The 144,179-nt window shown below is 40.1% G+C and overlaps 4 protein-coding genes across 6 annotated transcripts in view; 2 read left to right on the top strand and 2 right to left on the bottom strand.

Moving 5' to 3' along the window:
- The window catches only part of LOC117824520 (syntaxin-11-like), a 3,359-nt gene extending 1,227 nt beyond the window's left edge, over positions 1-2,132 (bottom strand). The window contains exons 1-2 of the mRNA XM_034700037.1: positions 1,935-2,132; positions 1-69 (exon numbers count right to left, since the gene is read on the bottom strand). The exon at positions 1-69 is cut by the window's left edge and continues 1,227 nt beyond it. Of these exons, the coding sequence (XP_034555928.1) occupies positions 1-64 (64 nt within the window). The 5' untranslated portion in view covers positions 65-69; positions 1,935-2,132. The remainder of the gene's footprint in view (positions 70-1,934) is intronic.
- Positions 2,133-3,146: 1,014 nt separating this feature from the next.
- Positions 3,147-6,707, bottom strand: LOC117823623 (syntaxin-11-like). The gene is made up of 2 exons (XM_034698857.1): positions 6,131-6,707; positions 3,147-5,136 (listed from the first exon to the last, which is right to left on the bottom strand). Exon 2 carries the CDS (start codon positions 5,018-5,020, stop codon positions 4,124-4,126), a length of 897 nt encoding a protein of 298 aa, XP_034554748.1. The 5' UTR covers positions 5,021-5,136; positions 6,131-6,707; the 3' UTR covers positions 3,147-4,123.
- A 3,138-nt stretch (positions 6,708-9,845) lies between these two features.
- On the top strand, positions 9,846-62,566 carry mthfd1l (methylenetetrahydrofolate dehydrogenase (NADP+ dependent) 1 like). 2 transcript variants are annotated; one of them, XM_034699447.1, is made up of 28 exons: positions 9,846-10,247; positions 12,057-12,141; positions 12,326-12,376; positions 12,485-12,538; positions 13,297-13,421; positions 13,920-14,020; positions 14,652-14,788; positions 15,904-16,003; positions 16,151-16,215; positions 16,316-16,413; positions 16,640-16,813; positions 17,848-17,984; positions 18,458-18,504; positions 19,092-19,199; positions 20,707-20,781; positions 21,440-21,542; positions 23,229-23,305; positions 26,729-26,869; positions 27,806-27,874; positions 32,369-32,480; positions 41,622-41,761; positions 42,402-42,443; positions 45,633-45,736; positions 45,931-46,108; positions 50,024-50,131; positions 50,233-50,385; positions 61,036-61,155; positions 61,369-62,566. In XM_034699447.1, the coding sequence occupies exons 1-27, from the start codon at positions 10,012-10,014 to the stop codon at positions 61,123-61,125; spliced, it is 2,910 nt and encodes a 969-aa protein (XP_034555338.1). In that variant the 5' UTR covers positions 9,846-10,011; the 3' UTR covers positions 61,126-61,155; positions 61,369-62,566. The 2 variants fall into 2 exon arrangements, with proteins under 2 accessions (XP_034555338.1, XP_034555337.1); XM_034699446.1 differs by having other exon boundaries at positions 9,846-10,262.
- A 10,509-nt stretch (positions 62,567-73,075) lies between these two features.
- akap12b (A kinase (PRKA) anchor protein 12b) lies at positions 73,076-143,582 on the top strand. Of its 2 annotated transcripts, XM_034699808.1 has the most exons (5): positions 73,076-73,220; positions 76,419-76,828; positions 112,267-112,342; positions 135,269-139,462; positions 141,227-143,582. In XM_034699808.1, the coding sequence occupies exons 2-4, from the start codon at positions 76,703-76,705 to the stop codon at positions 139,456-139,458; spliced, it is 4,392 nt and encodes a 1,463-aa protein (XP_034555699.1). In that variant the 5' UTR covers positions 73,076-73,220; positions 76,419-76,702; the 3' UTR covers positions 139,459-139,462; positions 141,227-143,582. The 2 variants fall into 2 exon arrangements, with proteins under 2 accessions (XP_034555699.1, XP_034555700.1); XM_034699809.1 differs by lacking the exons at positions 73,076-73,220; positions 76,419-76,828; positions 112,267-112,342 and adding an exon at positions 130,332-130,718 and having other exon boundaries at positions 141,227-143,347.
- Positions 143,583-144,179: the final 597 nt, after the last annotated feature.

Here is a 144,179-nt window from a genome sequence, read left to right as displayed (position 1 = left end):
ACTCTGGCTCAAAGTCCTCCTGCTCCTCACTGATGGTCTGCAGCCTCTCCAGCATGTCCCGCATTCTGCCTGAGGGTGAAAACAAGATGGTTACGATGATGATTACAAATTTAGTGAGGTTTCTGATGACTTCTCTGCTGACACTGTGAGCTGTACCTTGTATGGCTTTCCAAAGATGCTCGTTTGAGCTGTATTTCTTGCCATTACAGTAAATTATCTTCTTTATTACAAGTTCTCAGTCGGGTTGAGATTGGGTAAGCAGGTAGCCCAGTTCATGAGGCGTTCCTCTTTTGTATTTTCCTCCATGGAGGAAAAGACATTCAGCTAAAGTGAAAAAGATGCTAGTGTTCATGCATGAGCACAATGCACCGTCACATGCCTCACATTATTCCCAGGACAGGATGGTATCTCAAGGCTTTAAAGAGGATCGCCTGCCTGCTCACCTGATCTCAACCCAACTGAGAACTTGTGGTCAATACTGAAGAAGATAATTTACAGTAATGGCAGGAAATACAGCTCAAACGAGCATCTTTGGAAAGCCATACAAGGTACAGCTCACAGAGTCAGCAGAGAAGTCATCAGAAACTAAATCAGTTTACCAGTGACCTCTGACCCTCACTTTAAGAAAGGAGGTTAAATTGGAGATTTGAGAAACACTTTAGATTTGAAATGTTTCAAAGACATTAACAGTTTTATTTTGTATACAAATGTAAAGAAAACGGTTGTTTTTGTTGAAGTTTGAATACAGTTGTAGTAAATATAATTATTTTCAATCAATAGAACATTTAAAATGGTGCCTAGCTTTTAATTTTTACAAGTTATATGCTCTTATCACCAACTTGCATAATAATTTGGCACGGCCATTTCTGCAGATTCTGCATTTATTTAAAAATACAGCCGGAAAGCATCATTTTAACCACACAGTTGAATAAATATATTCACTATCTAACTTCTTGACAAATTTGAAAACGACTGTTGATTTAGTTTTTAAAATATTCACAAAAATGCAACTTGCATAATAATTTGGCAAGCTCTTTTCTGCAGATTCTGCATTTGTTTAAAAATATTATCTTGCAATTTGGATGTACTGTCGCATTTTGCAAACCTGTAACACAAAAGTGTGATGTCAGAGGAGACTGCTGTATTGTAAATGCAGTTATGTGTCCTCAGTCTTGAGAAAATATGCAATTAAAGCCTTCAAGAGCACCAAATATGTCTAGTTTGTATTTTAAAGTCAGTATAACGTTGAATCTAAATGTTGGATTACAGCATAGCAAGCCCCATTCATAGGGATGAAATACAATACTCCCTGTTAAAATAAAAGTGTCTATTCAACAGATGCTGCCATGATGCAGTATGTACAGGTATTTCTTTAATGTATCCAGTAAAACATACATAACCAATTCAAAAATGTTTGTTCAAAAGTCATTGTTATACAACTACAGACACACAATGACCAGTCACTTCTCTGGTTTTCACAGTCACAGCTCAAAGGCTCATAGGAATGTTTAAAACAAGGAACAAGGAAGACTTTATATTTTTTTCCAGAAACAGTCATTTCATTTCATATTTGGATTTTGGCAAAATAAGTATGTGTAGCACTATTTATTTTCCATCTTTGTACTTCTCAGGTAATTAATTTGTCAATGAAGTGTTGGTGTCTGCATAAATCTCTGCTTTTTGTTTTCTCTTTCAGAGTATTCACAAAAAACAAACAAACTTCCTCATACCATACTAATGAAATCCATAGAGAAAATATCCAATGTATGACAAAACATTTAAATGTAATATTCTTTAAGGAAATTAAATAGTTTCCATCATTCCAAGCTACTTTGGCAGAGTAGCTTTAATTGAATGTAATTAATGAACCACTTGTCTCCAGCTGCCTCTGCTACACCTGCAAAGACTAATGACAAACATTCTAAGTGTCTTACCTCTCGTGACTGATCCCCAAAGCAATGATCTGAAGGTACTTAATTCTCTTCAATTTGTCACTGCCGGATTTATGTGGTCCAAGGCAGTTTGGAAACACATCTTTTACTGTGAAGAAAGAAGTTCTATGTGCTATGTTCAGAGTGTGAGACTGCCACCCCTTCATGTGACATAATACTTCCTGGAGGGGAGGTGTTCTGTTTTTTCTTTTTGCCACTGGAAACATTAGACTGGATCAATCAAGTGAGGAAAAATTCCTGCTGAAGGATGCAAGGACATTTAAATATTTGGGAGTCAACCACTGGATTGTTGCAGCTCAAGTCATAGCTTTATGAACTTAAATTATGAATGAATTTGATAATGTTGAATGCAAAAACCTACATGTTGATAGGTCTGTATTTTCATGTGCTGATGTAAGTTCAATGAAAAAAACTCAGACTTCGCTTGATCTTGATAAACTCTTGTTTTATATATGATACCACAAACAGGGCAGACAGATCTGAAGTCATAAAACAGCAGTAAAAGTAACAGATTAGTGTACACGACAAAAATAAGCCTTTATGAAGTACAGACTGTTAATGAAAACAGGGGCGTGTTTAGAGGGTTGGCCCAGAGTGGCGCTGCCCCCCTTGAAATCTGATTGGCCACCCCCAGATGCCACTACATAAAGCCTTCACTATGAGGACTTATATTAAAGTCAACTATTCGAGATGTGTTGTAACAGGCTGGCAGAAGCTTCTCTATATCTAAAAATGCCTTTTTTATTTTCTTGGTGCATCAATTATACATTTCAACATAAATCTTATTATTCAACCCTTAAAGAATATCGCTGAGAAGATTTATGTGCTTCCACTCTGTTGTGTTTCATTTTCTTTTATGTTTCTGGGCTTTTACACCTTTTCACTACGGCTGGAATCAGTGGCGTGTCCAGAGGGGTGGCAAAGGGTGGCACTGGCACCCCTTGAAATCCAATTGGCCACCCCAGGGGCCACCCCAAAATTCTAAACTATGATTGGCTGTTTGCCTTATCAAAGGTGGGGTTTCTGTTAAACCTGTAATTTGGGATGAGTTAAAAGGCTGACAGTAGATTTCTTTATTAGTGCCCTCAAATGTGACTTTGAAAAAACATCTTTTGCAAGTCCTTAAATAATTAAGCTTAGAAGATTTATGCCACTTTTTCATGGTTTTTTTTTTGGAGTCAAAAGGAATATAACAACTGTTTAATATTTTAATGAAAGTAGGATGTGAAGACAGAAGGGGTCAATCTTATTTATGTGTAAATGCACTGGCCACTCCTGTCTATGTGAGAGCCTCAGTCGGGCCAGCCCAGTCAAAAAGTTCTGGACATGCCCCAGGTTGGAATGAAACCCTGGCTGCTGCTGTATGGGCCAGTGACTTAACCATCAGGGTAAATCTGCACCCCTTGGGTTTCTTTTTAAAGTGAAAACATCATACACAGGAATATAACAAATGTTTGATACTTGAGTCCCATACACACATAGTACAGAAAGAGAGAGTAAATACTATTGTGAGTGTGCAGATATCTAGGCCACCCCTGCCTATATCAGCACCCGATTATGGCCACCCAAGTTAAAAAAAACAACTCCAGACACTCCCCCTGAATGAAACTTTGTAAAAACTACTGTCCCTTCTGAGAAATTAGATACAGTGAGGGGTTTTAAAGTGTCCACGTCAGTCAACACAGAATGGAAGTACATTCACACAAAGATATTCTGATTTATATGCACAAAAGAGGAGAAAATATTTACACTTTACTGAAGAACAACACAATGTACCATGTCTAAAACATTGACTCTCAGCTGTACATCAAGGGCATCAGAATGTCGGTTGGGTTTTGTTTGTCACATAATTTCTTATCATTGCACGCAGAACATTTTTGAAAAACATAAACATATGTTGTTGTGTTTTATTTTCTTGTTGTATGAAAACACGTCAGACAGTCTTTGTATCGTGTTATTTTGAAAAGTGTGAGTAGTTTTTAGTTTTCTATCAAAAAGGATCCTGACTTCTTGGACCAACCTTATTAAGCAATAGTTCTACAGGAAAATGTTAATGAATATTTGAAAATAAAAAGAAGAGCGTTTTTATTTTCTTTATATTTCCCTCTTCTCTTTGTTTGGAAAACATTCCATATTTTCCCTTCCCTCTTCTCATGTGTTCTCTTTAGTGATTACTCATAGCACGGGAAGCAGCTGCAGAACATCTTCTTAAAGGGGTTGTTACTGTCATGACGTTTGGCCTTGCGGAGCTTGACGAGGGCGTCCTGTATGCCTTCATCTGTTTTCTGTACATTGGTTTGGATGGAGGTAATCATGGGGCCCTGCTCCTCCACCAGCATAGCAACGTCCAGGAAAATCTCATGAATGCCTTGGATACGGCTCTCCAGATCCAACAGCTCCTGGTGACGTTTCTCAATCTGGGACAGAGCGGACCGAGCCGTCTTCCCCTCAGACACGATGTTGTCGTTGAAGATGTTCCACTGTCCTTTTTCAATCATCTCCTCCACCTCCTCTCCCGTCACCTCCCGCCCCACTATCTCCATCTGCCTCTGGATCTGGGCTTTACAGTTGTCTCGATGGCTCATCTCAACCTCATTATAGTCAAACATAGCGTTGCGCAAACCATTGCTGAGGCCGGCGTACTGGGTTCTGGCGATTCTTGTGATGGCAGAATGTGGCCCGTGGGCTTCTTCTAATTTGTGGGCTGTGCCTTCGATTTCATGAAGACTTGTCAGCACCCCCTCCGCCCGAGATTTTATGTCAGCACCGATAGCGTTAGAGTCCCTTTTGATTGTGCTCATGGTGGTGACGCCCTGGGTCATTCGAGAGTTCTGTTCCCGAAGCTTTTTGACATCGAGGCGGATGAGTTGGATCTCTCTTTGGACCTCCTGCGACTTGGAAAAAACGTCTTCTAGCGCAGGGCTGTTGTCGAACACGACCGCCTCATGGGACAGCTCCTCCTCCAGGTCCACATTGCTGTAGGGTTCAGAGACAGTGGACTCTGCGTACTCCATCGGCTCCACGTGGCCGTTGGACATTTCCTGCAGGTGGCTCAGTCTGTCCCTCATGGTTGGGCTGGAGAACACAAAGTGTAGGCTGCGGTTGTCAAGATGATTTTCTCTCTTAGGTTATCTTCCCTCTTTGAACACACATTGGTGAAGAAGACTCTTTAAGGTGGGCTGACCTGGAAGAGACACAACAAAAACTTTAAATTCACAACAAATTTAACAAAAGAAGACCGCAAATTCAACATCCAAGTAGAAAACAACCATTTAATTTGCAAGTTTAAACACACCCGGTGTCTATTTTAAGCTGTCATGCCTGAGCAGAAGCCTTTCCTCTTTCTCCCAGTCCTCCTTACCCACCCAGCACTGGCATAACAGGTTCTCAGAAGAATAGTCAAAGGTGTTACTCCCCACCAAACTAGTTCTGTAAACTTGTGATGCATCTGATGCCTTTCTCTAGACATGTATTTTGACTTTTAATCTCACAGAAGTATCAACAGATATTGTACATCAGATACAGGAATATATTCACACTCTACCATACAACATTTTCAATATGAGGGCTGGTTACAACGCTGAAAAGCCTTTTAAAGGCCACTAGACCAAAAGTCACTCTGAAGCTTGATGCAGGTATTGTCTTTACCTATCTCTAGCAAAGAAAACTGTGTTATCAGAACGTACACAAAACAACTTGATATGAAGAAACAATATGGTGAATACACTTCCAAATCTCATATATGTATAATGACTCTTTAGTGCTTCATGGTTTGAGATATTGTCACTTTGTTAACTCAGAGCACTTCAAAAGAAGTATCTTATTGTAGACACTTTTTAAATGGCTTTCTAATATTTACATTATTTTCAAATACTTATAAAATTCAACACTTAATGTATCTATTAGTATTTAAAATAATGGTTCAGATGGTAAAATATATACATTGTAGGGGCCATGAATTATTTTGATTGTATTTTTGAGGTAATCACATGTATTTTTTTGTTTTATAATAAAGCTAATTTTTGTAGTTAAAAGACAAAAACAAAACAAATTAAGAATGACAGACCCAAACACTCACCGGGTATAGTCTATGGGTTTATCATGTCTTAGCCTTTAACATCAGCATACATATTTCTCACTTCAATGTGCGATTTAAAGACAAAGATTCAGCTCCTTACCTGTTTGACTCTGATCTTCCTCAGACGTTTTCCTGTAATGTAGGAGGGACGTGGTGCCACAGCTCCATCCTGAAGTATTCACGAAGCCAGAACTCTGCGGGCTGTGAGCAGAAATAAAGAAGGGCCCAACATGCGTAATGCAGCTATCTTTGGAGCTGGAGCTGGTATTCAGCTGTGTTTTGTGAAGGTGAACGATTGCGCCACGCCGTGAGACTGAAAAGATGTGACTTCAGGAATGAAGTCCGGTTGGTTTGGCTTCTGAGGAGCGTCAACTGAAAAGGACGAGGTGAGAGCAGATGCTGTGTATAAACCAGATGAGTGCAAGGAAAAACTTATTAGCCTCTTGTCCCGACTAAAGTAAGACAGACTTGCACTAAAATGAAAGAGACAGCACAGTACATGAGCTTTTGATACCACTGGTGATACCAGCTGATGCATCACTGTGTTTTAATCGCAGTCTTTGAAGGCTATTTAAGTTTTGATTGCACTGATACTTGGCGGCCCTGAGGTGGAGAGCAAGGCACAGGTGAAGTGACGTCATGATTCTCACGGGCACGCCCAAGTTGCTTCTCCAAGTAGCCTCATCACTGAAGTGCATTCATGTGTTAATGAGAAAGGTATGGTGGCCCTGAAGGACGCATTATTTTATTTTTGTTACAAAAAATGAAACGCTTTTACAAAGTTGGAGACAAATTTAAAATTTTGGAAAACATTTTTACATTTTATAAAACAAAATTACATCAGCAAAACACTTTTACCAAGGCCAAAACAAATTTACATTTAACTCCCCTGTTATGTTGCGGGTTAAATTGACCCTTTTTAAAGTCTATTTTAGGTAATATATGCCTTCCAAACCAGCTAAATGCAGCATAAAAATCTGGGCAGCATGTGACAGAAGAGGAGTTGTGTTCATCAACATTGCTTCATAAAAATAAAAAAATATTTTTTTTTAAAATAAAATAAACAAAAATCTTTGTCATGTTAAACTATTGTATTTATATTTAGGGCTTTCCAATGTACATTAAAAACAAGTTTTAACATGAATTTCAATGAAAAATGAGTGAGTTATCCTCATTGAACCATGATCTGTGAGAATTAAAGAACACCAATGGACTAAATCTTGATTTAAATGGTAAGTAACAGAGTTAAAAATTAAATTTAAAAAAATGTGTATTGGGATTTTTTGGGGTTCTGACACTATTGGATAGTTGAATATGTCCCAGAACATTATTATTGCTGTTCCAGAGAAAGAAACATAACAGGAGGGTTTAGGAAACAAATTTACAAAAGATGAAACACTTTCACAAAGTTGGAGACAATTTTACAAACAACGGAACATGTTTGCCTTTAAGTCTGACTCCTTTTAGCCTGACTCCGTTGAGCCTGAGTCTATGTGTTCTCAGGCCATTTCATCTGAATTCTGACACATGATGAAGGTTTTGCGTAGATATGACGGAGCTTTTCCGGAGACATGATGCTTTTTCATCTGAGGTCTGACACCGCTCTCTGAGACCCAAAGATGTCCTAATATGTAAACCATGTCCATCTCTGTTTGGTTTCTCTCCATCAAAACAAACTAATTGACCCCTCACTCCATCACTTATGGATCACTGTTGTTTGTTAAATTGTCTCCAACTTTGTAAAAGTGTTTCATCTTTTGTAAATTTGTTTTGTCCTTCAGGGCCACCGTAGAAAGGAAACAAGACAAGTTGGCAGATGCATGGGCAAAAAGGTAAAAGTTGGACTGACAACCCAGGGCCTCAGTTGAGGAAGGGGTTGATGCATCTGAAATAAGATTTTCTTTGACTTTTAATTTCTAAATAAACACTGTCAGAAGTATTGTTAGATTGCCTGAATAGATAAACATGGTTTTTAACTCATTATTTGGAGAAAAAGTGATGCGTATCTGAAGTAAGGACTACAACCTGAACAAGAAGACGCTGCAAAGTGGCATGTTATGGGATCGAATACGGCCTGTTAAAAAAGTAACTTCAACATTATTCTAATAAACTTTTCACACTCCTCCCATCTTTCTGTGTGAATATGTAGCACGTGAAGGCGCGTGCTCAAAACCGCGAGCATGTCTTTTTCCAATTGCTGCTACTTTCAAGTGCACCCCGGATTTTTTTAAACATATGAAACAAAAGTAAACATTTATTCCTGTTTAATAAGATTCGGTTCGAAAATGTTGTTCATATTGTGTTTCGTACTTTGACAATATAACCGGCTGAAAATTTGCAGTGACATTTTGACAGGTAACAGATATTTTTAACATTGGTAACACAAGGATGCTAAAATTATTACATAAAAAAATGTTTTTAAACGTGAGATTGGCGTTCTTCCCTAAAATAAATAAAAATGTTTGGTTTAATACAAACAATGTCATTTACAAACGAATTTTCTATATGTGTGTGTGTGTGTGTGTGTGTGTGTGTGTGTGTGTGCGTGTGTGCGTGTGTGGGTTTTTTTTGGTCATATTTTCTGGTTGTTCATGCAGGGGCGTCATAGTGGGGGTAAAAGTGGGACTGGCAACCTAGGGCCCTATAGGGGAGTGGGGCCCTTAATTGGTCTGAACGTTTTCTGCCATGCTTTTGTTTTGTTATAACTGCAATATGATAAATTACTAAAATTGTCTGAATAAATAAACAAACATTCAGAATTCCTTTCTGTAAAAAAGGGGAGTCTCTGTTTCTGTCAGCTGCAGGAAGCTCCTGTAGTGCTGAGTGGACAGCAGCTGCAGAACAGCTTTTTCCACCAGGCTGTCAGGATGCTGAACTCCACTCACTACCTATTTTTGCACTATTATCTATTTACATTGTCCATTTTAAACTGTCACTGCATTACCTGCACTGTGTACATTGGGTGTTTTTTATAACTGTATTTTATTATATATTATTGTATTTTACATTTTAATTTTTGATATTTAAGAGCTGGAAGAGAGAAACAGCATCTCATTTTTCCTGTATGTCTCGTATATATAGTAAAAATTGACAATAAAAACCATTGAATCTTGAAAACGCTTGTCATTGTCGTATTTTCATAGCATCAAGTGTGACTGAATCTGATTGAAAGTAAACTGTCGGTTTTTGTAGTTTTATTTTACTTCATGAGGTTAGATTATACCAAATACTGCCCCCTTGTTGTGATTCAACAAGTCACATGGTTTCAAAATAATCCTGTTTAAAGAGGTGGACAGTCTGAAGGTGAATATTGTGCAGTTACATTTGGAGAAATTGTCAAAAAATTATAATATTGATATAGATTTGAGTCAGATAACCAGGATAGTTTTTTTTTCCCATTAAGAAAGGACATAGAGGACAAAACACATCTTACATCCACACATATAAAAAAAAAAAAAAAAAAAAATTATATATATGCATCTATATACATACACACATATATATATATAGGGTTGGCTGTGGTGATGGGGCCTACTGAGATATTTTTTCAGGGGGCCCAGCAGGGGCGTCACCAGACCCCCTTTACTGGGGCACGTGCCTCAGTATAAATGAGCTGTGCCCCAGTATCAGGGGCGGACTGGCCATCGGAAGTATAGGAAAAGACTTTAGGCGCAGTTGTTAATGTGTTGCATCCACCGCAGTGTTTCCCATACATTCATTGGGGAAATAGTAGGGGGCCTGTGCCCCAGTAGAGCTTTATGCCTTGCAACGCCCCTGTGTTCGTGTGTACTGAAGCCTGAGTTCTCAAATTTCCGACTGTCCTTGAAGGCAGCGTGCTTCCATCAGGACCCTGTTTCCTCCTCCCCTGTCTTCTTCACCTTCTTCACCCTACCGCAGGCTGGAAACCAAGCTAACCCCCCTGAATAAGAGAGAAGGCTCACTTATCACCCACCGCTTCAGTACAATCAGTAAAAAACAGCTATGAAGTTATCTATAATTCGCAGTGCTTGCGGCAGCCTCCGGATACATCCAGCCCGTTCAGGAAGCAGGGTCAGCGGCTTGTCGAGAAGATGCCTCCCGGTCGGACCCTCCAACAGCCAGATGATCCTCCGGACAGCCAGCGCCACGACCAGCGGAGGCACCAACCCCAAAATAGCCCTCCGCTTCGGGGAACAATCGCAGCCGGACGATGTGTTTGAATTCGACAGTTCTTTGAGGTTAGAAAGAAATGTGTATGTTTGAGGAAATTCAGCCTCACATAACTGAAGTCATTTTGTCTTTGTATGATTTATGATTAAAATTAACCCAGAGAAAAGTTTTATTCACCGGTTAATGATTCTCAGCTACTTCCGACCCAACCGGCGTTTCTGCTGATAACCAGCAGCGCGTCCTGCACGTGCGTATTATCAGAGGGGCTTTCGCGAGCTGATGTAACTTTTCTCCGTTGTTGCCTGTTGCCAAACACACGAAGCTAACATTTCCACAGAGGGGGGCAGAGTTAAATACAATAGAAGTGAATGGGTCGTTCTGAAGGGTTTATTTCACGTTATGTGACTTGTATCATCATTAGCATCACTGTCTGCGTGTTAGCCAAAGCCTTACCTTCATAATGATAATGATAAAAGCATTGTTAGGATGTTTCATTAGTTTCTCAACAAATATAAAAGTATTTGGAAATCAAGAAGATGGAAAAATAACAATAAGGGAAGCTGTAATGGTTAATTTTTACATATTTTTCATATATAGGTCAGTGTGTTAACTCTACACAGGAACACCGAAGCTCCTCCCACTTATTGTCACATACGTAGTAAGGTGGTCGATAGGTGTAAAAAAAATCTCACATTCATGTTTTTTTATTTAATTCCGTTCTCAAATAGATATTTTGGTTGTATTTATTATTATTTGTATTATTATTATTATTCTTATTATTTGTATTATTATTATTATTATTATTGATTAGATTAGTTGTTTTTTTGTCTGCATCAACAACCAATACTTCCCTCCACAACATAGGAGCCATGTAAAAAAAATCACAAATTAAATCAAAAACAAAACAATCACTGAGGGATTCATCAACCAAGAAAATACATATAGACATATACATACACACACATATCGATATGTACATGCATACATGCACATACACATGCATACACACACAAGTACATTCATGCATACAGATAAACATGCATACACATCCACATATATTTTAGTCGATCACATTCTGACCAAAAAAAGGTGTAGGCTTAAGCCAAAGCTTATCCTGCCTACCTTTTTACATAACTTTTACCGTATAGGCAACATTATGCACGTTATTATGTTATTTTATAACAAAGCAATATTTAAACATTTCATTCAGAACCAAATTTACAAACAAAAAACAAAATCTCAAAACATTTCAATCTCAACAAGCAGCAATTCAGAAATCTTAGTGAAATCTAATTTTAGTTAACAGTTTATACTTCATTCATATATTTATTTATCTGTTCATTTTTAAGCATTTTTTTTAAATACACAAAGGGAGTTACACATTTTAAATTCCTCATCACAACTGTTCCAAACGTTAACTCCTCTAACAGATACACACCTGTTTTATATTTGTCCTTGTCTTTGTTTTAAAAAAAATACCTGTTCCTCTTAAGTCATGCCTGCTTTCTCTGATTTCAAACGACCTCTGAACACAGTAAGGAAGTAAATTATGTTTTGCTGTGTACATTACCTGTGTAGTTTTGTGTTCCACTAAATCATAAAATTTAAGGGCCTTTAAACTAATAAATAATGCGTTGTATTTTGTGACACTGTTGCGTATTGTGTTAGAACAGCAAAATACTTTTATTTTTAAAGAAAAAGTGTGGGAGTTTAAGACAAAATGTACAATTAATTATAATTTTACAAAAGCTAAGTTGGCCACAGTCACAGAAATTTATTTTTGTTATCATTTTAATATCAGTATGATTATTTTAAAGTTACAAATGTGGTCATCTTCTCTAACCCTAACCCCTGACATGATCTATTTTCTCTTACAGGATAGTGGTTCAGAGCACCAAGGAGGCAATCGGGGCTCTGCAGAGAAGAAATCCAGCCATCCATCCATTGTTAGCTATTGTACAGGTAAAGTTCAATAGTTTATGGGTCAAGGGTTTGTTGAAGGTGGCCTTGAAATATGAAGCAAAGAGACTAAAGTCTGTTTCACTTGGTTGGGCTTTGTCGTAACAACCTAAAGGTTATCTGTTGAAAGCTGACACTTTTGAAGGTTGCTCTGTTATCGAGTCTGTTTATGTTTGTGTGCTTAAAGGCAGGTGAAGATGACAGCTTGTTGGAGATCAATAAGAAAATGGCCGGCAGGGTAACTACCTCACTTCTATTTCTTCTTTCAAACCTTGTTCATTTTGTTTTTCATAAACACATTCAGCAATCCGAACCAGTCAACCATTCCTCGTCTGTTTGTCCACAGATTGGTTTAAACATCACTCAGATTTGTCTGGCGAAGGATTGCAGTGAGGATGAAGTAAGTGAAGCTGACTCACTTTATTAGTGTATTGCCTTCAGTGGTTTTAATCCAGAACAAAACCTCATCCTACTCACTGATGGTTAAACAAGTCAGTGCATGATTTACCACTCCCATGTCTTTTTTTTTTATGATGACGGTGCTTGAGGGAAGTTAGTGAAAAAGCAGTCAGTAATAAGGTAATCACTTGCCTACTTGTCACTTTTGTGCCTTTGTTACGTGACTAATCCTTCATGTCTCAATCGATTTAGCAACCGCTCCAATCTTTGTTTTGCACTTGCCTGTATTTTCAGTAATAATGGGACCAGGAAGTAACCTCACAGTTTTGGCTCTCCTTGTCCAGATGGAGTCAACTCTCCCCACATATAAAGAAGGAGCTCCTGGGAAATAGCACAGGCCTTTATAGTGACATTGGATGAGTCCTTGCTCTAAAGAACTTTCTGCTGGTCCACTTATCAACTGCTGAACTTGAACACACCTTAAGTTCCTCCCTTTCTCTAACTCTCTCTCCCAGCCTGGAAATTAGAACCATTAGTGCTTTATCAGTTTTGCTGACCTGAAAGTGATTTTATCCTGTTAACTCTTCATGTTCATATTTCATATTTTATTCCTAAGATATCTAAACATGCTTTACTAATTCGACATGAGGTTGGGGTTGATTATAACAAGACATTTGTGACATTTACTGTTTTACATATTCACAACTGTTTTCCACAAACATGTCACTTCTCTCTCTGTGTGTTTGTCTTTGTGTATAGATTATAGAGGAGGTGTTGAAGCTGAATGAAGATCCCAGGGTGCACGGGGTCTACCTCCACCTCCCCCCTGCTTCACTCACGAGTCGAGTGCTGAATACACTAAAGCCTGAGAAGGATGTAGACGGGTACAAACTAAGATCATTGTATTTCAAACTTAAACAGACAGCAATATATCATCTGTAAATCACAGGCTATTAAAAGCTCTGTAAATATTTTACTTGATGAAATGTTGCTTCTTCACATTTCTTTCTATTACCTGACATTTTTCGTATTCCTACTGTGGTATTTTAAGTAGAGGTCATCCAGGTCGTAGTTGGACGTCTTATCTTTCCCAGCAGAGATAAAAGAGTGGTCACATGGTGTGTCACATTCAGGCCTAATCACAGAGGGATGCACAGAATTAAGACTGAATCACAGTACAGTGTGTGCCTACAGTATCTAATCACTGGTAAAATTAGCGAGGCACCCTTCACAATCAATGCAAATCAGAGTCTGCAGGAAGTTACTTATGTTTATTTTTAGTATTTCATTAGAAAGGTAAAGCAAATTCTTTGTTTAGCTACCTTAACAAAATGTAAAACTTTTGATTTTATTGATAATTGTGTCATTTTGTCTTGTGTTAGGATAACAGATTTGAATATGGGCCGTCTTGTTCGAGGAGACCTGAGCAAAGGCTTTGTGCCCCCTTTGGCCAGTGCTGTGCTGGATCTGCTGGAGAAACATGGTGAGTTTTTAGAGCTAGGTCCATATAAGTAAAATGAGGCTGTACTCTAATTCATGAAAACGACTAGATATTTAAATAATTAGAAAGTTAGTAATACTATTTTTATTTTCAGGTTATTCTTTGGGGCATTTTCGCATTTATTGGATAGGATAGCTGAAGAGACACAGGAAACGTGGTGAATAGAGAGTAGGGGAAGACATGCAGCAAATGGTCGAGGCTGGGAGTTTAACCAGTGACTGCTGCAGTGAGGACCATAGCCTCTGTACATTGGGCACTTAAACCGCTAGGCAAATGGTACCTCAGGAAGCTATATTGTTACTCATGAAAACAAACTAAACTCCTCCAAGTCATCAAAATATAACAAAAAATACAATTTCATGACATCAGCGTGAACATGAAGTTGGGATATCCATTTTTCAGCATCAAGAGAAGTTCATGTGTACATCAGGTCACCGTTATTCTGAGTATCCCTGTGGCAAGTGGAGAGGGGCTGCACTAGCATGTCGTGCAGGTTTTCAACATAAATGTCAACCAGAAAGTGACAAATAGTTGTCCTGAAGTAGTTATACAGGTAGTATGGGGTGTTTAGTATTTGGTTATGTGTTAATGTTGCGTTCAAACTTTTCTCCAGATGCTTCTTTAGATGGGAAAACGGTGCTGCTGGTTGGAGAGGAAGGACCCCTTGGCGTGGCCCTGCAGTGCCTGATTGAAAGAAGTGGTATGGAAGTTATCAAGAGCCAGTGGAGCTCCAAAAGCCTGCAGAGACAGGTGGGTTATTGGGATCTACATTCTTCATCACTTATTTACCCCTAGCATGTTTTTCTGTAAATTTAAGTTTTAATCACTTCCTCTGTGTTTGTAGTCTCTTTGTTTTTCCCCTTTGTCTAATATTGTGAGTATTATTTATTTGGCAATACTCCACACTATTAAAGCCAGAACTTTGTAACGTTACAGTCTGGTGTCATCACTATTGGTTGCACTAGTTCAGGGGTAGGCAACTGTTACCACTCAAAGAGCCATTTGGACCCGGTTTCCACAAAAAAGAAAACACGGGAGCCGCAAATCCTTTTTGACATCTAAAATGAAGATAACAGTGCATATATTGTTTTTCTACCTTTATGCTATGTATAAGAAAACTAAAGTTTGTTGCTTATGAAATCAGTGAAGTGCTACAGAGAAAATAAAATTGTATTTCTGTATGCAAAGAAAACGTTTCGAACATTTTAAACTCAGGGGAAAAAACACACTGAGATTTTTTAAAGCGCACTATTTCACTGAACAATATAAAATACATATTTGCAAAATATAAGTGCAGATCTGTGAGACCCGCTGGCAGGAATTTCGAAGATTGTGATACATATTTTGAGCGACAAAAAAATTTAACAAATTATATACAATTTAAAAAAAATAACTAACAAACAAAAAGTAAAATACACTTCAATTGATTACTCATCATTTATTCTCCAAAGCCACAGGGAGCCACAGTATAAGGCTAAAAGAGCAGCATGCGGCTCACTGACCCCTGCACTAGTTATTGTACAGAACATGCAGTTGTAGTGATTGACCACTAGGGTGCAGTGTTAGCTTTTTAAAATGCAACATCAACCATAATCTTTTATACAAATATTTATTTTCATTACATTTTTTTAACAACATACTTAAGTTCATGATCCAGGCAAATAAAATAAAACACAGAGAGAGGAGAAGTTTGAACAAACATAGAATCAACATAATACAGTCAATTTTTTGGGTTAATTTGTCATGAGAGTTGCTCCTGCCAGTTATACACATTCACTTCTTCTACACTGCTTCATCACTTCATTTAAAGGTATCTCTCTTTCAAATCTCTATTGCCTAATTTCTTCTTCTTCTTTTGTTCTTAGGTAATGCAGGCTGATGCTGTGGTGCTGTTAGGGGCAGGGAATGTGGATGTCCCACCTGCTTGGGTGAGACCAGGAGCTGCTGTCATCCGCTGTGAGACAGGTATTTTTAAAGGCATCACATTCCTTGAGCTATTGCAGAGCAAGAAAGACACATCTTTGCATTGCCCCACGGTTATTTAAACTTTAACTTTCAGATCGAAGTCAATAAGTCTATAGCCAGTAATGTATCTGACTGTTTTGTTTCTAGATGATGCCATCGAGATGCTGTCAAAGTCTGAGTCAGGAAACCTAACAGCGGCTTACAGAACTCAGGTTCATCTCTTTATTTCTCTCGCCCTATTTCTTAACTAAATTCTTCCGTTATCTGTCTATGCTTACAATGTTTTCTCTATCTCTTCTTTTTGTCCACTAGAATGTGGTGCGTGGTTGTAGTCGTTGGCTTCAAGATCAGCAGTACCAAGCTTGGTGTCTGCGCAGCCTCAAACTGCAGCCCCTGACCCCTGTACCGAGGTATTTACCACCATATATGGGGAACAATAAGAACTTTATATATTTACCAGGACAAAGTATCACTTACTTTGGGGTATCCTGTCCTGTGGTTGCTCGTCTTACGTGTAACTAGAATGGTATTTAAAGGGAATGAGTCAACATTTGCCAAAGGGAAACTGTTCCTGATGTCATGCTTCATAATGAAATCTATATCAGAAGGTTTTGTCTTGTTTCTTGCATTTGTCAGCGACATAGAGATCTCCAGAGCTCAGACGCCCAAACCGGTGAACCAGCTTGCTGAGGAAATTGGATTGCTGCCTGAGGAGCTTGAAGCTTACGGCAGGAACAAAGCTAAAGTCCAACTCTCTCTGTTAGACCGCCTCCACACACAGCCGGATGGGAAATATGTACTAGTTGCTGGGTGAGTGAAACTTCCTGTCTTACTTGGGACTTCTCTTCTGTAGTATTTGAAACTGTGAAGGAAAATAAGTGATCTTTTTGTTTTATATATATATATATATTTTTTTTTTTTGATTGATATTTCAATTATATAAACACAAACATTAGAACAAAATAAAACAAAACACATAGAAAACATAAAAAGTCCCACCCAAAACTAACAGAGAGCGCTGCGCTGTACATATACACGAGACAAATAAGTAAATGAAAAGACAGTCCTCATCTTCCAGGCACAGATGATAAGTTATATCCTCAGCAAGAAGGAGTGCAGTGGTTCCCAGCTCCTCCAGAACTTGTCTGGTTTTTGATTAAGGTCATGAGTCAACTTCTCAAGAGGAGTAAGAGCAGAGGTCTGTGATATCAACATGTCAACTGTAGGGGCCTGGGGAGTAGACCACCGCAGCAAAATATTTTTTTTAGCCAGAAACAAAAGAATTGTCAACAGAGATGTAGTGTCCGAGTCCAAGAAATTGTCTGGAGCATGGTTAAGTAGACAGAAAGAGGGAGTCAGCGAAAACTGTTTACCAATCACCTTCTGGATTACCGAGTGAACCCCCTTCCAGAAAGTTAGAATGCGGTCACAAGACCAAAACAAGTGGATAAATGTACCTTTATGTATGTTACATTTAGAACAAAGATTGGAAGTGTCAGGGAACATTTTCTGGAGGCGAACAGGTGTGTAATAGGTTTGGTGAAAAAATGTAAAGTTCTGTTCATGAATAGAGATTGAGGTACATTTAGGAAAAACCCCGCTACAAATCTTGTCCCAGTCTACAGGATTAAACATCACCTCCAGATCGCGCTCCCATAGCGACTCCAGAGGGTCATAGCCTGAAGAATCAGAATAAAGTAGTGAAGTATAGATCTTGGAAATCAGTCCTTTAGGAGATTTTGCCAGAACAGAAGTGATCTTTAATCCCGTATTAATGTGATTGTGACACATAGATGCACACAGATCCACTCACACCATGCATTCTCTATAATGTCCTTGTGTAGTATAACTCCGACCCCTCTGGGTGAAGGTAAAAGCACGGTGACCATCGGCCTTGTCCAGGCTCTGTCTGCACACCTGAAGCTGAACTCATTCGCCTGCCTCCGCCAGCCCTCTCAGGGACCCACCTTTGGGGTTAAAGGTAACACTAAGGCCTTAATGGTTTTGAACATGGCTCATTATCTCGCACTTTAATCTTGTTGTGCTGTCTACTTTCCTATCAACTTCATTGTAATCAGTCAATACAGGGGTCTTTTATTTTGAAGGTTTCTCTAGAAATGAAGTTTGTAAGAATACTCTGCAGTGAACATCCGCTTCACTTGAATTCTTAAAGGAGGTTTCAGATGGTAGATGTTATTTTAGAATCCAACTTGAAATTTCCAAGGTCATGCAGAAGACTGCAGACAGGCGCCCGCAAACCAGCAGTTAGGAATGTATCGAGTAACCGTGTGATAAGCTATCTTTGTCAGCATGAGGCCAGCGTCTCATACCCTGCTACATTTCGTCCCGGGGTGGAGCAGTTCACTCAGAGTCCAGCGCCCAGCATTCCTGCTTTGTGCATCCCTGTTGTGTTTTGTCTGCCTCTGACCGCGCTCGCCTCTTCTCTGCACCTAGGGGGAGCTGCAGGAGGAGGATATGCCCAGGTCATACCGATGGAGGAGGTAAGACACACAGACACTCGCTGCACTCCCTGGCAGGACAAGCGCCAGGCTTCAAAGGCCTGAGACTTGCCGACTTACACTAGTTTGCAAGAAAACACAGAAATGCACACATACTCACAACCCCCCAGAGCTGTGGCATAACATTGCCTGTGACTAAAGGGACTGATTGTAAGACAGGGAGGGGAAAGAGAGGGAGACTGGTTTAGAAGCTCCAGGCACACAGCCTTGAAAAAGGCTGACTCCTTTTTCTTCTATCAATACACTCTTTTTTTCCCTCAACCACTCCTCCTCCTTTTTTTTGCAATAGTTAATTTCCTTTAAATTGCAGGGCTTATGTCAAACAGAGAGAATATTTGTCATAACATTTTTAAAGGCCGAGGGAATCGAGTCAAGTCTAGCAGAAGGTTTCTTTGTTTGAAGAGATTCCAAATTTTGTGATTACAGCCATTTAGCCCCCGCTGTCGGAGGGTTTGTTTTCACTGGGGCCTTATAATCCAACATCACAGTGCTTTAATATCTTGCTCCCAATCTCTGAAACTCTCCTTTTTCTCTGTTTCCTCCACTTTTTATTGGTTCTCATGCTTCAGTTCAACCTCCATCTGACTGGTGACATTCATGCCATCACAGCAGCCAATAACCTGGTGGCAGCAGCCGTGGATGCCAGGATGCTCCATGAGGCGACGCAATCAGACAAGGTGACCGTATGATGATGTCCAATTCAATCCAATCCAGCTTTATTTGTGTAGCACCTTTCATGCATATAAGCACGCAGCCCAAAGTGCTTCACATAGAACAAACAGACAGACGAGTTACAGCGATCGATAAATAGTAAAAGACAAGAAAGATGATAATAAAATGCTTTGAAAGAAGATAAATCAGGGGCACCGTTGGCCTAGCAGTTTAAGCGTGTGCGGCATATACAGAGGCTACAGTCCTTGTCGCACCAGTCGCAGGTTTGACCCCCTGCCTCTACAATTCGCTGCATGTCTTCCCCCGCTCTATGCTTCCCACATTTCCTGTCTCTCTTCTCGTCGTTTTCACGAGTCATGTAATTCTGTGGTCCTTGCTCTAAAATCTCACCATGTTTCTCCAGCAGATGCAGGACAGATGGAGAAACATTTTTTAACCTAAAAATAAAATATTATATATATATATATAATTAAAATTGGTTAAAAGTTTAAAAAATATTTAATAAATACCTACTCAAAATAAATAAACAAAAAACAGATGGATAGATAAATAAGTAACAATAAAAATATACTCATGGAGAACCTTTTCTAACTTTAAAATTTTTTTAATCTATCAATTAAAAGAAAATAACTTAAACGAATTTAAACAATAAAATAAAATTTGGTAAAAGTAAAAAAAATGATAAATACCTCCCCAAAGTAAATTAATAACAAAAAACAGGAAAAGTTTAAAATAGATAAATAAATGATTAAATAACAATAAAAATGTACTGCTGAAGAAATTTTTTTTTTAAATTTAAACATTTTTTTAATCTTATAATCTAAGAAATAACTTTAAAAATCTTAAACAATAAAAGAAAATTGGTTAAAGTTTAAAAAAGAATTGAAAAATACCTCCCTAATTAAATAGATAAAAGACAAACAGTAAAAGTTAAAAATAAATAAAAATAATAATATATAAAATAATTCAGATACAGACCAGTTGCTCCACACTTAAGGCTATATAAAAAATATAGGTCTCTATTTTAGTTTTAAAAACACACAGAGAGAGCTTGCTGTTCAGATATCAAAAGATAGTGAGTTCCAGAGTTTTTGGTCTCTCTGGCACAACATTGCATGCATTTTAGGTGTATTATCCTGAGTTATTTAAGAAAGGCACCTATTCATAATCTAATCTCTTCATCCTCTACATGCATACACTAGAGCTGCAGTGGCCAGCCGCATACTTCTAGTTTTTAGGACTGTTTCTGGTCCATGCCTAAATTTCAGACATTGAGCCTTCTTGCATACACATGCCATTCTCTCTTATTTTTCATTGTGATGTTTTTAAATAATAATCACAGAAAAGTCTAAAACACATGTAACAGGAGACATTAACCTGAACTTATCCTTGTAAATGAATGCATTTAATGTCCCAATTACAACCATCACCATCAACAAAGTGGCCCAATGTTTACTTAGGTGCACTTAAATGGACACTATATAAATCTAATGTCATTGTTTTACCTTATAGGCTCTGTTCAACAGACTGGTCCCATCAGTGAATGGAGTGAGGAGATTTTCCCCAATTCAAATCTCCAGGCTAAACGTAAGTACCCAAACCCTGCAGAGCCACAATCCTTAATGTCAACAAGCATTACCGGCTGAAAGGACTGTTATGGTTAGCACTTATAGGAATGCTGTTTGTGTCCACTAGGGGACCTCAGTGAGCCTTTCCTGAAATGTTCCTGCTTTACCTTCAGTATTTTCTCATGTTGTCTTTACATCATGATGGACATTACATATCTCCATTTAAGTAAAAGAACAACTATGGAAGAGTTTAAACAGACAGAATGCAAAGATGGCAACAGGAGGGAGAACTGTAGAACTCTTTGCTGTTGTTTATTGACATGCTGGGATGAGAGGAGAGGACAGTGACTAGGGTAGAAAATAGATAGATAGATAGATAGATAGATAGATAGATGTGTGTCCAGCATCATACAGTGTGTGCCATACATAACCAAGCACTCTCAAAGTCAGGCAGTACAGTAAAAACATCAAAAAGGTAACAAAAGTGAATAAAATAAGTTAAAAGCTACTATCAGTAGTATTAATAAAGTGCACATTAGCACTGTGTATAGTCTTATCGCAGCCGGGATAAACGACCTCCTGAACCTCTCATGCACATGTAGAATCAAAGCTAAAAACTAATCGTCACTACTTCAAACGCACTGATCCTTTCATCCTCTTCCTCCTTTCATTTCCAGCGTCTGGGGATCAATAAAACAGACCCTGCATCACTTACAACTGAAGAGGTCAGCACCTTTGTCCGTCTCGACCTGGACCCTTCCAAGATCACCTGGCAGAGAGGTATCAACAGGAACTGAAGCTGTTGTGAAATGTGTTTTAGATGCATTTGTGATTACTTTTTCACTTTGGATCATCTGCAACTTGACTTACCTTGTTTTTTTATTATACACTGACTTTATTATAAACACACCAGGCAAAGTGATCCATGATTTATAAAATTATTCAGTACAGGCACGCAGGCATGTTTTAAATGGGCCTCCCAGTAAGAGGATTTTTATTCCCAGAGATATATCCTTGATCAAAACAAATATGACGATCACACAAATCTAATTTACATGAAAGAAGAAAAATATCTCGTGGTCTTTAAACTCAGCTTCATACTGTGCCACAACTAAAAGATGTCACATGCTATCCAAAGAGACTCTTTGGGGTACAGCGAGATCTACAATTAGTATTCACTGAGTAATACGGTGTTGTTTCTCTCTTTATTTTCTCTATAACTCTACTTCAACTCATCTGTGAAGGTTCTCAGTCATCCAGGGTCATGGTAATCCAAAGCTTGATCTGTAAGGCAACTGGACTGGTATAAAGTCTTGAATATGTTTCACCTCTCCTCCGAAAGGCTTCTTCAGTTCTCACCAGACCTAGGAAGAGCTAGGAAATAAGACTCTAACAGTTGTGGGTGTGTCTAGGTAGTCACAATAGGGTCCTAGTGTAGTCTAGTTAAGTCTAGTTCCTGGCAGTTGTTCTCCTATCACCTGACAGTCATTCCCGAGACTACTAGACGAAGAACTCTTTTTAGGACCCTATTGTGACTACCTTCACACAAACATGACTGTTAGAGGCTTATATTTTCTAGCTCTTCCCCAGTCTGGTCAGAACTGAAGAAGCCTTTCGAAGGAGAGGTGAAACATCTTCAAGAATTTCTACCAGTCCAGTTGCCTTACGGATCAAGCTTTGGATCTATTTCATCTCCTTCTGGTCCTCTTGTTTAGATTGAGTTAACACCATCACAGTCAAAGCATCACAGTCATCAGTCACAGAGTAATAAATGTGGGTATGGTAGGTGTGGGAATAGTTACCTCAGTGGTAGCTCTGTTGTTTTAAAGCTGTCAGTGAGAACAACCAGCCGGGTCGGCCGCTGGTGTGACTGATGTGGTATTTACTCCAGTGGCTCCAGAGGGCATTCTTAAAAGACGATCTCTGGAGATTAAAAACAGATTTACCTCCTAATGTTTTGTGGGTGTGACTCTGAGTCTTTGAGTTCATGAAACAAACCAGGTTTTTTTTTTTCACTCATTCCCTTTCATTACATCAAGCCAACATGAGGGAATTGTTTTTCTAGTGTGGTTCCCAGGCTGATTTTTTACAAGTGTGGCCGCAGAGTAACCAATTTTTCAATTCCACTTTATCAGAGAGTAAGCGTAGTGCTGAGTGAAGTCACCTAAAGTGGCAAAGATGTCAACACCTACTTTAAATAAGAGATAGGAATCACTTCTATGCCAGATATTATTTTTTTATGTGTGCGTCTGTGGATGTGGGTACGCCTGGAAGTTGATTGACAGTCTGTCAAGTGCTGGCTGTTAAACATAAATCTTTTGTGTTATTGAAGTACCAAATCAAGTTATGTCTACAGTTTATGTGTCATCTCTGCAGTGTTTTTATCTTAAATTTCATGCTCAAGGTGGTGGATTTTATGAGAATTTAGCAGGATATGAAACTGTCTTCTTGTGTTTTGTCCTTCAGTTGTCGACACCAACGACCGTTTCTTGAGGAAGATCACGGTGGGACAGGCGAGCACTGAGAAAGGACAGATCAGAGAGGTATGCAGCACTCACAGCGTGGTTACTCTTGGCTCGTGACATTTTCACCCACCCCTTCGTTTGTTTTTTTTAAAGCAGAAGTATGAATGCGGCTGCAGCGTTGGTTTTGGAGGCATCACCAAATCCTTAAATGTCACATTCCTCTCATTGCAAACATTTTCTCAGTCACTGCAGCGGCTTTCCGTTACAGAGGCATTGAAGGGACATATCATATTAGTATTCAGGTGCTTTTAGAGGCCGGTGCTCTTAGTAAATCACACAGAAAAACTAGAAGAATTTTCTAATTAAGACCTTTATTTGACAGGGGCCATGCAAAACAAAAACTGTCAAGCCAGAGTTAGCTATATGCTAATTTTCATCTGTGGTCTCTGGGAAGGAAGATGTGAATGAATGTACAATACAAATGATAAAAAACATACTGGCATTTAAATCAATACATAGGCTACTCAACACTGTCCATCACTAATAACAAAACATTTAAAATTACATTTCATTGCCTCTAGTTTGATGCATTCAGAAGATTTACTCACGACTGTTTTTCCTTGAGCCATAATTTCAGTGTACTTTTAAAAACACAGGCTTGTACAGTCTCTAATGTGAGTCGGGATTGAGTTCCATTTTCCTGCTGCTCTGACTGAAAATGCAGACTGTCCAAATGCAGTTTTCCTAAGTTTAGCTGAACAGTCTCCTCTTGCTGATGCCCTAGTCTCCCTAAGATTGTTCCTGCAGAGTAACACACATTGTTTAAGTGGTGGTGGGGCCTGATCATGATTTAGTTTGTACATCAGACACATACTTGCATAACAAAGAATTGTTATAGAATGAAAATGTTCCCATGCACACACAGAGATGCACTCACCTCTGTCTCCATGATGAAGCCCAGATGTATCCCACACATGTCTGCAGTAACGACAGCCGAATCAAATCCTGCAAATAAACACTTCACCTCAATGGGAAGCAAGCAGGCCTAAGTGAAAGCAAATGTTTAAAGAAGGAGAAAAATGACCCACCCATCCTCTCTCTTTCACACACACACACACACATGCACACACACCTGGGACAGTCTCTGAGCAAGATCAGCATATGCTTACATTTACGGCCATCGGCTCATCCGTTCTGTTTCCCTTTCATTCCTCAGTCCTCAACCTTCCTACAGCGCTGGATACACTATAGCCCCTCCGGGTATTATCGCTTGGAGTAGGGGTAGAAATGTGGAGTTCCTTGGTGGATAGATGTGGTTCCAGTTAGGTTTCTTTTTTAGTGTGCGTGTTTCGTGGAATAGAGACTGCTTTGGTTTTCTTCTGCGTTTCCCTGTGGACAGCTCTGATTCAGTCTCTGGTTTTCCCCTGTCACTTTCTTCTTCTTCAAGTCTGATTTAAATCAGTTTAGAAAATAACATCATAAAAAAACAGTTCAATGGACCAGTGTCCCAAAGTCAATACTCTAAACTTGGCCCAATTCATGAGACTTTGATTGTTTTGTGCATGTGATACAGCTGATAACTACTGTGTTTACAAAATCTCTTGTTCTGGTTTTCAGAAGTTGCACATTTATCCAACTTGAGAGTTTCTAAGATTTTTCTTTTTTGCACATAACGTTTCACTCATAATTCATAAGCAGTATCAGTCAATTACATGAAAGCCAACGTTTTTAGTATTCAAATATCAACATATGATACTATACTGTTAAAATCATTCATTCATTACATATCATTTTATAGCAAAGGTCCATTCATTCATGGTAGCGAACTGTTAATATCAGAGGTGGGAGAAAGTCATTGTTTTGCAAGTCTCAAGTAAAGGCATTTTTTCGACTGCAGGAACTTACCTTGGAACTAGGGACTTTACCCCTGAAGCATGCGTTTCGACCAAAGGAACCAGGGTCTAAATTTAGTGCAGGGGTAGATAATCTCGTCCCTGAAAAGCCCCTGCTTGGGGGGTAGCACTTTTCACAGGTCCTGGGACTTTCGGTTGAACATAACGGTGTTTGTGGAGTCTAAACTGTTGTTGAAACACAGAGGGAGTTCCTTGGAATGCATACTGGTTTAGTTTTTTATTAAGATTTCAAAATATTATTTAATTTAATTTTTTTTCTTCATACATCTCTGGCCTGATTTGCACAATCTACTTGGGACTTCAGCCCCGCAGTCGAAACGCAGACAACAATGAGGGCACAGGAGCCTTTTAATTCAGGGTAAAGTAGTTCTGGGGGCTAAAAGACCCTGGAACTCTTGGTCAAAATGCACTTTAAGTCTCAAGTCTTTAATCCCAAGTCTCAAGCAAAGATGTGCAAGTCCAAGTCAAGTCTAAAGTAAAGACATTACAAGTCAAGTCAAGTCCGAAGTCACAGGCGTGAAATTTTCAAGTCCTTATAAGTCATAAGCACTGTTTACCAAATAAAATGCCATTTTACAGTGTAACAATCTATTAAATTTGACAAAAACAATGTATTAATTTTGAATTGTTTTATTTTCTAAATAAAATAAAACCAGTGTGACAAGACTTAGTCACAGAAAAAGAGATAATGGTCTTCATTCGGTGTTTACATCGAGTCTTATTGACATTTTGTTGAAAGAGGTAGAAAAACTTAAATAAGACCAGTGCGAGCGACAGAACTTAACCGCACAGAAGAAGAGTGCTGACATAACATTCAAGATATAATCAATGCTAAGTGGTGCAACAACAAATTAACTTCTGGAGATGTTGTACAGTCATTTTAACTCATCTAAAGCTCAAAATCTCAAGTACTTTCAAGTCATCACACTAAAGTCCAAGTCAAGTACAGAGTCATTGATGCCAAAGTCCAAGTCGAGTCCTGAGTCATTGATGATATTGTCAAGTAGAGTCCAGAGTCATCAAAATTCTGACTCGAGTCTGACTTGAGTTCATGTTGTGTGACTTGTGTCCACAACTCTGGTTAATATGGTGACCAAGTTGTAGCTAGAGATACAGCTCTTATCACAGACTCCTATCACAGACTCTGACAGACGAACTGTAATCTCATCGATTCACAGAAAGTTTGATGAAAGAGATGAAAACAACAGAGGAAAAGCAAAAGAGGTGAAACACTCATAAACTGGGGACATCATAATGCAGGATTGGCTAGGGTTTCAGGGCTGATGTATGGGAGAGAAAATGTCACAGACTTTGATAGTGACAAGGCAGAAAAACTCAATTAATGTGCTCCTCGTCACTATGTTTTGCACAACAAACATTTTCAGTTTAATTAGAGTCATAGCAGCTAAGTTTGCTCATTTCAAGAAGGTTAAAGAGTACATTTTTACTTAGCTTCTGATTGTAAAACCACAGATTTCTGCTTTTCTGTCACAGTGAAATATTTTGAATGTTCACATCCACCAGCTGCAGGCCACTTTAAAACTCCTTGTGTATGATTGTCTTCTTCCTCTCCTTCTAAAAACGTCAGACTGGTTTCGACATCGCCGTGGCCAGCGAGATCATGGCCATCCTGGCTCTGGCAGACAGCCTGGAGGACATGAAAAACAGACTGGCGCGCATGGTGGTGGGGACCAGCCGCTCTGGACAGCCTGTCACCGCTGAGGACCTGGTGTGTGTTTACTGTGTGGGGTTTTTTTTTCATTCACGGAGTGTGGGGGGAATTTCAGACAATAACACAGCTGGCTTATCATTGCTACATCTCAGAATGTCACACAATGAAGGGATTTCACCGGCACCGCTTTTCTCCGTCTTAGTTTGGAGGAAATGTCACAAATTTTTGGTGGAGAGCTCTGTCGCTGTGGGTTGGCTGGTGGGAATATGTCAACCAATGGGTAGGAATATTTTGAGATTTGACAGGCCACGGCAGCTCAAATAAATCCCATTTACTGACAAAACTGTGCTGGCTGAGACGGCTTAAAGCCCTGCAGCTTAAGAAAACACTTCAAATGTCCAAAATACAGACTAGTGAGAAAAAGCATCCCCCCCATTTAGAGACTTTCTGACAACAAACAAATGCTGCAAATTTGTTTTGCATAAATGTAGGTGTTGTGTTTGCTTCTGTTTCACAACACAAGCAATGGTTTTGAGATCAAACATGTTCAAACAGGTCCTACTGTTCTTTCTGAAGTTTTTCAGCTGCTTAGAAATTTCCAAATTCCCACTCATCCCAGACACACTAATGCACCACTTCCCCTCCTCAAAACAACACGTCAAATAGAGGCGTAACCTCCAAATACGATGTTTGGCAGAACATTAGCACCTCTCATTCGAGGATGGGGTCAGCTGGCTCTGGTTTCATGTTGAAAAGTGTGGCCTGGGTGTTTTTTCAGAGGCAGTAGAGGCAGAGCTGCAATTAAATGACATCCGTCTTTTTCATTTGGAGGCAAAAATTTGTACACACCTCAGAGCATGCTCAAGTGAAACCACGGGTTATCTTTGTTTACTGTTTGTGTATTAGAATGAGTGACAAAGCAGGCGACCGTTAAAGCAGGAGGATGTGTTTTTGTGTCCTCACCCTCATACTTCTTTCTTTTGTCTCTGTCAGGGTGTGAGTGGAGCTCTTGCCGTGTTAATGAAAGACGCCATCAAGCCAACATTAATGCAGACCCTGGAGGTGAGACACACACATAACCCCACTTAAATAGTCATTACTTGCACAACTCAGCGTCCTCTGGTGTAAGTCCTGTAGAATAAATGGGCTGAAAGTCTACAGAGACTCTAGACCTGTCTCTACCTCTGCTGTCAGAGGAGAGAGAGAGAGGGAGGAGAGAGAGTGCTCCATCGAGAGCTTTTAAGAAAGCACGATAGATTGACCTTTCCCTCCCTCGGCTCTTTATCTTAATAGCGTTTAAGCCATTTGGAGAGGACAGGTGGAGCTCTCTCAAACGAGGCCAGCCCTTTCAGATTCAGGCTGTCCTAAGGAAACAATTTAATTTGACGACCAGTGTGGGGACTTTAAGCTTAGCTCTGCCTCTCTCTACATCTGGCTTTCATTTACCTCGAGACATTATCGTCAAGAGAAAAGACACGTAAGCTCCCAGAGGTAATACAGTGTACACTATCAGTGACCCCAAGCTGTCCCAAAAGCCCCGCCCTACAGATGATGGATGGAGAAATGAGGAGCGAAGGTTATACATGGGAGAAAACAAGAACTGAAATATCTTACATTTTTCTGTGGTCTTTGAGAAAAATATCAAATTGCACTGTTTTGAGCTGATATTTTTGTGGGGTCTACTTTTCTTTTGGAGCCAGCATCAAGTGGACACTCTTGGAACTGCAGTTTTTTTGCACTTCTCTTGCGCTGTCAGATGAGTGTCCCAGTCTGTGTGCTTTTTTTGTCTTACAGTGTAGAGGTGTTGTGGTTTAGCAAAAGTGACACAGCCAAAGATCAACATGCTCACACATGGTGCTGTTCTGTCCTGCTGACCCCTCTGTTAACACAGCAACAAAGCAACAGCACCACCATCCCACCTGTCTGTCCTTTACACACAATAACCTTTTTGTATTGCAAGTCTGCACCCATCACACCATTGTACATTTCATACTGATCCCACTGCAGTGTAACATTGCTGTCCTAGTGTGTGAATTAACATTGCATTACAGAGCTGTGGGAGCATGAGAGGTAAACACACAGCGGAGGCTTCACACGCACACTCACACTCACACTCACACTCACACACTCACACACACACACACACACACACACACACACACACACACACACACACACACACACACACACACACACACACACACACACACACACACACACACACACAGTGATTCCATCTCAGACCTGTAATGCTACTGTTGTTACCCCTGAAGCCGGCACAGCAGTGGGGCAACTTGGTCCCAACATCACGCCTCTGTGACTCATCGCTTACACTTTAAGGAGGACGAGAAGGGAGAGTAACTTTTCCTTCCTTCAAGTCCGACTGAGACTTTTGAGATCCATCTAGGTGTTGCATATTTTCAGGGTTCGGGATCAGAAATAGTCCGTATTTGTTTGGAGGAGTGGAAGTGACTCTTTTCTCCTTTAATCCTGCGTTACTTGTTTGGTCACCTCGTGGCAGGGCCTTGTGTTTTAACCACCGTCTTTCTGCACAAGCTGAGTGTGTTTTTCTGTCGCATTGATTGAACTCCTTCAAGTTGGAAGTGTTTGCAGTCATGCCTCGTCTAACACCCCTGTGTTTTGGTTGAAGGGCTATTTTTCGTTTGTTTGTTGTGTTTTGGTTTTGCACAGAGAGCATGATTACACGGCCTTGCCTCTGGGTGGAGAAAATAAACACTGCCTGGGTGTTTTCAGGGGTGTAGAGGGGATGTCGCGTTGCACGCTGCAGAGATTTGGTCACTTTCTGTTTTTTTCGGGAGGAAGCGTTGCGGTGGTGTTGTGTGAAACGGTTTCCTGCGTGGGTTTCCTGTGATTCTGGTCAGGGGGACTGATGCTGGGATTGAGCGGGCCTCAGAGCTCCATGAGAATTTTCCGTCCAGCTTGACCACCCGTGCCCTTTGTGCCCTCTTCACTTGTGACTGTGTGTGTGTTGAATACAGATGCACACATGAGAATACAGCGGGCATATGGAGGCTGGTGTGTGTGAGAGAGAGGATGCTTCTCTGTGTTGTTTCAGACGGGGTGAAGTTTGGAGGAGATACAGCAGGAGAGGAAAGGGGATACACTCCCTGTGTACGTGTCTGTTAAGCTAACCTCAGCCACTCTGTGCGTTTTTCAGACATCCTGTCTATGTGGAGCTTTACTCAGCTTGATGCATGTATCTGTGCTGCAGAGAAATGTAGGTAAAGTCAATCAGACTTTGCCCTCAGCGTTTCATCATCGCTGTAGTGTTGGTCTGCAGCTGGGACAGAGGACAGTGAAGGAAATGCATAGACAGAGGAAACAGTGACATGATCTCTATTTTCCTGTTTGTCTCATTTCCCTCGTCCTCATAATCCTCCTGTCCACCGGTTGAAAAGGTGACACACTGGACTTGTCATTTATCGCAACTTTCACCACTCTGACGCCTCATTTGTGTCTCTTTTTCCCACATGTACGAACAGGGAAAAAGTGTTAACTGGAAAACCGTGTATACTGTGACGTGTGCTGACTTTCCATTGAAATGAATGGATAACAGCACTAAAAGGATGTTTTTTATCATAATGTTGTTCTCTTGTTCTTTCTTCTTGATCTCCCTTTTTCTTTTCTCGCTGTTAAATGCTACTGTAGCAGTTTACTGTAGATGAAAGCAAAGCGTCCACGTTTGTCAGGGCCGATTGTTAAATGGCTGATTTACTCCTCAGAGGGGAGGCTGTTTATGCAGGCAGAGGGAGAGGTATGCAAACAAAAGCTTACAAAATCATGCACTGCCTTCCTGTCCTTCCTTTTTCCTCCCTCTCAAGGAATTCACGTGCACGGTGTTACAGTGGCTTCCATAGTTTTCTTCATGGGATGTTTTCTCAATAACTTCCCTCTTAAAAGTTGTTCATTAGTGCATTGGAAGGATTTTCATCTTGAGGGGTCAACCTTTGCCTTCTCTGATGCATTGCCATGGCAAAGCTGGATGCACACAGTAAATCATCTTTGGGTAATTTAGAGATCAGAGTCAGAGGAATATAGCCTGCAGACCTTTTAGGTGGTTCTGCTGCTCCTGCTAACTGCAGAGAGGACCATCGGGTGCCATTGTTTGAAATCAGTGTGATAGTTTTTCCCATGACACAACAATGCAGAAATCCATCCATCCATCCTTCCATCAATCAATCCATCCATCCATCCATCCATCCATCCATCCATCCATCCATCCATCCATCCATCCATCCATCCATCCATCCATCCATCCATCCATCCATCCATCCATCCATCCATCCATCCATCCATCCATCCATCCATCCATCCATCCATCCATCCATCAATCATTTTTTGTATGGTGTCAAGTCACAACAAACAAACACGTCAAGATCCTTTTACAAACATAGCAGGTCTCGGCTTTACTCTGTTATGTTATTTACAAAGACCGAACATCAAGACAGGGTAAAACTCAGTCTTATCTCATCTTAATCCACCATGAGCATTACACCTCACAGTATTTAGCTAGTTACAGCCACGAGGAAAAACTTCCTTTTAACAGGCAGAAACCTCAAGCAGAACCAGAGTCATGTTAGACAGCAATCTGCCTTGACTGGGTTGGGGTTGGGAAGAGGGATAATGAGGAAAATAAGAAACAAATTAACATTTAATTTTTACGGAAAGGGAATGTACCAAATACTGGAAGTGATCGAGGGAGGGGTCATTTAGTTTGTTTTGATGGAGAGAAACCAAACGGAGAAGGACATGGTTTACATACTAGGACATCCTTGGGTCTCAGAGAGAGGTGTCAGACCTCAGATGAAAAAGCATCATGTCACCAGAAAAGCTTCATCATGTGTCAGAATTCAGATGAAACGGCCTCAGACCACATAGCCTCAGGCTAAACGGAGTCCAGCTAAAAGGAATCAGACTTAACGGTAAAAGTGTTCTGTCATTTGTAAAATTGTCTCCAACTTTGTAAAAGTGTTTCATCTTTTGTAAATTTGTTTTCTTAAATGTAAATTTGTTTTGGCCTCGGTAAAAGTGTTTGCTGAAGTAATTTTGGTTTATAAAATGTAAAAATGTTTTCCAAAATGTAAATTTGTCTCCAACTTTGTAAAAGTGTTTCATCTTTTGTAAATTTGTTTTGTCCTTCAGGGCCAGCGTAGTTACAAGCTCTTGTCAAAGTTACTGCAGATGCCTAAATGTCTGTCTGACTCGTAAATCAGCGACAAGTTCTCTTTCAGTTTCTGTGAACGTGTCCAGCCATTGGGTACTCATCCAAACCAGCTTGAGAAGAAAGCCTGGCCCACAGTCAGGCTGATGCGCCGGTCAAGCCCCTCTTAACTTGAACTGTTTAGTCACTATGGGTCGAACAGCCTGGCAGCCAAAGTGCGTCCACACTTCAGTATTTATTCTGGATGTTTCTTAAAGAAGTTGAATTTAGAATGAAAGAGCTGATCGGTCAAACTCAGTCGGATGAGTTTCTTGGTGTTACTATTGTTTTCTAAACTCCTCCTGCGTGTTTGTGTGCCTCTTTAATTGTCACAGGGTACGCCAGTGTTTGTCCACGCTGGGCCCTTCGCCAACATCGCCCATGGCAACTCCTCGGTGCTGGCAGACAAGTTAGCTTTGAAGTTGGTCGGACGGGACGGCTTTGTGGGTAAGAGCACACATCCCGCACGTACTCATCTCACACACACACACACACACACACACACACGCAAAACCAAGGTAGATACAAGACCGCAGAACCTCAACATGTAAACTACAGAGCCCAGATGTGGAGGGATATAAGGTTCAAACTGTAACTCAGAAATGACTCCAGCACTGAACATCAACTTGCTTCCCCCGCTGTTACAACCTTTGGCCTACATTCATCTCAATTTTTGGTTCTGGCTTTGCTTCTCCATTCCAAAGTCCACTCCTCTGGTGTCTTGCTACTGCGCAACTTTCTAGGAAACATGTGGAGAGATTGCATAAAAAAAACACGCACACACAGGAGAGAGGAAGGAAGCTGGTTGATAATCTTAAGAGTCCCTGGAATGCCTCAGAGTAAACCACACTAATCCCTTCAACGTCAAAGCATACTTGAGTATTTCCATTTTTATCTGTCTATCTATCCCGCTGCTTGCTTTCTGTCGTCTTTTACTTTGGCTGCAGAAATATGCAAAGAATGTGTGTGTGTACATGTGTGTGTGTGTGTGTGTTGTTGGGTCTGTGAAGTTGTCAGTTGCATTTGATGTCCGTGGAAATCTTGTCCAGGCTCGTATTAAAGTGCACGTGAAACAGGGTTGACTCTTTATGCCCAAACAGAATCTACTCAAGCTGTCATACGTGAGCTCTGAGCAGGAGTGGAGGCAGCGTAGGCAGAGAGTTGGATTTCACAACACTGGATCCGAGAAGCGGGAAGGCTTGTTTTCCATCTGTCCGTCTCGTTCCCTCCCTTCCCTGTCTGTCTGTTTGTTACCTGACTCCCAGGTATGCCAGGAACTCGACCACCCTCCTCTTCCTCCCGCTGCAGCTGGGATGCATGTACCCCCCTCTTACTACTCCTTTCCTTTCTGGCTCTTTTCTCTGATGCCATGAACTTTGCCTTCTTTAACTGTCACCACTGGAAGAATAACAACTCAACAGTGAAGTCAAGAAGTGAAATGTTCTGCATATAAAGTCTTATTTTGAGAATAAGTCCAGTTTATTTAATAACTTTTAATAACTTTTATTTTACACAATCAATATCTTAGAATTTGATTGAGCCCATCTGTTTAAAATAAGTAACTGGCTGGATTTGATTACGTAAACCTCTTTAATTCTTATTTATCAACTATGTCAAGCCCATAAGGTCTACATTAATAGTTAATAGTTAAGAGTTAAGAGTTAATAGTTAATAGTTAAGAGCATAGGCGTGGTTGGCCTAGTGGTGTAAGAACGCGCCCGATATACAGAGGCCACAGTCCTCGTCCCAGCAGTCGCAGGTTCAACTCCCGGCCTCCACCATTTACTGCATGTCATCCCCCACTCTCTACTTCCCACATTTCCTGTCTCTTTTCAGCTGTCCTATCATAAAGGCACAAAAGCCCCAAAAACATAACTTTATAAGAACTGAGATTGGAAAGCAGTCGATGGTTTACTACAGCATGCATCACTGTATGTGCGGTAGTTCAGTGGCATGTCCCAGCAGCTAGACTCCTCCAGTATTTTTCACCAGTCTACCACTCGTCTTCCAAACACATACAAATGTTTCCTAACAGTAGGTACTCTTCTTTCTTTGAGAACAAGAGTAGATTTAACCAGTATGCTCATAACAAACCGTACCTCAGAAATGTGACCCCACATTACATCACAACGTGCCAAACGCCTATACCAATCATAAACATGACGAAGAGAAACGGCCAACGCTACGTAACAACATGTTAGCCATTCAAAGTATTTCAACAAAGCAAAGGTTTCTATGATGTCATATATCTCTCTGCTCTTGCCATATTTTCAAATTAACAGTAAATGACAGTGTAGTTTGATTGATTGATTGATTGATTGATTTCAATCAATCAATCAATCAATCAATCAATCAATCAATCTATAAAGCTTTATTCATATGGTACCTTTCATACAAATAAAATGGAATTCAAAGTGCTGCACAGCGATTGAAACAAGAAATTAGCTGAAGTAAAATAATGGCAAAACATAGGGGCGCTGTTGGCCTAGCGGTCTACGTATAGAGACTACAGTCCTCGTCGCAGAGGTCGCCGGTTTGACTCCCGGCTGGTCGACCATTTGCTGCATGTCCTCTCCCACTCTCTTCTCCCCAGATTTCCTGTCTCACTTCAGCTCTTCTATCATAAAGGCACAGAAGCCCCAAAAATATAGCTTTAAAAAAATATTTATGTATATATGAATTATTTTCAAATGATTTAAAGTTAAGATTTTATCATCAAATCAAACTTTGGTATATCTATGAAACCATATAAACACTAGTTCAAGCAGAAACATCTGAAGATTATTTTGAGTGGTGTAGAGCTAGAAATGTTTGACACACTGAAAGTATCACCATTTGTACGAGGTCATTTAGCTAACAGCCCAAAGGATTTGTTGCTTTAGTTCAGGGGAGGCTTTGTGGTGTGGGAAATGTTACAGTGAGCTGTGAGCGAGGGGGTTATCTGTTTGTGATCCTCTAGACGGTTAATGATGCAAGAATCCCCAACATCTGGCATGTGGAATTCATCCTCCTGCAGACCCCCTTCCCACTGCAGCATTTCTCTATTTTAACCCCAGATTCCAAAGTGACTTAAAAAGCCACAATAAAACAGAGACTGATGAAGCATGGCCGTGAGTTTGTTCTTACAAATCCACAAAATCTTCCCTGAGTTCAGAACAAGTTCATGTGCTTCGTCTGCCACAAGAGAGGAGCTTCCAGAGATAATTAAACCGAGCTGTATATTACTTAGAGGCACTTTGGTGTGGTTACAGCAGTCTCAAGGACTTCAAGAACAATTTAGCTTCATTATAATTTAGGGAACATTTTTGGGCCAGGGTTGCTTTCATTATTTTATCCAATCCTTTAATTACATTGCCTCGATCATAAGGATTAGGACGTGGAAACGTGTGAGAGCAAAAAGAGTTTAGATTGATTTATTGTGGTCCCCGGTATACACCATCAATAACGTGTCTATGTCCTGGAAGTTGTATAGTTTATTTTTTGTTCTTTCTTACTTTTATTTTAGATAAGCCTTTCAAAACTAAGAGTGTTGAAATAGTTGATGTGAATACGTCAAAAATAAACAACTTTTGCAATTGTTGCATTCATGTAAATACGTGATTTCTGGTGCTGAATTGAATGACTTGACCTGAAGCCCTTTGACCTGCATTCACTGATTTTAAGGGTCACTCGGATGCCATGGGAAAAAGTTGTTACTGACATATTTCTACCTTTCAAAGCAAAGAAATGCTTAATTGGACTTTCAATGAATTCTGAGGATTTTGATAAGATGGTCCTCCCAGCACTTTGTGTCATATTGACTATCCTTTCACTTCCATTACAGTGTGCTCTGAGTACCGAGATAAGGTCTCTGGGTCTTAGTCTTTGGAGATGGAGAAGTTTAAAACACAGGATTTTTTACAGCTCCTGTATCCTTTGAAACACAACTTCCTGCTGTGTTTTCAAACAAGATAGATTAAACAGTTGAGAGAAAAGCAGTACCAGGAACTGTCAGCTCATTATCTAGGTTTCACTGTTGTAGAACAGTACAGCTGGGCAGTCTCTTTGATGTTTTACTGTATTTGACTACTTTCAAGTCTCTTCTTCAAAATCCTTTTTTGATTGGGGAAGACATGCAGGACATGGTCGCGACCAGGAGTCAAACCAGTGACCGGGAGTCAAACCAGCGACCTCTGCGACAAGGACTATAGCCTCCTGTATGTGGGCCTCTTAGACCGCTAGGCCACCAGTGCCCCAAGTAATTGATATATTTTTGAATTACTTTTAAATTTTGTTTCCTCAATTTTTCTGTGCAACTTTCTGCTTTTTTTTTTTTAGCTGATCGGCTTTTTTGAATTGGTGTGTATGTGGTTTCCGGCTCTTCCATAGTCAGCCTCAAACAGATCCTTGATGAACTGCCGTTTTTAGCACTTCCGCATTGGACTCATATTTTTAGACCGGAGGTTGCGCTTGATGTACACTCATACTTCTTCTGATGCCTCTATAAGTCAGAGCACTAGTTAGGCCACCCCGGTTAAAAAAAGTCTGGACATGACCCTGGCAACAAACGCATCAGTGCAGCTGTGCCCCCATGGAAAATACAGCATCTAGATTGCAGATGGATGCATTAACCAACTAGTTGGTAGAGGAACGTTTTTTTTTGCGGATTCAATGATAATATGATAAAGGCCAAAGTAAAAATGACATAAATATTTGCTAATTTTCAAAAACTGCTCCTTCCTGAAGTTAGATATTGCAAGTTGATCTTTTGGGGATCTGGTCCCCTTTTTTTTAACATATAAAACCATCCTAAGACACCTCAGTCTCTGCTAAACAGTGGAGGACAGTTTTTACTATTTTATCATTATTCATAACAGCTGGTTAATCGAGTCAATCATTAACAGAGGAATCAATAACATGGTTAGTTTCGTTGAAGCCTGACTGAGTCCAATACGTTTTAATTTATAAAAACCTAGATTGTCATGTTGCTGTAACCTACTTTCCACTCCTGTTGTTGATGTTTCTATTGGCATGGATGTTCATACCCATGCAAAGCTGATAGTTACACCACCAGCTGTTTTTCTAACATCAGTATCAACCTCTTCTTCTGCTCCTGCTGCTCTCTGGACAAGGTCAAGGCTGTCACACAGAACAGGAAACATGCAAGTGTTTCCTAAATGACATCCTCTGGGGTCAATCCCCTGCTTGTTGTAATGTCACATTGTCATTATACACCCACTGTCTCTGTTTCCACTCTCTTCCCTTCTGCTTTGCCCTGATTTAATGCACATGGGCTTGGTTTGCGGGAGAGCATCACATTTGTGGAAATATTCCGAAGAATGTGATATTCATTGGCAGGCTTGTTCTGCATTCGCAGCCAAACCTCTCGTGTGGTGCTAACGAGAAACAGGACGCTCGCTGGGTTGTCTCTGGCCGGAGAGTGGAGTAACATTCTTGCGCTCGTCCCTCAGGCTTTATTAGGTCCTCTTCAGTCGGAGAGATGTGTGACGATGGAGATGATTTAGTCAGGACCCCCCAAAACCACAACTTCAGCTTGTGCCAGGATTGATGTTTATATTCCCTGAAATTCCTCGATGTCCTTCGTCTTCTCGGATTTTTCTTGTCCCCTTGTCTCTCTCTCTCTCTCTCTCTCTCTCTTTCTCTCTCTCTCTCTCTCTCTCTCTCTCTCTCTCTCTCTCTCTCTCTCTCTCTCTCTCTCTCTCTCTCTCTCTGCGTCACTTCTGCCCCTCCCTTCACGTTGATGCTTTTGCTTTGGTGAAAAAAATCATCCTTTCTCTTCTTCTCAGAATGCAAAAAACCACACAGAGTGAAGCATTTCTTCATGGAAACACTTGTTTTCTGAGTAAAGTGCTTCGTCAAGTGTCAGCCACAAGCTCATAAAGCTTGGGTTAATCTTCTCTCACCAAAGCCCACTTCAGTCATGATCACGAACAATAACTCATTTTCAACGTTCACTTCTTTCTTTAACTTCTGGAACAATTTATTCAATAAAACAAACTGAATCTATTCTTCTGTCCAGATGATAACAGAAGAGATTTTCCATCCTTTAGAAAGTGATACAAATCATCCCTCTATCCTTGACATCTTTACTGCGCTCTATAAACCTATATATATAAACTATATAAATCTCTGCACACATACCCTGCATCTAAAAGACATGCTCATAATTCATCTTAGTCATTTCAGTGATTTCCTTACAGGCTTCCTTGTCATGTTTCATTATCATCCTTTTAATGAAATTAAATGTTTATGGGGTCATCTATTGGTCATTGTGTCCCACACGTAGACTGCCCACACGCAGACTGCCCACACGCAGATCACACAGACGAAGCGTGAACACAGCTGGTGGTGTTCACTTTCTTTCAACAACACACTCTGGTAATGAGTCGAGTCAGTCGTGCTGGACGGATTAAAAGAAGATGTTGGAATAAGAAAGTTTTGGCCTTCTCTCCAGTTATAGCGAGGGACTTGTGCTCTCTGAATATCAAAACATATAGATCTTTATTAGATTAATACACTTGTCATGTCACTGTTAAACCTTGGCCGTTAGACCAGAGAACATTTTCACTCTTTCTCCCTTTACATTGTGGAGTATTTTCTAATGTATCAATAAGCTTTTGACACATACAGATAGCTAATCTTGTTTTACAGGTTTGTGGGAGGAATCAAAACTTAAGCCATGGCTGCAAGCTTCACTGACCAAACCCTTGCATCCTTAGTTCATGTTGAGGTTTGATGCGTGTGGGTGTTGCGCAGCTCCAGAGTTTTTTGCAGCTTGGATCTATCAGACAATGACTGCTCAAAATGGCTTGGATGCCTACCAAATTTCATCTCTCGAGGGGCGCCATTGCCTTCACAGTTTTAGTGTGCACCCCATATACAGAGGCTGTGAGTCCTTGCCACAGCAGTTGCTGGTTAGACTTTAGACTTCAGACTTTATTGTCCCCTTGGGGAAATTCTTTTCCACAGCACCTTTCCACAGACAAAGACAAACATAAGAACATACACTGTAAGCTCAACAAACTGTCCACAAAGACATCAACACTAAGACAGAGTTGTATAATTCAGCGAGGCCTGTTGTTCAGGCTCACTTTAACAGCAGGGATCAGGCTCTTGCCAAGGCGAGCCCTTCTGCACCTTAGTGCAGTTGCTGGTTCAACTCCCATCCTCGACCATTTGCTGCATGTCTTCCCCCTCTCTCCAATCCCCTGTCTGTCTTCAGCTGTCCTAATCAATAAAGGTGAAAATGCACCAAAAAATAAAACTTAAAATTTCACATCTCCATGTGAAGCAGCCTCCAGGGGGTGCTATTAAGCAACTTTGCCACGCCCATATCCAAGTCTCATGAATTACCACTTCTTTTTTTACCAGGCCTGATGCACGTACCAAGCAAGATTATTATAGTTTTGTATTTTTCATTAGTTTTTATTTTTATGTCGTTTTGACCTTTTGTTTTCAATTTCAGTTTAGTTTTAATTTGTTTTTAAAGCGAGTTTGCTGGTTTAGTTTAGTTTTTATTTTTTGAAAATGCTTAGTTTTAGTTTGGTTTTTATTAGTTTCAGTATTAGTTTTAGTCTTTTTTGTAATATGGGTTAGTTGTCAGGGGCGAGATTCAAAAAGGTCACAAAAAGCATTGTGTAATAAAAACTCAAAACATACTATTTTCAAAAATTTTATCACACTACGACAGATGAACAACAATCTACATAAAACAATACAATGTGTCACTCAGTGTTATATTGTATTTAACAAAAAAAATGGTCACAACAACAACAGTACATAAAACATATAATACTGAGTTTATGTATGAGATAGATTGACAAAGACGAAAACTTACATGTTCGCTATAATTTTAGTTCATTTTAGTTAGTTTTGTAAACTCACAATACAGTTACAGTTATCTTATTTTTTAAGCCTTGTTTTTATTATTATTTCAGTTAACTAAAATGTTTTTTCACCTCTTGTTTTCATTATTTCGTTAGTTTGTGTTAGCGATAATAACCTTGGTACCAAGTCTCATGAGGTTGGAGCGTGTTTAGCCTCTCAAAATTGCTGATTTAAGCATCAAGTTTTGAATAATAATCCTTTAGCTTTCATCAGGGATCTTGCACCTTTTGGAGCCTCGGGTCCTTACTATTCCTTTAACTTGGAGGCTTTATTGGTCGCCTCTGGTTTCATCAAATTCTTATTTGGCTTGAAAGTCAGGCAGAGATTAATTTGCAATCAGTACAGCTTCTGTGATTTAATTTAACAACCTACTAACAGCAACAGAGCGCACCTGTACGGACATATAGAAGCTTTTGGTTGTGTTTGTGTAGTCTCTGTCTCAGCCTTCAAGGGTTTCAATGTCAGGGTTTAAACTGTGCTTAACACAGCACTAAATCAGACGATTATGAGAAGTTGTTAAAACATCACAAAAAAAAAAATCCTGATTCCAGTTTTGGTTCATGAGCCCAGAGTTTTAGGACAGCAGTGTCACACGTCATACCAGGTAGACTATTTGCTTAGTTTGGAGCTTGTTCAAGAGGCTCTCTGTCTCTTTAACACCGAACCCATTTCTCCCTACAGTCTACAGAAAGAGACAATGTCTGACTCATCTCTTATCTCCATGACTCTTTAAAGATATCTGACTGAACTTGTATAGATTTCAAGTTTCTGGGAGATGAATGAATAAGATATTTGAAATGCTTAAATGTAGTTCTGTTTCCTTGAGCTTCATTAAGCTTCACTGTAGAGGTGTGAAAAAATACAGATACAGCAATATATCGTGATATTTTGATTTCAGATATAATATCGATTGTAGCGACTACAAAGAGCCAAAAGCCGCTGAGAGGCTGACGTTGGGCCTAGTTATTGTCGGAAGCGCTAAAAGCAAAAATCACTAATGCACAAAAAGTAAGTTTAACCTTTTATTAACGAAAAAGGATAATCAACTCATGATAAAGTGCACAAAACAGAAAATAGCAAAAATAAGTGATAAATAGCTGTCAACGGAAAGTAGGGAGACCCAGCTCATCCCCTCTCTACCTGCAAAACAAAAGAACACAGGTGGCCTAAATGGACTCAATATTCCCGCTCCTAACACAACATGACCCGTAAACAACCTAATTGACTGATCCCACAATAAACCATATCTTAAACAAACAACAAAAATAGCACCTCAAAAAGTATACAAACGATATCCTACCCTAAACCTCAAAATAACAATATAAACACTTGAATCCCTTCATGGCGCCAACATCAATATTTCAACTCTTAATATCGATTTTTTTTTTGTAAAAATTAAAATTCAGATTTTAGCCAAGTTGGAACTAAAATACGACTTCAGTATTTAAAAAACAATAAAGTGGAAAAGTTGTTTTCAATCAAATAGTTTTGACTTAATTTGTTCTTTCAGTTTTGAGTAATATTGTGTGATTTAAATATACACCATCTCTATTTTTGTCTTAGTTAACTGTGTAGAATATCGCAATATATCACAATATTGTGATATTGTGATATATTGTCATACTATCGTATCGTGATGCGTATCGTATTGTGAGGTTCTTGCCAATACTCACCCCTACTCCCCTGTCTGTTCCTGCTCAGTGACAGAAGCTGGTTTCGGCGCAGACATCGGGATGGAGAAGTTCTTCAACATCAAATGTCGAGCTTCAGGGCTGAGACCGAACGTGGTGGTGCTGGTCGCCACTGTCCGAGCGTTGAAGATGCACGGCGGCGGACCCAATGTAAGTCATCTATACACAGTTTACAAAACAACAACAGCACTGTAATGTAATGGATCACCTCATTCCTTCTTCATTCTTCACCTAATGAAGCCTTACAGTCTGACTTTTACCCAAACATTTTATCTGATCTGGCAGAAAAGACGAATCAATCTGACGCTTTCCAAGAACCAATCTTTGTGTAAAAACAATATGTGGCTGTATGCTGTTTCTGTGACCTTTATGTGGACTTCATCCTCTGGGAGGCATCACTTAATCCTCCATCTCTCTTGTAATAGCCTGCTTTCTATGCTTTAACTGTTCTGAATCAGGTGAATAATCCAACCATAGACACTAAATGCAAGCAGCACATTCAAGAGCAAGATATTTCTGATAGCTCAGGCTGTCCTTGAAAGAATGATTGAATAACCCAGATTCACATAACAAATTATAAAAGAAATACGCACATAATTTTCTGGTATTCATTAGATTTACTGGAATAAATGTCCCTAGATTATTCAATTTGTTTTGACTTTTGTTCATGGAATCATTAAAAAGAGTTACAAGACAATATAACAAAGTTTATGTAAATAATTGTGTCATTATTCGCTTTTATGTAACAGATCACTGACATTGGTGACATTTCTTTTTCTTCTGTTTCCAGGTGTCAGCAGGCGCTCCTCTTCCCAGAGAGTACATTGATGAGGTATGAGTTATATAGAAGTGATAAAATGTATGTAAATGTTTAAAAAAAACACTCACTGTGACAAAAAGTTTAAAAATGAGGGTGAAGGGGCATGGATTTAGCCTAGTTGTTAGATGCGCCCATATCGTGGACGGCCTAGGTTCAACCACCTTCCTGCATGTCATTCCCCTACTGTCACAAACTCTCCTGCTCTATCCACCGTCCTTTCTTCTCCAAATAAAGTGTAAAAGCCCCCATGACATAAATTTAAAAAGTTAAACTAGAATAATAGAGTCCCAAGTTGTTAATTTGAGTTAGTACTGTGACACAAATGACAAAGCTGATTCATAATACAGATAACTCATCTGTTCACTGATTACTTTTTTTGATCAAGTTTTTTCAAGGTTCTTTATTTATTTCTCAGTATGTGATGATTTAAATCTGTAAGCCTGGATACAAGTTTACGTGAGTTTATTTACTTTAAGTTTATTTACATTCCTTCACTGATTTATCGTCCCCCTGAATGGGTACGTGGGTATGTACGTGGGTATGTAGATATATGTTTCAAAATGTTTTCCTGTAGGCGAGGGTATACATATAAATGTATACAGATGTATACGAGAATGATCCTATTTGTTTACCAATCCCGGCACACTACCTTTATTCACAATGGCATTGCCAAGCTTTGAATTTTCTTTTACAAAATATGTATTTCTCTCACCACTATGATCACCTCAAGAATGTTTAGACAACTGTCTTATACCTGTTTTATGTACCTCTTTACTTTCTGAAAAAATGCTTTGTTACTTTAAGTAGCTGCAAAACATGTTTAAAATTGTACTTAATAAAAACTTTAAAAAAAGTTAAACTAGGGAGAAAAGGGGCGTGGTTGGCCAAGAAGTTAAAGCGTGCGTAAAGTCCTCGTTGCAGCAGTCACTGGTTTGACTCCCTGCCTTGACTATTTGCTGCATGTCTCTCTGATCCCCATATTTCCTGTCTCTCTTCAGCTGTCCTATCAAGTAAAGACAAGTAAACCCCCCACCCCACCCCCACCCCAAAAAAAAAGAAAGTAGGGAGTAAAATGTTCCCTGAGCAGTTCTGAGCCTGTTTTATTACATAAGGCTATTAGGTGTAACGTATAAAGGTTGGGATGTTTCTTGGAAATCAAAGCAATTTAAACTCATTGACCATTGCGAGACTCCAATCCTTAACTATCAAGATCATTAACAGAGAGCTATTTGGTGATGTGCCAGGTCTTGTGTTTTTGAACAGGCTTCAGTGGTAATCATGCAGAACTATTATAGGTGCACAGCATCCTCTAAATATGGCTTCCTGACCCTTGACATTCCCACCATGCCTCTTGGGCCTCTTACATATCTGACCCTCCGTGAAGATGTTTAAGAGCAGGATCAATCTATGTGCATTGAAGATGCTGCACAGGTTGATCCTTCAGGTCAGGTCTGTGAAGTAAAAGCCAGGAAAATGCTCAGGAAGTGAGTCATCATTTGACTCATTTATAATATCTATATGTGATGCCATAAAGGAAGTCTCATGCTGTATTCAGCATATCTGCTGCAGGGCGGCAGCTGTGTTCACACGGACATTAAATGCCCCGCCTCTATTCATAGATACCTGTCCCACTAACGTGGTTAAGAGCACTTATTTGATTAACAGCATAAATACAACATGTGGTTTCCAGGCAATTCAGCCTCAGCAAAAATAGAGGTAGGATTCTTTGGATGTGTGTGAGTGTGAGTGTGAGTGTGAGTGTGAGTGTGCGTGTGTGCGTGTGTGTGTGTGTGTGTGTGTGTGTGTGTGTGTGTGTGTGTGTGTGTGTGTGTGTGTGTGTGTGTGTGTGTGTGTGTTCGTGTTCATATCTGGCTGGAATCACCGGTCTTCAGCTGAGTAAATAATGAAGTAGTATAAGTTAATTGGGAAGTCAGTAATGAGAACCAGAAGTACTGAAAAAAACAGAACCAGGGAAATGAATTTATAGACCTGTATGGCCTTACTGCTCTGTGCCCAGGGCTGCACACACACACACACACACACACACACACACACACACACATGCACACACACACACACACACACACACACACACACACACACACACACACACACACACACACACACACACATACTTTACACAAATGGATTTAGCTTTATAATTGGCTGTTCATGTGCTTGGGAGAAACTGGACTTGTCCACACAGTTGTTAGATTGATGAATTAACAACTTTAGCATGAGTCTGATTTATTATAACTTCTTATATAATAGGAAAACTCTTCATTCTGTAGTACAGTACAAAAAACAGTACAACAAAAAAAAACAAAGATGTAGGACCCAAAATGTAGACTAAATAAAAAGGTTGAATAAGTCAATCAATCAATCAATCAGACTTTATTTATAAAGCGCTTTTCATACAATGATATTGTAACACAAAGTGCTGGACATAAAAACAACCTAAAATAGAATAAATTAAGAAAAAAAAAAAGATTTACATAAAAAATAGAAAAGACCCCCCATCCTAATCCCAACCCAGCACCGACCCCAAACCCACCCCACAATCCTAAGGTTAAGAACACAATATATGCAACAATAATAATAAAAAATAAATAAATAAATAAATAAATACAAATAAAAAAGAAGTTGCTGAACGAACTGAGGAAACGCTCTCATGATATCTTAATGAGGAAACACTGGAGGTAGAATAAGATGTTAAAACTCAATACAGGAAATTAAAATCACCAAAATAAAATACATTTCTAAGATAAAAAAACACTTAAATATTTTACCATTAAAATAACATAATATGCTATACTTAAAATAAATAAATAAATAAATAAAAACTGACTAAATTTTAACTAGATTATAAATAAATAAATAAATAAATACAACTGTGTGAGAATGAAACTCTGTTAAAGGCGAGACTAAAAAGGTCGGTCTTGAGTTTGCTCTTAAAAATGTTTAAGCTCTGTGCAGCCCTCAGATATTCAGGTAGGTTGTTCTACAAGCGTGGGCCATAATGAAAAAAAGCTGCCTCACCATGGGTCTTATAAACAAAAAAAACTCTCAAAACCGGGGGTCCTCGTCCATGTTGCTGGACAGGTTGTCCATGTAGTGTTTATGGTTCAGTTAACTGGATTAAGATACATTACAGAAATACATTTCTGACCTTCATGTGTTTGTTGTGTCTTTCTCCTGCAGAATCTGAGTCTGGTTTCAGGCGGTTGCCACAGCAATCTCAGGAAGCAGATCCAAATTGCGCACCAGTTTGGGGTACCAGTTGTGGTGGCACTCAATGTCTTCAAGTAAGATGCATGCTCACACACACACATGCAGAAAAACACCCAGCTCACTTTATTCTCATGAAAATGATGGACTAAACAGTAGTAATGATGTAGCCTACACACTGCTCTGTTAGCTTCGATTGGTGTTTTAACACAAAGTTTGTTGTCATGTCCGCTGAGCATTGCTAACAACATTTCCCTCTGTGATCCCTCAGGACTGACACCCAGGCAGAAATCGACCTCGTGTGTCAGATAGCCAAAGAGTGCGGCGCATCAGACGCCGTGCCATGTCACCACTGGGCGCAGGGTGGGCGAGGTTCAATAGAGCTCGCTCAGGCCGTGAACGAGGCCGCCAGCAAACCCAGCGACTTCCAATTCCTCTACGACATACAGGTCAGAGCAGATTTTATTTTACACATAACACAATCAACTTCAAATCATAACTTGTCTCTGTCATGAATTTTGGTGTTTTATGTTTGATGATGTTTCCTTTTGGACTGCAGCCAGAGAGAGCGTAGGGGTATGAAAACATCAGCTGGTTTGAGTTAGGGAGTTTCAGAGAGTTGTGACTTAAATTAACTGATCTTGTTTCGCTAACGTGTGTGTGTGTGGGTGAGTATGCACCATTTAGAGTACGCATATAGCTGTACACTTAGGAGTACATCAAGAGTTTAATATAAGAAGTCCAGTACAGTCCCAGCACTGTATAATAAGCTCAGTGAAACGGGATGATCAGTAAATCCAGTCTTCATTCTGCAACTCATTACATGTTCACAATGGGGGAGAATCAGTCAAGCTTTATTTATAGAGCACCTTTCATACAAATCACATGCAATTCAAAGTGCTTTACAGCAGTTGAAAAATTTCCCCAAATCAAATATGTAATGACTAACATAAAACATAAATGGATTTAGAAGTAGAAAATGACACACACCAACTGCAATAAAATGTTTATAGATAATCAACAAACAAAAATATTTAATAAAACAATTAAATAAAAGACAAAACATAACTAGTTAAGATAATAAAAAAGGTAAAGATAAATAATACTAATGAAAATGAGTAGAAAGATTTTAAAATTGAAGAGTTCAAAATTAATAAAACAATAGAATATTGAAATAAATACAAAATTATGAATTACATTTAAAAATATGAAGAAATTATATAAATTAATATATATAAATTTATTTAAAAAAAAACTGACACAAAAAAGCCAGACTAAATAGATGGGTCTTTAATTATTTTTAAAAGTCTCAATATTCCCGACTCCTCTCAAGGTTTCTTTAATAGCCCCGGGGGGCAATTTGTCTCTCAGTCAGTGGTGACATAAACAAAACAATACAACAAGTCACACCAACATCAAAACATTTAAAACAATAACCACACAAAAACAATAGCTATGTGGCATCATTAAGCAGGCAACGGACCAGGCCTTGCTGAGGGTCCTGGCTCGGTGAAGGCTTGACATGTCAGGCAGGGGTGTGCCCGTAACCCTGACATGTCAAGGGTTGGGGGCAACATCTCTGAACCTTCAGCATCTTGGAGCGTCGTGGCTGAAAGCAGCATCACCATAAGTTTCTGTTCTGCTCTGAGGAACAACTAAAAGAGAGGATCTGAGAGGCCTTCCTGGTTCATAAACTAAAAGCATCTCTGAGAAGTGGTCTGGAACAAGGCCATGCAGTGCCTTCAAAAAACTACTAGAAGAATTTTAGAGCCAATAGGAAAATAAGCAGAAAGAAGTAGAAGGGGTTAGGGTAAGAGGCTCTTGTTGGAGTGAGGGGGAGTCTCAAGAGGTCTAAGATCAGAGACCCTGTCCATGTAAAAACAGAGAGGTCAACAGAGCATGTGGCAGAAAGCAGCTCACCAGTGGGACTGTTGCTGAGGGTGTCAGGGGATTATGTCACAGGAGGGTGAGAAAACTGTGCAGCAGGTGATGAAAGCAGGGACACAGCATGTGGAGCTTCTCTGTTAGAAGTCTGGTTAGAAGAAACTAAACCCTCTATTTTACAGTTTTTTAAGGGGTAGTGCAATTTTCCTTTTACTGTCAAAATCTAATCAGATGTGTCTTTATATAAAAACTCTGCATGTGGCTGCTACAAAATAGATTTAGCATCTCATCAATCCACTGTTATATAATCTGCATTATTGGTGATATAATCATCCACTGGCAAGCTATAGCTCTGAAGAATTGGTTTTCATGTGTCAAAATAAATAGAAGGAGAATCAAAAGGTTTCTCCACCTTGGTCAGACCATTGACTGTATATTCATGTGGACAGCTGATCAAGGGCTCAGTATGTCAGCACCATATTGAGACCCATATTGAGCCTTGGCATGCTCAGAGGTGATCTGGCTGGAGCCACAGGACTGACGCCACGCCCCGTCTGCTAACCAAAACACTACTCATGTGTTAGTCTTTGTTGCGTCTTCTCTCTCCATTCCTCCCTGTTACTCTGCTAATCCGGTAAAAAAAATACAGCAGGATTCATTACTCCTAAAATGGGAAAATATTCTGCATCTAGAAGTCATTCATGTTGGAGGAACTGTGGGAGTGAAGGAACGGATCTCACCACCATATTTTTTGGAACTGTCCAAAATTACTACAATTTTGGTTAAATATTTCAAATATTATGAAACAAATTATGGGATTGTCAATTCCATTAACTTTTTTTTTTCTTTACTTGGGTGACCTGCCAGATGACTTAACTGTGGACACCAAAATATCTCTTAAAATATTTATTATCATTTACATTGTCTTTTTTCTACTATTGTTATTATTATTACTATTATAACATACATATACATGTTTGTTTGTTTTATTTTTTATGTTTATTACTTTTTTTTTTACCTTTTTATTTGTAATTTTCCTGTTGTCAGTTCTATTTTGTAACCTTTCGGATGTCAGGTGGTTTGGGGGATGTTGGCGACAAACATGTTTGTGCATGTACGTGTACATATCTGTTCAAAACTAAGAAAAAACTATACATAAAGTTATAAATACATATATATATACATTTATTATCGCTGCTAAAAAAGCAATCAGGCAGCCGCAAATGGTTGCAAGCAGATCCACCCACAGTACAAAATTGGTTTTGAAATCATCAAAGAAAATCATGAGATGGAAAAAATGACTTTCCCGCTAAGATGTTACAATATTACAATGTCATTTAGCAGACGCTTTTATCCAAAGCTAATTAAAATTAAGAAAACATTTGTACATTACAAGTTGGGACAAATTGACACTATATTTTTTAGAATAGAGGATGTGTGGTGGCTGCTCCCCTTTTTACTGTTGAAAACATTACTAACCTCCATTTTACTGTACAGAACCTATGACACTATGAAACTGTGAATATTACAAGTCTGGCATTAATGTTGATGTTTTTGTTTTGTATTTGTTTTAAGTGATTTAAAAAAATAAAAAAAAAACAGCAGGAGCCCACAGAGCTGCCAATCATGACATCGCATCCCTGAACACTTAAATAACCACTATAATAAGAACTAGCTGCTATGACAGAAAGCACGTTTAAGGAAAATGTATCTGATGTGTATTTTTATTTTCTACATAGACCATGTTCCATCTGTTATAATGGAGGAGGCAGGCTTTAAAACCTATAGTGCAGTTCGACCAAGAGTTTCGGGGTCTTTTAGCCCCCAGAACCACTTTCCTCGGAACTAAAAGGTTCCTGTGCCCCCATTGTTGTCTGCGTTTAGACCGCGAGCTGAAGTCCCGGGTAGATTGTGCAAATCAGACCAATGACATATGGAGAAAAAAAATTATATTCAATAGTATTTTTAAAAATCTTAATAGAAAACTAAACTAGTATGCATTCCCAGGAACTCCCTCTGTGTTTCAACAACTGTGTAAACTTCACAAACACTGTTACATTCAACCGAAAGTCCCAGGACCTTTGAAAAGTACTACCCCCCAAAGCAGGGGCTTTTCAGGGGGGAGATTATCTACCCCTGAACTAAATTTAGACCCTGGTTCCTCTGGTCGACACGCACATAGTTCAGGGGTAAAGTCCCTAGTTCCAGGGTAAAGTTCCTGCGGTCAAATAACGCCTCTATAGTGCAGGCAGTCACCAGGAGGAGCTCTAAAACATGTTTATGTCTTTAAGGGTCCTCAAAGAAAGAATACAAAGAACATTTTAAAGAAAGTAGAGTAAAACAAAGAACACTAGTATATGATGTAATCTGCCTTAGTGCCGCTTTTAGTATCCCTGACCTCATGCTGATGTGTCTACACTTAATCTAATTCTCTGTGACTGAAGTGCTCCTGTGTCTCCGCTGCACTGTCTTTCCTACAGATGCCCATAGTGGAGAAGATCAGAACAATCGCCCAGAGAGTGTATGGAGCTGATGACATCGAGCTGTCTCCTGAGGCCGAGGCCAAGATCGATTACTACAATCAACAGGTGAGATCACCGCTGCTGTAACAACTGACTCATGCAGCTCATCTCTCCTGTTACTCTCTCTGATTTTAACCTCTCTTCTTAATCTGTTTTTCCTGAAACAGGGTTACATTTCATTGCCCATCTGCATGGCGAAGACTCACCTGTCTCTGTCGCACATGCCTGACAAGAAAGGTGTTCCCACTGGATTCGTCCTGCCAATCAGAGATGTCCGTGCCAGTATCGGGGCTGGTTTCATCTACCCTCTTGTGGGAACGGTAGGCACATAAAGTCAGAAAGAGTTCAAAGCAGCAAGCTCCTGCTACATTAACTCTTAAAAGCTTGTTTTATCTGTATTTGGGTCCACTGCTTTTCCTTCACAACCGTGTAACAGAGCCCGTTAGAGCCGAGCCGAGCCGAGCCGGGCCTACTGTAGCCTACCGGTCAGTGATAGGCCCGGGCAGGAAGGAAGCAGCTTCCTGAGTGTTTTTGCCTCCTGCTGTTTCACCAGCGTGCCCTGAGGTTGAGGCTTTGATAGGCTGAGGCAGAGGTGTCAAACACCAGGCATGCTGGGAAGGCATGGCAAGCGGCTTGGTGTGGCGTCTGTCCGCTCTCCCAAAATTGCCTTTGATCTGCAGTGGCCCTCGGAGCCACTGGCACGCTGACAACCCCTTGAACTGTGACTCCTTACCCAAAGGGAGTCTCCGCGTTGCTCTTTGAACTTTTGGGCTTAGTGTCTGTGAGCCCAGCTGATCCAGGGATTGAATTTGTGAAGTTAGACAAAGCAGAAGTCCAACCCAACTTCTGTGTTTGCTTTGTTCTTCAAAAAAAAGTTAGACAACAATGTTTTATATGATAGTTTGAGAAGTAAATCCCCTCTAGTGACCGGATAGAGAACTCTCTTATCCTGATACTGATTTTAAGACACGCTGCTCAGTGAAACATAGAGGGAGAAAATGCATCAGGGGATGCTCACGTCTCTAATATTAGCATGTTTCACATTTTCCTGGATGAAACTTAGCAGAAACATCCACCAACTCTCCAGGAGGTGAAACAATCTGAACCGCAGAGGTCCTGAGGCGATGAGGGCATGAGTGTGAGAGGGAGGTTTTTGGAGGTGGGGCGGGGTGAAGGGTCTCTACAGGGTGAAGAATCAGGAAAGGGCTGATGTCATACTTCAGATATGTTGAGGGAAGGGTCGCTAGCAGAACAATAGATCTCTGTAGAGTTCAAATCGCGTTCGAGCTGCCTCAGTGCTATTAAACTCAAAACAGAACAGACTGCAGACTGTATGCTGTCAGTGGTGCAGACTCATAAAGACTCTCCTCTGTGGCTGGATTTAACACATCGACACGGCTGATTAACGTTAACAAGTTGAAAGTTGACTTCTATCTTTAGCAGAATGTTGAGATCAGATCATGTTTATCTCCTAAAGCCATTGAATGATTATCTTTATTTCTAAGGTGTGAGACCTGATCATGATAATTCGTATGATGTTTACAATGTGACATTCTGAAGTTCACAATGCTCCCACAGGGAAGCTTTGCACAGCCAGATTTTAAACTCCACTTTCCTGTTCACTGTTTGTAAACACAATCACAACCAATAATAGAGAAACACCAATCAAGGCTGTCGTGGAGTACTAATAACAAAACATCTCTGACCTGATGAGAAGTGGACTCTTCTTGACCTCTGAAGGTGTGCTGTGGTATCTGGCACCAAGATGTTAGCAGCAGATCTAAGTTCTGTAAGACGTGAGGCAAGGTTTTCTGTGGATCTGACGTGGTTGTCCAGCAAATCTTGATGATACTGACGAATGACTCCTTTCTTTAAAAGGCAACTATGAGGGATGTAATGTATATACTTTGTTTTTTTAAGAACGTTGATGAGCTAGTTAATTTACGGCTCCTCTTCTACTTACTTTAGGAAATTAATTCTGTTAAGAACATTTGGAGGCCGCATTCTAGTTTATTTTTATTTCTGTGCCCTCCACAGGTGGTGAGGGGGCTAGTCTTTAAATTGGTGAGCATGGCACACTGGAGAGAAGACAGGTCATTTTTTTTTACCTTTATTTAACCAGGAGGTCAATTGAGAACCAATTCTATATATATATATATATACATATATAATAAATAAGCCAAAAAAGATTGTTTCATTTTATTTATTTTGCGTAACAAAAACTTAAAGCAACTTGGAACCATCGGTCACTGGATACTTTTGTTTCACTGCCTGCACGTGTGATGCAGATTCCCTGAACCCCCTGTGGTAAAGACAACAGGACTTGGAAAAGGTTGCAGGACAAACCTGATTTTTAAAGTTTTCAAGATGGATTGAGATTTGGATCCCCAGAATTTTTGTAGAGCTGACTCTTAGAATATTCTGTCTGTTTATTTTGGGACAGATCTGCTTAATGTTAAATATTTGTAAAGACAATGTAGTTTGTTTTTTTTGACATTTAAAGAAAGCTTGTTGCATTAGAACCAGTTATCTATTTCCACAAGCTCACCATTTATGATTTGATCTAGTTCATCCGGATTTTTGTGGGGAAAAAAAAAAAGTTTGTGTCATCAGCGAATAATATTTTATGTTGTACAGATGAGGAGTTAACAAAGTCATTCATGTACAAAATAAAGAGAAGGGGCCCTAAAATAGGACACTGTGGACATGGGTTAGCATGGACACCCTGACTGGTCTATAGCTACAGTCTCATACACAACTAGCGGTGATGCATTGCACATCATATTTGTTAAAGCACTAAATACTCACCTGCTGCGTGACAGATCCCGCCCCCTGACAGGTGCCATGATACAGAGATAATCAATGTTATTAATTTGACCTGTAGTAGTCATAACGTCAAAGCTTATTGGTGCATATTATTGTGACTACTAAAAGCCTGCTGGAAGAAGCATCTTTTTGACTTTGAAATACTAAACATTCAGTCAGAGACTCACTGTGGTTTCGATCTTTATCTCCTTTTAATGCTCCATTAATCTTGAATGGAACAGTTGTTTTCTATAGAATTCAATTTCATAATCCTCTTGTGTGGAAAACGTGCTGTCATTGACCCAGACTCTCCTCCAGAATCAGCGGGGGGTGTAAATCCATCCACATTGTCTCCTGCAGGGCTTCCCCTGACAAAGACACATTGTGTCGGGGTATAATGGAGGGACTTATTTGGCAGAGTGGAGTTTCCAACTTTAGCCTGCGAGTGTTGTGTGTTTTCACGAGTGCCAACTTGTTCTCAGGCTGGAGAGCAGGATGGACAGAACAGCACATCTTTTGTTGCTTTCGGGAACCTTGACAGTTTGTTTTCACATTTTAGCATATTCCTGTATTTGAATGTCCAGCAGACACTTTGTGTCTCTTCTACTAGTTCTGATTTACTTCTCTCCTCCTTCATTTTATTTGAGCAAAAAAGTGAAAGTGTGTCTTTGTTAGAGTGGATAAGAAAGTTTTCTTTATTGACATGTGCATCCTGTTACTCTCTGACCTCATTTCATTATAACTGTGCCTCATTTATATGGCTGTCAGTAAACACATGAAACAGGACCACTGTTTCCTGCTTTCCTGTTTGTCGGTCAGCTGAACATTGTTAAACAAAAATTTATGATATTTTTGATGGACTGATTGATTTAACTCAACTTCATTAAGCACTTTGCATACAAACATGCTGCCCACAGTGGTTCACATGGGAACAAAAAGAGAAGATGACATTTTAAAATGCCTTAAACAATAACAACAGTAAAATCAGTGACATAAAAAAAACATTTAAAAAATTAAATACAATAAATAAGTTCACAGATAGAGTTTCTTTAAAAAATGACTCAGGTTATAAAATTAAAAAATAAGACTCAGATTAAAGCTCCTGTGAGGAACTTTCAGTGTGTTAGTTTTGGCACCCTCCGTCGACAAAGCAGTACTTCCTATTTCTCAGCTGATTTTGTTTTTGTATTTTTATAACAAAATATCTCATCCTACTTTATTTTAACAGTGAAAAGTACACTTCTTAGAAATCTATGCCGCTGATAATATGAAAAAAAGGCTGTTTTGGCAGTGTGCAGTAAATCACTTCGGTTGACACCTACATCAGCCATTTCAAACATTAAAATAATGATTTAGAAATAATCAAGATATACAGTATATTTATTATGTTATTTACTTTTGTGTCTCATAAAGAAGCACCAATAATAATTTTTCTCTGTTTCTTAACCAGCAGGAAAAACTCATCACAGGAGATTTAAAAAGGCAGGTCTTTAATTTCCCTTAAAAAAAAAAAAGAATAAATAAATATGCATTGTCATATTAAAGCTAGGGTTGGTAGGCACGGAAAACTAGCATGAATTTGAATGTAGCATTTCCTCAGGACTCAATTTAACCCCCTCTCCCCTCGGAGCTCCTCCAAAACGACGCCCCCGCTCACATACATGAGTGCCGCTGCTTCACAACCATATGATCGTGACTGATTCAAAACCGGTCCTCAGAACATCGTTTGTGTTTTGCACTACGTCAACTCATGTCTCACTCAACGGTAAGAAAACACCAAAACATCATCATAGTGAAAGTTAAAAACACAAACAAACATGGCTATTGTTAGTCCTCACAACTGTCAACAGCTATAATACTACATTTAATTCTTCTGTAGGACTTACTAAATGTCATAAATTCTTCTGCTTGTCAGAGCCCCCTTGGTGAGAGCTTTTTAGACTTTGATCTGGACTACAGTCCTGAGCAAAGCACATCATCGGGTCAGAGGGGACAAGCATGAGGTTGAGCGAGAGGGGCAATTAATAGAGTCAGGGGAAGCAGAGGCAGGGGACTGGGAGTGCACGCCGGGGAAATGTACGCGCAGGAGGCGGGCAGTACGGCAGGACGGGATATGATTGGTTTCATATTTTGGCTCCTGATGGCAGGGATTGGTTGGTGTTTCCCCAGGTTTACTCCGGCTGTAGATAGTTGCTTTTTTCACTCTTTTTAAGAACACATTATGTATTGATTGCCATCAGGACATACAGATCATTTTAACCAGTATAACAAAAGTGGATCTAAATCTGACTACCAACCCCAGCTTTAAGAGGTTGTGAGTTCCACAGTTTAAGAAGCTTGCATAAACATTGGTGGTACAACAAATGCTAAAATATATTTTGTCTTTTGTTGCCACTTTATAATGTTTCAACGTTGCTTCTCATGAGTCATGTTTTGTCACGTAGTATGGAGAAGAAGCCAGAAGCACTGATTACAAAACCAAACAAACAGCACCATGGTTACTGATCTCATCCCTAATAAAAACGTAGCTCTTGAATTGATTCAAGCTGTAGTTAGTGACTAAATAATTCCTCTCTGTGATTGGATGTTTTACATAAAGTGCACCTTGGGAGTAAGATTTTCTTAAATATACAGATGCTGTTACCTTCAGCTCTTCACCCACCAAAGACACATAGCCTCTGTACATGGGGCGCTTGATGTTAACCACGAGGCCAAACTGGCACCCCAATATTGTCTAAGTGTCTGTGAGTGTTTCATGCCTAACAATTGTGCTTCAACATGACATCATCTATGGCTAATATTAATGTGAATGCTTTGTTTACTTGCTAAACAGTGACGTCATGCAACACTCATCAAACATTTTGACACTGTGACTAAAAGCAGCCTGAGGAATGAAGTCAGTCCTCTGTCACCATTGTTCTTAATGGATCACATCACTATAAAATACGATGCACTGATATTGAATTACTTTACATCTGCTCATAGTCTGACTCATCCATGGTCAGTCCTGATTGATGGGCGTGGTCAGAGCAGTGTCACGTGACAGCATTTACAGTCAACATCAGAGCAGCCTACAAACACAGTTAGTGGTCATCATCAGATTGTGTAAGCGTGTTCTCCTCGTTTTCTCTCCTTCGTTTACACGCAGAGCCGCGTTTCCTCAGACAGGAAATTGGCCGGTCACTTCCCTCTGTCTCATTTCCACTAATGGGCTCATAAAACTTGTCCTGGGTCAGACGAGTGGGAGGCATGCAAAGAATGTCGCTGGCTGTCTAATGAGCAGGATAATTTACTTTTTTCCAGCTCGGACGGGACGATCCAGCCGAGTTTAGGGAGAGGAGAAGAGGTGCTTTAAGAGTTAGACAGTTGCCTGGGTTGAATCTCAGCTTTGAAAAACCAATCAGGCATCCAACACTTGAGTTATGACTTTGAATTTTAGAATGATTGCATATTAAGTATCTTAACTTAATGACAAACCCTTTCATTGCACTGTTCAAAGCATGTGCTGGAACTGTCGGGTTCTGTTTACTGGATGCCTCAGTCTTTAATCACATGCTCTTTCCTGTTCCCAACACACATTAAAGCTCCTGTGAGGAGTTTTGAGCTGAGGATGAAACAGACTGAAATCCAGACTGATATCTTTTTATGACTTACAGAAGCAAATCAGACCATCGGTAACAAAATTGATTGTTTCTGTGTAGGAACTAATATCGGCATGTTATCGGTATTGGCCGAGATTGGCTTTAAAATGAACTATCGAACATCAGCCAACACGCCGATATCCACCAACATAATTAATCAATAAAATAATGGGCTGCTGCACACATGTTGGGTTCATGTTTTAAGTTAAATTTGAATTTAAGCAGCAGTCTGTAAGGTACATGTAGCTGACTAATTTAGGCACATTTACTATCAAAGAGTAAACCACTTTATTTAATTTGGGTTTAATTGCCGTAGAGTTGCATTTTTTACATGTTCCCTGTGAACAGAGGTTAGGTTTACTTACTATGTCAAATGAAAAAATTGGCCAAATTTGCCCTGGTTGTGGGCAGGGGCCATTCTAGGATAGGATATTTAGGGTTGCTGAGCATCCAGAGAGCTGCCCCGCCGGGCAAGATACATTTCACTGTTTTGTACATTTTAATGCAGTTTAATTCCCACATTTGTGAAAGAAAAGTATAACACTTTTTGGGAAAGTCTGTGACTAAACCATCAAATCTGATAAAGGGTATCTAAATGCTGAGCCAGAGCAAAAGAGAAATGGATTGGAATCATAAAAGAAACATATGGTAACCCGAATTTCTGGGGAAAGACAACTCATTTTGATACAGCAGCTCCTCAACATATAGATAAACAGTATGTATGTTTCTGGAGTAAACCAGCCCCCTATAGTGAGTACCAAAAATACCAAAAATTGACATTGGAGTTACTTTTTCGACATTCATTTGAAATGCAATTCGCACATGTAAAACGTGGTGGAGCTGCTGTATTTTTGTTGTTAAAAAAATACGTTTCAACCAAGTACTGTATGGTTTTGAAACACTTCTAGCTTGTTAAAAAGAACATTCAGTAATTTTTTTTTTAAATCTGTAAAGTTTTAGGGGTGCTGGGATTCAATTTAGAGGGGCTTCAGCACCCCCAAAAAATGGGCTAGAAACGCCTATAGTTGTGGGTTTGTTATGGTTGTCTCGGGGAGAGCATCATCCAAGTTTTAAGTAGGGTGTATCTTTTTGTATGAGTTTTGTTTGAAAGCAATTTTCATAAATAAATATGCAGTTTTAAGTATTAAGTAATTTTCTTGTTTTGCACAAGAAATGAATATCACAAAACAAATGTGCTAAGAGTATCACCATAATACTGTACACTAATTCCAATACAGAAGAGAATTGATGATCTCTGCAATTGGGTGTGCAGAAAAAAAATATCGGTAATTGGCTAAATGAGTTGAGCAAAAAATGAGCAAAAAATCAAATATCGTGCATCACTAGTAGGAACCAAAAGTTCCTCACAGGAGCTTTAATTCCATAAGAAAAACAAGTAGAAATACAGCATTGCAGCTCCTTTTAGCTGCTTGATGCACAAATCAAGACAGAATGTAACTATGAATCTCCTCTTTCTCCAACCCCCTCCTTCATGCAGGGATCTAAATCCATCAGAGCAGAGTCTGACCTTGTGTACAGCCTCTTAACTTTGTCTCGTATCTGTGAGTTGGCCTTTTGTTATCTATATCATGACCAGGGTGTGAACAAAGCAGCCATTGTCTGCGGCCAGATTCATCTCTGCCAAAGTGGAGGTTGTCAACACATCGATCATCTGTCTGCCCAGAGATAAACGACTCTAGATTATAGTCATTGAACTTAAGGGGTGATTTATTGTGTCTCATTGAGGTTTGATACCAAGTCTTAGTGGAGACCAGCTGTGTTGTGGCAAAATGCTTTAATATGAGGTTTGAGTCATTATCTAGACTACAATCTTATCCTCTACGTTGGCTCTGTTGTCACTGACGTTTTTATGAGAGTCCTTCTTCAAGCAAAAATATGAACCAGATGCTCGTTGGATCCTCAGTGAGGTACATTCATTGAATGGTGCCGACATTCTCTGTTTGGAGACTTTTATCTTTAGGATTGCTCTAGACTTAAATTGTGAAGTGTGTTTGTGCATGTACTTTATTTCTTCTTGCATTGGTTTGAAAGATTGAGAAGTTTTTAAAATTTTGAAGATATGGTAAAATATAGTTGTAGTTCCTCTAGGATGTGGCACACTGAAAAACTGTAGCACACAAATGAGACAAAAGTCAACATGAGAGAGACAACATAAATATTCAATATCTGAGTTATTATGGTTTACACACGTTCATGTTTCCTATCTCTGCCTTTTTAATCTGTCTTTTCATTTTGCATGATTTAATTCCCCTGGTCAACAAATTTGATCTCTGGTCTTTATATTGTCTTAGTCAGCCTTTAACTAATTTCATTTCACTATATTATTTGTATTTTTAATATTTTAATTTTTGTACAATCCTAATTTTCTTTTTTGTTTTAAACTTGATTTATTACCCTCATTTTTTATAGTCTAACAGGATCTCTTTTATTATATTTACTGTTCTTTTTTCAGATTTGATCATTCATCACTGAAGCACTTGGTCTGCATGCTTGTATATGTATATACACAGGGTGTAAAATTAACTTCTTACCTCATTTGCCATTGGCTAGTGACCACCAAAGATTTACCGTCCAAAATATTTTCCCCCCGGCCAAATAAAAAAAATCATACCTTATTTGATTTTAAATAATTACCATACGTTTTTATTATGAAAATCCAACTTAAGCGTCCCTTAAAGAATACAGTTATGAATACAGTTATGTACAGATAAAATTTGATTATTGCTATTTATTAGGTTATACTTCATTTCAAGGGGACTGCTGCATCATCAGGTATTAGAAATATTCAAAACTGCAACCTTTTACATTGACTGAGTGAGCCAAATGTCTGCCTCACAGCTTTAACAGGAACGTTCGGTTTAACCCACAGGAAAAGGGAAAAGAATAAAAAATCATTAACTGGACACCACAAACTTTTTGTGTGTGGTGACTTCACGCCGGGAATGTTGTGCTTCTTCAAACAAGGGAATGAATAGAACTCCAGTAGCTGTCGTCACGCCGTTCCCGACGTACCAAATCACAACACAAGTACAGCGCGCCGCGAGGCTCAAAATAGCCTGACACTCGGCATAAATGGGAGAAAGTATGAAAAAACCTCACATGCAATACAACATTTTCCATCGGCCACTGGTGGGTGGGTGTTTTTGTTTTACATGCCAAACTGATTTTTTAACCCGCCGTTGGCCATTGGTGCTTGGCGGGTGTTCATTTTACGCCCTGTATATACAGTATAAAAGAGTTGAGTTTCTCCTGTCACCCTAGATTTATGATTTCATGTAGTAAACCAGCAAACATCGGTCTTGGTACTTTTTTTACCTCTACATTAACAGCTCTGGCCGGAGGCTTCATGTTTTCATGTTCACCAGCACAGGTTTTGAACTTCTCAAGAAAGGTTAAGGTCACACTAACCTCAGGTCTCTGCCATTCTCAGAAACGCTTTGCCTTTAGAACGCCTGAAGAGACATTTTCTTCACCTGCCGGAAATGTCCTTTTGTCCTCTTGAATGACTCATTACAGCTTAAGGTCAAAGGTCACTGACTTCAGAAAACATATTGGGATGGCACCATTTTATATTTCAGCTGAGTTGTTACTCCCATAGCTGAAAATATCACGGATAAGATAAGATAAGATAAGATAGTCCTTTATTCGTCCCACAACGGGGAAATTTAAGTGTTACGGCAGCAAAGTAGACAGTGAAAACAGTATAAAGTAAACAAGAGCGTGTAAAATAGCAATTATTAAAAAGTTATTAGCAATTAAAATTAAAGAAGTAAAAATAAGCATATCTTACGACGAATATACACAACTAAATAAGTACATTTACAAATATTTACAAAACCAATGACGCTATGAAAAATGTGCACAGACTTGTTGCATAGTATAAAACAATGTACAGAACAGAACTGAGAAGCTGGGTAGAAAGACGTATTGCACATGTAAGAAGAGAAGGATGAACTGAGATGAAGTAATTATTGCACGTTAATGAATAGATTGGGGAAATATTGCACTTGAGTTTGTTTTGGTGATTTTATGGATGTAAACAGCAGCAGGAAACTTGAAAATCATTTTTTATGCTTATATTATTTATTTTCCATTTTTATGAATGCAGAACAAATGAATGCACGGACCTAACCGTCTAATCAATAAAGATTTGAATAAACTGACAAAATAGACTCAGGCATGGTGCACAAAGCACACGAAGGCATTCAAACAGAAACAAGTATTTAAGAAACTTTATGATCGCAGCAATTCCATTTCCCCTCAGTATTCATCCCCCTCCCTCCTTTCCAAGCTGAGTGGCTGTCTGTTAAATGTTTATAACTGCATCTTAAATGGTTGTTTAGAAAAGATGCAACCACAGATGAATGATCTGATAAATTAGCCACATTAGATAACGCACAGAAGAATGAGCTGTGATGTAATGAAAATAAAACTATGATCATCTTCCTTCTTTCTCTCAGCCAATAAAAACCTCCCCCTCTGCTGTTGTTGTGTTTCTCTCAGATGAGCACCATGCCCGGTCTGCCCACCCGCCCCTGCTTCTACGACATCGACCTCGACCCGGTCACAGAGGAGATCACTGGACTCTTCTGAGCCTGCTCGGGGTCAAAGACATCCACACAGGTATATCTTTCATATCATAAACTTACTCCAGTCATCTGGGGGGAGCTTTCATTCCTATCATTATAAATATTTCACGAGCAGTCATTGTCTCGGATGCTCGTTATATGAGATTTAATTTCCTCCCTGGAGTTTTGAGTTTACTACTTCCTTCACTCAGTGCCAGAGCTTCAGTTTGTGAGCCCAACCGTTCAAATCATCCTCTCTCTTTTTCAGGATCTTCAGCTCTACGTGGACACCTTTCTACTCTCCACACATCACATTAATGTTCTGGAAAATGAAACCTCACTGAAGCCTTAGCTTAATGCTGTATTTGCACATCAGCGTGAGAAGCCAAAGATGACCTCCTACAGCCTTATTGTGTGTATCTTATATGCTGTGTGTGCACGCTTTCAACCTCTCTGTGCCATTTTCTCTGTGTTTCCTGTTCTTCAAACCATCTTGAATTTGACTTCATTGGTACTTATCATTCCCATTATTTCTTTCACATGTGAATAAAGTAACTCGTTAGTCTTATAATGATGCTACATCCTTTGCATCCATGTCCTAATTAAGCTTTTTCATTAAAAAGCTGGCAGCTTCTATATCTACTAACATGTATTAACTGAATTGCTGTTGTACGCACAAAAAGCCACCGTGTTTATATAAAGTCCTGACCTGCTGGATGCTGTTGCACTGCCTGAGTGTAAATCACTACAAGTTACATGAGTCAAACTTTTGAATACATTTTTTAAAACATTGTTAAAGTGTTACATTTTATGTTCTCACAGTTGTACTTTATATTCAGCCTGGGTTTTATTCATTAGCACATTTATTTTCATGACCTTAATATTAACCTCACACAGCTCATTAAGTCTGATAAATGGCACCTCTTGCCTCCGTATTTCATACGGTACAGTTATTTTACTCTGGAGGAAGCGTTCACCTTAATAGAACCTCTTTGGGGGTTTTTACTCTCCTGTTGCAGCTCATACAGTGTCATATTTTTTGTAGAGAGTGGGGGAAGACATGCAGGAATTGGTCGACCGGCCAGGAATCGAACCGTCAACCCCTGCGACGAGGAGTGTAGCATCTGTATGTGGGGCGCTTAGACCGCTAGGCCACCAGCTCCCCAACCACGTGATAATCTTGTTTTGATTATCAAATACAAACGTGATTATCACCCAGTGTCTGTGTGTCCTGACCCGTCACTTGATGTGATTATTTCATGACTGAAACACAATTGAATAACAGAAGCTATTGTTTTATCCGAGTGATGATAAGCTTTGTCAGACCAAGCTGTTCGCCAAATTCATTGTAACCAACGTGTAACTAAGGTAAAAGTTATTTTTGTCTCTTTGTATGTTTAACATTTCAATTTTCAGGGGTTTAAAAGCTTGTGCCTTTCAAATAAACCTTTTTATTTACTCCAAAACTGTGTTTGTGTTTTCATACCCACTAAGTTAACTCATGGCAAAGCCCATCTGTTGTTTGCACACGTGCACTCTCTTCCTGTTGTCTCACAGTTCTCAAAATAAACCACCAAAATAAACACGTTCTTCCTGCAGAAGGGAAGATCTTCCTCTTTTCTCTCACTGTACGCCCATATCAAAACAGAAAAACTTTGTACCGTTATTTTATCATTTATTTATCTATGCCAAGGGGCAGCTTTAGTCCCACAGGGGGGCGGTCTGAAAGTCTGAAGTGTGCTCGAAAGCCAGAAGTCTGGGCCCTAAGCAGCACCCCAGGGTGCAGCATCTGTCATTATGAGGTGTTTTGGTTTGCAACATGGAGCCAACATGCATGTGTGTGCCTGTCATAGCTGGCATTCCACACCTGCTAGGTCTGTTATTCTGCGTTCACCAGGCAGGATCTGGCTCTTTAACTACAGTCACGGCTGCAGGAATGCTCTCATTTATACAGTAGTGCTCCTACTGTGTGTGTGTGTGTGTGTGTGTGTGTGTGTGTGTGTGTGTGTGTGTGTGTGTGTGTGTGTGTGTGTGTGTGTGTGTGTGTGTGTGTGACTGTGACTGAACCCTCTTGTTTGGAGCTGATGACAGATTTGAAGACATGGTGTTGATGAGGAGGGGGCTTCGTCACTGCTTTGTTATGTGCTGGAAAAACCCAGCTATGTCAAGTCAGAAGATGTTTATGTTGAACTTTAGACTTGATCTACTGTAGCCTCCAGTTGTTTAAGATCTTGTCTTTTAGCACTCATATTTAATAGTCTGTCTAATTTCAGTACCAAGGACAGGTCCTGTTGAGTGTCAGTGTGAGTGTAACTGGAGTTCCTGCCTAAAGACTGACGCCTCAGACAACCAGATGTCCTATAAGGTTCAGTTTCAAAGCATTAAGTGGCCATTTTTATTTCATGTCTTGCAAATGTGATTGCATAGGGAAGTCTTAGCGTTTTATAAATTGCTCGCATAAAGCACATTCTGTTTAAAGTTAACTAAACTGAAAGGTTCTTCATCCCATCTCCAATCAGACTTTTTAACACCAACAATGTCCCGTTAATCATCTGTTCTCATCTTTCATTCCACTACATGGCAGTTACTATGTGACTTGACACATTCACAAATAACTATTGTATCCATCAGAATCGCACTGTTCTTCATACTGTGTATGTTTTTTTAAATAACCTGGTGCATTTTTATCCATGCAATAACTTACCTTATCTATTTATCAGATAGAAGTGTACATAATGTGTATACATCTGTAATAGTTGCCATATTTTATTCTATTCTATTTCATTTCATTCTATTCTATTTTAGCTTTATCATTGCTATTATTATTGTTATTATATTTTATACTATGTTAGTACATTGTTGTATTCCCCTGTCCCTTGTTGTATGCTGCTGTAAAGAATTTCCCCCAATGGGAGACCAATAAAGTATATCTTATCTTATCTTATCTTAAACTATGAAAAAATTAGGGATACATAAAATATCTTGCACCAAGTTATTCTGAGTCCTTCAGGACTGACATCAAAAAACCACTGTCTGTTTTCTGTTTGCAACACAGGCTAACACACTTGCCATGAGTAATCAGATGCCATTTGGATCAAATGGGGAAATATGCATTTCTTTCAACTCTTACATTTCTTTTTGGCCGTTTTATTTTATAGAACAGCTGAAGAGAGACAGGAAATGTGGGAAGTAGAGAGTGGGGGAAGACATGCAGGAAATGATCGACCGACCGGGAATCGAAACCCCTGCGACGAGGACCGTAGCCTCTGTACGTGGGGCGCTTGGCCACCAGCGCCCCTACTGTTACATTTCGTGATGATATTCAGTTTTTCACTCCTTTCTGATTAAGAGAAAAGAGAAAACAGAGACATCAGAATTAATTTCAGTCTGCTTCACAGTTAAAAACTCCTCACAGGAGCTTTAAGGGAGACGTCTGCTTTACATTAAATTTCACATTTCACATTCAGTCTGGTAATCATTATGTAAAAACAGCTGTCCCTCTTGTTTTGGAGCAAACCTCACTCCCTGCTCGATGAATGTGTCAGCCCCATGCTGCGTCTGGGCGAGCCCTGGCTCCATGCCCACGCCAGACATCAACCCTCAGGGCAGCATTCTTCAACTCAGCCCGTCTGAAAAACACGACACTTCCCACCATTTCACTGTCGCTGTTTATTAGAAATATGCAGTCAGAGTATCAACAGGAGGTCCTGTGGGAATGCCAAAGTTTTCACATAGCTACCTTTTTATCTATCTGGATGCTTTCAGGCTGTAGTGAATGATATTGTTTGTTCCAGACTATTTACTGTTATCGAATGCAGCAAAGATTGAAAAGAGAGTATGGGGCGCTGGTGGCCTAGCGGTCTAGGCGCCCCACAAACAGAGGCCACAGTCCTCGACGCAGGGGTCGCCGGTTCGATTCCCAGCCGTGACAGTTCCTGCATGTCCTCCCCGCTCTCTACTCCCCACATTTCCTGTCTCTCTTCAGCTGTCCTATCGAATGAAGGCAAAAAAGCCCAAAAATATAACTTTAAAAAAAGAGAGTATTTAGATCAGCTGATCATTTCTGTTGTAAGGCTCAGGGTGGGAGAGTCAAATTCTGTCTTAATGTCCAACTTCAGTGTTGTTATCATTCCCTTCTGGATTTATCAGCAGAGTGGACAGTAAATAATAAAAAAAATTGTAAGGAAATCTGGTCATACATCAAGACAAAACTCATTAGGGGGGCCGCTGGTCTAGTGGGTTAAGTGCGCCCCCATATACAGAGGCTATAGTTCTCATTGCAAATTAGAAAATAATGTATTTGAAGGTTGCATGGTATTTGCAAATTTACCTTCTATTTTTGTTAATATTTTTACAATAATTGGGTAAAATAAGCAATTTTAGATTACTTATAAAAAAAAAAAATCTCGAAGATATCTTGTGACTCCACTTTGGGAACCCCTGATCTAGGAAATGCTTGGATGCTATAATTAGGCTAGCTGTTTGTTTGAGTTAGCTAAAAGGCTTTCAGATAGACTTTATTCAGCTCTGGGAGCCAAACATGGCTATCATCAGGGATGTTAACGTGGACTTTCTCTACAAGAAACTGCGGGAATCACAATTGGCTACTTTAATTTAATTTATTTTTCACACTTGCCAATTGATTTTGGTACGGGCAGATGGGGTAGATGGGGTTTTTTGTTTTTGTTTTTTGTGTGTGTTTGCTGGATGAGTCTTTGTCTATGTTCTTGACTGTTCATGTATGTAATGAAAAAAAAAATATGTATCAATAAACATTGTGGGGAAAAAAAAGGCTTTCAGATCATTTCTTTTTAGTCAGACTTCCCTCCACAGCTCCACCACCTGTTCTTGTAAACTGGAGAAAAAGCAACACATTAAAAATGCAGAGGAGCTTTTTACTCTGAATGTGAAGTCAGAGTTAAATGGTTAAAGTGACTTACTGTATTTAATGTGCTTTTATGTGTGTGTTTGCGTGTTACCTTTAATGTGCCCTTACATTGCTGTTTCATTGAGCGAAGGCCGTGACGTATCCGATAAGGCTTTCACTTTGATGAGAACCTCCTACCCCACCTTCCTCCACTCTCCTCTTCCTCCTCCTCCTCCTCCTCCTCCTCATGCACCCTTCCCTCCTCTTTTAGATGACATCAGCGTTTCTGGTGATAGCACTACCACGCTGAAGGTCATTGACAAACACATCCATCCACATTGACTGTAATGTATCTGTAATGGAGTTTCTCTGTCCTGGTGAGAGACATGTGTTTGAGATTATTCTGTAATCTAACGAAAATAGCATTCTGTTTTCATTTAGAGTTATATGTTGCATGTTTGCCTCTAAAGTCTGAGATATTCTTGTCAGTAAGGTGATGAGAAATGAGAGAAGCAGAATTCTGGTTCACATTCAGGATCTAAACACAATGATCCTGTGGGAGCAGAGCAGTGCTTCACTCTGCAGCATCCATTAAATGTTAAAGGGGAATACTCAGGGGTCGGGGGCGGATCCAGACTCTTTTGACTGGAGTAGCTGCACCGGGCTCTGACTCATGCAGCAGTGGTCACACATATAAATGAATAGCAGATATTTAGCCTTTCTGTCTTCACTAATCTACTTTAACAACTAACAGAAACAGTTGCAGATGTTACTTTATAGTCCTGTGTATCATCTTTTTAAGGTGCAATACCTCATAACTATGTGCAATATTGTAATTTATTCCATAACATATTTTATTATTATATTCATCTACTACATGTGCACTCTGGCTTGGGCTATCTTAACTTATTTCATGTCTACAGATAGTATATTTATTTGTAGTTAGAATTTTTGGATTTGTTTAGGTTTATATATATATATTGTCCTTACTGTGTTGTGTCCTTACTGTCTTGTTGTGTCCTTACTTTGTTGTGTCCTTACTGTCTTGTTGTGTCCTTACTGTCTTGTGTCCTTACTGTCTTATTGTGTCCTTACTGTCTTGTTGTGTCCTTACTGTCTTATTGTGTCCTTACTGTCTTGTTGTGTCCTTACTGTCTTGTGTCCTTACTGTCTTGTGTCCTTATTGTCTTGTTGTGTCCTTACTGTCTTGTGTCCTTACTGTCTTGTTGTGTCCTTACTGTCTTGTTGTGTCCTTACTGTCTTGTTGTGTCCTTACTGTCTCTTTGTGTCCTTACTGTCTTGTTGTGTCCTTACTGTCTCTTTGTGTCCTTACTGTCTTGTTGTGTCCTTACTGTCTTGTTGTGTCCTTACTGTCTTGTGTCCTTACTGTCTTGTTGTGTCCTTACTGTCTTGTGTCCTTACTGTCTTGTTGTGTCCTTACTGTCTCTTTGTGTCCTTACTGTCTTGTTGTGTCCTTACTGTCTTGTTGAGTCCTTACTGTCTTGTTGTGTCCTTACTGTCTTGTTGTGTCCTTACTGTCTTGTGTCCTTACTGTCTTGTGTCCTTACTGTCTTATTGTGTCCTTACTGTGTTGTTGTGTCCTACTGTCTTGTTGTGTCCTTACTGCCTTGTGTCCTTACTTACTTATTGTGTCCTTACTGTCTTGTTGGGTCCTTACTAGTACCAGTGTTCCAGTCACCACGCTAAATTCCTTGTGTGTGCAAGCTCACTTTGCAATAAAGCTTTCTTGAATCTTGAATCTTGAAGTTTAAAAAGTAACAGGATGGCAACTTAAAAATCTCCAAATTATAATTTTTTAAGGAATTAGAAAAGATGTACACCCAAAATCAAAATTTAATGTACAAGTGAAAGACAATGTAGCACTTTCCCCTACAAAAAGAAATAAAAGCAACACCACCCAAATAGTTGATTTAAACATGAATGGACAGCACAGTTTTTTTGGGAGGCCAATCAGATTTCAACAGGAACCCATACCACCCCTTTAAACAGACCTCTGTCAGGGGTCAGTTCTTTCAGGCATGGCGAATTTACATTTTCCAACATAACACAGTATTGCTTCTTGTAAAGTTATTGGTTTGAAGATCTATACATTTTCATTTTTACAAGTTCTTATATGTTTCTCCCGAAATCGATGATAACTGGCTCCATGCTACTTCTCCTAGAGCAGTTGTTCTCAAAGCTGGGTCCACAAACCATAGCGTGGGGGTCAGTGAAATAATTTGAATACATTTCTAATAAATTATAAAATTGTGCTGTGTCATTACAAAACAGCATGCCATTGTTATGATACCATTTGGTGGCTCGAAGAGATATATGAGTCTTGCTACTGTTAATTTTCTGAAAGCGTTTAAGATCAATTACTTGAAAAGTATAAGTGCTGTCATGTTGAGTCCACAAGGAATGAAATGACCCTCTGTTTTAAAGTATACAAGTGGTATTTACTTGATTCCAATTGAAGTGTTATCTGTTTATCACTATGGCACAGGTCTGAAGTATTTATATTTATACATTTTACAATACAAATAGTTCCAAGGGCAACTAAGAGTGCAAATGGTAGTAAGCATGTGTTTTAGTGATGCGAAGTTCAGCTCTTTTCAAAGTGCCGGCTCTTTTTTTTTTTTTTTTTTTTTTTTTTTTTTTAAATATATATTTTTGGCTTTTTTGCCTTTATTATATAGTACAGCTGAAGAGTGACAGGAAATGTGGGGAGTAGAGAGTGGGGGAAGACATGCAGGAAATGGTCGACCGGCTGGGAATCGAACCGGCGACCCCTGCGACGAGGACTGTAGCCTCTGTATGTGGGGCGCTTAGACCGCTAGGCCACCAGCGCCCCGTGCCGGCTCTTTTGACTCAGCTCCCAAAGAAGAGCCAACTCTTTCGACTCCCGAACGGCTCTTAATTTAGGATCTTTTGTAGCCATATGTTTTACCTCAACTTTGCAAAAACTAATGATTTGAGTGTTGAATGCCCTTTTACTTACAGTGTTTTTATGAGAAGCCTTATAATTGCCCAATTTTGTACATTTATTCCGTTACAAAACCATTCTTACCCAAACCCTAGGGTTAGGGTTGTGATTAGGTTTAGAGTTAGTGTTAGGATTATGATAAGGGTTTAGAGTTAGGGTAAGGGTTAGGGTTAGGGTTAGGGTTAGATTTAGGGTTAGGGTTAGGATGAGGGTTAGAATTAGGATTAGGGTTAGGTTTAGAATTAGGGTTAGGGTTAGGGTTATGATTAGGGTTAGGATTAGGGTTAGGATTAGGGTTAGGGTTCTGATTAGGGTTAGGGTAAGGGGTTAGGATTAGGGTTAGGATTAGGGTTAGGGTTGTGATTAGGGTTAGGGTAAGGGGTTAGGATTAGGGTTAGAGGTTAGGGTTAGGAGTTGGGGTTAGGGACCGGCTTAGGGTTAGGGTTAGGGGTGGGGTTAGGGTCAGGGTTATGATTAAGGTTAGGTTTAGGATTAGGGTTAGGGTTAGGATAAGGGTTAGGGTTAGGGTTACGGTTAGGATTAGAGTTAGGGTTAGGATTAGGGTTAGGGTTAGGGTTAGGATTAGGTTTAGGGTTAGGATTAGGGTTAGGGTTAGGATTAGGGTTAGGGTTAGGGTTAGGATTAGGGTTAGGGTTAGGGTTAGGGTTCTGATTAGGGTTCTGATTAGGGCTAGGATTAGGGTTAGGGTTGGGTTAGGGTTAGGATTAGGGTTAGGGTTAGGGTTAGGTTTAGGGTTAGGATTAGGGTTAGGGTTAGGGTTAGGGTTAGGATTAGGGTTAGGGTTAGGATTAGGATTAGGGTTAGGGTTAGGATTAGGGCTAGGGTTAGGGGTTAGGGTTAGGGTTTAGGGTTAGGGTTAGGGTTAGGATTAGGGTTAGGGTTAGGGTTAGGGTTAGGATTAGGGTTAGGGTTAAGGTTAGGATTAGGGTTAGGGTTAGGGTTAGGGTTAGGGTTTAGGGTTAGGGCTAGGGTAAGGGGTTAGGGTTAGGGTTTAGGGTTAGGGTTAGGGTTAGGATTAGGGCTAGGGTTAGGGGTTAGGGTTAGGGTTTAGGGTTAGGGTTAGGGTTAGGATTAGGGTTAGGGTTAGGGTTAGGATTAGGGTTAGGATTAGGGTTAGGGTTACGGTTAGGGTAAGGATTAGGGTTAGGGTTAGGATTAGGGTTAGGGTTAGGATTAGGGTTGGGGTTCTGATTAGGGTTAGGGTTAGGGTTAGGATTAGGGTTAGGGTTAGGGTTAGGGTTAGGGTTAGGGTTAGGGTTAGGGTTAGGATTAGGGTTAGGGTTAGGATTCGGGTTAGGGTTAGGATTAGGGTTAGGATTAGGGTTAGGGTTAGGGTTAGGGTTAGGATTAGGGTTAGGGTTAGGGTTAGGGTTAGGATTAGGGTTAGGGTTAGGGTTAGGGTTAGGATTAGGGTTGGGGTTCTGATTAGGGTTAGGGTTAGGGTTAGGGTTAGGATTAGGGTTAGGGTTAGGGTTAGGGTTAGGGTTAGGGTTAGGATTAGGGTTAGGGTTAGGATTCGGGTTAGGGTTAGGATTAGGGTTAGGATTAGGGTTAGGGTTAGGGTTAGGGTTAGGATTAGGGTTAGGGTTAGGATTAGGGTTAGGATTAGGGTTAGGGTTAGGGTTAGGGTTAGGATTAGGGCAAGGGTTAGGGTTAGGATTAGGGTTAGGGTTAGGGTTAGGGTTAGGATTAGGGTTAGGATTAGGGTTAGGGTTAGGGTTAGGGTTAGGATTAGGGTTAGGGTTAGGGTTCTGATTAGGGTTACGGTTAGGGTTAGGGCTAGAACCGGAACTAACTTCAAGCAAACAGAACCAGAACCAAACTCAAGCAATCAGAATCATATCAAGCAACCAGAAGCGAACCAGAAGCGAACCAGAACCAAAACACAACCAAACCAGAACCGAACCAGAGCCGAACCAGAACCGAACCAGAACCGAACCAGAACCAGAACCAGAGCCGAACCAGAACCAGAACCGAGCCAGAACTGGTCCAGAACCGGACCAGAGCCGGACCAGAACCGGATTGAACCAGAACCAGATCCGAACCAGAACCGGACCAGAATTGGATCAGAACCGAACCAGACCCGAACCAGACCCGAACCAGACCCGAACCAGACCCGAATCGGACTAGAACCGAACCAGAACCGAACAAGAACCAGACCCGAACCAGAACCAGAACCGAACCAGAACCCGTCCAGAACCCGTCCAGAACCGGACCAGAACCCGACCAGAACCGGATCGGATCGGAACCGAACCAGAACCCGACCAGAACCGGATCGGAACCGAACCAGAACCGAACCAGAACCGAACCAGAACCGAACCAGAACCGAACCAGAACCGAACCAGAACCGAATTCGACCTGAACCGAACCAGAACCAAACTCAAGAAAACAGAACCAGAACCAAGTAAAGCAAACAGAACCAGAACCAAACTCAAGCAAATAGAACCAGAACCAAACTCGAGCAAACATTATTCATGTCCTCAGTTCAGGTTGGCATTGACAAAAATCAGATTCCTCAGCTTGGATGGGCTGATCCGATTTCTCCTCTCAGTAAGAATTTGCCCTGTCTTTGAGAAGAACCCGAACCCTGACCCTCTCAGAAGGAACAGATGAAGCCACGATACACAGCCTCCCCTCCATAACCTATATCCTCACGTGATTGGCCGCATGGCCGCCATGCTGACCAATCAAAAGAAAGTTCTGCTTTGAGCAGAGCTGGGGCTGAACACTGTGAGAGCTAAGCAGGGAAAGGAAAAAAACTGGTAGCCGGCTCTCTCTTAATGCAAGCCGGCACCTCTCGTCGCTATAAAGCATCGGCTCTCAGAGCCGCAGCTTTTAAGTTCTATTTTTGGGCATTTTTCCCTTTATTGGACAGGAAAGCTTGAGAGAGACAGGAGATGTAGGGACTATAGAGCTGAGGAAGACATGCAGCAAATGCAAGCGGCAACCTCTGGTATAAAAATATGAGTCCAATGCAGAAGTGCTAAAAACTGCAGTTCATCAAGGATCCGCTTGAGGCTGACTCCGGAAGTCCCGGAAACCACATACACACCAATTCATAAAAGCCAATCTTTACAGCAGAAATAAACATGTTTACAGCCTGGTACAAAAAACATGTGTAGTCTGGATCGATCATTTCTCCATTGGCACACACTGTAGGGGGGGGGGGTGAATTTTTTTCTAACGTGGCAATTTCGAAGATATTGAGATTACAAGTCTTCCAATGAGAGGCACAGCTGACTTGATTGACAGGCGGGAAAACTGTAGCTGTTGGCTAGGAGGCTCAAAGCCCGCCTCTTTACGTCACAATCGCTCAACACCAGCAATATGGCTGCTGTCGCCGATTGGCCTCAAAACACAATTCAGAAACAGATGGATGACGTCACGCCACGGATACTACGTCCATATTTTGGACCTAATGATGTTACATATGATCAACTTAATTTTTGGAATTCTGCAAAACACTGTAATCAAAGGGGCTTGACATGCTTGAAGTTGATCTACTTTAAAAAAGCTAACAGATTTTTATTGATAAATAAACAGATATTTTACTTGTATGATTTTTAGTGTCTGTTTTGACCAAACTTTAACTTTAGTTCAGACAACAACACAGCACCTACAATTCACAATAAACGAAAATAGAATAGAATAGACTGCCTTTATTGTCATTGCAACAAGTACAATGAAAGTGAAAGGTGCAGTCCTCATTAGGTGCATTTAAAAGAGACAAAAACAAACAAGGTATAAAAAGTAATGATTACAGGAATAATAAAAAAAACACTGTCATAAACACACAACATACAAATCAATCACGGAGCAGCAATGTTCACACTTGAGAGTGACTTTTTTTCCCAGTCTTATTATTGCACAGTTTATGTTATTATTGCACTTGACGTTGTTGCGCAAAGTCACTACTAAAATAGAGACATGTTAATATAAATGGCTTTTAAAAATGTTTATTTCCACAAGGGGGAAATTATTTGGAAGGCTGCACATCTATTACAATTCTTCTACAATAGCGTTGTGTTACTGCATGGAAACGTCAAGGTGTCATAGGCCTTTTCATTCCGAGCAGTTCACCGCCTACATTACCCATAAGGCACCATGACATCCGAACAAACGCGGTAAAATGTTTGTTATGCTAGATGCAGCTGATGACACCTGAAGTGAAGCGGTCGCCTCAAACTGAAATCACAGTTGATAACAGTTTGGTGAGCTCACTCCTCTTCAACGCCACAACAGAAAGGTTTGCATTTTAATAACTTAGTCTTCAGAAACTGAGATGCGTTTTTTCACTATCAATTTAGGGCTCTTTTATTTATTCTCTTTTAGTTAATCTCTGTCGGCGCTCCTGCAGCACAGCAGTGGAGTTTAAGTCAAGTCGGTTCAAGTCATTTCACCTGGTCAAACCTTTATACAGGTTACAGTAGGTAGACAGTCAATACTTGAGTGTAATTAATTTAAAACCCAGTTGTCCCTTGTTTTTGTGAGTTAAAGCTTTTCTTGTCAACAAGTTCACTTAAACAGTCCACTTTGTGTCACTCCGCCTCAACCAGGTGTTCTGAATACTGTTAATTAACAGTACAGGCAGCTGGCAGTGTTTGTATGGTCTTGATTAATCAACCTGTCACCTTGAAATAAAAACACTTTTATTTCACTCAGTTTTGATGACTACCCACAACCAGGGCAAATTTGGACAATTTGACATAGTAAGTTAACCTAACCTCTGTTCACAGGGAACATGTGAAAAGTGCAACTGTACAACAATTAAACCCAAATTAAATAAAATGGTTTACTCTTTGACAGTAAATGTGCCTAAATTAGTCAGCTACACATACCTTACAGACTGCTGCTTAAATTCAAATGTAACTTAAAACATGAGCTCAACATGTGCACAGCAGTCCATTATTTTATCAGTTAATTATATATCTGATAGTTCATTTTAATGCCAATATTGGCCGATACCGATAACGTGCCAATAATATCGTGCATCCCTAAAAAAAGTGCCCTTTGTAGTTAATTCTATAATTTTATATTCTGTTTTTTATGTAATATAATCAATATTATAGACATATGTCAATAGTATTGTGTTTCCCATTTTCATAGTTCTATTTCCTCCACAATTGGTCACAAAAATATTCACCAGAATGCAGGGAATTAAGTCTTGGATGCTCACAATTTTCTGGGGGATGACCCCCAGATCCTCCTCTTGCTACCGCTTAATCAATGCATTTAAATTCACCCTAAACTGTGCATACCAGGGGTTTGGAAGGAGGTGCCTGTTTTGTTTGTTATTGCCCCTGCCCCTCAAACAGCCTGAGAACGCCACTGCAGGCATGTACACAAAGTACCATGAGTGTTGAATGTTGAGGGTTGTTGAAACAGTCCAGTTTCTGTAAATTAGTGGATTTAGTTGAGCCGGTGGATCAAAATATAGTAATTCATTTTATTTTACTAAACGCTGCTTGTGCAACTGTTGATTAAAAGCAATATCACACTCAAGGTTGAGACGTTGTACTCACTGTTAGCACTGCTGTGATTACCCTTGACACTTGAGCTGTGGCTTGTGTCAGGCAGAAGTGCTGATATTCATTACATCACCCCCTCTCATGTGATATTGCTTTAATGAATGATACTTTAAACCTTACCCAATCATCTGTATGAACACTTTTAACACACTTCATTGTTTCTTTTATGTATATATATATATACTTATTTTGGTTTTTATTATATCAAGGTCCTTCTTCCATAATGTCAGAGGTGGATCATGAGACAAGTATGAGTGTGAATAGAAACCAAGAGCAGACAAATACAGAGAGAAAAGAGAAGAAGAAATTTATAAAGTGTGCGTTAAATTTTCTTTCAGGCAAAGTCGCGATGGTGTCCCCTGACAGGTTGTAATCCTGTGACTTCTTCTTAGTTTGCTTTAGCTGCAGGGACCGTCACTCTGGACCTGTGTGAACTTGGCTGTGTGTGCTCAAGCAGTAATTTGTGCGTTCAAAAATTCCAACAAAATGGCACACGGCTCAACCTGCAATCAGCATTTGAAACTTAACATCACCTCCTCACGAGCGAGGCAGAGATACTCGACGCACAAAGCATCTCTGACATGTGTCACCTGCTTGAGCAAGAAATGAGTCATATACTGCATGTGTGTTTGTGTGTGTGTATGAGAGACTGAGATCTAGTTTAAAAGGACATGTTTGAGCATACATTTTACTTACTGATTTAAAATGAGTAACAACACACACACCATCAATTGACTGATGATTTTATTTATTGACTGATAAAAAGTTGTTTTTAAAGTATGCATACATTAAGAAGCCAGCAAAACCACTAAAAATATTAATCTCAGGGCCAATTACATTGATTTATATTTTAGTAGATGTCATATAATGTTACAAATGCGGAATAGTATTAGGGCCACTGGAAAAAAAAATTAAGGTCAATTTTCTCAGAATTCTGACTTTAATCTCAGAATTTTAATCTCAGAATTCTGACTTTAGTCTCAGAATTTTAATCTCAAATTCTGACTCTAATCTCAGAATTTTAATCTCAGAATTCTGACTTTAATCTCAAAATTCTGACTTTAATCCCAGAATTTTAATCTCAGAATTCTGACTCTAATCTCAGAATTTTAATCTCAGAATTCTGACTCTAATATCAGAATTTTGATCTCAGAATTCTGACTTTAATCTCAAAATTCTGACTTGAACCCCAGAATATTAATCTGAGAATTCTGACTTTAATCTCAGATTTCTAACCCTAATCTTAGTATTTTAATCTCAGATTTCTAACCCTAATCTCAGAATTTTATTCTCCGATTTCAGACTCTTATCTCAGAATTTTAATCTCAGAATTCTGACTCTAATCTCAGAATTTTAATCTAAGATTTCTAACCCTAATCTCAGAATTTTAATCTCAGAATTCTAACTTTACTCTCAGTTTTAATCTCAGAATTCTGACTTTAAACTCAGAGTTTTAATCTCAGAATTCTGACTTTAATCTCAGAATTTTAATCTCAGAATTCTGACTTTAAACTCAGAATTTTAATCTCAGAATTTTAATCTCAGAATTCTGACTTTAAAGTCAGAATTTTAATCTCAGAATTTTGACTTTATTCTCAGAATTATGACTCTAATCTCAGAATTTTAATCTCAGAATTATGACTTTTTTCTCAGAATTATGACTCTAATCTCAGAATTTTAATCTCAGAATTATGACTTTTTTCTCAATAATAATTACAATATTTTTGATTTCTCTGGTGTCCCAAATCCTCTTCCGAATACAAAAAATATATTTTCTCACATTTTTTTTGTTTTTGGTACTTTTTTTTTGACTTCTCTTGACTTGACCTTTTATCATAGGCGGACAAACAATGTTATAGAAAGGAATAAATGTATTTAATTAATTAACCTCTCATTCATCACCTCTCTTTCATCAGCACCGGCTCTCTCTGATGCTGCAAGGCGTGCCCCATGTGATACTGAAAAAAGGAGGAGGTGGTGGTGGAGGGGTGTACTAAAAGAGTTTGCTGGTCCTCTCACTTCATCACTCCAGATCCAGGCCACCCCGGGGCGGAGCTGCACTGTAAGAAGAGCTCGTCATCTGGACGCTGTTGGAATTGCTCGCTTTGCTGTAACTCGTCTTATCTCGACGCGGAGGGGTTGTGATTTTTTTGGTGTGAAGACGAGAAGAAGTTCGTATACCTTTTGTGATTTGTTCACCATGGGAGCAGCAGAGAGTTCAGTGCAGCGGGACGGGAAGAGCCAGGAGGATGCCTCAGCTTCAGCCTCCGCCTCCGCCGGGGAGGTGAGCGTGCACCAGGAGGCGAGCAGCGTCCTCGAAAGCAAGGTAAGCCGCCAATGAAGCTCTTTGATCCCGATAACTGTCCTCTAGACATCCCTGTCGAATGTATCTATTCAGTGGCGTTTATTCTGCTTTCATTCCGGTTCAGTCTACCTGTGTGTTTATAAACATAGTCTACCTGTCAACGACCCCCCCTCCTCCTTTCCCCTCCCGACCCCTCCCTCTAAGTATTCAGCGTCTCACTTTGTGCATCAGTTACGTGCTGCAGCGCGCGCGCTCAGTGTGCGCCTGTCGCTGTGTTTTTGCTGAGTAATGAGTCGAGTTGTCTGCAGTCCCGCAGTAATAAAACGGCAGTAGCCCAGTTCAGACCAGATTTACATTGAGACCAAAAGGCAACCTGGACTCAGGGTCTCACTCTGGTCTCATTCAGCAACACATATTTCTCCTTCTGACATTTTTGACGTTTTTGTTGAACCACATGAGAGCAGTTAAAATGATTGAATTAGACCATGCCACAAATTATAACATGTTGACTCCTCATTGTACTCCATTAATCATGTTATTTTGATATTTTTATTTCCAAGAGTCACTATATCCCCCCCCCCCCCCTGCAAACCTGTGATTTATTCCAAACAAATCAAAAGTCAAAGTGTTACTTTGCATTCATGTCATGACTGATAGCCACACACACTGAATCATTAAAACTATGTTATACATGCAGGAAAAGGCTAGGTTATACATCATAAGGCATCCTTTTCATATTAAATACATCAATATAAGAAAGAACTTCCATAAAATTGAGGAGAACAAATACAGTCAAATCAATCCAAGTAAAGAAATACTTTCATTCATATGTCTTTTATAGTGTATAATAAGATAAGATAAGATAAGACAAGATAAGATAAGATAAGATGAGATAGTCCGTTATTCCCTCCCCAAAGGGGAAATTTAAACCATAATCTTATATTTAACACTTTCAGATCAAGTCTTATCACAATATTGCTTGGTTTCCCAAAATATGTCAAATTGGACAAATCTGGTGAAGCTAAGGTTAAATAAAAAACAACAACACATATATAGCATAAGTTTATATGTATGATTAATAGAGTTTTGCTTGGCTTGCAAATATGTTCCTTCACATGAGGTGAAGTTTTATATATTTTTATTGAGAATTATGTAAGATTTACAATGACAGATCAACACCGTAAGTCACAAATGCAAAGATATGTATAGTGAGTGACTATTACAACTGAATACTGTGCATCACAAGTATTGAAGTACAAAAACAATAACACAACAAGCCATAATTTCCTTTTTTCAATTTTACAGTGAGCACAGAGGAAAAAACAGAAAACAAACATGACATATCTCCCAAAAATATCTATATATACTAATAATGTTAACAGTTATAGTGGCAATTGAGGTGAAGTTTAACAATTTTACCACATAACTAAAAGTTTGATCACTCTGATGGATAGAAAATTAAAAACATTATCAGCATATTTTAAGGGAAGAGTCAGTGAATGTGTAGAGACTGACTCAGCCTCATAGAAGAAAGTTAAAGTGAGGACACTGAAGGCAGTGTTGACACTATAAAAACTTATAAGCAACACTGATATGCATCTCTTTATTACCCAGTGACTCCTCTGTTTCTCTTAAAAACCTCTGACCTCTTCCTCAAAGCTTTAACGTGATGCTCTTTGCAGTTTGTTGTGGGCCAGCTGCCGCCCTCACAGCGTTCTTGCAGACTCTGCACTCTTACCTCAGTGTAAATTGCTCAGCTTTGTGTGAATGAATATTTCGAAAGCGCTCACTAATGACTGTGTATGTTTTCGCCACCTGCTCTATTCACGCCTCATACGACCTATTGGATTTATTGACTTTTTTTAATAGTCTGGAGGTCAGCAGGTCGCGCTTTGTGGCCCGGCTCTGTTCCTGACAGGTCAGCACAAAGGTCAAATGACAATGAGGGAGACATTAAGTGAGACAGAGGACACAGAGGGTTAAACATTTGGTCCAGATTTGAATCTCAGCTACATGGAAGTTGTTTGTTTGTGTTGTTTTTTTACATGCTGATGTGTTTGTACAGTTGTGCAGTGACATCATCTGTGTGGGTGTTTTGTTCAGCCCTGAGCTTGTTGTCACAGGTATTACAAGAACTGCTGTGTTTGCTCAGATTGAGCTTTGACAGAGAGATGTATGATGTGAAATATGTCAGAGCTTGTATTCTGATTTTTCAGAGAACATCCATTCATCTCTGAGCTGTGACTGGGACAGAGACTTCTTGTGATCTAACTCAAGTTTTTTTTATCACTGAGTCGTTTCTGTATGAAGTGTTCTTCATCAATCATGGCACAGCTGCCAGCTTTGATACCAGCCGGAGTCGTATCGTTTGTTGTTTACACTTATTCAAGTTCACTTTCAAAACAAATCAATGAAAAAAGCCACAGCACAAACTGAAGCATCATGTGCATGAAAATGAGAAACAATCAAACTCATAATTCTTTGTCATTACTGAGGAGGGACCGTGACGCACATATTAACCTGATTACTGTCAGTAATATGAGCTGAGAAGCTCCACAGTATGAGACTGTCTGTCTCAGACAATTAGGAATACTTTTAATACTGAAATGTGAAAGCAATACATAAAAATGATTTAATAGAAAAGATATTTACAGTCTCTTCTCCTGGCATTATGCAAGCGTCACTTACGTGTGTACTTAAGATATTTTTAGTTTAATATTTCCGGTTTTATTCCAACAAGTATTTGAGGCCTTGTGAAAGATTCAAAGAACCTTGTAGGCCTGTGAGCACTTGCAAAACAAAAAACAAATCACTATCAAGGTGACATCTGAAGCACAAAAAACAGTAGAGGTGTGAAAAAATATCAATCCGTCAATATATCGCAATACTTTGACCTCCAATATAATATCGATATTTCAATTCTTAATATTGATTTTTTTTTTGTAAAAATAAAAATTCATATTTTAGCCGAGTTGGTACTAAAATACGACTTCAGTATTTCAAAAACATTCAAGTGGAAAAGTTGTTTTCAATCAAATAGTTTTGACTTAAAGGTGACATATTATGCTCTTTTTCGTCAAAATATATTGGTCTAAGAGATCCCCAAAACATGTCTTTTAAAGTTTATTGCTCAAAAAACACTTTGAAATCAGATTTTGGCATGCCTGTAAACCCCTCTTTTTCAGCACTGCTTAGAACAAGCTGTTTTCTGTGTATGTGCCTTTAAATGAGAATGATCTCTCTGAACACGCCCCCTCAGGAAGTGGATGTGGCCTCGGCTGTCCAGCATGTTGATCTAATGTTTACATGTTGACTGCATAGACGCAGCTGCTCTCAGACCCGCGTTACTTTAACCCTCGGAGAGGCGCCTGCAGCAGGACCTTACTGAACGATTGGTCACAGATTTTGTGTTTGTTGTTGTTTTATTTGTCAGTATGTCGACGTGTGTCTTTATACAAATCTACGAACATGTAGCTATGTGGCTATGCTAACTAGCGCTAGCACTTTTCCATGAAAAATAAAGATCAACCACTAGATCTTCAAATCCGCAGACGTGGGGAATAAAACCGACCTTTGTGTTTATTAAGACAGCCTACAACTAGTATGCCTCCCTCCTAAGCGCCTTGTTAGCACACGTGTGTGCAGGGAATGAAAAACGGAAGAGGAGTTGAGTTGTATTTTATACAGTCTATGGGCTGAACAAGCTCCGAGCTCTGACTTCCGTTACAGACCGGATGGCGTTATGACGTATAAAAAACACTTAAAACTGAAATGGCTCGTTTCAGCACACATTCACAGAAAGGTGGAGAAATCAGAACAGGGGCAGAATGGATTTTTTTCATTTTCGGGGGGTTTGTAGACATGCCAGGGACACGTATTTCAGGTAGAGAACCATTAAAAAGTCGATTTTGCATGACATGTCACTTTTATTTGTCCTTTCAATTTTGAGTAATACTGTGTGATTTACATATACATCATCTCTATTTTTTTCTTAGTTAACTGTGTAGAATATCAAAATATATCACAATATTGTGATATCCTGATATATCATGATACTATTGTATCTTGACCCAAGTATCGTGATGCGTATCGCATCGTGAGGTTCTTGCCAATACTCCCCCCTAAAGAACAGTCCCTCCAAGTTTCCATGGTTGTTGTTTCTGTATGTTTGTGTGCGCCTTACAAAAAGAGAAAATATTGTCACATAATCTCAGAAAAACTGAGGAGTGCCAGTAAGCCTCGAGTCTTCTCTGTGAGTGATAAACATGGAAACAAGCGTTTAAGCAGATTAAATGGTAGACACATACTGGTGAGTTATGTGTTGTGGTCAGACAAATGGTTTATGAAGTATAGATGAGATGTTCTCAGGAGAAGGAAGGAGGAAAATGTTTGGATGGTAACAGTGTGTGCTCGGTTAAAGCCTTCCTGCTTGATACACAGTCGATAAATATCCTCCTCACTTCACCGAGGAATTATAGCAATGTGTCTCCAGCACCACGCACTGACCCGCCTTCCTAATACCTCTGAGTCTCCAACAACATTTATGTGATATCACAATAATCACAGTGAGGACGAAACATAAATTAAGGCTTACAGTACAGAAACAGAACACCTTATTAAAGCTACAAAATATATTATTTAGCTTAACTTCATCTTTGAAGAGTATTTTGAAGACATTTTCTGTCATCCAAACATGTTTTTCTGTGACTGTTTTGATAAGTGCATTAATACCAAGCACACAAGGAGGAGGAGGGATTAGCATTTTATTTGATAGGACAGGATATGTGGAGTGAGAGAGGGGAGGGAGGGGGGGGGGGGCATGCACAAAACATATCAGAACCGAGACTCGATCAGCTAGTGCATTGAGGACTGTTGTGTTCATGGGGCGCCTGTTCTCTACCTACTAAGCAACTGGTGTCCCCATATTCCAGCTTTATTGCTCAAACAAAGGCATGTCCAAGCTTCAAAGTGTGCCCAATCTAACTTTCAATCCAAAAAATGCCCCCATAAATCATGTGACCTTGAACAGAGGTTATAGCCCAGGCTCAAATCTGGTCCATGGCCCTCTTCCCCACTCACTCTTTCTAGTTCCCTATCATCTCAATAAAGGGATAAAACCCCCCAAAAATAATTCTTAAAGAAGATAAAATTCTGATCCTAAAAGAGGGCCAAATTTCATAGTTCCTGGTCTGATGATGAATTGAATTTGAGCCTTGTGTGGTGAGAGCTTCAGGAAATAGTCCCATGCGGAAAGTGTACTGTAAACATTCCTTTAAAGTTCCCACGAAAGCAGAACAGATGCTTGAGATTTGTTTGTGGCAGAGGTCCTGCATTGTAACTTACTGTATATGAAAGATCCTGGCCCAACAATGACAGGAAAGTATATTTTGTGTATCCTTAATGGTGTTTTACAGACGCTTGCATAAGAAAAAGTTGCTGACTCATCATACACTCAGGGGGAAATACAGACTTTGTGTCCAAAGAAACACTGCCTTGTGTTTGACATCATGATATGGATACTGCCACAATGCACAACTGATGAGCTGGCTACCTATGCTTTAAAACCCATGTGAATAGATTTAAAGAGTGCAGGATTTATAGATGCTGGGACCCTTTGCCCCATATTACCCATTTTAAATTCAGCTTTGATTTCAATCAATCAATCAGTCAATCAATCAATCAATCAATCAATCAATCAATCAATCAGTCAATCTTTATTTAGAAGAAATTGTATTTATTGGGATAAACCCCTTGAAGCTGCTGTTGGTAGTTGTGATATAAACATCAGATCTGAGAGAGATTTTGAATGTCCACACTACCCCTCCCCTCTCTGCTGTCTTAACCCCGGCCACAAAATATTGTTGTGCGCGTTCTATGAGGAAGAAGTGGCTTCCCAGCCAATCAGGGCGACGTAGTGGGGCTGCCACTCGACCAATCAAGACAGAGGGTTGGGGAGTAGCTCTGATTGGTCCGTGATAACTGGAACGAGGGGAATAACAACATTGCTTGATACAAAGGCTTTGGAAAACACACAGATTTCGCCATCTCAAATTACTTCACTTACAGATGAGCACTGATGGGTATTATGACCTTTTCTCCAAACCCTGAATCACTTGTAGACGAGCATATTTCTTAAAGATAACAAGCAAGCTTCGGCTTGGTAGTGATGTGTTCAACTCCCATCATTATGGCTGGAGATAGAAACACCTAAGAGCTGCTATTGGCTGCTGTAAGCGCACGCAATCAAGTTCCCCAAAACTTTTTTTTTTTACAAATAAAAATGCGGAATACATTTAAAACACTCTTCACTGGAAGTATAAGACTCAGTGCTGCTTCAGCCTCTACAGTCCGCCTTATACACACACACATAAAGTTAATTTTTAACTCTTGGCTAGGTTTGACTGCACACTGTTGTTGAAATGTTTGTGATTGCACCAGTGACTTGGCCCAACAATGATGCCACAGCTTCCGGTTACTGTGTCAAAGAGAAAACTGAATATGAAAGTAGTTTTTTTTAAGTAATATTGCTAGAATGACCTGAATCAAAGAGTACAGTTCTTATAACTGACTGAGGATTAAGGTGCATGGGTCCTTTGCTCTCTCTGCTTTATATTCTTTATCTTCTTCCTTTTCTTGCATGTTACCTATATAGGAGCTGTCTCTCAATCCACTGTCACCATTATGTCAGTGTATGCACACAGCTGACACATGAACAATGACAAACACAGCCAAAAAGCCCCTCGAACATGAGACCTCTGCATCACATGTCATGTCTTCCTATCACAACATCAATCGGCAGGTGACTCCAATGATCCCACATCACATCATGTTATGTAATGTAATGTGCGCTGATTAAGGCTGGTGCGTTCCTGTATAATGAGCTGCAGCTGATCAGACGCTACTGTGGCTCTGATTATCCTGTTAGCAGAGAGAGAGAAATAGAAGGTGAGGGGTGGAGGGAGGGAGGCAGGCGGAAGGGGTCAAACAGAGGATCCATTGAGGATGTGACAGGACGGGGACAGGCCGGGGGCCCCTGTGTGCACCGGTTCAAAACAAGAGGAAGGAACCGACATGGGGAGGAGGGGGGTGGGGCAGCATTTTGGGTGGGCACAGGGATAGGGGACAAGTGTGGAGCGCTGAGAGAGAGGGGGGGAGAAAAAAAGAGTCACCAGGGTGACATAAAGGAAGATGAATCGGCTGATAGTTTTCCCTCCTGGCTGATTTTTAAAAGACACTGATGACAGAGGCAGAGAGGAAAAAATAGCAAACTCAGTGTGGTAGTGGGATTATGAGGAGGAAATATAGAAACAAAATAAAGACACATTTCTTCCACTCTGGAGTATAAGTTTTGTGATATGTATTTACAACCAACACTTTACATGAAACACTGAAATGAGCTCCTGTTTATGCATGAATGAATGAATGAAATACTGCATATGTAGAGAATCTAAACTTGATAACCCAAGCAGTGCAACGCTGTGTTGCTTTAACCTTTTTTATTCTGGTGTGTTTGATTGAATATCAAGAGATTCCTAAATGTGGACCATGAAGCAAAAACTCAGTTTGAGTTAAATTTAGATGAATTTTTTGCATATTTTCTTTTGGTATCGTCATATAATCCACAAATCCAGAATGAAACTGTTGCAACTTGTATGCAAAAGCAGATCTCCACTTGCATAATTCTCTCTGAAATCTTAATATGAAGATACTTTCTGCAGCATAAACCTACAGACTGAACAGCCTGTGAACTCATATCTACCGTCAGAGGCCAGTTAACTGCTCTTGAGTTTTACCTTCGTCGTGAACACAACACGTCTGTGCAGCAGGTTCAACGAGTTCTGTTAGTAATTCAATTTTTCGTGTTAGTGCAGAAAGTCAAGTGACGATGGTTATCAGAGTTAATCAACTGTGAAATGTATGAAAGAGAACATGACTAAGTCCTCATGAGTAAGCCTGTTTAAAACATGCTCTGACATAAGAAATGTTTCAAAATTAGGATTTCAAAATACGCATGAGAAAATTAACTTTCAAGTTCCTTCCATTAATCCCAAACAGAGTGTGTTCATACATCTGAAGACACTAAGCCGTTGAAAATGTTCCAAAACAAAAGTTACAGCCCAACAAAAACCTGCTCACCCTGTTGGGATTTTAATTCACATAACCACCCGCTCACTAGGGTTAGGGTTGGCTGTTGAAACAAGGTGTACAGGACTTCACAAACCTTTAAACAAAATTAGGCAAATGTCACAACTTTTAACAACATACAGCAATTAGCACTACCACTATGGTTTATGTTACCGATCATCAACTTCGAGATACCCTTATCAGCTCTGCAGCTGTTGCCTAGATTGCAAGACAGGATCCAATATTAAAAACATTCTCAGTGTTGTTGCCCACTGATATAGAGTGCTAATGGAAACTAGCATTTTTTTGCAACAGTGTCAACAGTCAGTGGTGATATGTGCCAGGCTCTTTCCTGTGGATTGATTTAATATGACGTGTGTGTGATCAGGTCACCCCTGGTGTCGCCTTTCTTTTTAAAATTATTAACTATTATAGGGTTTTGACCAATCAGAAAGAAGTATGTAACACAGCCAGGTGATTAGTAAGAAAGCCTGGAAATAAAACAAATCAAGAACTGAACGCTGAGAACTGTTCAGTGGTTTGAAAGCTATCTCAGCAGTAGGAAGCAATGTGTCAGGGTTGATGGCTTAGCTTCTGACTTTATGAATATAACAAATGGTGTCTCGCAAGGGTCCATATTGGGTCCTATCTTATTTGTCATCTATATCAATAACTTATGTAAAAATGCAATGGATGCAAAGTTTCATTTTTATGTGGACGACACCATTTTGTACACTTCAGTGTCATCCCTATCTAGTGCAATTAACAAACTACAAGCTGCATCTAACACAGTACAAATGAATCTTTGTGAACTGAGTCTGGTTTTAAATGCAAGAAAGAAAGAATGATGACTCTCCAATTTTCACTTCCACAAATGAGGAAATCGAATGTGTCCCAACATTTAAATACTTGGGTTTTCTCTAAGATGATAATCTTTCTTTTAATCGTCATATTGACAGTTTAACCAAAAAACTGAGGGTGAAGTTGGGTTTCTTTTATAGAAACAGACACTGTTTTTCTTTTACTGCTTGTAAAAAGCTCATTCTAGCAACCTTTGTACCTGTTATTGATTATGGTGATGTTCTTTATATGCATGCTTCCTCAACCTCTCATTTGACTCGGTGTACCATGCTGCATTGCGGTTTGTTTCTGGTTTAGGATTCGGCACACATCACTGTATCTTGTATGAAAAGGTAGGCTTGTCTTTCTTACACAACAGAAGAATGGAGCATTGGTATATCTTTCTTTAAGACTGTACTCCAGGAGCTGCCGTCTTATTTATGCTCCTTATTTTCTCCTAAAGTTGTCAGTGGCTGACATCTTCGGTCCCACGGACAAATCATTTTTGTCATTCCTCGGACTCGCTCTGTCTTTAGTAAAAGTTCTTTTAATGTCTTTGCTCCCTCATCTTGGTTTGAGCTTCAAGGTCACCTGAAACTGGATTCCTTAATTTGATTGGAGGATTTTAAAACTAGGATAAAGGATCATCTGATCAGCTTGTGCACATGTTTTAGAGCTAAACACTGCCAACTTATAAATTGATGTAATAGTTACTTGTTACCATATGTTTTGTCCTGTTCTATTTGTGAAACCTTTTATACTGCTGTCTTGGCCAGGACTCCCTTGTCAAAGAGACTTTCCATCTCAATGGGACTATTTCTGGTAAAATAAAGGTTCAATAAAAAAAACTATCTGTTAACTGCAGTGGACAGCTGTAATATCAAGGCCCTCTCTGTGAGTTTTCTTTCTAAAATTCAAATCAAATTAGTGATTTTTGTTCTTGTTTTGATGTGGAATAACAGGAAGTGGCCTATTGCTAATTAATCTGTCCCTGGCTAGCTTCTTATCCTCTATCTCTCAGATTCACTGCCAGCTCTTCGTTACAGCAAAACTCACATGTGTGTGTCTGTGTGTGTGAGTGCGTGTTTGAGGATGAGAAAAAACAGAATGGAACAAAAGAAGACCTCTTTTGTTCCTCTCTCCTCTCTGCCCCAAAAATTAGACTTCACTTCACCAGTCTGAATTAAAATCGACTGTTATCAGAACCAAGCTGGCATCAACATGTTAGATAATGTTTAAAAAAGTGTTTTTTCCCTGCCTGTCTGCAGGGCTTGTTTTTTCTTTTTGCAGTCTGTGCAGTGTTCTCTGCTCTTTTTCCCAGCTCTGTATTTCATTAAATTATTTACACAGAACTGCAATAACAAAAGTATTTCAATCTTCCCAGAGAGAAACACCAGTTAGCACACAAATTGGAGAACACTGACCACATGAAAACGTCTCGATTTATGGTGGCACTAACTCAATCAGTATTACGTAAGTTTGTTGTGGTTTTCCTGAGAAACCTGATCACTTCCTTGCAAATGTACCAGAGAAAATGTTGTTTAAATTCCATTAGTCTTATCCTTGATATCTTGAAAAATAGTGGACTGGGTTTATTAGCTTTATTATTCCCATGTCTTTGCTAAAAATACATCCTTACCAAAGAACTTTAAGGCGGTCAGTCTCAAACTGTGGGTCACAGTCCCAAGGAAATCTAGGGATCTTGAAATCGATCAGACATCAGGGAGATGAAACATTTCTGCTACACTATCATTTGTTTATTTTTTTATCTTAAAAATGTGTTCAAACCATAGACTGTATAAAATATGGACGTAGTATCCGTGACGTCACCCATCTGTTATTGAAGCGTTGTTTTGAGGCCAGTCGGTGGCGGCAGCCATATTGCTGCTGTCGAGCAATCGTGAGGTAAAGAGGCGGGCTTTGAGCCTCCTAGCCAACAGCTACAGTGTTCCCGCCTGTCAATCAAGTCAGCTGTGCCTCTCATTGGAAGACTCGTAATTTAAATATCTTTGAAATTGCCGCGTTAGAAAAAAATTCACAGTGTGTGACGATCGAGAAATGAGCTATCCAGACTACACTCGTCTTTTGTGCCAGGCTGTAATGTGTTTATTTCTGCGGTAAAGATCAGCTTTTTTAAATTGGTGAGTATGTGGTCTCTGGTACTTCTGGAGCCAGCCTCAAGCGGATCCTCGATGAACTGCAGTTTTTAACACTTCCGCATTGGACTCATATTTTTAGACTGGAGGTTGCCGTTTGGTTCAAACTAAACTAGACAAAAAATGACCCAGTGGTTGACTTGGCCATAACCGCTGCACCTTGACAAATGCTTAAAGTGAGATGCTTATAAGTGGCCTCCTCCTGCATAAGAAAGTGAAATTAATGTGGATGTGCAAAAAGCTGCAGTTCTGACAGTGTCCACTTGAGGCTGGATCCAAAAACAAAGGAGAATCCATTAACAGCCAGAGAGCTAAAGTGCTCATTTTTCAAGCAGAACTAAACACGCAACCCATTTCTTTGTTTGTATGCACTTTACGAAAGGTGATTATATCATGACTCATCTGTTTGAGGATGTCAGGGCTACTAGCTTAGCATAATTTGCCTGGTACAAACAAACAAACAAACAAACAAACAAACAATCAATTCACAAACTACTTTGGTCTCAATAGCTAATTCATTTCAATTATCTAGGTAGCTAGGTTCTTTTTTGTGAGTAATGAAGCATGGTGGCTTTGAGGGACAGGTGGATGATGTTGGCTGTTTACGAGACAGAAACACAGCTGATAACTTCTTAGCTATGTTTGTGTTGCTGAGACGAGAAGATGGGATGTTTTAAGGTACCCTCTTATGTGTTGCTCATCCACCGCTTTCGGGCTAGCAAGTGGTGAGTCACTTTAAACACTTATAAAACTAAAGGTCTGTTCTGTTTCAAATCCTGGCGTGTTCGTTGTGGTGCCACACACTAACTGAAGATTAGTTCTGAATTGCATTAACACAAATTGGTAAATTGCCTTTCATTCAGTTTAGGAGTATGAATTTTTTAGTTAGTTAGATTCACTTGAAGGCTGCACAAACACACATGACCATCCAGCATCAGTGTTTCTCATCATCAGTATTGCTGACGGAGGTGTGAGGAGGGGGTTGTCCTCCCTGTGGTGCTGATAGGTTATTGAATATTTGAGGCCTGGCCAGCAGGGCTCGGCCCATTCACGGTCCCACAGGGACTGTTTCAGCTACTCTGCTCTAATCAATCGTTATGTTTGGAAGACTCTGTCACATCAGTGTCCTCGTTATACTGATGTTCTTTACTGCTTCACCAGTTTATGATGCTAAATGTAGGATAGGAGCCTGGACAGTCCCTAACATCTAGTGATTGATATTTAGCCTCAAGTGACAAAATAAGAGTCCAATATTACAGCTGCTTGAATAATTAATTATATGTCAACTTATATAATTAGACTGTGATGAGGCAAATAACCTTTTTACACTTACAGTTAGCTCATCCCCCACTCAGAATGAGTAGCTTAGATATTCAATTCTCTCACTGAAAACCTGTTTTTTCTTTTGAAGATGTTGCAATGTTGAATGTTTGTATTAGATGTGGCTGAAGTATAGAGGAATTGGGTTAATATTGTAAAGTATAATAACTGTGAATTAGTGGTAAGCACTTAAAGCTGCTGTTGGTAGTCAGAGAGTAAACATCTGTTCAGAGAGAGTGACTTTGAGTGTCAACACTATCCCTCCCAACCAGATTTCCTCTAAGACCCCCAACACAGATCGGCGTGTGCTGTCATGATAGTGCCGGACTCATAACAAATTGGAGGACGTAGTAGGTGCCGCCCCTTAACCAATCAGGACAGAGGATTGGAGATTAGCTATGATTGGTCCGTCATAACGGGAACGAGGGGAATAATAACATTGCTTGATACAACGTCATTATAAAACGCAGAGATTTCACGATAGTCTCAAATTACTTCACTTACAGATGAGTACCCATGGGCCTTATGACCTTTTCTCCAAACCCAGCAGAAAAAAAGTAATGTTTTTTACACCATTCCTACCAACAGCAGCTTTAATTCACCCAATAAAGGCTGGTACAGGCACAAACTTTACAGTTCTGTGTTACTACTAGGTTTACTGTTGGCTTTCTGCTCTACATCAAGAGGAAGACACTGTGCTTGTTGGCTCAGATTAAAAAGAGCATCAAAGCTCCTGTGAGGAACGTTCAAGTTGTGGTGAATTTGGCGCCTCCTCTGGACAGAACAGGATGTTTTATTTCTTTGCTTGTCTTGGGCTGTACATGCTGGAAAAGACATTTTAGAAAAACAACAAATAGTGCAGATTGTAATCACATACACAGTAGCAAGTATGTACAATGGCTAAACAGCGGAACACACTAACTAAAGTTAGGAGAGTCACACACCACCTCAGAGCAACCGGAGACCACCAGCTTTATCAGGCAACGACACAGATCTTAAGAGAGGATAGATAAAAAAAAATCCTGAGAGGCGCTTTAAGTTGCTTTTAAAGAGACAGGAGCTACAGTGGCATGTTTCCAACCCAATGGGCTACGTGAAAGACCACAGTGAGATAAATCTGGATGTTTTTTTTATCTCAAGTAGAGTCCACAAATACAAATAGAGGGCTGGAATTATTTTAATCAGAAATAATGAGCGTTGTGGTTTTGTTACTCAGAATTTAAAACTATGCTCCCTCCGTTGAAGTCAGTGCTGCTCCTCACTGCGACACTGAGCTCAAAATAACCTCCCTTACCTCCATTACATCATCGGCCTCTGTAGACTCACTCACCCATCTTCTATCCTCTCTTCTTTGGCTCCATGATTCATCATTTTATCTCTCTAAAATCCTGTAACAGTTTCTCCGCACTCTTAAAAACTCCAGTGAATATGCTGCATTCTGTTTTTAACCCTTTTGTAGGACATTAGTTCTTGTACCTGCTGATTCAAAATGCCTCTTCTGGGATACCAAGTTGATCATGTAAACCAGATGTACAAGTCCAAATTGACCCAAAATGTTCTTTTATTGGCACTGTGTTGGCAGAAAACAGAGATTTTTATCCTTCAACTGTTTCCTGAGAGGGAAATCTATTAAGATCTTTTTTTTTCTTGGAGAAATGTTTCCCTGGTGATGTATCAGTCCTTTGCATCTATATCTAAGTGTTATCTCAGCCGGATAAGTTCCCTGTATAAGAGCTTTGAACTTACATCACCCTGAAGTTTAATTTAGCTGTGTTTTAACTGAGAAGCAAACTATCAAACACGTTATTAGAAGTGTAAGCGGTATCTGAGATCTTACAGAGGGCATTTACTTTCTGGGGTTGAGAAGAACCGTGGTATATGATGGAACAAGCTCCTCATCCTGCCAATTTTCTGGTGACAACGGTCCCAGATGTCAGCCAAGAGCCTCCTCTTTACATCGCTGGGTGGTCAGCTCCATAAGGTGTTTTATTTAAAGCTATACGAGGAGTAATGTATGAGAAAAAACTGATATTTATAGAGCTCTTCTTTCCCTTCCTCGTCCATCTTTCTTGGCCTCGTTCACCTCTCCTTTATTTCTAACCCTCCTCCCTCTCTCTTGCTCTTTCTCGCACATCCATTTTTCATCAGCTCTGGTCCTGATGCAGCACTAACAGCCCCACAGTGGTGTGTGTGTGTGTGTGTGTGTGTGTGTGTGTGTGTGTGTGTGTGTGTGTGTGTGTGTGTGTGTGTGTGTGTGTGTGTGTGTGTGTGTGTGTGTGTGTGTGTGTGTGTGTGTGTGTGTGTGAGAGAGTGTTTGTGTGTGTGTCGTTTCGTAGTGCTGGTGGGAGTCAGAGCATTTGAAGGACAAATGGTGAATCATAGCCTTGGTGCAGCTGCTTCCTTGGTTAGCATACTCATGCAGGATGGTGTAGCTGCTCTAATCTTTGCAGCTGGGACATCTGAGATTTGCTGTATTGGCCAAACACACCCCTCATATATCACAACCGCTGTCCCATAAAAGTAAATCACATTCACCTGAAGAACAGAGCAGTGGACGAAAGCAGTGACACGAGAACTGGGGGAAAAAATTAATTTAAAGTTGTTCAACTTACACTTATTCCTCTTCTCTTTCACATTTCAGGAGGAAATGTTTCATTTCAACCTCACTGCATTTATCTTAGTGCTACTGTTATAAAATGTAAATAAAACTATCTTTTTAATACAGTTACAATACATTACACTACTCAACAGTATAAAAAACCTGCTTAAATTCAACCAAATTGAACTCTCTAATGCTGCTGAATGCATCAAATTAGTCCTACTGCATAAATAATGCAGCCAAGATAATAGATAATATGATAGATAACATGACTATTACTTTTTAATACATCACCTACACTTAGCTCAAAATCTTTAAGTGCACTTACATAAAGGTAGGGATGCACCAAAATGAAAATTCTTGGCTGAACTCGAAACCAAAACCAAGGCCGAAAACCGAAACACCAGATAAATCATTATGCCAATTATTAGTAGGGAGACCGGGGACAGTTGTAACACGGGTCAGGTTGTAACAGGGATCATTTCTTGTGCGCTGCTTTATTCCCACATCCAAGTAATGATCTTTATAACGCAGATCAAGTACAGTCGCGAAGAAGTGCAGAGGATTCGAATAGATCTCAGTGAAACGTGTGCTGACAGACTCTAAGAGTGTACTTTTCATTGTTTTCACTCCATGGTCCGACTCAACCTCTTTGCTTAGAAGACGCTTTAGTGCTGCAACTAAAGGAATAATGGATGCAGACATGTTGGCCCTTATCCAGACAAGCGCGTACTGGCCATGGTTTTTGCTTGCGCCATCACAAAATTCCTTTTTCGGCCGTGTTGTTTCGGTGATAAAAGTATTTTGGCAAATGCACTTTTCTGCCATTTTCGTCTGAAAATTTTCGATGGCTGAATTTTCGATGCATCCCTACATAAAACTATGAATCCATGACTGCTACCTGGAGTATTTTTGTGCTGTGGTATATCTACCTTTGGCGAAAAGTTCTGAACACCATAGACATTAAGTCATGGAGGAGAAATAATGACATGGCTCCATCACTGAAAACTGTCAACTGAACAGATTTGGAGAGAAAACCAAACGGTGACCTCAGGTGTAGAAAAATGAAGCCAAGGGGGAAGTGAAAAAAAAGCTTCAGTTCCTTAAGTGTCCACTAGAGGCTGGCTGAAAAGGCAAAGAAGACCCTGTATGCACTGTACAGGGGGGATAATTTTATTTGTTTCGAGGATATGAAGGATACAAGATTTGTGCAATTACACATAATTTTCGGCTCCACTGGCTTGACTGAAAGGCATAAAAATTGGAAAACTGTAGCTGTGAGCCTCCTAGCTAAGTCAGCATTTCCAATATTGTAACCACCAGTGTTTGACTTCAAAAACCAATGGGTGACGTCATTGAGACTACGACCATATTTCATACAGTCTATGGTGAAGAAGACTCCATTCCTCAAGTTTGTTACTCACATGAAAACCCTTCCCCTAGAATCAATAGTTAAAAAAATATATAGTATTAAAACACCATATGGTTTGAAAGACAATTCTTGGTTACGTTTAATGGGAAAATAGATCTTAATAAGATGTACACACAATCACATGTAGGCTATCTGGAAAATACATATTGACAATGTATTGCCTTTGTTACTCCTGCAACATCTGTTCTGCACTTACTAACAAGTCTTTTTGCTTCATGGTTGAGTTAAGGCAGCTTAAAACACAATCAAATTAAAAGAAATGATGGAGGAATGACACAAATTCTCCCAGATTCAAAAGTTTGTTTTCACAAACAGATTTACCTTAATGTCACAATTTATGGTTTATGGCCCTAACCAGGGATAGAAGATGTCCAAAAGTGCATAACATCTAATTTGTTGAGACTGTTGGCTGAGACCTTAAGAAGAAAAGTGCTTTCATTGCAATCCACTTACTGTACTGTTTACTGTACAGTGCATTTGGTCTGTGGAAGTGGTTTCTTATGATGCGGTCTCTGGATAATTAGAAACATGCACAGTGAATCAGCTGGTCACTGCTTACTCATTCAAAGCAAATGGATGTGTTGTTTTGAAGTGCAATAGCTGCGCACTGAAGAACTGCAAACTAAACACTCTCTTCTGACATGATGGTACAAGATTTACCAGAGAAGCCTTGCTGCATTGACATCATCAGGTTCATGATATCATGCTTCACACATTGAGATATCTAGACACCATGGCTTTGTTCAGACTGCAGTAGAATCCAGTTTCTTTTCAACGTACATCTTTAAGACAGACTCTCCACAATGTTGCTTGCAATTGATCTGATTGGATTTTTGAGTGAACAACACCAACCTACCTGCAATGGTTGTTTGGTCAGGCATCAGTGGTGATGCAGCTGGACAGAGTTAAATGCATGAGAAACTATGATCAGCTCACCGAAACCATCACACTGTTCGTTTGAACTCTATTAAACCAGAACATGTTGTACGTTCCCAAATAACTCTGAATCTGACATTACGATTTAGTGTCATATTGCATGTGGAAAAAACCCCACTATGAAATCTGATTTAAGCAGGCAGTGAATCCAAACTAAAACATCTGAAATAATCATCTTTACTTGGAACTGAAAGATTGCTTCAATCAGATCTGTATGTGATAGCATTAAGTTGCATTTTGCAGTTCATGCTTTCCACAATCAGTAGGGATACAATCTGGATAAGCCAAAACATGTCTCCTGTTGCATCACAGGCCTTGATCAGACTGCCAGGACATGTGCTTGTTTGTGATGAAGCCTTTCACATTTTTTTAAACTAGATTATTGCATTAGCAGGCTGAAGATGTTGTACCTGAACTTTTCGCAGGCGATTGAAAGTAATGAGACGAGGAGACCGGCACAGAGGACTGTCTTGTAACCTGGCAAGGAAACAGATTCCTGATTAAAGCTGATTTCTTTCACGTCTCCTCTAACTGGGTTAAAATCAAATGGCGCCAAAAGGAAAACAGAGTTAGTTGGAGGATTTAGCAGCCAAAAAGGTGGATGTCTAAATCCTGCAGTGCTTGGTTATAGCAGCAGATGCATTCAGGCATTTAACATAGGTTGACACCAATTTCTGGGAGGCGGTGGTGACCAAACTAGAGTGTAAATGGGCTTTCAAATGCTTGATGGAAAAGTAGCATAGCTCCAAAAGAATATTAATATTGCACTATGTCCAATGGGCAAAAGTAAGTGTTTGCTGATATAACTGATAACATCTTGAGTTTCTGTTTGCAAGTGTTCCACTTCCATCTAATCCAGCTTTACTTTAGCTGGATGATTTCATGATTTGTTTTTAGTATACAAATATTGTAGGTCTAAGTTCGAACCACAAATACTAATCTATATTAGGGTTGCAAATTTCTGGGAATTTTCTAATTTGGAAACTTTCCATGGGAATTAACAGGAATAAACCAGGAATTTACTTAATTGAAGGTTGGCTCTTAATAGGGAATTTAAATATAGTTAGGGAATATATTTTAGCATAATCTTGACTAAAACAACCACATTTCAAGTACAGTTGAATATCTAGGCTATTCTTCAATCACATGCACATAGCACACTGCTTACTGCAGAGACCACGCCCCTACATGCACTTTTTATTTGCATATGTTGAATGGGTCTTTTTTGGAGGGAGAGCGGCTCTTTTCATTTAACATTTTGAATTGGACTTTGTTGGGATTGCATTTTTGTTAATTTTTGAATGGGTTGGGTCAGGGGGGATGAGTAATATTTAACTCAACATTCATGTTTTTTATTTAACACTTTATAAAGTTCTACTTACAAATAAATCTGTTTTAATTGTATTATTTTGGATGGAGGTCTGCTTATAACAAAACATATATTTATGCTTGGATGTGATACCTTTCCATTAAATTACCCTCAATTACCAGTTAATTCCCATAATATCCTATTTGGAATATTTCCAGAATCCCCCAGCCTAACTTTCAATGGAAATTTACCGGAAACTTTCCACCCCTTTGCAACCCTGATGTATACAGTATATCAAGTATTTTTAGGTACCATAAAACACAGCTGTCGAGAGATGTTGATCAGATTGTTGAGCTGCACCTGTTAGGGTTTAAAAGCAAAGGAGACCATCAGCAGTGAGACTGATTATTTCTATGTAGTGGTTTTTATTGCTTCTTACTGCTGTTGCCGTGTAGAAAAACTGAGTGACAGCACACAGTAGAGAGTGTCTCTGTTGACATTCCTTAACACAAATATTCATGCTGAGGGATTTGTTTCACTTTCTAAAGAAAGCAAGATGAGATTATATCTCTGAAAACTCTGCGTACACATGAACAGGACAAAATCAGCAAGGTACCACTTTGTCCGCAGGGGGCGCCAGAACCAACACAAACTGAAAGTCCCTCACAGGAGCTTTAATGCTGGGCAAACAAACTCACTGATTTAATATTACATTTTTTAAATCCTGCACAATGAACTGTGACACAGTAACTACATGGATCCACAAGATAAAGGCAGTCTTGAGTCTCCAACCTGCAGCACAAACTTTGAGTTAGCTTGTTTATTCATTTAGATGTATGATAAATCAAATTCACCTTGGAGTAATCACATGTGCGTTCTGCTATGAACAGAAAAACACACTCATGTTACAGCATGTCTCGCAAAGTATGCAACCATAACTAAGACTGTATTGTCTGTGCTCATTAATATTAGATTAAGATCACAAGCCCAGGTTTCTTCAGACTGAAATCATCTCTTCTCATGACTTTATCTGAACTTACTTAATGCACCACTTTTTTTTTTTTCAAATTATTTCTTTATTGAGGAAGAGCAACCACTTTACAGTCAGTAGTTATTTTACAGCAGAATGTAACATGTATAGTAGGCAACTTTAGACATACAACAGAACACGGGAATATTACATTTTAAAGGTATAGATAAAAGAGATTGCAAAAATCAAATAAAGAGCAAGCCAAAAATAAAATAGAAATGAACCATATCTTCACTCCTTCTCTACATTCAGTCAGATGAAATCTGGCCTCACAGGTTTAACATATTCTGTCCATTTGGATGGGAGAATGAAGAATATAAATTTGATGTATTGTTTCAATCCAGTCATCAATAGTAGGGGGATCAGGTTTCAACCATTTCCTTGTGACAGTTTTTTTTGCTTGCTGCCAAAATAATTTGTGCTAATTTCTTATCACTTATATTCCATCCATCGCAGAAATTCACCCGTATGGACTGTGTCACAACTAAAAGGGATGTTAATTCCAAAAATATTATTGGTGGTGTTATAACTGGGCTATGCACCACATTTTCATGACTTCATTCAAAGTTTCATATTTCATCGTTTATTCTGAAGTTGCTCACTAACTATTAAAAAATATCTTTCTCTGGAAACTGCTCTTCAAACTGTTTGGATAGCCCCAAGTTGACGTGACGAATTTGACCCTTAGTGTTGTTTCTGTGGCGAAACTTAGATCAAACCTACAGACATTAGTAGGGCAATAATCTAAAAGTAATTTGAGGCCTTAAGCCATAAAGAAACAGTCTGGTTTAAGTGTGAGGCTAATTAAAGCCACGTTCATCGTGTCTGTAAGCGTTTCAGGCTCCCCCCTCTCACCAGTCATCTTCTTTTCTCACATGACTCCGGAGCTCTGATACTTATTGCGGCTCAGAGATATTCAGAGATTCATGACAGGAGGGTCAGCAAAGGGAGTGTATTTGTTATTACAACCCAGTTAGAGAGCCAGGCCCCTGGGGTCAAAAGCTGGCCAGTGCGGCCTGATTGTGATCATGTCCTGGGGGGTCTCTTCCTGCGTCCAGGCTGCTGTTGTTGTTTGGCTCAGTTTGCTGTTTGAGTGTAGCAGCCGCACACATGAAGGGAGCGAGGTGATGAAAAACAGACAAATTGTGGGAGGTATAGAGACTTGGGGGTTAAGGGTTAGTGATGCATTGATGTAGGTAGACGAGGACAACCTGGTTTTAGCTGTTGTCCTAAAACGTCAACTAACAGGTGTGTGAGTCTGAAGCTTCAGGGTCACTCAGTTTACTCCTCTGCATTTCTTTTCCTACTCAGTCTTAAACACACACACACACACACACACACACACACACACACACACACACACACACACACACACACACACACACGTTAGAGTCTGCTCTTCTCTTGATCTCTCTGCTGTTATTTATTTAATTCAGCGTCCTGCTGATTCTCTTATCAGATCATCATGTCATTATGTGACATTAAGTGCTCTGTAGTAAATGTATGATCTTGTCTTAGGCCTTAAATATTCAAGGTGTTGAACAGCAGAGCTCTAGAACAGCTGAGTTTATTGATTTGATATCTCGACATTTGTTTGATGCATTTCCATAAAATGTTGTACTTTTGATGCTGTTATGCTCTGCTCTTCTTCGGATGTATACAAGTACAGACGACAGTTGACAACACATAGCCTGACATGGTTTGGCAGTATTTCGATCTAAGAAATGGGAAAGTTCTTGGTTAAAATGGCATTTAAACACTCGGAGCAATAAGTTACCAGCACAGATCCTGTAGGTGGATGTTAACCTGACAGGGGGACTGAAGGCTGGTTGTAGGTCTGCCATCATTAGCCGCACTCATCAAAGCAATCTGACATCATTCACCTGCAGACTCTGTGACGACATGTTTTGCCATGTTAGATAAATTATGCTGCATTTTGACTATGTTCGAAGTGTTTTGTTATCTTAAGACCAGTCACAGTCAGACTTGTTTGAGTTTAAATTTCCATTGAATGACTAGGGCCCATATGCAAGTCCAGCCATTACACAAACGGGACCATTAGTCTTTACGTATTGTTATGGAACGGCCCTTTTGGCTGTAGCGTTAGCTGCATGCACGACTGCAAATAACTGGCCGATTAACTAAATACGTCATGAAAGCGAGGCTGGTGCAAAACGTCCAGGGAACCTCCTGGAAAACCCCTATCCAACAAATTTGAATCGCGCTTGCCTACTACCCATAAACAACAATAAACATGGCGAGCGGTACCGGTGTGACTGAGAGAAGATCAAGAAAAAATAATGTTTCAGTGGAAGAAGAAATGGACATTTTATTACAAGAATATAGAATGAACAAACAGCTGTTATCAGCAAGTCAATCGTACAAGATAACAAACAAGGAGAAAGGGAAAGTTTGGCTTAAGATCTTGAACCGGGTAAATGTGTGTGGTGTTTCTGAGCGCACAGTAGGAGACCTATAAAATAAAATAAGCAACATGAAAGCGGCTTTGTGCAACAAGCACCGCCCCCAACGTGGTCTAGGTGGAGGACCACCTGTTCGCCCATTAGAAGATGAAGACTTGTTAACGGAGTTGTTTGGGAAGGATTCACTTCACGGTTTTGCTGGTAGGTTACCTAAGAGTTATGTGTTTCACCTAAATCTAGATTTGCTGTATATTTTGACATCGTCATACTTTTCCAAAGGATTCGCCCCTAAATATCCATTGTCTTCGCATATTTCGTCTTAAACGGTAATGTATAAACACGATGTCCGCCATCCTTTAAACAGTAAGCCAGGTAACAGGTGCAGTAATCCTGCTGTTGGCACCTGTAATGGTGGGGTCTACCACCATTACATGTAATGCTTTGTTGGGGCGTTAACCTGGCTCATGCATACTGCTAATCAACTTTATTTTCACCATTAGTACAAACGGCCCATTTTCATCGCTAATGGCTGGACGTGCATACAGGCCTATGAAAATAGCATTTCAGAACATGTCAAGACAAAATACCTGCAAAACGAATGAAATCCCCAACAGTCTCTGTTTTATTCTGTGATTAGCGCTCATTAGTAAATATAAACAACATAACAGGCTAAACTCAAAAGCAAACCATCGTTAACGATGACTATCTTAAACATGCATCTTCTGTTGCTCTACTGAGGCTACAAAGACTACAGCCTCCACAGGTTTGTATCCACATTTTTTATCACTAATTTTATTTAATTTTTTAAATTCTCAGCAAAAATCAAAGCCAGACTGTCTTTCAGTCATTCAAGATACTCTGATAGAAAAACTGTCTGCCACACTTTTTGACACAAACACAAAAACCCAGTAAATACCCTAGTTGTCCATGTGTCTGTCATGTATCCTTGTGTTTGAAGGTTTTCCATTGACAGATTTATCATGAATGAAGCCTCTTGTCTATGCCAACATAGATAAATCACACACAGCCAAATGAAAGAGGGATGATGAAAGAGACAAAGAAAGATACTTATTTTCCATAATGTTGTAAATCAGTATATCATCTGTATATGACTTCATCCTGTCACACTTGTTTAAATACTTTTCTGTAAGGCAGCACAAATAAACCCCCCAAAAGTGCTTCTTTTATGTATTATGGTTACAACTTAGACCTATAATCTTTACGATGACTATTTTGTAACCCTGGACTTATTTGTCAGTTTTGATGACACTTTAGACGGCCCTGAAACACACATAAATGCACTAAACACACACAAACACACTGGAGCACAGGTACCCTGGGTCTGAGCACCTGAGCAGAGTTAAAGGACTGTGGAAACAGTGAGAGTGCTCTTCGGGGGTCTTGTCAAGCTTTGATCTTTGGTATGTTCTGAATGTGGGGGTCAGGGATAATAGATTGGGGGCTGGCAGGGGTGAGGAGACATGAAGTGAGAGGGAGGGAGGGAGAGGGAGACAGACATGATGGTCACACAGGGCCCTGAAACCTCCTGTTGGATATAGGTGAAATATTTATCCTGAATACCTCTCTCAGCTCGTTTTAACCCGTTTTAAATAGTTTTCTGGTGGAATTTGACCATTTTTTCAATCTAATGTAACTTTGATAACAAAAACATTAGTTAAAACATGAGCCGCCTTCTTTTTTAAGGATTGAGTCTTTTAAAAGTATAGTTTTCTGCCTTCTTAGTGAGTCTGATCTCTTCATAAAAAATATATATAGGGGCGAAAAGCTAGCCTTGTTCAATATAAATGCAACATTATCTACCCACCAACACTTCTATTACTCCCAGATTCGTATGTTCCCCTTAATAAGTCTTCGAATAAACTAGGACACCAACATGTCAAGTTTTTTAGGGGGTTATTTCTACCAATGTAAAGTGCTGACAGAAACTGAAATTTTTGCCACAGTGTCAACAGGCAAAAGGGGAACAGGTCAGACTCCTTTCTGCGCATTGATTTGATATGACGTGTGTGTTCAGATCAAGCGGCAACCTCCGCTCTCAAACTATGAATGCGAAAGTGTTATAAACTGCAATTCATGGAGAATCCTCTTGAGGCTGGCTGCAGAAACACCAGAAACCACATAGATGCCCATTCAAAAAAAAAATCTTTGCAGCATTAATTAACATGTTTACAACCTAATTCAAAAAATGGCTTGGCTCTCAGCAGCTACTTTCTTTAAACACGCACACACTGTACAGGGGGTGAATTTTTTTCTAACGCGACGGTTCAGAAGATATTAAGATTACGAGTTTTTGCCCAAATAAGGACATGACTGACCTGACCCCCGGACGGGAAAAAACATAGCTGTTGGCTAGGAGACTCAAACTCCGCCCCTTTACGTATGCCTGGTTGAGTTCTGCATTTCCAATATGGCTGCCGCTGTCGAATGACTTCAAAGCAGCGCTCAGGAACAGATGGGTGACGTCACAGATACTGCGTCCATATTTATACAGTCTATGGTTCAGATAGCCCCCAGCACTGCTTTTGTTATTGAGAATTATTAACCATCGATATGAGGTTTTGACTCCTTGACTGCTTGACAGAATCAAGCATGTAACATAACCTGGTAATAGAAAAATAGCCCGGTGCTAAGCTAAGCAAATTAAAATAGCTGCTGATTGGAGCTTCTAATTTTTCATACAGACACGAGTGGTATCAATCTTCTCCTTCTACTGTCAGCAGGAAATTAAGCTTTCTTACTTTTGATCATGTTACCGCAGTAATGCAACAATTATGTGAAATTCAGGTAAAAACTAGTTATTAGTCAGAGTATAGGAATTAAAATCTAAAAGCTAAATACGAAGACTCCAAAAAGATGACTGAACTTCTTCTGCTTCTTCTGCTTCTTCTTCTTCTTCTTCTTCTTCTGCTTCTTCTTCTGAGCCAAAATTCTTGCCACCTCTCCTCCTTGTTCTTGCTTTCTGTTTCTCATCTCCTCTCTCTCTTCTATCTCTGCTTTCACCTCCTCTCACTCTTTCTCCTAGTCTTTATCTCTCCTCACTCCCCTCTGATGGCCATCATACTCCTTTCGTCTGCTCAGAGACTCTGTCCACACCTCAGAGGTCAGGGGTCACGAAGCTAACTGTCACGGACAAACTACGACCCCACAGAGAGTTTTAAGCCTGTTATCTCCTGCTGAGACTCTGCTGATGTGTGTGTATATGTTCATTTGGGAGCATCCTGAGGCTGACGGAGGTCCTCATATACTATAACACTAATTTGCGGAGAACTACTGTTCTGTTCTTTTTTTTGGCAGGGTAAAAAGAGGAAAACTAACTTTTAAAAGCAGCATAAAGCTGCAAGGTATTCCTTCACTTTTCCTGTTTCCTCTTTTTCATCCTCTGTTTTTTAACACCAGAGCTGCTAAATCAATTTGACCCTCAATTTCAGAATCCTTTGAACTATTTCTGCAGCTTATGATTAAATAAAGACAAACCTCCGGTTTTATTGTTTGAATCATTTTGCAAAGGTCACCATGATCCTCTTGCACGCTTAACTCAGCCTCTTCTCTCCTGCGTTTGAGATGTAATTTACCAGCTGCGTCACCCTCTTCTTTTTCATTAGCCTCCTCCTCCTCCTCCTCCTCCTCCTCCTGCGCTCTGTGTTTGGTTAAAGGGGTATAAATCTACTGGGCCGGCTTTTGTGGGGTGATTTAGTGGGGACAGCAGCGGGCCGTCTCTCTCCTGGAGCCGCAGAGTGTAAAAGGTGCAGCCGCGACGTAAATGAAAGAGGCAGATAAGAGGAAATCAGAACCAAAGATAAATGAAGGATAAAAGGGAAAGCAGAAAGAGAGAGAGAAGAGATCACAGGAAAACAGGCAGAGCAGAAAATCGTATCTTTACTTCAGAGCTGATCCTGGAGCTGATGGTCATTCCTCAAATGGACAATCAAGTGGCAAGGGTTGACCGTTTATCTGCAGGCTTCTGTTGCACAAAGTTTGCCCACTAATTAGACCGCAACGTTTGTTTTTGTCATTAACAAAGCACCTGAAGAAGTTAAGCAGCTCTACTTCCGTCAGTGATTTTCTATACGATCTGTTTGTTTAGATTTCTTAACTTTAAGAGCTCTCACTAACAAAGCTTTCTTGTAGGACTTGTCTGTGCTAGGCATGGGATATAAACGTGCTAAACATTTAGCTTTATATTGTAGAAACAGAGGTGTTTTGGCTCATGCATATTTTGGCGAAATTTAGTAAAGGATAGTTCTAATATCCAGTTTGTTGTAAGCACTTACCCCTATTTTAGCATGTTCCATGCACATTTCTAAAACAAACATTTATATCAATGGGATTGATTTTCGGTAGATTCCCTATTAGCTACAAGATTTTTTTTTTCCTCAATATTATTTTTATTGTTTCCTTTTTTTTGAGTGCAAAACGCTCACAAAAAAATGTTTTACTTCCCTATAACCCCCATCCCCTACATCTCTTCGCACATAAATACAGTAAAACAAATAAATAAATGAAAACAGGCAAAAGAATAGAGGAACAAAAAAGGCCAAAAAGAGATAATGTGCAACTGCAAATTTCATATTTCATGTGTATTTTTTTTTTAGATAAAGCATAACGTTTTATAAAGGGATAAGCAGCCCATAAACTTCATGATATAGTTAAAAAGAAGACTTGATAAAACAAAAATAAAAAATGAAAATAACAAAGTAAGAAAAGTCTATCTACATATACACACACATATATATATACATATATATATATATATATACATACACACACACACACATATACACATTTATACATGTGTATGCACACGCATACACAAACACATATAAAAAGAGAAGAGGTATTTCATATATTTAGACTAAGTCCAAGTTCAATTTACAGCTAATCAACAAGCACATTGCACAAATCACTGCGTTCCAAATAGTGCACAAGGGTTCCCACAACTTTTCATACAGTAGCAATTTTCCTCTTTTTCCATAGACATGCATGTAGCCATATTTTTAACCAATGCCCCAATACTGGGTCTTTCAGTTTTTTCCAGAACAGTCCTATCAGCCATTTTGCTTTAAGGATGCACAACTTAGTACATATAGATTCTTCAACCTTTCATGCTACTAGATTTTTCCTCATGAAAAGAAAACACACAAAGAAACAATAGCTGTATTCACACATGCACAAAAGCCCTAAATCTTTCCCAAAATGTTGGGGTGGCTTCATGTGTGAACACGAACAACTTAAAATTTCCCCTGACTGTCTTGTCCTTTTAAAATGGAGGGCATTGATTTGTTATTCGTTTGATGTAATTAATTAAATAAACAGGATTCAATAAACCAAAGCAGTTACTTTAAAGTCTGATGGGTGACTCAGCATTTACAGTCAGTTCCACACAGAGCTGCTGGCTGCTTAATGGATGTTTAAACACTCATGTAAAAGAGGCTGCAGAGAGGGGACATCCTCCGACAGTATTTCACCTCTTTTGATAAATGAACATGAGACATATGTAAAGAGCTGAGAATGTTTATTACAGAGGCAAGAGTTTCCTAGTAATGATGCAGTAGAACCAGGCATGCTGTTTTTTATCCCATGCATTTTTATCCTCCTTCCATGTGCGTCGCCTGAAATGCAGCTGATCTGCAGCCAGTTTAGTGTAGCACACAAATGTGTTATTTTTGCCCAAGGCTGTCGAACAGACTGTAGAAGTCTGCTAATCTCTCTTCTTTCTAACTCCACAACTTCAAACTCTCTTCATTTTTAAAGTTTGAGTCTTTTGCAAGAAGTGACACTACACCACTTGAGGCGGTTTATCAGATTTCACATCCCTTCCTCTGGGGCCTCATACTGCTTTTACAACTGTTTTCACATATGTAGAAGTACTCTCCTAGGGACTTTAATGTGTGAAAACTGATGGAGTTCAACTTAAAGACCAACAAAGAACAGTTTTGACTGCCTGCAGCGATACATTTCTCTTTTAAGTACATTGTTTTCGACATACATTATAGTTAGATGTTGTCTATTTGTGTTCTCAGCCCAAACTAGAACATACCTTTGCATACCATACTGACAGATATCATTTGAACAGCCCTAAATTAAGGCACACCTTACATGTATTTATGTCCTCAAACCCAAGACATTTAAAACATTATTAGATTCATTGTCAACATTAAGTATCTGCTTATATCAACTACAATATTCTTGAATAGGAGATAGAGCATGTGGTCGCAGAAGGGAAAGATTTTGGTTACAGTTCATGCTATAAAATGTAATATCTATTTAAGTCTTACGATATAAAGAAGCATGGTTGGAGGTTATCTAAAGTCACCTGTGTAGAGGTCAACTACCATGCTCCAAGTCCATATAAATACCTTTTCTGCTTCTCTATAAAAAGGGCTTAAAGCTGGGGTTGGTAGTCAGATTTAGATACACTTTTTGTTATACTGGTTAAAATGATCTTTATGTACCGATGGCAATCAATACATAATGTGTTCTTAAAAAGAGTGAAACAAAATCCGCTATCTACAGCCAGAATAAACCTGGGAAAACACCAACCAATCACCGTCATTCGTGTCCAATTTATGAAACCAATCAAATCCTGTCGTGCCGTTCTGCCCGCCTCCTGCGCGTACATTTCCCCGGCGTGCACTCCCCGTCTCCTGCCTCTGCTTCCCCTGCCTCTGTTTACTGCCCCTCTCGCTCGACCTTCGGCCTGTCCCCTCTGACCCGATGAGGTGCTTTGCTCAGGACTGTAGTCCGGATCAGAGTCTAAAAAACTCTCACCACGGGGTCTCTGACAAGCAAAAGAATGAATGACATTCAGTAAGTCCTACAGAAAATTTAGATGTAGTTTTATAGCCTTTCTCCTGATATCGTGTCCCAGGTACAACTGGATAATGCTAGCATGACAGTTGTGAGTACTAACAATAGCCATGTTTGTTTGTGTTTTTAACTTTCACTATGATAATGTTTTGGTGTTTTCTTACCTTTGAGTGAGACATGAGTTGATGTAGTGCAAAACACAAACAATGTGCTGAGGACCGGTTTTGAATCAGTCATGATCATATGGTCGTGAATCAGCGGCGCTTGTTCATGTGAGCGGGGGCGTCGTTTTGGAGGAGCTCCGAGGGGAGAAGGGGGAAGGGGTTAGACGGAGTCCTGAGAACATGCTACATTCAAATTCAGGCTAGTTTGCCGAGACTACCAACCCTAGCTTTAATTCTTCATCTTGTAAATCAAAAGATGCAAAAGTCATTCTGTATGGACGTATTTTCCAGGGATCCTGCTGCTCTACATCATGACTCAGGAGTTTGGTCCATCCTCATCTCTCTCCCATTGCTCGCATAGGATCAGGCCTGCAGTCTTTACCCCGCAGCAGTGAGAACATAGCTTCAGTGTCTTTGACGTCCAGAAGAAGGCGTGGCATTGCGCTGAGAGGGGGGTCAGTGGGGGCTTTTGAGGCAGCTTTGGGGCAGAGGTGGTGAAAGGGTGACTATTTGTGGGAGGTGGGCTGAAAGAAGAGGGCAGAGTCAGGTGTTGTTGCTGGGGGTGGGGTCTGAGGAATTTTGGAGAAGAGGGCAAGGAATTCTGGGAATGCCAGTCATGAGGTGGACTAGGGGAGGGTGGGTCGCTGCAGGTCTGGAGGTCAGCTGATGGCTCACACCAAAAACTGATCAGAAGTCCTGATGGCTTTAAAAGGACTGAAATAGTAAGACCATCCTCCACTGTGAAAGAAGTTAAACCAATCAAGGCTGTGATTTGATTCGAAGACATTTAAACTGTCTTATAAAGAAGTAAGGGCAGAAATTACACATTACGAGAACATGCAGACTTATTTATAAAGATTGTCACTTTAAATTGTAGGTCCTTCAGGACTCTTGCTTGGTCTCCCTTGGGTTTAAAGTATCATATATTTTGATCAGTATAAATGTGTTTGAATTAAATTGGTAGGGAATTATCTCAAGTTTCAAAAATCATGACTTGAATGTTTTAAATATGAAACCGCTGTCAGAGTTATATCAAAGAAGTATCTCTCTCTGAGTTGTTCTCTAGTTTAACACTTCAAGCTTTGGGATCAGATCAGAATTTGCACTGTGTCATTGGATTCATTATTTGTTTGTTTTAAGATGACAAATTAAATATGCAACCAAACATAAGCACAATATTACCCTAGCCAGCTCATTCATCCAGTTTGGCAGACCAAAAGCGTGTGGAACAAAGCCCAATATATGTTTATCTGTTAAAAAGAAGACAAAAGAAAGGGGGTTTGCCTGAAACACAGCTGCTGTGAAATAAAAAGTATGTATTTAGGCATCTGTGGAAGGAAATGTTCACTCACATTTTTCTTAGCAGAGCTCTGGAACAAGAGAAGCTGCTTCAGTTGCATTTGTTCAACTCTCTGGCACACGGTCTGAGTTTTTTTGCCAATGGAAAGTTGGTAGCTACCAAGTTTCAATTCGGCAAATTCTTTTATCAGTTATAGATCAGTGCTGCTTAAAGTACTCAAATTAACAGATGTAGAAATAATCAGCTGCTTTTTTTGAATGCAGACTTAGATTTTCTAGGTTAATAAGCCCAACCTTCTCAAATATGAGGTTATTGGGGCTCAACCAGTTTTAAATGTATCCAATAAATGGTCTGTCTTTTGACTTGAATCAGACTAAATTTCCATGGTTTGTCCATCATCCTGGGCCATCGCTGTGCTTCAGCTTAATTGATTAATCAGCAGCATAAAGGATTGAGAAAATGTGTTCTGCCAAATTAGAAATTGGTAGATCCTTATTAACTAAGCAGCAACCTTCAGTGTTGAATTATGAAGCCAGTGTGGAAGTGCCAAAACTTGCAGGAGTCCCCTTGATGCAGGCTCCAAATGTTAAGGAGAGCTGATTCACACCGGTGTTAAAAAATGCTAATTTTTACAGCAGAATTAGATATGTTAACAGCTTGGTTTAAAAAACTGTATCGTGTATGTAGCTCATTTACATACTTGTGCACACTGTATGAGGGTGAATTTTTATAATGCATCTGTTGTGATAATTATTACAAAGGCTGAGACTTTGGCGTGTTTAGCAGTTGACTGATAGGTAGATGCATTGTAGCTGTCTGCCAGCCTCAACTCCACATCTTTGTCTGTGTCTAAGATGATTGAAAGTTTGGATGAGTCAGCATTTCTGACATGGTGCCAGCCATTATTGGGCTTTGTAATCCAGAAACCAGTGGGTGAAGTCAAGACTATGTCCATGTTTTATACAGTCTATGGTATCAACTCGAGCTGCAACTAAAAATTATTTTTGGTGTGGACTAATTTATGGACTATTTTTCGATTAGTTGATTAGTCACGATTATTTGGCCCAAGTGCTTTGGACTACTTCAGTCTAGAGGTGTGAAAAAATATTGATACAGCAATATATTGCGATACTTTGACCTCCAATATGATATCGATATTTCAACTCTTAATATCGATATTTTTGTAATAGTAAAAATTCACATTTTAGCCGAGTTAGAACTAAAATACAACTTCATTATTTCAAAAACAATAAAGTGGAAAAGTTGTTTTCAATCAAATAGTTTTGACTTAATTTGTCCTTTCAATTTTGAGTAATATTGTGTGATTTACATATACACCATCTCTTTTTTTCTTAGCTACCTGTGTAGAGTATCACAATATATCACAATATATCACAATATTGTGATATCATGATACTATCGCATCATGACCCAAGTATTGTGATGCGTATCGTATCGTGAAGTTCTTGGCAATACTCACCCCTACTTCAGTCTGCACACCTGTGAAATTCAATTTCCAACAAATTATCACTGATTCCCAAACTTTGGAAATTTTAGGTCAGGTTTTTCAAGCCTCATCGTCTGTGAGTTCCGCCCAAGCGGCAACCTCCCGGTCTCAAACTATGAAGCCCATGCAGAAGTGTTATAAACTGCAATTCATCGAGAATCTGCTTGAGGCTGGCTGCAGAAACACAGGAAACCACATACACACCAATTCAAAAAAGAAGATCTTTGCAGCATTAATAAACATGTTTACAGCCAGGTTAAAAAAACGGCTTGGCTCTGTGTAGCTAATTTCTCTATCGGCACACACTGTACGGGGGGGTGAATTTTTTTCTAACGCGACGGTTCAGAAGATATTAAGATTACGAGTTTTTGCCTAAATAAGGACATGACTGACTTGACTCCCGGACGGGAACACATAGCTATTGGCTAAGAGGCTCAAACTCCGCCCCTTTACGCCACACTATGCCTGGTTGAGTTCCGTATTTCCAATATGGCTGCCTCCGTTGATTGGCTTCAAAACAGCGCTCAGGAACAGATGGGTGACGTCACGGATACTACGTCCATTATTTATACAGTCTATGGTTCCGCCATAGTTCATGTGTTCTTCTGTGTTTCCGTGCAGAATGTAAACAGTGGGAGTGATACTGCCCCCTATACTTTTGGTTATGCACTGCAGCTACAAATGAACATGTACTGACCGACGTGATTTTATCATACAACAATAACAATTAACAATAATGACGCGTCAACGCTACATTTTCTGCATTGACAAATTTTGTAGTTGACGTAATCGATTATGTTGACTCATTGTAGCAGCCCTAGTATCAACTAGTCAAACCATTTAAAACATAAGAGTTTAAGAACCCAAAACATGTCAGACAGTTGAATTAAAATGGTGTTTCAACATTAAAACATCTGCTCAGGTCACCTTTGTGAGCAAGGAAAAAACACCTTCCCCTGTCTTCTTAGCTTGCAGTGTTGTATTCTGCCCAAACAGTTAACAGTCCTGTCCCTGATGACCTCTCCTCCTCCCTCCTTCAAACCAGCTCTCACTTTCCTTTAAGCATCCTTTAGTCCTCCCCTTCAACCCCAGCGTCTCCTCTGCGGTGTCACTTTTCAGGGCTCTCCTGGAGGAGTACGGGCTGTTGGGAATGGAGCCTGACTCGTCCATTAGTTAGATTAGCAGCTCTGAGGGGAGGCTCTGGTTCCCTCTCTCCTGGCTGGGACAGACAAAGCTCTGGCCTGGCTGCTATTGTAAAGCTGTCAGGTAGAGCGGGTAGCTGCACAAAAAAAACCTCACTTCAGATCCAATGATAAGAGGCTGTGAGTCGAGCTGGGAGTTTCTGACTTGTTAACACACCTCTAAGTCTGTAATGGGAAAAAATAATCCAGTAACTGCAGGATATCTGTGTAGCTCCTCCTAGAGTATTTGGCAAGCTTCAGATTTAACTGCCACACAAAACCAGCTTACTAAACAAGGAAAGAATGACTTTAACGGTGTGTTGTTAATGTGACCTGGAGTGAATTTACCCAAGTTTGGTCTTAATCTTGATGTTTTTGACTTTTAAAGTTGAATTTTACCGCTGGTTAATAAAATCTATTTAAAGATGTGTAACATGGTAGCAGCAAACACACCATTTAAGGATATGAGAGCAGTCTGAGTCGGAGTTCACCAGTCATAAAGCATGATCATTTGGTTAAAGAAAAGGCATTTATATGATTGGTTTAATTATTTGGAAATCAGTATGGCATGTATGTCAGGTGGTGAGCAGGTGATAATGTCTGTTTCAGTCATTTATTGGAGGCTGTGATTGTTCTGAACATCTGAAAGAAATATTTAAATACGGAATATAACTCACCGACTTTCTTGATAAAAGTTGCAGGAGAGAAAAGGTAGCACTTTGATATCCCTTTGTGTATAGAGCAAGAGCACAGAGGTGGTTAGCTTAGCCACCTGTACCTTGGGTCTGCAAACAGACGGACACATATCAGTAAGAGAAACTACACAAAGACAATAGCTGGAAAGATGAAATCCCACTAATGATTTATCTTAAATGTGTAAATGCTAAATGAAAAATAATGACTTAATTCATTAGAGAGCTCTATATTTTTTGGTATTTGTAGTGTTTAACATTAGACTGAGCCAAACTAGTTGTTTCCCCCATGGTTAAGGCCTGAGTGCTACACTACTGTAAGTTAAGGATAATGTAAAGTGAGCAGGTGGTTATGCAAATTAGAATCCCAACTGATATCTTTGCCACAGTGTCAGCAGGCAGAGGTGAAATGTACGTGAGTCCTACAGGGCCTTATATATGAAATGTGATCAGGTTGTCTCTGGCGTTGCGTTTGCAGCTAGAATTAATCACTGTTGTTACTGGTTTTGCCCAAGCCGCAGCCTCCAGTCTAAAAATATGAGCCCAATGTGGAAGTGCTAAAACCTGCAGTTCATGAAGAAACCGCTTGATGCTGGCTCTGGAAGGACTGGGAACCACATACACACCAATTCAAAAAAGCTGATCTTTACAGCAGAAATAAACATGTTTACAGCCTGGTACAAAAGACGAGTGCAGTCTGGATAGCTCCTTTCTCGATCGGCACACACTGTATGGGGGATGAATTTTTTTCTAACGCTGCAATTTCAAAGATATTGAGATTACGAGTCTTCCAATGAGAGGCACAGCTGACTTGATTGACAGGTGGGAACACTGTAGCTGTTGGCTAGGAGGCTCAAAGCCCGCCTCTTTACGTCACAATCGCTCGACAGCAGCAATATGGCCGCCGCCGCCGATTGGCCTCAATACAGCGGTTCATAAACAAATGGGTGATGTCACGGATACTACGTCCATATGTTATACAGTCTATTATCCCAACTGACATTTTTGCCACAGTGTCAACAGGTAGAGGTGAAATATCTGAGTCCTTCAGGTGGATTGCTTTGATATGAAATGTGATCAGGTTGTCTCTGGAGTTGCGTTTGATCAAAACCAGTAACAGTGATTAATTCTTGCTGCAATCAGTATCAGCTATTTATTACAGGTGTTTAAGTTTTGCTTAATTGGGGGCCTGGCTGACTTGATTGATAGGCGGGCATTCTGTAACTGTTGGCTGGGAGGCACAAAGACCGCCTCGACTTCACCTCTTTGCCCCTTGTCAGATCAACCAAAACTTGAGTTGAGTCAGCATTTCCAATATGGCCACTGCCGTCAATCAGCTTCAAAACTCTGCATCAGAAACCAATGGGTGTCGTCACAGAGACTACGTATATGTTTTATACAGTCTATGCTTGACACACACACACTTTTGCTAAGCTCAGCTAATTTCTTCCTGGTTAACACAAGCTCTGTACTTATCACACAGATATAAGTGTGGTGTTTATTTTCTCATTCATCTCTTGTGTGTCTTCAATGTCAAACTGAATTGAATAAAGTTGATCAACTTGTTGTTTTTAAACCTCTGGACTCAAATTGTCTCTTCTCTCTGTGTCGTTTTCAGCCTTTGCAGAAAAACGGACAAATCTCCAGCATGAGCAGCCTGAACGGACACTCGGAGGACAACACGCTGGCGGAAGGTGTGTGTGTATTTATATGCGTGTGTGTGTCAGCCCTGTCAATACTGTTTATTTACAGTGTGTGAAGTTTCTGTGGTCGGTGGGGTTAGTAGCAGAGGGGATGTTTGTGTGTGTTTGTGTCTGGGATTTTCTACTGTTTCTTCAGCAGTGGCAGAAGGTAAGCCTGTTTGTGTGGGGTCAGTTTTCAGCATGTGTGTGTGTGCATATTTGTGTCTGCAGATGTCTTCATGGCTTTGTGAGATCTACTTGATCCTTAACTAATCCTTTTGTCAACACGTAGGGGACACCTACATGGGGTTTTCACAAAGAAACCACACACATGCTCACACACACCCACATACCCAGCATACTTCACTATTACTTCACATAAGAAATGTTTGCATTCAAATATTATCTCACATACAAACACGTTTTAGAATTTTGTTTTTTTTGCACTAAGGCCAATTTAAGAACATTTCGAGTCCAAATAACATGCCTGTGTGTGAGCTGTTGCAAAAAAAAATCCACCATAAAATTATCAAAACATTAAAGTAATGCATGTTATTGGCAAAAATATTTCTTTTCTGAACCCCAAAATACCTTTCCAACGATCCTTGAAAAACCCTAGAAGCCTAAAAATACCAACAAAGTCAGCCTCATTTATTTATGTGCTGAACATTTTTAAATCTAAGATAATTATAGAGCAATAATAAATTGAGCAAAACTAATTTCTGACATTTAATCCAACATGTGCTTCAACCTGCTCTGTCCACCTCCTCTTCTCCCCCAAAGCTGTGTTTATTTATTTTCTTTGTCATTTCTATCGTGTCCCCCTCAATCTGGGAGGGCTGTAGGGCCTGTACGCCCTCCCTAAATATTTAGCAGGCCGTGACCCGGGCCCCCGCACAAAGCAACCTGCGCACTTCATAATATGTTATGGCCCAGGGGAGGGAGTAACCCAATACTACTTAAAACACAGAGATATGTCACATACCACTCTGTCAAATAACCTGTATAATAAGCTATTTAATGAAGCGATCCTGTCCGTTTATAGAGTAACCCTATACCCTTCTCAGAGCAGATACACAGTGTAGGAGATGATGTGGCCAGACTAGTGGAGGGTAACTGTTGCTTCTGTGGACGTGTACTGTAAGTTAATTAGCAACCTGGAACGATGTAGAGCAGAAATAAAGACCTTGTTGGGAATGCTTAGATCTTATGCAACTGTGTGGACAGAAAAGAAGCTGCAGAGCATTTTCATTACTTGTGCACGAAACTGAGTTGAGGTTTTTAATATTTTGACATGATCAGTGTTTTTTTAATACTGTAGAGATGAAAGCTATGAGCAGTTTTTCAGGACAAAATGGCATGCAAGTTTTTTATTTGATTGCAAGTTACATGCAAAAATGTAATTCAATGTGATTTCTGCACGAGTTGTAATCAAGCGGCAACCTCCGGTCTAAAAATATGAGTCCAATGCGGAAGTGCTAAAAACTGCAGTTTATCGAGGATCAGCTTGAGGCTGGCTCCGGAAGTACCGGAAACCACATACATGCCAATTCAAAAAAGACGATCTTTACAGCAGAAATAAACATGTTTACATCCTGGTACAAAAGACAAGTGTAGTCTGGATAGATCATTTCTCGATCGGCACACACTGTAGGGGGGTGAATTTTTTTAAAATATGGTACTTTCAAAGATATTGAGATTACAAGTCTTCCAATGAGAGGCACAGCTAACTGCGTGAACACTGTAGCTGTTGGCTAGGAGGCTCAAACTCCACCTCTTTTCTGCCAATCATAGAAAATGAATGAATACCCAACTGTTTGTTATGTCTTTAACATTTACACTTAAAGCCTCACAAGCAATCTGTAGTGGTTATTTAAACCCTATGTAAACAGAACAGGCTGAAAATTCAGACCTGATTCTACATAAAAGAAAACCTTCCTGTATGAAAGTCCATAGAAATATTTCTAAAAGATCTTTAAAGCAAGTCTCATTTATGAACTCAGAGGTACAGGGCATGACATCTGAATCACACTGCAACAGCCACAGTGTAAATTTCCAGCACTATGAAGCAGTAGAGCACTATGACAGATTTGCATATATTTCAATACGATATGTAAACTGACGAATGTGCAGACATCTCTGTTTGCTTTCTTGACTCAAAAATGATTCTGCGTCATCAACCCTGGATGTTTTTATTCAGCCTCACACTTTCTGGTTCACACTGTCTCATGATATAAATAACATAACCCCTGCCCACTCGCCTATCTCCTGCTGCGCTTTCACATTGGCCCAACTTAGACTTTATGCAGGAATTATGCCAGAGGGCTGGTAAGAAAAAAAGTCTGGTAAAGTTGAAGGGAGAATTTCAGCTGTTTGTGTTCACACATGCAGCCAGGGCGTAAAATGAACACCCGCCAAGCGCCAATGGCGGGTAAAAAAATTATTTGGCATGTAAAACAGAAATACACCCGCCAGTGGCCGATTGGACATTTTGTATTTTATGTGAGGTTTTTTTTTCATACTTTCGCCCATTTCTGCCGACTGTCAGGCTGTTTTGACCCTCACGGCGTGCTGTACTTGTGTTGTGTTTTGGAACACAACACAAGTTTGGCGTTTCGAGGGAGATGTGGCGACATTCCCGGCGTGAAGCCACCGAAAACAAAAAGGATAAACAAAGAAGCAGGAGACGATCAAGTTAAAGACGTTCCTGTTAAAGCTGTGAGACTCACTCAGTCAATATAAAAGGTTGCACTTTTGAATATTTCTAATACATGATGATGCAGCAGTCACCTTGAAATAAGTATAACTTAATAAAAAAGCAATAATCAGATTTTATCTGTACATAACTGTAATCTTTAAGTGATGCTTAAGTTGGATTTTCATAATAAAAACGTATGGTAATTATTTTAAATCAAATAAGGCATGATTTTTTTATTTGGCCGGTACATTTTTGGAGGTCACTAGCCAATGGCAGATGAGGTAAAAAGTTAATTTTACGCCCTGCATGCAGCCCAATCCGAACATTTTGAGACATTGTCAGGAGTTTTGTGCAAATGTGACTTCAGCTGTGAAGACACCTACACAAGCAGCTGTGGTCAAAAGAGAGAAAGAAATGGATGTTCTTTTTTGCAAGTCATTATCCTCTTCTTCTGAATTGAAGACATACAGTTGTGCTCATAAGTTTACATACCCTGGCAGAATTTGTGTTGGTTTTTTTTTGGGCAATTTTTTAGATAATATGAATGATAAGAGAAACTATTTTTTCACTCCTGGTTAGTGGTTCGGTGAAGCAACTGTGTTTACTCTTTATATCAGAATGACAACAGAAACTACCCAAGAAACCATAAATTCTGCCAGGGTATGTAAACTTATGAGCACAACTGTATTTTTTATTTAAAACAATAATCAGAACTTTTAAGCATGTGGTCAGAGCTCATAGTTGATCTGGGAAGTTCAAAACACATACCGCCTAATCAACCCACTCTGATATTGCACTAAAAACAAAATGAAACTACAGAAAACAACTGAAGCTGTGAAATAACTTCAAGGCCACAGAATAAAGCAGAGCAGGGGAGTGAAAGGAAGGGAGATAGACTATGGGGGTGAAAAAAAAAGAGAGGGAAGATAGTGGAGTGGAAGGTATGGAGGGGTTTCACGTCCCAGTTCAATACTCTACCTCTTGTGCAGCCTGATAACCACAGCAGTGCATTGTGGGAGACAGGAAGAGGGGAGGAATCTCTCTGATAACAAAATGAACAACAACAGAAGGCAGGCTGCAGATGAAAAGACTGACACATGAACAAACAGACACATGTGCAAGGACACATATGCAAACACACAACCGGTAATCTCTCTCTATCAGGTGAACCAGAGTGTTTACAGTTTGAGGAGCAGCCACACCCTAAACACATCACCACCAGCTGGAAACCATGACAGTGGACAGTGGGCTTAACGTAACTAACTACCTCTCCTGAAAAAGCAGCTCCCTTTGTCCATCATTAAATTGTAATTTGTAGACAAGTACTGAAAGGTAGTGGTAACATTAATAAATATCCGACTCCGCTGAAGACTTTTATGGACATTTTGAGTAGAAGGTCAGAGTATTCTTTGACTGTTTGGAAGCAAAGAGCAAGTATATACATTGCAGCAAAAATATTTGAGTCTATCGTCTGTCATAAAATGTTTAATTAGATAACTGAAAGTATTTGTTTGAATTGGTATCAAAGTATGAAGATGGTCTGGAGTTACATTTTCCATTCCATGTGTCAGAAGTCGACCTCTCTGAACACAAACATCGTGTCTGCTGGTTCACATGAGGTGACCATGTCTTGGGAAGGAGACGAGGCAGATATAATTTGTTTATGAAGACATTCTGAATCAGATGCAAAAATGAGTTAAATAAGGAGAAAGCAGTGAGATGAGAGATTGAGTGTGAGCTTAGAGCTGTTTCTTTTTGATGGTGTTGGTCTTCAAAAAGCAAAACGTGCTGGTCCTGCTCGTGTAAAAGCTGAAAACCATTTTTGAGTATCTTTTTTTTTTTTATTGGGTGCTGGATGGTTTGAGAAAGCTCAAAGAAGAGGGCTTGGGAATGCAGAGTTTACTTGTGGCTCTTAGATAGAAAGGGAACTGAATAAATATTACATGGAAGTACAGTTCGGAGAAGGGTGCACAAAAATGTTTCAAAGATAAAAGGAGGAGAGGGAGGAAAGAGCCGACATAGGTAAGAATGGACAAAGATAGAAAAAATTGACTACATGGACACAGCAGCAGTACCTGTTATCAAGAGGATACACTTGGTCCTGTATTGTAAATTGTATCAAAATATATTTACATGTTTTGGGAGTGTACACCAGTGTCCAAGTTTTGGAAGATGGTTGCCTTTAATCATTCTAAGTTGTTAAAGATCAGGTTGCCCCATTTGCCAGCTACTTTCTTTTTGAATGACTTCCCAAAGCTGGGCCTGACCCTGGACAAGAAAAGAGCATTGTTGGCTGGACTTACCGCTGGAAAAAGGGCGGCTGTGACTCAGCGGGTAGAGTTGGTTGTCTATTAATCGGAAGGTTGGCGGTTCAATCCCAGCTCTGGCAGTCCCATGCTACAGTATCCTTGAGCAAGACACTGAACCCCGAATTGCTCCCTCTGTTATTCAGAGGTGTGTGAATGTGAACGAATGAGGTTAGCTAACACTGATGGTCCCTCACTACATAGCAGCCTCTACCATCAGTGAGTGAATGGGTATGAATGGGTGAACGTGACAAGTAGTATGTAAAAGTGCTTTGAGTGGTCAGAAAGACTAGAAAAGCGCTATATAAGTACAAGTCCAAAAAAACTAGTCACCATACGTTGGAAACCTCCACACTCACTCTCTTTTCAAGCATGGGCTCTGACATATTTGGACATTGTTCATTTGGAGTTGTCGATAGCCTGAGTCCACAGAGCTAAAGACGCTGCTATACAGGCTTGGTATTCACTTCAAACGAGCCTCCGTGGGTTTCAGGTGTAACATGTAATTGAGGTTTGTAGTTCTGGATCCGGGAAATGTGTGGGTTTTACTTGGGGTTGATTTTTTTATTTTTTTTAAATTAATTAATTTGTTATATTTATTTGATTCTGATTCTGATTCTGATTATTATTATATTTTAATTGGGTATTCATGGTATTTGTATATAAGCCTTTTTATGTACATGTGAATTTTTTCCCAGTACTCTAGTTTTGTAATTTCCATATGTCTATCCATTTTTATTTATAGAAAGAAAAAATAAAAGAAAAATTTGATCACAAAGAAAATATTTACAATAATTCTACTGCATATCAAGGTGAAATTACATATTTACAACTAAATAGCTTCCATTCAACAAAAGCTAATGTTAGCATTTGACTGTGCCCTAGCTTTCATTGTCTTTTCATAGTGTCTGGTGTCATAATATGAAAGGTGTAAGCTAACAGTAATGTTAGTTAGCAAGCAGTTTTAATGCTAACATCAGATCTAACAGCGCCCCAAAGGTTATTGAATTTACTGCTTTAACTATAGCCATGTGTCCAGTGTTGCCAACTTAGCGACTTAGTCTCTATATTTAGCAAGTTTTCAGGCCCCTCTAGGTACAAATTTGGAACTTTTTCTGGTGTTAAATGGAGACTTTTTTAAAATGACGTTACAGCATGTATCGCTGTGAGTCCCTCCTAGCTGCATTCAGAGCAGGAGGCTTCATCCCTCAGCATTCAGACTTCAAATGTATGAGGCATGTACGAAGACACCGCTGGCTGATCCTGCCTACTGTCCCCTTTTGGTCAATTTACGGCCCTTTTCCACTACACCGTTCCATTCACTGACCAATCAGTGGTCGGCAGTCCGTCGACGTCACCTTTTAGTATCGGCTCAGCTTGCTTGGAACCAGAACAGAGCAGGTACGAAAAACTGGTATCTGACATGAGGTACTGCACCCGTGAAAACGCAACACAAACTGAGTAGAGTCAAGTCGCATAGAGAAGGGCTAAGACGGGCCAGTGGAAAGGGGCCATTAGATAGTTAATTTAGATTGTATACAAAAAACATGTAGAAAATGTTATGGATGAAAAATATCACGTTTTACTTTAATTTGTTGTAGGCTCCAAAGTGTAATTATAAATATATCAGGTAGTGCTGACTATGGTTAACATTATCAGTAAACCACGAGCTAAAGTTATTGTTAGCTACATATGTACTCCTTCGTTATCCTGATTTAAGTTAAATGCCATAGTATCAAACTTATTAAATATTGTCAGACAAAAACTGAAGCTAGTGTTAAGCACATCCAAATTAACATCACTGTTAGTTTCCAACGTATGGCTAACACTACCTAATGGTAATCTTAGCTGTGGGGTTAATTTATGCTAATGTTAGCTGTTGTCTCATGATAACTAATAATCAGTTTTCAAACTGAAAATTTGAATTGCCAGCAATAAATGTGGCATAAAGAAAAAATATGTTAATAAAATACAATACAACTAAGACAAATGAAAGCCATACTGAGTGGCCTCATTTATGGTCAACTGAGAGTTAATCCACAATATTCACATGGCAGCCAAACAATCTGATAACCTAAGAAAAAGAGGAAAAGGAAGGAAAAAGAGCAACGTTATCACGTCTGCTTTTTTCATAAAGACATTAACGTAAGTGTTTTTTTAATCTACAGCAGTAAGGGTTATGTCTGAACCATGCTAACCTTTCTAAAGCTAATCTGGTTGAGAAGAATTAGCTCATAAGATTTGTTCTACATGCAGAAATGCATACAGATCCACATGTGTGTTTGAGTTGCTTGTTTCTGGGGTGTGGGTGCACAGGGCCCAAAGACTGACATCATAGCTGATGTAATCCTCTGGCCACAGCGCTGACAGTCCCTCCCAGATGGCTTACAGGGTCTGAAAGAGGACAGATGAAGTTTTCTGGAAGACTTTAGAGAGGAAGAATGCTGACTGTGTGAGTGTGTTCATGTGTTCACATCAGTCTGTGTTTATTTGTCGGGGAAGGTGGACTTCTTTCAAAGGTCAAATGCTGCTTGCTGTTGGACCAGATGGGTGCGGATCACCTTTATTAAATCAAGTCATTGAATTAATGTATTAAAGTATGTTTGTGGAGTTAGATACAGCAAGATGCTCTAGAGGGGGTTACAAGGTTCATCTTTCTGTCTTTGACTAAGCTTTAGTAACCTCTAAAAACAGATGAATAAATGCACAGATGTATCTGTCAGCGACGACAGAGAAGGATTTCTGTTTGTAGCCTGGGTAGTTTTGTCTACAGGCTTTTCCACTGGGATTGATTATATGCAGGAAAACAATTGGTGTGGAGAGCAAAAGAACCAATTATATTGCAATTATGGAAAGCACCAGCCGTAATATGAGGACGATTTAGCTTCAATTAATCTCTAACATCAGACGTCTGCATGCACATGCAGCCAGAAATCCACTTTTAGACAAATCTCTGAACTTTCATTGGCCACGGTTACATTATTTTTTTAAATTTGGAATTCATTATTCAGAATTAAAGTATTCTCCTTCGCCTTTACATGGAAATAGTAATTCAAAATTGAGGTTTACGTGGAAAACAAGTTTAATCGTCTTTATTCAATTCCACTTAAGGTCGGGGGTTGGGAAGGGTTCTGATTGGACAGCGGCGCATGTGATGTATTTATGTCTACCGGAAGAAAACAGACTCCAGTTCCTGCTTCTTTTATTTTCGGTTACAACATGGAAGACCACACTAAGTACAATTTTCGCTTTGATTTTGATTATAGTTTTGAATAAGCAGCTCGACACAAACACACTGCTTCACTTTTGTTAGCTGAGGAGGAGAAGAGAGATAGAGGACCGGAGAAGGGAGGCGAAAGACCTTACTTTGGCAAATCAAAGCCAACGGTTAGAGCAACGGCTGCTCTACTTCAGCCCTCTGCCACATCCCGCTCGCAAGGCCCGAGTCCAACGCTTGCTTCGGGCAGCCATCCTGGGAATATGTGCCCGCCAGCGCGACAGGACAAGGGAACGAGCATGAGCAGAACGACCGGAATTAATATAAAGCGGTATGAATGTATACATGATCGAGGAATTATTCAATTCTGATTTAAAATCAGAATAAACCAGCCACTTACTTCGTATTTAAGTTTAATTTCGGAATGGTAATTTTCATTCTGAATTAGGTGTGTACAAGGTCATTTTTAATCTTTTCAAAGAGGATTTAATTTTTATTCTGAAATAAAGAGAAATTAAAAGTCTCATGTAAACGTAGCCATTCTGTCCTCGCCTCTTAAGCTGCTGCTGGAGTGTAAACGATGGCAATGCCTGGACAAGGAGGACAATTTTATACATTATGACAGTCCATGTGTATCAGAAAGTAAGACATACCCCAGATGTGCCATAAAAGGTCTGAAATGATTCACCCACCAGAGTTTCTTTGTGCTGGATTTTTATTTCTTTTTGGTCACAGGTGTAAACTTTAACGAGGTGAGCCCATTGTAGTTTCTCAGTCCTGGAAGTGTGTATGTGTTTATGCGTGTGTCCATGATTTCATTCCAGGATGGACTTACTCAGGCTTGGCTCTAGGGAGGTACATTGTCATGTTGCCAAAACGTTCATCATGCTTCAGGAAGGGGACCTCTCCCTTCGATTAAACTCCATCTGATCTTTGCCAACGAGGCGTTACGTCGTAGAGCCGTCATAACACAAAACAGACGCTGGATTTTTGCCTGTATTCCTTTTACATTCCAGCTGATACAACTCATTAGAGGCAACATTTCCTATTAGGATGTACTCTACTTCTACTACTATTGTCCCTGGTTTATGCTGAATATGCTAAGATGCAGCTCCATCAGTTCCCCTGCAGACGACGTCAGAATGATTTCTCCTCTTCAGAGAAAGGAAGTGATCCCATAGGAAAGTGTAAGCGAGGCCGAGTTTTAGATTAGAGTGCTTAAAAGGGCCCTCAGCCCCTCAAGATCCATCACTGTCCAATCAGTAGTTCAATTATATTCATATGTGAGGCATGTTTTATTTAGTCTCTGTTATAGAGTGGGTGCTTTAAGGATATACTCCAGGGCAGGACAGGCATGGTCTATTAGGAGGCTGCCATTTGTCAAACAGTGTCTCTGCTTCTAGACTGATCAGACAGGAAGCATTTTAGTTCTCCTGCTCAGATATGATGGGCAGCAGATCTTGCTGTTACGGCTAACAGAAGAAACATCAGTATTCAAGTTGTTTGAATGAGGCCTGAGTGAGGTCTGAGGGACAATCAACCAACTCAAATGACAGCATGCAGGTAAAAAACGCAGCCACAAAATCTTCCTAAACTGTAAACCACCAAGTTTTTACGTTGTGATGTAACCATTAATTAGCTACTGTCTTGTTCTAAAATTTCAGTTAATTTATTAAACTATAACGGGGATAAAACAGCGTCTTCATTGTCTTATCATCAAACACAATTGTGCTGCTTTATTTTGCTGCTACAAGTCAAACTAGCATGTACATTTTAAACGTCCTATAAGGAGTTTTTGGCTCCTTTATGGCCTGTCTTTTACCAGCTACTGTCAATCAATTCACTGTTTAATGAAAGTAGGAGGACAAAAGAACAAGATCAGGGGAAATATAAGGGGTACTTCTTTGTCTACTGGGGGTGCTAAAATGGACTCAAACAGGAAGTTCCTCACAGGAGGTTTAAGACAAGTTATAAGTCAGGGGAATTTATCCTCAAGAGGACATGAATTCATGAAAAGACATGTCTGCAGTGTGTTAGCCAAAATGGTTTAATCGCCAACCACAAACGACAAAAAAAGAGAGTGAAGGAATCACCTCAGGGTCATCGGATTACGATACCATACCATACCATACCATAAGATGTACTTTATTGTCCCCGTAGGGAAATTTGTCTTTGACATCAGTGCTGCACATGTTACCTGCTCCTTCAAAAATCACCACAATAACACAAGAACATATAAATAAATAAGAAAAAATGCAACAAATAGTACACATTCATACAACACACAGCATAATCTTAAAGAGAGAGCACCCTAACACTGTCCAGGTCCTAACAGGCTATTTACTATTTAAAATTCTAATAGAGATCAGCACAAAGGAGTTTTTAAAACGATTCAATTTACACTTGGGGACTCTGTACCTTCTTCCAGATGGTAAAAGTTCATACTCAGATTAAAGGATGTGCAACGGGTCTACAAGTATTCTCTGAGCCTGCCCAAGAACATACTGCTCATAAATGGCCTGTAGAGAAGGGTTGCCAGTCTTCCCTATGACCTGCATGGCAGTCTGCACCAGGCAAGAGAGTTTGGTTTTGAGCTGAACAGAGAGGTTACCATACCATGCTGTCATCCTATACCTAATAATACTCTCCAGTACAGCCTGATAAAACAAAAACATAGCCTGTTGATTCACCCCGAACACCCTGAGCCGACGTAAAAATAAAATCTTTGCTGTACATGACAACACAGGTTATCAATGTGGGATTCATCCTCTGGGGGCCATGAATGTTTGTAACGTAGATGTAGATAATTAAACAAAGTGCTTGCTTATGGTAACGAAAATATTAAGTTGGAACGTTGCAAATTTAAAACTCCTGTAAGGAATTTCCTTTTTGTGTCAGTTTTGGCGCCCCCTGTGGATTAAGTGATACTTACATCTTAGCTGATCTTATCCTGTACATGTGTTAGTTGGGTTTTCTAACTGAAGATCATATCCTGCTTTCTGTTAACAGTCAAACGTGTCCCTAACTGGGGGTATCTGCTGTTCAAAATGTAAACAAAGGCTGTTTTTTTAGCATGCTGTCAGTCATCTGGTCTGACACCTACCCAGACATTGAAAACCACAATATTGGAACAGTCAGGGTTGTTACTTATGGGTTTGTGTGCTTTGTAGGAGTTAAAAAGACATCACATTTATTTCAGTCTGTTATTTAACAAGCGAATAACGCCTTAGAGGAGCTTCAACATCACTACCTGTAACATGTAACTGCTCCTAAATGCTGCTTCTGCACAATAATGTACTCTACATGCTGGGTTCAAGAGGGATATCTAAAAGTGTTTACAAATGTGCAAAGCAGATGCTTCTTGGTCTATAGTCTTGGTGGTCTTTTGAAAACAAATGGTCTAGACTGCTTGAAACACAAACAGATCAAAATTCACCATATTCCACACAGGGTTAGTATTTTGTAAAGGATGCAACTTTATTCACATTTGATACAAGAGTCCAAGCTACACTGGTCCTTAAATTACAGTAATAAGGTCAAACTCATGGAAGACTCCCATCAGGGTTCCTCAGACCCCCCAGGACCCACTCGTCTCCGCAGGCGCTGCTCTCTCATCTTTCCCGGCATCAGGGAACCTAATCTCCCTCCTCAACCCCTAACCTCCCCCAGGCACATGGAGGATCCAGAGAAAGGAGCAGGAATGTGACGCCCCCCCACCCACCCTTCTCCTCTACCTCCTCCATCTTTAAAAGCCCATCTCCTTCTTTTACACTGCAGCAAAAAAATCTGCTACAATAAGTCATTTGTACCTCACAGTAAATGATTAAATCTGTTTTTAATAGGCGCCAAGAATGTGTCAGAGAGGTGAGGGTTTTCACTTGTCTCTAACGTTAGAATTAAGTGTAATCCTCTTGGCTCTGGATACTCAATACCTCAGCAATCTGCCGTACTCCACATTGTGTTAAGTTAACTTCATTTGTTCTGAGAGGGTCCCAAGACTAGTCAAATTGTTTGGAAAATGGTGAGAGTTGCACTCACTCCATTTGTTCACTTTAAGAAAAATAAGATTGAAACACCCCGTTGGAATTAAATCACTTTTCAATTCAGTTTGTTTTGAATGGAGCTCAGCCAAGTGCTGATGTAAAGCAGAGTCGTGCCTGAGACCGGAGGTAAGAAAAACGGAAAGGGAGTGAACGAAGGATACGAAGTAGCGGTTCTCGAAAAGCTTGTTGTGAGATGGGAAACCCTTTTGTGATCCTGAAGAGATCAAACCAGCATCTTCCTATTCCATACAAAGCTTCCTTCCATGCTACATTGGAACAAACCAAACCTCTTAAAATGCACATTTCTGTGGATCAAACCCATCATCAAACGTTACATCTTTGTGCAACCCGCAATTTGCAAGCTGTTAAGTGCTTTTCATTCATCTCTTTACTAACACTATGGTTTGTAGATGTGGACTACCTCCAAAGCCTTTCAGGCTCCAGTAAGGGCTTCTTTAGATCTCTACTTCCCAGTTTTTTTTTTACAATCCAGTCTGTCCTAGAAGACAAGATGATGCATAACAACAACTGGAATGCCAAATTGGTGGTGCAGATATGCCAGGAATGCAGGAATAACAGATGTCAAAGGCGGCCTAAACATACCCCTCTGATAGAAATGCTGCTCTACACTCAAATTTAAAAGCCACGATTCTCTTGTAAGAAACTAACTCCAGCGCTAAGAAGACGAGGAAGGATTGTTTCAAGTTGCATGAAAGATCATCTTGATTTTACAGAGACATTTCAATTGTTTCTCAGTATCAATGAATATGGTCAGGAAGTTCTCAAATCTCAGACGTCACAGTGATTATGTTCATCTCGTCACGCAACAACTGGTAACGTACTGTCAGAATCTGAGCAGGAAAAGCTTGTCGGACGCACCGTGCAGGGAACTCGAGGAAACATGCGAAAGGAAGAGGAAGTAGTGATGTCAAGAAATGAACGCGTTTCCTGTCCAACATTCTTATCCATCCCTCCGGCCCCCACACACAAACGGGAGGAGGGGGAGAGGATGAGGGAGGATAAGAGGATAGAAGAGACAGAGGGGAAAGTGAAGTAGAAAGAGAGGGATTAAAGAGGACTGGAGTGTGGATTCAGAAGATACAAGCACTGGTTTGAAAGCAGGAAAAGGGAATTAAATAAAGGAGAAGAAAGGAGAGACTCTCTGATCTCAGACAGTTTCTCACACTCTTAGCCCCTCGTTTCCCTTTCCTCCAATTATTTCAACATCATCCTTTTCAGTTCTTGGAAGAGTAGGAGGCGTTTTCTTCTCTGCTGTCCGATGATGTCATTCATTTCTTTACAGGCAACAAAAAGACCCTCCGCCCAATACCCCAACCCCCAAACCCCCACCCAGCCAGGCCATTCAGGACCCCTCCTCAAACATTCCTGAACCGAGGCACGTTTTCTGATTTTTCACAGATATGTGGGGCGTCACCCCCTTACACTTGGCTCCTCTTTCTCCTGACTTAACTGCAGTTTTAGTGCAAAAAATGCTGTGATGGCAGCTTGATTTAATTAGCATAGCATGTTTTTTTTCTCAGAGAAATATTTAAACTGACCACTTGCTATGCTGGTTTCCACTTTCCATCCACTTGACTAGTTTGAAGGTGATTTAAAACATCATTATCCACATCGTCTGACAGAGTCAAACAAAAGTCCTGCTGCTAATCTTTGTTTCTTTACAAATCATAACTTAGATATTCATATCAACTACTTATTTTATTTGGTTGAACCAGATGTCTGAAGCATCAGTTTTGCAACCCTGCCTAGGAATGTTGCCCTTAAAAGTACTCTGACTACTCTGAATCAATCTATTGGATTAATTTTAAAATGGCAAAATTTCAAAGTCTCCTGCCTTTCAGATTTCATTTCTTGCAGCTCTTATTAACTCTTCTAGGTCCCTTTTGGATTTGGTAAGTCTTTCTGGTTTTTGGTTCAATCTTTGAAAACAAGAAATTTCTCAATGTGCCCTCAGGACTTGTGGTGGGTGTTTCCCACTCTTTGACAAAATGTAATATACCAAATTATGAAAATGAATTTTTGAGTGCAGCTCTAATCAGATTTGAAGTTCCAGGTCATGGCAGGTAATCAGGGTTCAACTTTTCAATAAACAAACGCCAAAGAACTGCAAAGACACAAAACAGCTGTGTTTACTTAAAAACGGTTTATATGTTATTGTTGTGACATGAGTTTAATAGTTGTATATTATATATATTATATTGAGCACTAAAGAGACACTCGTAAAGCAGGATAAGTTCAGAGCTTTTTACTGGCCCCCTTCTCGGATGTGATGATAGCTTCTTAACAACTTAGGCTGTTTTCGAAACCGCCTACAATACTAGCAGTACGTACTGATTTGGCCAAAATTCAGTATGTAGTTAGCAGTATGTGAACAAGAGCAAAATCTGCAGTATGCCAAAACTCCCCGGATGTCTACTGATTCTGGAAAATTTCACAGCATGCATCGGACCAGTCTGCCTCACGTACTGTTTCCCATAATGCACAGCGCTCGTTCTGCTTTTTTCTTTTCTCTTTTTAAATCATAAGTGATGCTAAAGAAGCAGTTTCCCTATCAGATTGGCCATTCTGAACCCGGAAATCCAGTGACGTCTGGTCCAGCGTACTGCAACACAGATCGAACAGAACAGTCATACAACATACTAAATTCAAACACAGTACATTAGTAAGTAGTATGTAGAAGGCCGTTTCGTAAACAGCCTTAGTAAAATGCCAAAGTTTTAACCAGAACCAAAAAGCATGGCCATATTTCTCCTGTTTCAGCATCTTTACACTGACTCCCTGTATGTTTTAGAATTGCTGACTACTTTTAAAGCTCTCCATGGACTTTCTCCCAGCTACATAGCTGACATGTTGATACTGTAGGAGCTGAGAGATCCTCAGGCAGAGGGTTACAGTGAAAACTAAAGGGGTAGGAAACTATGGAACAATCTGCCTGAGGAGATCAGGTCTGCTGAGTCAGTGATCTCTATTCAATCCCTTCTTAAAACACACTTTTTTCGCAGAGCCTTTCCTGATTTTACCTGGTCCTCCTGAGTTACTCAGTTTAAAAAATATAGATTTCAAAGATTTGTATTCCTTTAAAGTTCTTTTAATGTTTTTTAAAAGATGTTCAGTTTCTTGATATTGCATCGTGTGATTTCATGACCAGCCTGTTTTGTTTTGCCGCCCATGTGAAGCACTTTGTACCCTGGTTTTTGAAAAAGTGCTCTATAAACAAAATGATTATTAATATCATATGGCTCCTCTTGACAGTATTTTCCATACAGCTCTCTGCAAAATCGAAACATTAAAGTGTCTCAGGATGTATGGAAGTCCAGGAATGTGACTGATGTGAGTGAGTCATATGAAGGAAGTGAGGAGGGGAGAGGAAGACGTGGGGCCGGTCCAACAGAGGAACTCTCATCAAACTCCTGAATTCCCCTCGGCCTGACTCACTGTCCACTCAGCAGCGTAATGTACAGCACTGCCACAGCGCTCATTGTGCGGTATGCACAGATAGTGAAATAACAAACAGATGAGTCACTGCACTAACTGAAAGCCTCAGTGATGTGTCATAGTGAGATATTTAGTGAATGACTGTGATCAAATGAATCAGTCTTTTTAATAATACACCCATAGGCTTACTTGTTTAACTTATTGGATTAAATTAAATTCTTCAAATTAAAGATATAAGTTTTATACAAAGAGACAATCTGAATGTGATCGGTCTCCTCGCAAGAAACGCAAGCTTTTCTCTGAAATGTTACTAAAGTCATTTTATTATCCTTTCAAACGTAATCATATAATTACCTTCCTCCCTGCACTTTTTTTTTAGCTCTCTCTCATAAAAACCATGAAGTCTTCCATTCATGGACACAGATCTTAGTCATTGAAGCTTCCTCAATTCAGCTGAGTTGTAGAGACCCAATGGAAGTTTGTTTGATACAGAGAAAATTAGATGATAGCTTCTTCTGGTCATCCTGTACCTTTTTTCCGGCTGTTTTTGTTCTTACCTGATTGATGTGACGTTTGTAGAAATAGAAATTAGGAACTGGAAGAATATTAAGCTGAAGTCCTCCAGTAGTGTTTCGAAACAACAAAGTAAGAAAACAACTCTTATTAGATCTAGAATAGAATAGAAGAGAGCTTCAGGCAAAAGTTGAAATAAGAGTGAAACACAGAACTATTGCACATGCTTACATGTTGTCTGTTGTATGCAAAATCCCTGTTGACACACATTTTACATGCTTACATCAGTCCCTCAGTGTGGATATATATATACATTGCCCACATTAAGAGCCTACATCCACACACACACACACACACTCTTTGGGTTGAGGGACAGGCTTCCAGACGGTACTTGATTACCGCTGTTATCACCCATTTGGGAGCCTTCTGGATAGAATTCACACATTCCTGTGGGACAATGCTGAAGTGTGACAGATCTGATTATGCTGGTATTTACCTGAGGATTTATCTGCATTCCTCCTTGTCCCTCTCCCCCCCACAGACAAAAGCTGAATTAAATGTCTGTATTGGAGAAATTGAGTGGGGCCCATTAACATTCACAGGGGGGCAGGCGGCAACTTGATGGCACACCGCGTCATGGTTTGGATGTCGGCTCCTGGAATCAACTTTTTGCATTATAAAGAGAAAGACAGAGTTCTGAACTGAGATATGATATTTCAACATTTTTAGTCTAAAACATTAGGATGGGAGGGGAGAGATACAATGATCCACCTTAATTGAATAACTACATTAGCTGTGTAGTATGGAATAACTTTGAATTATTACATGGAAAAGCCAGCTCAAGGGGCGTTGGTGGCCTAGCGGTCTAAGCGCCCCACATACAGAGGCTATTATCCTTGTCGCAGAGGTTGTTGGTTCGACTCCCAACCGGTCGACCATTTCCTGCATGTCTTTCCCCACTCTCTACTCCCCTCATTTCCTGACTCTCTTCAGCTGTCCTATCAAATAAACGCAAAAAGCCAAAAAATATAACTTAAAAAGAAAAGCCAGCTCATACTTAAAGGTCCAAAAAAAGACAAACTCTTTCAAATTTAGTTCATAAATGGATTTTCTATTAGACTGCATGAACCACACAAACTGCCCTCCACCGGAATGTAAGAGACAGAAACCTCGATCAAGACCAGACTCATCAGCCTCTATGTGGTGGCTCCTTTAGTTCTGATGTTTAGCTCCAAAAAGATAATGGTTTAAAAAAAAAAGGATTGGGATTAGGGATTGGAACTCCAAAGTAAAATCCTGGAAATTCCTCCTGGTTTTCCTCCATCAACATTCCTCCACATGACCAGTGACAAGAGCCATGAGATATGGGGGAGAGCCACTTGGCCTCCTAAACAAGGGGGAGCAGTGGGTAGAGAGGACTGGGTGGGTGCTTGAGACTGTTTTTTTGGTTGGTATTTTGAGGACACGTCTGTATTAAGGCTGGACTAGGACACTCTAGAGCCCCCCCGTCCAGAATATAATAATGCAATGAATATTTTAGTGTGGCATGGTTAGGGGCTGCAATATTAAGTTTAAAGTGTTCAATAGTTTCATTTATTTTAGCAGGGAGGCAATAAATGCTTCTTTAAGAGATCACACGATGAGCCCCAGTCATCCAAGGTGGACGGTCTGAAGGGAAGACGAGTGGATGAGAAGGGGGAGGAAGAGAGGAAGAGGGGAGTGTGAGGGGGAGGGGGAGGGGGAGGGTAGGGGGACTCATTCAGAACAGCTGAAGAAAGGAGAGGGAGGTGGGAGGAAGAGGCAGGCAGGGGTGGTCCTAACATGACATGTGTGTCAGTCTGTTGAAATGTGTGTGGAGCTCGGTTTTCTGCTCATACTGGCTGAGAAGTGCTGGAAGAGAGGGAGTGAGAGAGAGAGAGAGAGAGAGACACACAGGATCTGCCCTCAGACTTTAAGAGGTAAAGACGAAGCCGACTCAGAGCCTTCAACACATTTTGAACTGAGTGAGCAGAGACGTGAAGAAAAGGCTAGAAACTACAAGTTGAAACATTTTTGTATTTATCTGAACTTTGGGCCATTTTTTTTTAATTTTTGTAAACATTTTGGAGAAGAAACTTTGGACTTTTACAAATGCTTGGGACAATAACTCTAACAGGTAAGAACAATATTGAAATAATGTTTCATTTACAACTTTTCATTAAGTGTTGGTCTTTAATTTTTTTACATGAAGTTGTGGCTGACTGAACGTGGAAAGAGAACGTTTAACCTCACTTTTGTGATTTACAATTTTTTGAAACTCTATTTTTTTCTTTTAATGTTGGCTTACTATGTTGGCTTACTATTCTGTACTGAAGACATGTTGTAGACCTGGAGCGCTGGTGTCTCCTTACATGAGTGAGTGCACTCAAAGGCATTGTTGTCCTGAGGGTGTGGTTAGCTGAGCACTACGGTTTGTGGATGTTCCGGCACAGGCGAGCAAATTCAGATTGAGGTGATTTTCCTTCTGCTGTGATGTAGAAAAAAAAAACACTTAGTGACTAATAACTGTGATATCCTTTCTCCTCTTTTTTCATTTATTGTGTTTTCAGCTTAAGCTGCAATATCTCTTCACTATCATCACAGGATGTGTAAAAGACCTACAGCATCCTCTGTTTCCACTCGTAGTGAGAACCTGTTTACTAAGTGCAGTTACATACACCATTCACAACGTGTTACTACCATCTCATGCCAAAACCAACTACTACCCGCCCTGACCTCGAAGCACACTTCCGATGAAACGTTTTGGTAGGACAAGAATGTCACAGTGACAGCTGCCAGACTAAAACTTTCAGTTATTCGCACAAATATTCTCTGAGGCTGCTTTTAGCTCTCATGCCACCATGTGAGGCAGCTCCCCGTGCATCCCCCGTCATGTGAAATGTTTCATTAGATTAGAGTGGGATCCTTAATTCCCAGTGGGCTTATTCATTGCGGCCACAGAGAGTCAGAAGGGAGGGAGGGGGGAAGAATGGGGGCGTATGGAATTAATTATATGCCAAGACTAATTCTTCTTCAGGGTTTATAACCCGGAGTGATGGTTTTTAATGGAGCAGGTCTGGAATGTTTTGCTTGGTGTGACCTCTGCTTTTGGGTGCTGCACATAGATGGAATACCAAAGCACTGATATGAATAGACAAACACTTGTGGTGTTTTCTCCACTTTGCTGTGGGTTAATTTAACACACAGGAACATCACACTTTAACTGGACTTTAATGAGAAAAGACTTAAAGTGGTTATTTTGGGTGTTAGATCCTGCTGAGACGCATCTCTGATATGGAAAGGGAGTGATAGAGCCGGTCCATCGGGGGATGGTGTGGGGTAGTCTCCCTGCCCTCTTTTTTAACTGACTCCTTTTGTTTAAAGGGCGTCTACGTAGACAATGGTAATTACTACAAGGATTTGCATATATTTGGCAAAGTTTGTAAATAGAATCTCGAAAGTGGAGCTGCCATTCATCCTCCTGACTCCCCATGAGCCCCTCCCTACTACAACATACAAACCCACAACTAGTGCAGCCACAACAGAAACACTATCTGACCTCTCTGGAGTGGATTTACAACAATCGTTTTTTGGCTGCGGTGATGATATTTAATACGAGGGCATCATCTTACCCAAACGTCTCTCATAATTAAACGTCTTTCTCCAGCAGACCACAAACATTTCAGCTATGGATGTGTGTGTCACTGATATGTAACACCCTCTAAAGTGAGTTAAGGCGCCGGCCCTGGGGCAGAACCCCCCACCCCCACCCCCACTCCCTCCTCCTCCACCACCTCCACCACCTCCCCTGCATCCCTTCATCTCTTAACTGTCCGCTCCTCACCCCCTGTTGCCTCACCCATCACACTTGCATTCTTTCTGTTACAGTCGTTATTCAAAACACCCACTCACCCTCCTCCTCCTCCCCCCTACACCACACATAGACCAACACCCCCACCTCTTAACCAAATCAATCTCGAGACGTTAACAGTCCTGTGTCTGTAAAAAAAAAAAAAAAGAAGTTGGGTTTGAAACAAAGATCAAAAAGAGAGGAGAGATGCCAGCAGTCTGTTAAATCAACATGGCTCCTGTTTTATTATGCATGTAGACACACATGGCTTCGTCTGGATACTAACAGTCTGACCACTCCCACACACACTCACACACACACATCTTCATTCAAGCACAGCACCGCCGGAACTTCATTGAAAACAGCTTACAGGATTTTTTGTTATCATCTGCTCTATACAGGGATTTCCTCTTTGGGCGTAGCTTAGTCGAACGTCTTTGAATGTCTCTGCTCTCTTTATCATAAATTTCCTCACACTGAGTCTTTTTACAGGATGTTTGTGGTTCTTTTGGTTTTAACTTGCTTGTTAAACAACTTTACTTGAGCGAGCTCAAAGTAACACTGTTGCAAAATCTGCTGTCATGTGCGGCAGATTTATCTGGTGAAACTTTCTTTCTTAACGTTAAACATCAGTAAAGTCAGAATAGTTCCTCCAAGCTGCTTCACGTCTTGATAAAAGAAAAGTTGACCACCCCCCTTCCTTTATTCCCAGAGGCCAGAGAGGGTTAGAAGGCTATTGTGTTTGCATGTGTGTGTCTTGGGAAGGGGGTGGCTCCCCATCCATCCTGCTGTGGTGGAATTTGGGTCAAGGGGATTGGGACTTTTTTTTCGTCTTGAGGAGGGGTAGTAGTTGAAGCCTGTATTGTTTGGTTTGAATCCTACACTTGGCTAGGCCAGACACAGTTTAACCGAAAAACAAACATTCGGAGGCTCTGTGGCATTTAAATTTGGATTATCTTTAGAGCATCCTAAAATAATACTCCCAAACACATAGTCAACAGCATAGCTCACATTCCTCTGAAGTCAAGTCTATACATAAGATATGTTCATGTCCTCCCTTACAACATCAACAAATCAAAGCAATTCTTTTTCATCACATATGTGAGGTTTGACATTTATTGCAGCAGTTTTTACAGTCATTTTAAATGCATTTCTACTGTTTTGTCCATTTCTGGAAATTCTGCGATAATTTCTGTTTTTTAAGTTGAAATATTCAAGGAATGCAGCTGCAGTAAGTGCAGCTTCATGCCTGTAATTAAGCTAGAGGATGTGGACAGATGTGGATGCAGAGGCTAACATTTTTTGTGTCATAACAACACAGTCATCTTCCAAAGATATAAAGCATGATTTACTCTATTTAAATCCAATTTTTAACCCTCCTGTTATGTTGTGAGTCAAATTGGCCCTTTTGAAAGGCTATTTTAGTCAATAAATGCCTTCCAAACCAGCTAAATGAAGCATAAAAATCTGGGCAGCATGTGACAGAAGAGGTGTTGTTAATTTATCAACATTGCTTTATAAAAACAAAAAAATCGAAATGTAAAATAAAATAAACAAAAATCTATGTCATGTAAAACTATTGTATTTATATTAAGGGCTTTCCAATGTACATTAAAGTTTTAACATGAATTTTAATGAAAAAAATCTTGATTTAAATGGTTAGTAATGGAGTTAAAATTAGATTTAATAAAATATCTGATTGGGATTATTTGGGGTTCTGACACTTTTGGATAATTGAATATGCCCCAGGTCAAATTGACTCGGGAACATTATTGTTGTCCCTAAGAAACAAACATAACAGGAGGGTTAAAGCAGATTCTATCAAACAGTGATTAGTTTTAAGTGTTTTCCCTCAGATTGAGTACTGGATTGATTTCATAGTCCAGCACTTAACATTAGTTTTCCTTTTCTTAGCTAGTGACTGATGATTAAACAGAAGTTGAGTTGGGGTCCTGGTTTGGCCTAGGAGTCATATTGCTTCCCATGTACAGATGCTCTCCTCAAATGTTATTCACATGTTATTGTCTACTCTATCCACTCTCCTGCCTTGTCCACGGTTTTGGGGAAGTGTGCCCGTGTCTTTGTGTTTCTGAGTGTGTGTAATCAGGTGAGCTGATAGTAAAGTTTCACAGGTCCTGGGAATCTGTTCTTCGAGTCAGGGGAGGTATGACGTGAGGTTTTCCAGACTGTAGAGAGAATTGAGGAGAAAGCCTCAGATAGAGGCAGTTTGACATCATTTTACTCCTCATGGCAGGCAAACACTGGACATATGTTTCACTTTTGCTTTTATCTCTTATCTCATTTACTATTTAAGTTATCATTTGTTTGTATCACTACAGATGAAATACTTAACTTTGCAAGGTTTGTAGTGATGCTTGGCCAATGGAACCCAGAATTGTAATTTGTGTAACTTGTATTTCTTTTGGCATGGTTTCTACATGAAGGATAAACTGGATTATATTGCAATCTGCTTGTAATCATTATATAAAAACAATCATTAGAATAATCTCAAAGGGTCAGGATCTCAGGAAATATCAGAGTATGATGTCTTCAACAATCTGCAAATGATTATAAGACTTTTAACTAATGGAAAAATCTTGCATCCTTTGCAAACTTTGTTTTTCTGAAATAAATAGATCTATATTGTAGATGAGGTATTTGGTTTCCTTTTAATCACCTGCATTTGTGAAATTGCAATCAACTTGTCTAAAAATTGAAGCTCTGGTCCGTGCAGTTTTTTCGGTGTTGTAGGAACATTCTTGTATGTAAGCAGGAGATGAGAGATGGTACAACTAAAACAATCAAACTAAATCAAAGTTCTTCTTTTGTGGTTTCAGTTGGCCAGCCAGATGGTGTATCCGTGGCTCAGAAAGAAGAGGCCCCTGAGACCATGGACATCCAGGATGAAGTGACTCCTCAAGTAAATGGTGAGAAAGCTGAGAAAGAGTCCCCTGATGCCAATGACATCTCTGCTGTCGAGGAGAAAGCAGCGGAGGAAAAACCTGATGATGCGAATGAAGTTGGCTTCAAGAAGATCTTCCGCTTCGTGGGATTCAAATTCACCCTGAAGAAGGACAAAAGTGAGGAGAAAGACCCCGTGAAGCTCCTGACAGTCAAAGATAAAGACGGGGAGGAGGTTACTGGCACTGATGAAGCTGCCAAGGAGGAGGAAGCTGCCACTGCTGTGGAGAAAAGTGCGGCCGAAGATAAGGAGGGTGAAACAGAGGCATCTACTGCTGAGGCAGAGGTGGTTCAAGATGGTGACAAAGCTGAAGCTGCTGATGCCTCAGCTGAAACCGCTGCAGCTGAACCTACTGAGGAAGCTGTAAAGGAGGAAGGAGCTGAAAAGGAAGGAGAGACATCTCCACCAGCCCAGGAGAGCACCCTGTCCCCCTTCAGGAAGCTTTTCAGTGGAGGCCTCTTCTCTAACCTGCGGAAGAAAACCAGCATTAAGAAGACTAAAGAGGAGGAGGAAAAAGAGGCAGCTGTTGATGAGGAGGCAGCTAAGACAGAAGAGACTACTGCTGTGGAGGAAAAGGAGGAGGTGGAGAAAGAAACCAAGGAGGAGGAAGCACCAGCCACTCCTGAGGAGGAAAAGTCTGAGCCCAAAGAGGACACACCAGCTTCTCCAGATGAAGCAAAGGCAGAGGCTGCCCCCGAGCCAGAGGTCACTGCTGAAACTCCTGCTCCAACTACTACTGATGAAACCAAACAGGAAGAGGAGAAGGCAGAACCCAGTGCTGAAGAAGAGAAAGTGCCTGTAGAGGTGACGACTGAGGCTGAGTTGCTGTCATCTCAGGAGAAGACAAAGCCTCAAGGAAGCCCCCTGAAAAAGCTCTTCACTGGAGCCGGCCTCAAGAAGCTCTCAACTAAGAAACAAAAGGCCAAGAAGGATGCCGAGCCAAAGCCCGCTGAGTCTGGGGAGCAGGTGACCGAGCAGATCCAGTCCTCCACTGAGTCAGCCGAGGCTCCAAAGGCTGAAAGTGGACCCTCATCTCCTGAGGAGTCCGGAGAGCACGTCCTTGCTGTGGAGATGGCCCAGATTGAGTCCAGCCAGGAGACCGAAGGTGAAGTTGCTTCTGATGGAGAGAAGAAAAAGGAGGGAATCATTGCCTGGTCCTCCTTTAAGAAGCTGGTTACACCCAAGAAGCGTGTGAAAAGATCTTCAGAGAGTGACGATGAAGCTACAGGTGAGAAACCAGCGAAGTCAGCCACTCTGTCCTCCTCTGAGAGTGCTCCTTTAGCTGATAAGAGTGTTGAAGAGGAGGCTAAGGAGGAAAAGCCAGCTGAGGAAGAGCCAAAGACTGAAACCACTGAGAAACTTGTCAGCAGCACTGAGGAGCCCAAGAAGAAGATGGACACCTCTGTCTCCTGGGAGGCTCTGATGTGTATGGGTGGACCCAAAAAGAGGACCAGGAAGACCTCTGATTCCGACGATGAGGAGACAAAGATTGAAGAGGAAATACCAGCAGCTGCAGCTGCAGCAGTAGAGGGGGAACAAGAAGTCAAAACTGAGGCTGCCATTGTAACTTCACAGAGCACAGAGCATGAAGGAGAAGTTGTTTCCTCCCCTGAGCCTTTAAGCAGCCCCCCTGAAAGAGAGTCTGCCTGGGACACTCTGAAACGCATGGTCATGCTTAAGAACAGGACCAAATCTGAGGAGAAGACTGAGGAAGGTGGAGAGCAAGTCTTGTCAGACAGTGAAGCACCAAAAGATGAGTCCTCCTTCTCTCTGAGGAAGTTCCTGCCAGGTCGCAGAAAGAAGAAGGCCGACAAACAAGCCTCCACTGAACATGGAACCGGTGACGAGGACTCTGACACCCCTGCTGTGGTTCCTCTCTCAGAGTACGAAGAATCTGAACAGGAAATGGCATCAGAACCAGAACCAGAAGCAACTCCAGTCCAGGCTAAAGTATCTGCTGAAGATAGGTCTCCTTCATGGATCCCAGCCATGGTGGAACTCATCGAAGACAAACGTGATGAGCTGAGCGACATCCCAGAGGAGGCTGAGAATGCTGCCACGCCAAAGTCTGTTGACACTGACATCATAGAGGACGAAACTGAGGATGATGCTGCTATTGCTGCTAAAGCTTTAGCGCTTTCAAGACGCAGGCTGTCCACAGCTGAGGTGAAGCCCATCGCTCAGGCTCCATCTGCTGAAACTACTCCTGTTCCTCAGGGACCCAAGCCGGAGAAGGCATCAGAGGTTTTGGAAAGCGTAGAGGTTCAAATCAGTGAAATTCCTATCAAGACATCTGTGGTGGTTGAAGATGTACCAGTAGAAGTAGTCTCTGTCCAAACTGAGTATGAACCACCAACTGAGACAGCTGAGTCAAAGACCAACACTGTAATGGAGCGACATGTACAAGGCGAGGCAATGGCTATCTGCACCGGCCTTGGAACCAAGGAGATCGCTAAGGTAGCTCTGGAGAAGCCTGCAGAGACCGTCATGGAGACTGTGGCTGTTATCCATGATGCCCTGAGCACAGAGGTTTCCAAGAAGGAGATGCCACTTCCTGCTGAGGAAGTTACTGTTACAGAAGATGAGGTGCTCATTGCCCAAGTTCACCAAGTGGAGTCCACCAAGCTTGAGTCTGCCTTGGAGAAAATAGAAAGTGAAATCATAGACCATCAAGCAGCTGAGGAAAACGTTGAACCTGAGATTGAAAAGGTTGGAATCGTCAGTGCTGTTGTGGAGGGATCTGAGATGGTTCAGCCTGCCACTGTGAGCGAGAACTCCCCCAAAACAGTGATTGTCAGCCCAATAACACCAACATCTGAGACAGACGTTTGTACTCTAAGTGTAGCAGTCACTGAGCCAACTATAGAAACCAAGGAGGTAAAGATCGAAGACACCAAGGTAAACCCCCCTGAGACAGTCCAGAAGGTGACAGAAGAGATAACCTTGGAAACCTCAAAGGTGACTGAGCCTGAAGTCCTTGAAGTCCCAAGTGAGGATGCACCTGTTATCACAGAGACTGTGGTCCTCTCAGCCTCGCCCATCATTGAAGCTGACCAAGTGGTAGTCTCAGGGCCGCTTAGTGAAGAAATCAAGGAGGAGATTGTGGAGGCTGCAGTCATTCCAACTGTAGAGTCGCAGGTCAGTGCAGCTGTTGATGAGGCCAGCAAGACCACAGAGGAAGTCAAGGAGGATGATCCCAAAGACAGTGACATTGAGGCTCAGAGCAAGGTCATTGCTGAGGCTGTCATACAGGAGGCCATGGACCAAGTTTCAGTGGATGCTGCTGAACCAAAAAAGCCAGCCACTCCAACAACCACCGTACCAGCAGTGGTTCAGGCTATCGCAACAACAGAGAAAGAGATCAAGATCACAGCAGAGGTACCCGTCATCACTGACACCCCTGTTGCTTTAGTCTGCGAGAAACCAGCACCAAAGTCCCCTCAGACCCTTCATGTTGCCATGGAAGTAATTGACGCAATCCCATTGGAGGTTGCAGACAGCCTTGACGCCCCTGAAGATGAGCCGATAAAAACAGAAGAAGAGCTGAAGAAAGCTGTGGAGGTAAACGTAAGTGAAGAAACTGTCGTAGTGGAAGAAGTAGTGGAGATAAAAACAGAGAGTGAGACAGGTGAAGAGAAGGAACAAAGCAAAGACGAGGAAGTGAAACCAGGTGCAAAGGCAGAGGCTCCTTCAGAGGAGATGCAAGAGAAAGTGCTGGAGATCCACACCCCAGTCCAAGTGGTCCTGCAGACAGCGCAGGTGGTGGAGGAGCTGGAAGTGGAGGAAGAGACTGTTGAGGAGCTTGACAGCAATGGTCCTGTATCTGAAGACACAAGCGTGAAACCCGAGAGCCCTGCACTTGAAAAGAAACTCTCAACGTTGTCAGAAGAACCAGCAGAAGCAGCTTCAGAGGAGAAATCAGCAGAGGCAGCAGCCAGCCAACCAGACACGGAGAAAACAGCATCTGTGAAGTGTGCGGAGGTGATGGCTCAGGTGATCGAGGTGATTGAGGAGGCGGTGAAAGAGATCGAGCCTGTGTCCACAGAGATCACAGCAGCATCATGAGCAGGTGAGACAATCTTAAAACACAAGTTCAAACTGTGATATTTAGAGAGTCAAGAAAAACACAGTTACTCACAGTTAAACAAGGATTTTTGTACAGTGTAATTCAGTTTTGTAAAACAAGAACCAGAGGTAGTTATTTTCAAAATTCCTCTGTTGGCCTATCAACCAATCTTCTCATAGTGGCTTTTTTTAAACATCAATGGGTTCTAGTTTTATTAGGGAGTAGGGGAGGGGATTTGCCTGCTGGCCAGATGAAAAAAGCTTTTGTTCGAGCTATGAGTAACCAGGGGACCTTTGATATCAAAGCAGGAATGCCGCCGTTGACCCCTTCTTTGTAGGCTGGGGTCTTAAAGGGAAGCGGTGTGTGAGGGGCAGATGAACTTGTGATGAAAGACTGATTATGATTCCCCTTGCTCCCTCCTCCTTCTATCACCGGCTCGGTATGGAGTCAAGAAACCATGTCGGGAGATTGCATTTGTTAGATTCAATTACAAAGCCTCAAAGAGCTAAAGTTCTTCTCTTTTCACATTAACGTGCACACCAGTTAAATTATAAATCTTCGTTTTTTGGGGACTATCAGGTTTTGTTTATTTTAAACTGTGAATAAGGGAGAAACTGGGCGGGGCTCACTTACATATTTATCAAGCAGTCATGCAGCTCTGCAGCAGAGGACAGTGCTGAGAGCAGAAGAGATGAGGAAGGAGGAAAACAAACCTTGTTAACCTAAGAAGATGTTAAACAAGTAGAGTTATTAGAAAAACCAAAAGCAGCATAAACATATTTGCTGATATGTCGAGAAGACATTACAAATAGTAATGAAGACACGTGACTCCAGTTTTACTGCAAGTGTGCTCTGAAAGGAAAAAGCATCCTCAAGATTTGTGAAAGGGCAACTGAAAGAAGACAAAGAATGGTAAAGTCAAACATAAAAACTGGGGAGAAATGAAACGGTAAAAACAAACTTTCAAATACAACAGACGAAGACGATGGATTTCTCCATTATTTTCATCTTCAGAGCAAATTTTATTTTGTGAAAGGGCCTCCATGGCGACCAAGTGCAAAAAATAAATCCATTCACGTATACTAGACATTTAGTTAAAGCTGCTGTGGGGAACTTTTGGTTTGTGACGATTTTGGCACCCCCTATGGACAGAACAGTCACTGTTGGTCTTGTCCTGTACATGTAAAAACTGTCCTCCTGTTGTATTTTAATATTCATCTTTATCATGGAGAAGATAAGACAGCACTTTTGGCAGGTTTCTGTTAATCCCTTTTTGACACCTACCCTGCTGCAGTGGTTTTAGACATTAACAATAACTACATAAAAATGATAAACCTCCATGATGATGGTCTTACTTCCATTTGTAGGTCATAAATAGATATTTGTATTAATTTCAGCCTATTTCATGACCAGCTGAAGACTCTTCATGAGAGCTTTAAACATCAGAATAAGTTCATGTTTTGACGTTTAAAACAGTAACTTTAGGGCCCCCTAGTGTAGTCCATGGTCTACACTTTGGGGAAGAAATGCTGCAGAGAATTTACATCATGTAATTTTTCATGCTACATTATGTTGCACAATTTATTTCTGGACAATGTACTGTATAAAAAGAACTTTATTACCTGAAAAATATCAATCTATCCTTGATAACCATAAAGATTTCCCTCGCAGGTTATTGTTAATTCATTCTTTATGCTTCAGAGACTGATTACGTTATCCAGCCATCATTCCTTGATTCTAATATCTCCTCTTGTGTCTCTACCACAGCTGGAGATTACGAGACTGATGCCTGGGAGATGCACCGTCTGCACCAGGAAGTGAGTGATGAGGAAGAGCGAGAGAGAGCGTAAGAGAGAGAGAGAAAAGAGGCAGCTCTCAACACACCCAGACTGGGCCCTGCCCATCCCGCCCAGATAGACTGAGTGACCGAGCAACAGCTCCGCCATTCTCTCCACCTCCCCTTCCACCTGTACTCCAACCCCGTCCTGCAGCTCTGTCAATGCACCGCGATGCCCAGCCAAGACTTGTCTTCACACACACACACACAGACACACAAACAAACACACACTCCAAAGCATGTCCTGTGCCTCAGACGCATCCCATCTGGCTTGTTCTCAGCGTGATGTATGTTCAGCGTCTCAGTGACTTTCCTTTGCCCTTGCTGCAGATGATGAGAGTGTGCAACCTGGTCTAGTGTCTCCTCATGTATGTATGTGTGTGTGCGCATGTGTGGGTTTGAATGATGTGTATAGTAACAAGACTGAGATGACATCAGAGGTTAAATAGATGGAGGATTATTATCTTGTATATTGTATTTATATCATGAGTATTCTTTCATTCATCCCTTTTGTTTTTAATTTTGTTTTTAGTTTTTGCCCTTCTTTGTTATATGTACATTTTACCTGTTTCTGAAAATCCCATATTAAACTGTGATACATCAGGTATTCATTTTAAGCAACACTGAGTCCTTTTAAAAGCAGATGCAGAAGAAATCCAAAAAGTATCTTGTTAGATTTACCAAAACAAATGTGAGGCTGTTGCCCTTTAAGTCGAATTCTTTGTTTATTTTAAGACTCTGTAGCCATTATAGCTAACCCATGGTACAAGTGTGATGATGCGGCGGACAGTACAAGAAAAACACTGACTGCAAAAACAAACATGAGTGCACAGGGCATGATGATAAGAACAAGAAAAGTGGAACTTCTGACACATCTCTTGTCACTCTTCATACTCGGCACCCTGAGAAAAAAAACACTAAATAAGCTCCATGTAGAGATACAAGGTCAATCACTGCCTGATTTACTGTGAAACTGACAGTGTTACACATTTTTTAAAATGTAATTATACAATAAAATGCAATAATAACACCTGTAGATGGAGCAAAATAGTTACATGCATATGCCAATGTTTGACACTGGAAGAGTCGACACTTGCATGTAAGACACAAAGATATTCAGTGTTCAGATACCATGTTTTCATGCATACTTCATGTTTTATATGTGTAGTGGAACACCGTCCTTGCAACACTTAGACAGCATGCTGACGCCATCTGTTGTCTGCAAAAAGTAGTGCATTGTTTAGTTTCAGTCATTGGTGTCTTCAAGCTTTGAACTGTGTTTTTGAACAAGGATGATAAAGTATGTAAATGTTTTTTTGTTCGGTGCAATCTCATGCCGTCTTCCTCCATATGTTGTTTTTCCACCCCGCATGATAGCTCGAGATGATTAAACTGGCACCGGGGAGGACATAGACTCACTGGTTTGGGGGGATTCACAGAGGAACGGACACTGATTGCATGGTACCAGAACGAAAAACAAAAGCTTATTTTTATTCCTCATCAAAAAAGCCAAATTGAGTTCGGATCAGTCAGGAGGAGTCATGGTCTTTCCATTGCTCACAGGATCAGACATCAGTTGGATCCAATTAAGCGTCTGTTCAGCTACCACTTTAAGTTTGGGCAGATCAAACCTAAGTAATAAATTCAGGGCTTATTTTGCAAGTTTTAACTGGCAGAAAGGGAGTTTTCAAACATCCCTGATGTCCAGTTTCTCCACCAAAGCAAACATGGTGACTGAAAGGTTTCACTTGTTTTGTTTTATCCTGCCAAATTTGTCAAACTTGCACTGTGGCAATCATTCAGACATGTGGAGAACTGTGAGAGCTTCATGAAACTGAGTTTTTTAAATTTGGTGGCTGAAGAGCAGCTCTAGAGGCTCACACTTCACTCAGCTTTAAGACCAAACCAGAAAAAGACAAACAGGAAGTGCAGACCACTGTTAGGTCACCACTTCCCCTTCTCTGACTCTAGAGTGTGTTTCACCTCCATGTTTGCTTTATGTTTGAAAAAAGAACAAGAATGACTTGCTCATTAAAAGCATTTACACTTCAGTCCTCCCTGCCTTTTTTAACACTTAACTGTGAACCTGTTAACATTTGTACAGATTGTTTACCTACTGTATGTACTTAAAAGTCATATTGTAATATTAACAAATAACCTGCAGCCATTTAGCCATAATATTCATGTAGCATGGTCTTAGCTGTCTTTTATATTTTACAAGCTGTTAATAGTAAAGATGCAGAAAAACTTGTCTATATTTCATTCAATAAAGTTAAAGAAACTAAATGAGTGCATGGTGTTTATCTCTGAAAACTTTATTGTTTTAAGAAAAAATATGAGCTCATTCTAAATTTGATGCCTGCAACACTTTTAACAAACATCTGTAATCATTTGAGGACAGAGGAGAGCAGTTTTAACCAGAAACAAACTGTTCACAGACCACAGTCTTTGGATGTGATTTTGAGCCCATGCAGTGATATCCACTACAATGACATGTGTTTTTAATGCAGTAATATCCACTACAGCAGGCATGTCCAAAGTACGGCCTGGGGGCCAATCACGGCCCAAGATCCATTTATTTATGGCCCCAAGCGTCCATCTTAAAACGTGTTAATTATAGCACAGACATTAATCACCTTCTGAATCATCTGTACATTTGCAGTTTCTTTCAAGCGCACAAACAAAACTCAAGTCAATCCAGAAACGTCTCAAAAGCTTCATATGGACTACCTGTCTAAAGCCAAAGCACTGGCAATAAAGAAGAAACACAAGAGCTCTTAAAGTTGATGGGTTTTCAAATTAATGTTTTATCATGATGTGAAAAAGTTCTTTATGGACACAAAAAGTTCAGAAGACACAAAAGAGGACACAAGACAAGATCAA

The sequence above is a fragment of the Notolabrus celidotus genome, chromosome 13 (assembly GCF_009762535.1).
Source record: "Notolabrus celidotus isolate fNotCel1 chromosome 13, fNotCel1.pri, whole genome shotgun sequence".
NCBI classification, from domain to species: Eukaryota; Metazoa; Chordata; class Actinopteri; order Labriformes; family Labridae; genus Notolabrus; species Notolabrus celidotus.
The sequence above is the reverse complement of the archived record's forward strand: the minus strand, read 5'-3'. Positions and strand labels throughout refer to the sequence as shown.

Coding starts and splice junctions, on each gene's coding strand:
- LOC117823623 (XM_034698857.1), bottom strand. CDS start 5,020: ATGAGGGACAGACTGAGCCACCTGCAGGAAATGTCCAACGGCCACGTG.
- mthfd1l (XM_034699446.1), top strand. CDS start 10,012: ATGAAGTTATCTATAATTCGCAGTGCTTGCGGCAGCCTCCGGATACAT. Junction 32,481..41,621: donor CGGACGGGACGGCTTTGTGG/GTAAGAGCACAC, acceptor GTTCCTGCTCAG/TGACAGAAGCTGGTTTCGGC. Junction 41,762..42,401: donor TGCACGGCGGCGGACCCAAT/GTAAGTCATCTA, acceptor TTCTGTTTCCAG/GTGTCAGCAGGCGCTCCTCT.
- akap12b (XM_034699808.1), top strand. CDS start 76,703: ATGGGAGCAGCAGAGAGTTCAGTGCAGCGGGACGGGAAGAGCCAGGAG. Junction 76,829..112,266: donor GCAGCGTCCTCGAAAGCAAG/GTAAGCCGCCAA, acceptor TGTCGTTTTCAG/CCTTTGCAGAAAAACGGACA. Junction 112,343..135,268: donor GGACAACACGCTGGCGGAAG/GTGTGTGTGTAT, acceptor TTGTGGTTTCAG/TTGGCCAGCCAGATGGTGTA.